Source organism: Mastacembelus armatus, chromosome 15 (assembly GCF_900324485.2).
Source record: "Mastacembelus armatus chromosome 15, fMasArm1.2, whole genome shotgun sequence".
In the NCBI taxonomy this organism is placed as follows: Eukaryota; Metazoa; Chordata; class Actinopteri; order Synbranchiformes; family Mastacembelidae; genus Mastacembelus; species Mastacembelus armatus.
Genome location: NC_046647.1, coordinates 7,386,478 through 7,502,287, shown reverse-complemented (window position 1 = coordinate 7,502,287; position 115,810 = coordinate 7,386,478). Strand labels below are relative to the sequence as shown.

General features: G+C 40.7%; 10 protein-coding genes across 17 annotated transcripts; 6 read left to right on the top strand and 4 right to left on the bottom strand.

Annotated features, from left to right (window-relative positions):
* Positions 1–10,730: 10,730 nt before the first annotated feature.
* Positions 10,731–23,241, bottom strand: vwc2 (von Willebrand factor C domain containing 2). Its single transcript, XM_026309853.1, has 3 exons — positions 22,591–23,241; positions 21,031–21,160; positions 10,731–10,882 (listed from the first exon to the last, which is right to left on the bottom strand). Exons 1-3 carry the CDS (start codon positions 23,239–23,241, stop codon positions 10,731–10,733), a joined length of 933 nt encoding a protein of 310 aa, XP_026165638.1.
* Positions 23,242–33,433: 10,192 nt separating this feature from the next.
* On the bottom strand, positions 33,434–44,023 carry LOC113131713 (poly(rC)-binding protein 3). 2 transcript variants are annotated; one of them, XM_026309285.1, is made up of 13 exons: positions 43,584–44,023; positions 40,581–40,686; positions 40,371–40,394; positions 40,238–40,270; positions 40,020–40,136; positions 39,675–39,806; positions 39,125–39,253; positions 38,095–38,184; positions 37,442–37,483; positions 36,976–37,051; positions 35,989–36,041; positions 35,038–35,207; positions 33,434–33,757 (listed from the first exon to the last, which is right to left on the bottom strand). In XM_026309285.1, exons 2-13 carry the CDS (start codon positions 40,656–40,658, stop codon positions 33,721–33,723), a joined length of 981 nt encoding a protein of 326 aa, XP_026165070.1. In that variant the 5' UTR covers positions 40,659–40,686; positions 43,584–44,023; the 3' UTR covers positions 33,434–33,720. The 2 variants fall into 2 exon arrangements, with proteins under 2 accessions (XP_026165070.1, XP_026165071.1); XM_026309286.1 differs by lacking the exon at positions 33,434–33,757 and adding an exon at positions 34,307–34,702.
* A 1,755-nt stretch (positions 44,024–45,778) lies between these two features.
* Positions 45,779–52,630, top strand: mocos (molybdenum cofactor sulfurase). Of its 5 annotated transcripts, none has more exons than XM_026309950.1 (15): positions 45,779–46,157; positions 46,242–46,331; positions 46,416–46,482; positions 46,590–47,234; positions 47,336–47,412; positions 47,551–47,750; positions 47,860–47,976; positions 48,068–48,451; positions 48,547–48,709; positions 48,824–48,911; positions 49,306–49,430; positions 51,505–51,601; positions 51,748–51,889; positions 51,987–52,091; positions 52,242–52,630. In XM_026309950.1, the coding sequence occupies exons 1-15, from the start codon at positions 46,046–46,048 to the stop codon at positions 52,344–52,346; spliced, it is 2,517 nt and encodes an 838-aa protein (XP_026165735.1). In that variant the 5' UTR covers positions 45,779–46,045; the 3' UTR covers positions 52,347–52,630. The 5 variants fall into 5 exon arrangements, 4 of the variants coding, with proteins under 4 accessions (XP_026165735.1, XP_026165736.1, XP_026165738.1 ...); XM_026309952.1 differs by having other exon boundaries at positions 46,108–46,157; positions 46,670–47,234; XM_026309951.1 differs by lacking the exon at positions 46,242–46,331.
* A 1,070-nt stretch (positions 52,631–53,700) lies between these two features.
* On the top strand, positions 53,701–59,202 carry LOC113132213 (lysophosphatidylserine lipase ABHD12). The gene is made up of 13 exons (XM_026310173.1): positions 53,701–53,914; positions 55,041–55,150; positions 55,242–55,347; positions 55,475–55,594; positions 55,741–55,771; positions 55,864–55,909; positions 56,206–56,335; positions 57,140–57,177; positions 57,273–57,352; positions 57,458–57,540; positions 57,651–57,729; positions 57,851–57,972; positions 58,088–59,202. Exons 1-13 carry the CDS (start codon positions 53,823–53,825, stop codon positions 58,107–58,109), a joined length of 1,059 nt encoding a protein of 352 aa, XP_026165958.1. The 5' UTR covers positions 53,701–53,822; the 3' UTR covers positions 58,110–59,202.
* A 547-nt stretch (positions 59,203–59,749) lies between these two features.
* Positions 59,750–70,462, top strand: tm9sf3 (transmembrane 9 superfamily member 3). The gene is given in 16 exon segments (XM_026308620.1): positions 59,750–59,850; positions 59,852–59,954; positions 60,970–61,165; positions 61,287–61,409; positions 63,068–63,228; positions 63,362–63,439; positions 63,901–64,032; positions 64,184–64,350; positions 64,830–64,924; positions 65,041–65,171; positions 66,341–66,480; positions 67,032–67,100; positions 67,377–67,523; positions 67,643–67,726; positions 67,817–67,893; positions 68,801–70,462. Coding segments are annotated over 16 exon segments (1,872 nt in total). The 3' UTR covers positions 68,869–70,462.
* Positions 70,463–70,629: 167 nt separating this feature from the next.
* prdx3 (peroxiredoxin 3) lies at positions 70,630–74,281 on the bottom strand. The gene is made up of 7 exons (XM_026308624.1): positions 74,171–74,281; positions 72,787–72,898; positions 72,081–72,222; positions 71,793–71,928; positions 71,527–71,630; positions 71,040–71,205; positions 70,630–70,815 (listed from the first exon to the last, which is right to left on the bottom strand). The coding sequence occupies exons 1-7, from the start codon at positions 74,204–74,206 to the stop codon at positions 70,765–70,767; spliced, it is 747 nt and encodes a 248-aa protein (XP_026164409.1). The 5' UTR covers positions 74,207–74,281; the 3' UTR covers positions 70,630–70,764.
* Positions 74,282–74,691: 410 nt separating this feature from the next.
* sfxn4 (sideroflexin 4) lies at positions 74,692–77,921 on the top strand. Its single transcript, XM_026308623.1, has 14 exons — positions 74,692–74,850; positions 74,982–75,047; positions 75,118–75,171; positions 75,257–75,283; positions 75,453–75,507; positions 75,632–75,657; positions 75,741–75,794; positions 75,881–75,943; positions 76,125–76,193; positions 76,290–76,380; positions 76,789–76,904; positions 76,990–77,075; positions 77,153–77,270; positions 77,348–77,921. The coding sequence occupies exons 1-14, from the start codon at positions 74,812–74,814 to the stop codon at positions 77,423–77,425; spliced, it is 942 nt and encodes a 313-aa protein (XP_026164408.1). The 5' UTR covers positions 74,692–74,811; the 3' UTR covers positions 77,426–77,921.
* On the bottom strand, positions 77,574–82,858 carry dennd10 (DENN domain containing 10). 2 transcript variants are annotated; one of them, XM_026308622.1, is made up of 11 exons: positions 82,703–82,858; positions 82,550–82,604; positions 82,100–82,296; positions 81,570–81,649; positions 81,325–81,473; positions 79,833–79,944; positions 79,648–79,748; positions 79,391–79,498; positions 79,191–79,285; positions 78,923–79,098; positions 77,574–78,218 (listed from the first exon to the last, which is right to left on the bottom strand). In XM_026308622.1, exons 2-10 carry the CDS (start codon positions 82,593–82,595, stop codon positions 78,931–78,933), a joined length of 1,056 nt encoding a protein of 351 aa, XP_026164407.1. In that variant the 5' UTR covers positions 82,596–82,604; positions 82,703–82,858; the 3' UTR covers positions 77,574–78,218; positions 78,923–78,930. The 2 variants fall into 2 exon arrangements, with proteins under 2 accessions (XP_026164407.1, XP_026164406.1); XM_026308621.1 differs by having other exon boundaries at positions 77,574–79,098.
* A 1,558-nt stretch (positions 82,859–84,416) lies between these two features.
* eif3s10 (eukaryotic translation initiation factor 3, subunit 10 (theta)) lies at positions 84,417–93,143 on the top strand. The gene is made up of 22 exons (XM_026309738.1): positions 84,417–84,606; positions 84,918–85,108; positions 85,189–85,325; positions 85,901–86,064; positions 86,281–86,480; positions 86,699–86,907; positions 86,995–87,166; positions 87,395–87,499; positions 87,629–87,727; positions 87,814–87,930; positions 88,036–88,221; positions 88,437–88,784; positions 88,863–88,967; positions 89,041–89,154; positions 89,257–89,379; positions 89,468–89,621; positions 89,872–90,053; positions 90,363–90,445; positions 90,533–90,999; positions 91,579–91,699; positions 91,798–91,997; positions 92,342–93,143. Exons 1-22 carry the CDS (start codon positions 84,558–84,560, stop codon positions 92,518–92,520), a joined length of 3,705 nt encoding a protein of 1,234 aa, XP_026165523.1. The 5' UTR covers positions 84,417–84,557; the 3' UTR covers positions 92,521–93,143.
* A 2,314-nt stretch (positions 93,144–95,457) lies between these two features.
* Positions 95,458–99,662, top strand: emx2 (empty spiracles homeobox 2). Of its 2 annotated transcripts, XM_026308504.1 has the most exons (3): positions 95,458–96,165; positions 97,253–97,437; positions 98,847–99,662. In XM_026308504.1, the coding sequence occupies exons 1-3, from the start codon at positions 95,775–95,777 to the stop codon at positions 99,012–99,014; spliced, it is 744 nt and encodes a 247-aa protein (XP_026164289.1). In that variant the 5' UTR covers positions 95,458–95,774; the 3' UTR covers positions 99,015–99,662. The 2 variants fall into 2 exon arrangements, with proteins under 2 accessions (XP_026164289.1, XP_026164290.1); XM_026308505.1 differs by lacking the exon at positions 97,253–97,437.
* Positions 99,663–115,810: the final 16,148 nt, after the last annotated feature.

The window sequence follows — 115,810 nt, the reverse complement described above, 5'->3', positions numbered from 1 at the left end:
AATAATGTTTCCACTGAGCTGCTATATTCTGGCAACCTGCAACTACTAATTCATCACACTGACCAAATAGAGTCGTCAGGGGTGGAGATTCCAGAAAAATGACTCCACACAAATGTGTTTTGGTGGAAAATAATAACAAGGCTTGGCCCACCTCGGGGTTTAGCGCACTGACTCTCTTGAGAGAATACTACATTAGTTTTTTGTTTTAAGAATTCTTTGTTTTCTTTGTTTTCTTCAGTAAATTGTAGCTGTTTGTCTTTCTGCCAAGTGACCACTAGATGGAGTAATGGAGCCTGTATTGTCAAATGCTGATATCCTGTCCTTTATGATTTAAATGACCATCCACAAATATCACAGCAAAAAATAAGGTCCCATTTGTGACATTATGATGATATATTATGAGTTTAAAAATAACATTACTGCAAAACAAGGTGACCATAAACACACTGTCGAATTACTCATTACACTTTAAATCCTTAAGGAAAAATTAAAAGGATTTTTCCTTGTGTATGAAGGTTAGCCAAGATATTTTCTCATGCAGAAGTTGTGTTTGTTGATGCTTGAAATTTCAAGATGTAAGCTGTATTTTTAAAGTTAAACGAAAATGAAATTTATGTAAATCTATGGATGCGAAAAATGTTTTACAAAGGCAGTAATCTGGTGACTGTGCTGTCTTGGAAAAGCTGTTTTGTCTGGAGCAAAAAAATAAACAACCTAAATACAATGTTTTTTAGTGCCTATTAATTAGTTTGTTTGTGTATTCTGAAATGTAAATGTGCCACATAAATACACAGGCACAAATATTGAGTCTACATATGCATGTTTTATATAAATAGTAAAAACGCCCTGACTAGGTGGCATTTTTCTTGGGAGAGAATAATGTGTCAGCCTGATGATGGTGATGCTTGCTGATAGATGGGTTTTTTTTTTTTCAGGCTGTCATTAGCAAATGTAAACACCCAGAAGCTGTTGAAAGGATGCGTTAAAAATAGTCTAATTAGAGTTATTCTGATAACTGAGTGGTGAATATGCCCCATCCCCACACAATGTTTCTTCACAAAAGGAGAACACAAATGACCCTTTGAGACTTGCTGTGGGCTCCTTTTGAAATCACTCTCCAGATAAAACAACATACAATTTCATGCATCAGTCTTATGGCTCATGAGAACTGTGCTGATTGTATATTCATACATTTGTAATGAATGAGGTTATTTAGGTCCAGAGGTCCACATGATTTATCGCATTTGGAGTCTATTAATTATTTCTATATCAGAAATTCCTCCATAATACCATATTATATTCCCTCAGTGTATTACAATTATTGCAGGGGTTGTTCTGTTGTTGCAGGAATTTAAATACTATCCTCAGTCCGAGATGACTGTATTTTTCACAGGGAATCAGATATTTCTGGAGTGAGGAGTCATTACCATCGGAGCAGTGCTTGTTACTGAGTCCTGTGTTATTAGTCAGCTTGTCTGCCATTCTCTAGACTCCTCCACAGTCTCAGAAATTATTTAAATCTCACATCTCACACATGGTTCCAGGCCCAATGCCATAGTGCAGCAGGCACTAATTTGTTCAGGCTGCATTCATCTGTGAGAAACTGTTGCTCTGGAATGAGAAGCATTGTTGTCACTGCTGCTGCTGCTGCTGCTGCTGCTGCTGCTACTGTGGAGGGTCATCAAAGCAAAGTCACAATTGTAGTGTTGTGCTGAAGACAATATGGACTGATGCTGCCCAGGGCCATGCATTAGTTTTATTAACCAGACAACTCTGCTTAGGGTGACCCAAGACCACCTCAGGATCAGTCAGAGCCAAGAGAAGATATGGCTTCTGGGCACAGGGAATGGTTTATCCAAGAGGGGAGAGGAAGCTCCAAAATATACAGACAATACTTCATCACCAACTGCAAATCAGCATAGGAAATGGCAACAAATGACTGATAGAAAATTCATGTTAATTGATGGGAAAGTGTCCATCTTTATTTCTGTACAAAATTCTGCTGCATCAGAGTGCATTAGCCACCTGCCTAATAGAGCTAAGTACTGTATGCACATACAGCCATCTCTTTTCATGCATATCTGCATGATGTACGAAGAGCAAAGATCATACAAAAAGAAGATGTTAGGTTCTTAATGCATCCCCTTCTGGGATTATGTGATTGTGTCTTGCAAACTGGTGAAAATGAATGACCACATTTAGAGCATTCATGCAGGGAATTGATTGCTGCCCAATGACCACTGATACATTATATTAGAGGGGAAACTGGCTAAAGTGAACTCTGTAACATGTTGTATGTGGCACCTTCAACCATTTGAAAAAATCCAAAGTGCAGAGATGGAGCCTCCATGAGCAGGGGGGTAGCCATGTCCTCAGAGAGTGGCCGAAGGCTTCATTGTAGCAGTGCTTCCCTGCCCTCGGTTGCTGCAGCTCTCTGCTTGTCACACTCAGTTAGCTCAATGAAGTAATGAATATGCCGCTGTACATTTTGCATGAGGGAGGTGGGAGTGAAAAATCTGCTCTTTATAATGCTTTTAATATGGAAGTTTTCACACACACCCTTCCCCCGCACAGCACCCTCCAGGCTACCATGATGCTGCATGAGCATGATGTTTAAAGTTAATATTCCCCAGGGGAGAATCGGCATAACACAATGTCACTTTCAGTGATGGATATGTTGACTACAGCAGATATACAAGCAGCTGTAAATTATGAGCAGGTTGGAACAACTGTGCTTATCTTCTGATGGAAAGAAGTCAGTGGCCGCACTGCAAATAACAGGTGTGTGTGGGGGGGGGGGGGGACGACCTCTCACTGTACTCACAGATTCAGGTCTCACGTCATTACCAAAATTAATTGATTTACAAGAAAACACACAGCAACAGAAATGGAGGCCTATTAGGCCTGAAAGAGAAACATAATGACCCAAAGATAAATGCAAACACAAGTTCAGAAATCAACAAAAACAGCTGTTACGAAGTTGACTAAGGTTCGTAGTATTTTTAACTGTTTAAAATCAACAATTTAACAAGCATGAAAACACATAAGCAACACGGTGAGTAGAGAAATATTCAGATGTTACTAAAGAATGTTACGAATGTTAGTAGAACAGCAGCCATTAAAGCAGTACAGTTAAATACTTGAGCCAAAGCTGCATCTACTTTTACAACACTTAGCATAGCCTTTTCATATTTATTTATAACATTTATTTATTTTATATCAAAACTATTAACCAATATCCCTGGCATACATATATCATAATCCCTCATATTTGCATGATATGATCTATGAATGAATTGAGCACATATGACATATTGTTACTTTACATGAAATGTTATAGTCTTTACTTTCATTTCCACTACACCGTCCACATGACACCCTGTCCTCGCACCCATTCCTAAGGGTGTCAGGGGAAGGCCGATCACTGCACCATCCAATCATATTTTAGTGGTTGTTGATCACTGCGAACACCATGGTTTTTGCTTTAATGTTATCTGAAGCCAACCCAAATATGTTAATTTCCTTACTATTCCATTAGTGTTATAAATCTAGCTGTAAGATATTTCTAACTACATTTAAGGAAATAATTATTGTTGTAGAGTTTTTCTTTTATTTTTAGAGTATTTACTTTTAATTATAATTATAAATTTGTGCTTTATCATTTTTGCGACTGATAATTTTAAAGAGACTGATCTGAATGCATCCTGATGGCACCCACATTTTTATTGGTCTCTAACGTGAACCTTATAGTTATAGTACCTATGGTACTTAAACAAAAAACAATTCAGTTGTATGAAAAAATATTGCAATGTCCACTTTTATGTAGTTTTACTTAACAACCATCATAAAATCATGAAGGATGGTTGATGAGGGGGTACCTGAACGCATCTCACAGGGATGTGGTTACGTTAGAGAAAAAAGGTTAGGAACCATAACCTTAGATCATTTCTACTTTTACAGATATTTTTGGCTCTGTTTCAAGGCGTCTATAGGGCAGTGCTCCGCACTTCTGATTTAGATCTGAGCACAATAACACTTCTGATTTTCAATTACGAATAAGATGTTGCATTAGGCAAAGAAACACGAGGGTAATGGACTTTCTCTGTTGCTCAGAAAGATGGACTTGTCCCTGGAGACCTCAGTTTCTATTATTAAACCTTCAACACATTGCCCACCCAGACTGTTTCCATTCCCTCTCACTAGAGTGAAATTACCTGTTTTTGAAACTTAAACATAGTGAAGAAACCACAGAGTAGCCCACAGCCTAAACCTCTATTTCTTCTCTGCCAGATAGGACTGTTTATGTTTCTTGAGAGGGCAAAAAAGCAAAAAAAAAAAAGTTCTGCAAGGTTGTTTGCATTGAGGTCTGCCATCCTAGTTTTCATACACAAAATATCCCAAGGGAATGTACGGTACAGCAGCATGTGGGCCAGTGGCTAATACATGCACTGGGCTCTCTCACAGTATGTATCAAGACGAGGATGATGAATTACCATACAAGTGGAAAGGAAAATTAAAAAAAAAAAACATCACAGACTGAATGTTGTGTTGCAAATAAAAACACTTAGTATTCTACAGGGCTGAGACAAAAGCTGCTTTTTTATGATAACCTAACAATCCACAATACTATCTCCAGTTTGACACCAACTTATGCAGATGTGCGTGCCTCTGTGGTGCTCGCTGAATTTGAGCCCCATCTTGAAAAGTGTTCAGCAAGCAGGTCACACTGGCAGAGAGTGCCTGTTGTGGATGAAATGCTGAAATGCTGTCCTCCAAAATGCTCTAAGCCTTATCACTCACCTACCTGGCCCATAACAGCCTGTGATGGATAAGACCAGACTGAGCCTGCAGTCACCAATCCACGCCGTGCCATTTAGAGAAAATAGGGATTTTACTTTCTCCCAGGCTTAGATTACTCCTGACACTAAAACAAAGTCAGGTTAGGTATTAGTTTAACTATGTTAAGACCTGGTTGTGTTTAATTGAACCATATCTGTCACTGTGTGAGATGTGCTCCACAGATGTATGAATGGGAAGACAACACAACAGGGAGTGTCACCCTCATCTGGAGGCAAGACAAGGCAGTGAGGTGAAATTGAAAATGTGAGTGTCTGGCTAATGGCAGAGGAGGAGTGCTGGAGATATAATACCAAATCTATAAAAGACAATTTCAGGCCCCTGACTCTGGAGACTCAGGCGCTCAATCATGAAGTGATTCACTCAGATTGATCAAGGAGCATCATAATCACATGGGAATGTTACATGTGGCTCCAAGGATGACTCGCAGAACTGTCAAGAGATTCAAAGCTGGATTTAATGGATTTGTGGTGATGTGCTTAGAAATCATTTCAGAAGGTGCAAATAGAATCCTCAAAGCATTTTACCAGCGTTTAGCAGCTGTCCAGTGAAATTAATGTTCAGAATAGTGGAATTTAGATGAAAGACGTTGCCATCAGAGAAACAGAGGGCTGTATTCTCACAGCAGAAATTCAAAGGGTTCGAGTCTCTCAGAGAAGCATTGGAAATTTACTAATGAACTGTGCTGTTGATAACAGTCTCATATTAAGCAGAAAGTCTAAATGCTCTTACAGATAACAAGCCTTTTTTTTTCGTGATTTCAGTTAAAAAGCTCAGTGCTCCCTCAGAAATTGAAATAAATGCTGCAAATGTGGCATTAAATATTCATAACTCTCAGCTGTCATCTAGTTCTTATTTAAAGATACATGTGCAGCAAAAACTAAACCCTACATAATTATTTACTTCTAATAACTGAGCTCATTGCAGCATTACAAGAAAGAGAAATCTTCATATATGTCACATGAGCTATTAAAAGCTACTTTACTATATTCTATTAAGGGTAAACTGCAGTTTGCACCTTTGCTTATTTTCCTGTGTTACGGCTCAGGGAATATTTTCACCTCTGTTAAATCATTGTCTCACACAGCTTTAAAAGACTGAGGAGAGATAGGGCCAGTGACTTAGGCTTACACTTGAATATGGGAAAACATAAAAGTAAACCGGAGCTTTCAAAACTTTAGATTGAAGTTGGAGTTGAAGTGGTTTGATCTAAAGCTTCAATCAAATGGCATCTGTATTTGCAACTTTAAAGGCAGCCACCCCATAAGAACAATCATATTAAGTCTTTAAATGTGTTTTTATATTTGGTGCCACAATTATGGCACAACAATAAAATAAAACAATAAGATGGGACTTATTAGCATTTCAAAAGACTCAATAAGGCTTTACAATTTTCAGTCAGTACATTAAAGGACTCAATCAACAAGCTTTTGGAGAACATGAGAATATTCATCTCAGTATCTCCCTCAAGCGTGTGCAGTAAACTAATTACATGGTTTTTAATAAATGATTGGCTGTGAGACATATCAAAGATGTCAAAAACAGGGGGAGTGTGTCAGAAATCCAAAGTGCTATGTATTGATAAATATACATCAACCATGGAAAAAACAGAGTTAACTCAGTTATTATTCTGTTCGTTTCTGAATACTTCATCATTCAAAGCCAGATGCTTCACAGGAGAACATATGGTCAAGCATCAGAATTTATATTTTTAGCTCATTTGAATTTTCCCATGTAGTTTCACACTTTCATAAGTCCTTTCAGCCCCACATCTTAAGGAATACAAACTGAAAATAATGTGTTGCTAAACCTTTTAGCACATAGTATTTCACAATCATTTAGATGCTTACTATATTCATAACTACTACTATATACTACTACTACCATATGCATAAGGTACTGTGTAACACATGGGCTGGTCATTGGCTGCAGCTTCTTAAAGACGAATTAGTCAAGATAACAATAATAATAATAATCAGTCACAGGGGTCTTTGTTTTGTTGTAAAGTTCATATCCCCTAAGCTGGTACTGTTACAGCATTGCACTGTCATACACATGCTCAGGTTCTGCTGGTCAATTTTCTGATGAATTATTTAATCATTGTTAACAGTTGTTTTGGGCACGTCTTAATTTATTTCAGGTTCACAAACCTTCAAACAAATTTGAAGACAGCGAGAGTACTGGCATTAAGCCAACTGCTAATGTGATCATGCTAATCCGCTCATAGTGACAGTGCTAACATGGTGATGTTTGTCAGGAATAATGGTCACTGTTTTCCATCCTGGGTGTTGGCATGTTAAAGTACAAACGGCTGGGTGGGACGTCTGCTTTGTATTTGGAAACCGTTTACTACAATGTGTGCCAGCTCAGGCAGGAGATGTTTAAAGGTGTATGAACTAAGATTTTACACACTGTCTGATAAATCCAGTAAAAATGGGACAGGATATGGTGTCTCTCAGCTATGCCCCCCCCCCTTAAATGACACTGAGCAACATATAGCCCTTCTGTTGTTATTACAGCTTCTGCCATTTTGTCAAAGTATGGTCCATAATTTAGATCCACTTGCCACCTAGTCAAGGTTACGAGAAGCAAGTAGTCATTTCAAACAGGTAGCTATGGGGGATCTCTTGACAGTCTGAAAGGCTGCCAGGAGAAGAGGCGACATTCTTCTGCAGAGTGGGACGAGGAGCAAAAACCAGAGCTTTTTCAGACAGTGTTAAACAGTGGTTTTCTTGGTGTCTTAGTATCTAGAGTTAATATGTTTAGTAACTTAGCATGATTGTGATTTTTATCTTCGTGGCAAATTCATGTGATTTTAATTTGGGAGTAGTTTGGACTTTGTGTAATGTTAGTGCTTTGTGTTGCATTAGCAGTATCTGGAGAGTTCTTCTGGTCTGACAGAGTCGCTCTTTAGTCCGTTAAGACTGGCTTTGCACTGGAGGAGCCATTCTGAATAGTTTGTTTCAACCAGGCATCTGCAGTTCACACTGTGTCTTTAGGAAACAGGATGGGAGGGCCAGCGAACAATACAGAGGGATTTATGATAATGGAAGGCCTGTTGCTGTGGTTAGGGTTTATGGATTTTATTTGGAATCTTCCTAAACCCTTTAGGGGCTAAAAAGAAATTCGGTAGAATACCTTTTAATGGTGGTAGAGGAAGAATCAGAAGATCACCACCACCATTAAGACTCTTCCTCTGAACATTTGCACAAAACAACATGGATAACTACTACTAGCTTAAGGAATAGTGGGGACATAAAGGTTTAACAGATAAACTAAAGATTTACGTACATTACGAATTTAAGGGATAATGGGATTTTACAGAGATTAACTCTGTGAAATGTGAGTTACTACACTAGAGACGTTTTCCTTAACAGACCTATTGTATTATAAATAAATAAGATGCAGAGTAAGCTCTACCTTAGTTTTCATCTGTGATTTATGTTAGACCATATTTCACTGTCCTTTATCAAAAGGTAATATCCTGGATGGCATTTGATTTGTATGCCTTTATATTTATGAGTTAATAAAAATCCTGTGGTGAAATAGCATGGTGATGAAACTTTCAACTTTGCTTTGTTGATCAGAGTTGGGTTTCTCAAAACTTATGATACTTTCATTTCTAATGACAGAATTGGCCGATTGCTATAAATGAATAATGAATTTCATCACCTACTGTAATATGAACACATTTCATCTCAGTGCAGCACTGGGCATTGTCCAGAACAGGGCAGAAGCCTAATTACATAGTTGGAGCATTAGGGAGACCAGGCTAATCTCTTATGGGTTTCTCCAACAGATGTGTCCAATTAACGGCCCGTCTTTGAAGGAGTGTAGACACACACGACTCTGGGAGCTTCATTTCAAAGTAAAAGACCCATCCTCGTTTCTCATGACTGGACTTTATAGCCGAACTTGATCAAATCTGCTAAGCAATCATGCACAGAACTGATTTTGAATACCTGCTGGAATATGAACTGATCTAAAGCCAGTTGTGAATGTTAATGACCTGGCCAGAGCAGATGGAGGTGACAGATAATATCCCTGGTCAGTCATTACCTCAGCGTAGAAAGAACAGAAAGATGACACAGCAGCAATTCTTCTAAATTCAGGAGAGTAAAGGGGGATAACAAGGAACATGAAAATTAGCTTTTCGTTTAAGTGAGGACTGGGGGAAATAAAAGAAAAAAAATCCCCCAGTCATTTACTACTTGTATGCACAAGCACAAGTCCTGTTTTCCTTGAATGAATGAGTTTGGTTTGAGAGGACTCTTACAGTCATAGAAACAGGAGCGAAGGCTGGCCTGTAAACCTTAATAGATCTGTGGCACCGCTCCCCCGCTGCTCTGAGCGAAGCCTGTCACATAGCATGTACATGCATTTAGGCTTATTTATCCCTATCCTGCTGAACGGCCGACAAGCACGTCTCCCTGCTGGAGATGCAACGTTGTTGTCTGGCAACGCCTTGATCAAAGAGTTTAGTGGCCTGCACCCTGCAAAGGGTGGCACAAAGAGCTTTTGCAAAAAACATGGCAGGAAAAGAAGAAACACAACATCTGCATCCATTTATCACAGCCTGCCCTTTGGTGCCCATAACCTGGATTTAAATTATTAATCATCATTTTGACCTGCTGGTCGATAGCACCCATGCCTGACACACACATTCATTACTCCTCATCCTCAAACTGAGAATGAAGACAAGAAAAATAGGCTGCAAGTCAGATGACCTTTCAATTTCTAAATTTTGGAAGCAAATTGGGATCATTGACATTGCGGTGTTCAGTCTGGCCTTTATTAATGAAGATGAAAATCCGGAGGCAACTATGGAGATTCTGTATTCTCACTTCATACATCCCTTGTTTATATTGTGATGCTTATAGCTATTGGAAATGAAACTGCAACATTACCAAATAACTTAATATTCTCGATTAAATATTAACTTGTATCTTTCAGACAAACACTTCGCATCCCAAAACTTTAAAAGAGAAAAATGCCAGAGTGGATTTGTTCAAGCTTGTCACATTCAAAGTTGACCATTTGACTAAAATGCCAAATCATTTATTCTGAAGGATGAATCTGGCTCGAGTTGATTGAAAGTGTGAACATGTGAGCTGTATTAATTTGGCAGTCTTTAAATGTAAAAACACCATCCATTCAGACTAAACATGAACATGAAAACCTAAAGCTAAAATACTGTTTGAGCATTTACAGAGCACAGATTGGCATTTATTTGAAACATGAACACACAAGTACCAAGAGAAATACAAAAATGCACTTTCAAACCAAAACACATTTGAACATCCAAAAGAGATAAAAGAAATCAGGAAACAATCAGGTCCTCTTTAATTTCCTTCTGTTTGTCACTGTTGTTTTTAGCTCTACACTTGATTATCCTACACAGCGAGTCTTAACCCATCAATCTGAAATGGATCGCACATCGTCTAGTCTGCACTTTGGTGGTAGAGGGACAGGGTGTCAGGATTGACACCACAAGTCCAGACGCTGAGGTTTTCACCTCCAAAGACAGCTGTGTGTGTTCTATACATTCTGTTGTTTTATTGACCTCGGGCCCAATACATTGCTTATTAAAATACAGAGGCTATAAAAAATATTTTTTCACTAGTTCAGCATTAATAACCCCTATATTTGTATATATTCATAAATAATTTAATACATAGATAAATAGATATTCTGTGTGTTGCTTATAAACGTTCATAAAAGCTTTTTTTCAGTAATGCAGGAGTAATTACAGTATAAATGCTTGAGGGCTGCTGTCCGACCCTGATGTCCGGTAGTCTGGGTGAAAGGCCGAGAGTTTACATGCGGATTGGCGCTGGTGTTGCTTGCCAATGTCCCACTCACCGTGCCAGTCTCTAGCTCCGCTGGCACTCGTTCTTACTGCAGGTGGCCTGACGCTCAATCTGCCATGTGCCCTCCTCGTATGTGCAGTAGCAGATTGTGCAGTCATCAATCTTCACCTCTCTGCCGGCTGGTATCACTGCTGTGTCTGCGTAGCAATTTGGCCCTGTATGTGGTATTGAGAAAGAAACATAAAATAATCATTATGTTTTAAAATAAGATTTCAAATGTACCTCAAACAGTTTTGATTCATCTCTTCTTGTGATTTTACCACCATGTACAGGCAGGGTCTGAAACCTGAAAATGCCTGACTTGCTCAGGTCAAAGTAAATCAACAGTAGGTCTGTTAATGTTTCATAGGTCACATTGTGCACATACATAAAGAGGAGACAACTTATTCTGTTTATGATGAAGTATTTTAAAGGAAAATACCTGTGTTACTGAAGTTGTACTGGTCTCTGATATTTTTCTACTCCCAGACCCACCAAGGACACAGTTCAATGTGCAAAAATGCAGTCTAAGGACTGAGCACACAATTCAAAGTCACAATCTCTTTGTGCTGCTCGAACAATCCCAATCAGTTTAAAATTCACAGACACCTTTGTCAATTTCAAAATACAACCACTTGTAAAGTCATTGTGTTGATTAAAAACGGATCTTTTCGGTCTATAAAGCTAGTAAATGACATTGTAAATCAGGATAAGTACTGCGTGTACCAGTGCACTGACCCAACCGAGTATTGCAAACATTTTATTTCACATGCACTAAATGCTGGGGAACACTTTTTCCTTTACGTGCATTTACTGACATGGGCCAGAACCAAGATGATTTATATATATTCATTTATTGCATACTTTATTCTACCTGTAAATCAATCAAATGTGACTCTACATGAGAGTCTACACTCATGACCAACACACAAAAACATAGAAATATGTTTAAGTATATGTTTATTACACAGTATATGTTGAATATGTGTAAATTTGTGTATGAGCAGAATATTTGAGCTTTCCACAAAGACTGATGTAACAAAATCCCAATACATTGTGGAATAAATGCCAATGGGGAAAAAATAGTTTGAAAGTAGGACAAGACTTCAGTTATTGTATTAGTGCTACTTTTAGATGCCATATCTGCTGCAATGAACAGGTTTCCTTGAGGAGTTTAGTGGAGTTAGTCGTATTATCTTGTTTATTTAAGTTTGTTGATATCTCAGTGAACATGCGTTCAGTCATTCAAAGGAGGGAATGAACACATGAGACCAAAAGCGCTGCCTTTCATGTCATTTTTCCCAGGGAAAATGGGCTCTCTCCTATAGGCTTTCATTGATTATTTCCAAATATAGTGTTCTTGTTATGTGGCTCTTAGAGGAAATCATAAATACACAAGTAACAAGACTGACACTCTGATGCCCCTCGTCTGCCGTACCTTATCATTCAGCTTTGTCTGCTAATCAAAATAGTTTTTCCATTGGCCCTCGTTCCCATGCTCTTCAGGCCACTGAGTGACCACTCATGGTTTATATAGAGGGGCATATTCATCCATTCCCTCTTTTTTTACTATTATTTAGATTGTGTGCATTTGATTCAGTTTTATATGAGAGGTGGTTCTTCCATACCCCTTAAATGAGCTAACACCACAAGTAAAGCATAAATATTGCTGAAGGTGATTTCTCTCCATACATAACTTGAAATCCACAGAGTAAGAATTGTGCATTTAAAAAACAAATTAAGGACTGTTTCACAGTGCTTTAATGTAGTTCTGAACTGCACCCCAAGGGACGGTTCTTTTTTATTATTTTGGAGGAAATTGGGTCCCACTAATGGAAATTTTGATGCTAGGTAAGAGCTGTGCCCTGTAGGTGGCTCAGACATGCAGCTGAATGAACTACCACTGGAGTTGTTTTGATGCTTCCTTCCATCTGGCAACATCGTGTGCATAGAAATACCACATTGCCAAACTGGGCATCCTCCTTGGATCATCTAGAGCATTATTTTCATCAGTAGTAGGTGTGATGGGAAGGGTTTTGTCTAGCAAACGTTGGCTGTAAAAAAAAAAGGTGCTCATAAATCATCCATTATCTCTTAAAAGCTGCATGGCAAAATATAAACACTGAGGGAATTGCTTCTACAACATGAGGTGTAGCATAGCAATGGCTATTTCCCTTAGACTAACAAGGTCTTGAGCCACTCTCTTGTATAATTAAGATGCTGATAAATGGGGAGTCTTTCAGCTGCAGCCACGGCATTACGTTGGACAGCAGCACCCAGAAGGAGTGTGCTGGCACATCAATCAATGTGAACAGTTAGCTGAGTCCTGTCAAGATGTCAACCCTAACACATTTATAAGTTTTCAGATGAATACGTACGCACACGTCCTATCTGAATAACAACTCATCCTGTGGCCGAGGCTGCTGTCGCTACTGATTCATCATCATTAGCGGCATTTAGAACACAGTGTCTCAAATAAAAGACGCATATGTCAAGGATATGCTGGGAGTGAAAAATGCACACTTTACAAAATAAATCAAAAGTGCTTCCTCCTCAAGCTGGGATTAAACTGCAGCCTGCCAGCCAGTCACTCACATTTGCATGACACTCATTTGTGTTCATTAATGCATGGATTCAGCGGCACTGTGCTTACTCATTGCTGTCACTCTATTATTCTGCCATTCATATCACACCCACCTTTTTGTCACTGCTTCATTAATATAATATATCCTCTCCTCTCCATTGCTCTCTTTACCTCACGCTCTCTGTGGCACAGGAGATTTTTAGACACACCAGGCTTCACTAGAGCTTTTCAGCAACACCCAAAGAGGCACCGACAAATGGACTGGACGTGTCCATGAACAGTTGGACCCAAACTGTCACTGGAGCGTGTTAGAAGTTGGCATGGACAGTGTGTGAAAAAGATAGCCATTAGCACCTGTGGCTTTTGGCTCTGTAGCAGCGCCAGATAATGGACAGGGAATTGAAGACACATCGTTATTATCACGCCCTAATTCTGAAAGGCTAAAAACATGCAAGGGTCCATTATAAGGTAATGGAAAGCGAAGAATAAGAGAAATCATTCAGTTTAATGCATTTCTTCAGTACATTTGCATTATAAATCCAGAATAAAGTGAGCTTGCATTATAAAGACTAGGATTTATCAACTATATGATTCATTTCTTTCATAGGCGCTGCATGAAACAGGCTCGGACTTTGGAACTACCTCCTGCTGCAGACGCTGAGCTTTTATAGAGGTGCCACTTCATGTGAATGTTTGTTTGTGTACGTTGTCTCCAGCTACTGTGCACACTAATAATCTTTGTGGCTGAACAACCCAGCTGCACACAAGTAGCACGACTGTCATAACCGATGTCCTTCATAGGGACGGAGCCACAAACCCAGGCAGCCGGCACAGCGGTGCCTACAGTAGGTGACAGACTTTACTGGAGGACCTTCACTGACTTAAACCTCATAAATGCTAGATTTGAGCTTTGACGTCAAACCAGAAGATCTTTTTTATTTATTGAGCTACTCTCTATATGTGCATTGTGAAAAACATATTTGGAAATAACCCTAACATTAACTTTTATTCAGAAGAAAATGTAGAAAATAACACCCCACAAGCAGACCAAAGCCAAAAACCATTCAGTGACTCAGCAGTGCTCCAATTGTTAAGACATAATGTGACTAACCATTACCTTCATTATAGTGACCTTTCTATGTTGTTATCATATCTACAACGTCCAGTGGCGGAAAATGGACTTTAAGTAACAAAATTTAGCAGTGACGAAAGAATTAAACCAAAATGTGAAAAAGGAACAAAAAAAAAAAAAAAAGAACCTGTAAATGTATCAGATAATACAAAATGTCCTGCTTTCACTTCCCAGTTCATTTAAAATATGAGTAGGCTACACTTAAGTTAACACCACACACCACATACTGAACTCATTGCCGGTCACCTTGATACCTTGATCTGATTTGATTTGAATTAACACAATATTTTCGAACACAGCAATAACTGTACTACTTGTGTATTCATTAAAGTTTCACTACACACTGACCCTAAATCAGTTGTCCAGTCTTCTGCCAACAGGCCCTTTGAATTTGTCCAGCTGTTGCAGCAGTGTGGAGAGGGCTCCTATAAGAGAGATGTTATGTAGTTTTTTGTTTTTTTTTTGTTAGCCTTTCCAAAACCAAAACCACAAGTGCCCAGTGCAAGAGTGGCTTAAACAGTGCATGGATCCAATACTACAGACATTAGCATGGCAGGCAAACAGCTGAATTACCTAAAGTGATAATGTGGTGTTATTGCCAAATGCAAGGGGCATGCAATTTGTTTTATTATAATGTGGAGTTACAGTTTATCTGTTCACCTCAGTAACCCCAGCTGTGTGAGTGCCAGGGAGATAATATTGTATATCTGAAATTAAAATAACACTAGCACCTCAGTTCTCCTCTTTATTTGGTTTGGTGAAGTTTACAGTCAAGTTTACAGCAGTTTACAACAACTGCAGTCATCTTGGCCTTCAACAGGGTTTTTCCAAACTCATCAAATATTCCTCGTCTTCAAATTCTTTTCTCTTGTAAAATGAAACTATACTGTTAAGGGCTAATCAAGTCTTTTAACATGACATTATTTATGTGGACATCATGTGACCACACAAGACCCACCATTCCTGAATTTCCTTATTTTGTTGATTTGATTTGTTTTATAATAAATCAACTAGAAAGATTACGATTTTTCAGCCAATGCCAGGAGTCAACATCATCTTACCTGAGCATGCTTTGTTAACTTCTGTGTGGATTTGAAAATCGACCGTGACTGTGAATTCAATGGCAGATTTGCCACAGCCATGAGTGTCATCTACATATGTGCTGTGTGAGAAACCTTGACAGGCGTAGCAACAGTAACTAAGGGGTACAGGGTTTAGCAGCAGTTACAGAGGAGCAATAATTTTTTCATTCATTGACTGAGACTAGCTCTGTTTTTATACTTATCTGTGTTGCCAGGATTAGATGGAGGCTGCTTCAAATGGACAAACCACACTACTTCACAATCACATAAACGTTGACTCGTATTTTTTTCTTTAAAAAAAAAAAAAAGAAGAAGAAAAGCCTGCCATGTATTAAAAGGCCCTCCATGAATCATGCCTCTCTTAATTTAAATGAGTCTCTATTCCCCTCGGCAACTAGGCTACATGTCTCATGTTGCTGTATTTGAAGTGATTTTGGCTCTCGTTCAGACTGTTTATCACATCCCCCCCAGATTAGTGTTGACCCTAATGTCTGAGTCTTGAAGAGCACCACTTGTTTCCTCATGCGTTGCCAAGGCGATACCCTGCAAGAGCAAAGGACAAGAGGGAGGGAGCCTTGGCTGAGGTGCTGATCAGAGATGCTTCTCCTGCATTGTTTTCTCTTTTTTTCTAAGCCTTCTTCTTTAAAGCAGATGCTATGAGAGGGAAAAAAACTTGGCTTAGAATTTACAACAAACACTTCCATGAGTCGATTAAAGGAAAGAAACACTTAAAAAATATTGGTAGCAGGAGAAAAAAAAAAAAAAAACCTCAAGTATGAAGAACGTGTTTTCCCGTTTTGACTGGTATTGACTAGGTGTTCTTTGCAAGAATCAATATTGTTTAATTAAACTTTATGGAGTGAGCGACTTTAGAGGATATGAAACAACTTAAATGTGTTTGAGTGTTTTAAGATAATGAGTAAAAAATGATGAGAACCTGCCTCCATTCACAGCTGTTCTTTGATATTCATGAACAACTGTCTGGGGTGGATGTTAGCGATACCTCTCACTTTCATCTTCCTCCCCTGGCTCTTCCCCAAGTGTCTCCTTGCATACAGGCTGAATAACACATCTGAGACAGGGTGCTCTGCCATAAGCATTGATTTTGCATGCCTGAAAAGGCCAAGATAATGCCTGTGCATAATTGATAAACTTATCAAACATTGAAAACTTCATTGTGATTTATATCAATAGCGAGAAAAATGGTAAAGAGGCAAAGGGCTATTAGCTGATAAATGAGGGTATAAGACAGCAAGGAGGATTGCTGAATGAAAAAGCAAAGCTCAGTTTTTTCCCCCTTAAAGAACCGATGTTTCAATCTTTCACCTCAGTTGTTCCATTTTCTCCACCTTTTCTCTTTTTTTTTCTTATTTTTGGCACACTGAGTTTTCTTCATTTTTGGTGGCCTTACACATCTGGATGTTTATTTAATTCTTTCCCATTAATGAGCTGAGCTTTGATGTGACACTTTGGATGCAGCCGAGTTCCTGTGAGGTCTTAACACCTGTCTACATTTTGAGCAACATCTGCAGACAAGACAAACAACAGAATCAGAGGGGGAACTCTCTGAAGACCTCCAATAACCTTATTTTACATCACTGGTAGTTCATCACGGAGCTTCCACTGTGGCGCGCTCTGGTATTGAGTGCTGCTTGATCAATAGCAGTGAGATGGGAGTTGACAGTTGATGATCCTCATCATTCAAATCACAGCCCCTTAATACCTGGTAAACAAGCATCATGAATAAAAGACAAAGTGAAATCTAACACATAATCGTCTTGCTATTGATACAAGCCGAAGGAAGATCAATGGTATCATTTAGAATGATGTCTCATTTACGTATCTTCCAATCATTTAAACAGGTATCTCATATCTAATTCATTTTAACATGTTGTTTATTATAAATATTTGGTGGTGTCAAGCCTCGCATGTAATGAACTGCAAAGGCAATGTGAGTACGTGACAAGAAGCTTCAGAGCAGCATGTTTTTTATGGACTGACTGAGATCCATTTTCTCCAGTAGGTGGAAGGTGACCTGCAGTGTACAAAGTGTGATGTTTGGTGATTGCAGAAAGAGTTTACACCTCGTGTTTACACGGTGTCAACTCTGCCAGTTCTGTTCATCAAATCAGAGCCAGAAATATTCCCTGTTCAATAAGAGGTTGTTTAACACACACTGATACGAAGGTACTCAACTTAATTAAGAGCTAGAGCTCTGATGTTCTCAGCTATCCTCAACATGTGAAAACACCAGCAGGAGGCACTGAAATGAGAAAGGAAGTCCTAATGATTGGCATAAGCATAACATTTTTTTTATTTTTAACAAAAAAATGGCAGCACAGTGGATTAGTGGTTAGCACTGTTGCCTCACAGCAAGAAGGTTCCTGGTTTGAAGCCCATCAGGGGCCTTTCTATGTGGAGTTTCCATGTTCTCCCTGTGCTTGTGTGGGTTTTCTCCAGGTACTCTGGTTTCCTCCCACAGTCCAAAAACATGTATGTCAGGTTGATTGGTGACTCTAAATTGCCCATAGGAGTGAGTGTGAGTGTGTGAGGTTGTTTGTCTCTATGTGGCCCTGTGATGGACTGGGGACCTGTCCAGGGTGTACCCCTGCCTTTCACCCAGAGAGAGCTGGGATAGGCTCCAGCTGATCCCTGTGACCCTGGTTAAGGAATAAGCAGGTATAGATGATGGATGGATGGATGGATGGATGGATGGATGGATGGATGGATGGATGGATGGACATAGAAATCTCTGTTGTAGCTTTAAAAACACTATAGCCTGACTGCTGTACAAATGAGGCGCCAATGCTGCCAAAGGCTATTCCTGTATTTTAATTAATACCACTGTGTTCCTGTTTACTTTAAAACAGTGTGAGACCAAGCTGAGAGGTTGCATGACAATGTGAAATTTTAGTGTAACGCCATACTACACAGGCATGAGTGTGTGTGTTAAAGAAAATATTTTGAACAGTCTACTTATTAAAGCGATTTAATGTTTTACTGCCCTGAACCCCTAAAAACAGAAAGACATCCTTATTATCAGCACCTATTGGTCAAACACAGCAACCTACAATTGCCATAATGCAAATTAATACTATTTTTCATTGAGCTGCAGAGTGGCAGGAGCTATTTGGGGCACATATGGCTCTACAAAAAATAACCAGTTGTTGCTCTTGACATGAAATCAAAGATGCAATCTCTATATAAATTAGATGGTTAAGAAAAACTACACACAATCAGGAGCACCATGTTTTCCTCACAAATTCACAGTTTTATATTGCTAAAACTCCAATTTGCACCTCCGAATTGCATCTGCTACACAGCTATGGCAACAGAGGGTCATTGGTAGAGCAGTATTTAGAGGCAGCCATCATGAAAAAAACAAATATTTCTTAGGAATGAATATGAAATCAAACTAACATGGCTCCAGTATTTCTCTGTTGAGTCACATTCAGATATAATTTTAAAAAAAACATCCAAAATATGAATTTACAGTGGGGAAGTTTATGGAGCTTACTCACCACTTACAGAACCGGCAGCTACTCCTACTTTGCAACTCTATTAAACCCCGTCTGCCTTTTATCTGCCTGATGAAAGCAGACACATTTCAAACTCAATGCCCTCAGTTTAGAGCACAGGTTTCGCAAGCTCCTGCAGAGCCACATAAGGAATTTCAATGTTTTTACAGGCTGAGTAGTTTGTACACTTTATGATGAGTAAACTAATGTTGATTTAAAATCTGTGTAGTGTCCCTGTAACCACAGAATCCCAGAAGTCTACCATAATTGAAGCATTTCTAACTCAGGCTGTGACAGTTTTAGTTATGGTCAGGTAACTTCTTCTTAGACAAAGTGAGCTCTGTTTATTGAATAGTAATGTGTGGTAATCTTATGCTAATAGGGACTGATACCAACTTTAAACTGAAAATCCTTATCGGCTGACTGAGCGCATGGATTTGGTGAGACTTCTGAATACAGATGCAGGCTCTCTTCAAGTCTGCCACATCTCTGAACATACTGTACTGTATCTACATCTGTCTCCTTGACTGATGTGCCTCTCAATGCAACCCAGCAAATCCACTGGGCATTTCACTGAGGAAAATATGGAGCACTGCCCAAAACTCTGCAAAAAGCATTCTCAGCTTGATCAATATGTGCATATATAAAAAGTGGGTGAACAGCAAAAAAAAAAAAAAAAAAAATGGGAACAAAGGACCAACATGTATTCCCCAAGATTACAGAAGGAATATATTAATAGAATGAGTAACACTCCATGACTACCAATGCTTTCAACTCTCTAGAGGTTGTGAGAGAGGCTTTTAATTTGAGTGAGTGAACTGTTGATTGATAACTAGTCTCAAACATTTATTATGTACAAATGTTTATGTCTATAATATTTCATGAGTTTGAATGACACGTGAATAATCCTAATGTTATATTCTGTATGTAACTATAATGAGCTACACGTATGGTACCTCAGTAAAAAAAAAGTTATGGACATTTTGTTAATTTAATTTTATGTTAATGTATTTTTTTGGCACGTCTCTTTAGGTTTTGTAATTTCGCTTTTACAATCTCTTATTTTGTCATTCCTTTGGTGTTCATTGTTGTAGATGCTCAGTTTTAACAAACAGCAAGAAAATATGCTTTTGCAGCCTTTCTGAAAATGATATTAGCAGCAGTGTCTCATAAGGACAAGCATTCTTTTATATGGAGCATACTGGATATTTTGTTTTTCCTAAAGTGATGGTTTCTGTTCATGCAGATTGCGTGCTCTTGTTTATAGCAGCCAGCCTGTGCCACTTTAAGATTCCAAGTCAGAGATACGTATCGCAAGTCATCATTCTTTTTGCTGAAGGAAGCAATGTTGCTGACATTGCCATGTTGCATTAGAGTCACACCAAAAAGAAAAAACAAGGGGACATAATCTAGGACATGCTGTCTGAAATCATCCGAAACAACTTCAGATAATCGACTCTGAGCTGCAGAATTCTTTCTCTGACAGGCCAAAGCTCTCAAACCAACAGGATCATAAACTCAAAACCCCTGGCAGCAAAAAATGCAAGCATACCTCGAATGCCTGTACCAGACAGCAGCGACGGATTTGGACTGTGTGCAGACGCAGCCTCCATCAGAAAAACTGTTATATGAAAATAGGACTGAAAATGACACATGCCCAAATGTTTTACAAAAAAACAGATCACGACTTATAAGTCCTTAAATGCATTTTTAGTGTCGCATCATTGAAATAGATTACTAACATTACGCTAACATTACTTCAAATATGCAATCTGATATTACAAGAGGCTGCAGACACTGCAGTGTATCCTGCTGTGTGCTCAGCAAAATGAGTGTTGTGTTACCTTGCCCTCATAACTTCAGTTCTGGGCTAAAACATTCTGAGCCCTTGAGCAAAAACATTTGCCATGGTCTGCTGTAGTGGGGATTCTTGGCAGTCACTGCAAGCAGACTGGTTGTACTGGAAGTGTTCACCACAGTGTTTCTGAAACAAACTTGCTCCACTCACCACTCTTGCAGATAGGACAGCACTGATCCGGCTCATACTCTGGGTCCACGCACTCTGTCTGAGGGCAGGCTGCCACAGAACACAACACCTCCCCACTTGGCTCACATCGGCACTTCTCACATGGGGACACCTGGATTGCAGAGAAGAAATAGTAATTAACAACCTTATAAACAGATCCCACAGACATACACACTGAGATAAACAACAGAAAACATCTTCTCCTCTTAATTAATTTCCTCTTATCTCTGTCTCTGGCTCTTTGTTTATCTCAGTGCCTGTCTCTTTTTCCACAGTCTCTCAAACACACGCACACAGAAATACTCCTGCCTGTCTGACTTGTTTAAAACAGTGTGCACTCAGTGTCAGAAAGCTACATCTATAGGGATGTCTCATCCATCTCAGCTTCATTGCCAATGAATACTTCATTTTAAGGAGAGCTGAGTCAAGAATTGAACTTCACTATCCAATCAGGGCATAGGGAGAAATCAATAGGAAAGGGAAACAACAGAAAGATGCTTCCAATTTTCTTTGTGCATGAACAGAGTTAGAACTGACTTGGTTATCCAAGCGTTCCTGCATGTCTGGAAATAGAACAAAGGCTATTGCTGATATAATTTATATTACATCCAGCTTGTACATTCCCAGTGAAAGGCATCATTTAGCAGCCACTTGTCTAAAGCTGTACACCTCTAGTCTTAACAAGCGGGTAAAGGTTAATTCTAACAGCGTTGCTGTAGATTGCAGAGGCTTGCGCCTCCGCATGGCACTCCACTGTGAAAAATGGAGCGAGGCGGCTCACTGTCCACTGCCCCAGAACTTAGCAATCAAGCATAAAAACCTGCCTGTTGCCTAGTTTCAGAGCACCCCCCCCCCCCCCCACACACACACACACACACACACACACACACGCAAAAACACACATGCAAACACACACGTACACCACTACAAAGCACAAAGGCTGATGAATGCCGCTTGTGACTTCCCTCAGCAAAGATCTGACACAGACTTGATGGTAACACTCTGAGTTAGAGGAAGAAAATCTCATATTAGCCTTAACCTCCCACTGGGACACTCACCAACATAATAAAGGCACTGGTAAATATAGTCTCATAAGAGATGTAACACCAAGATTGTGGTACATCCTGAGTCAAATCTTTCAAAGAAGTGTCGGAACATGAAACATTAAAGATCTCACTGGTGTATCTATGTTTCTACACAGTCTCCTGGCTCCACATGCAGCAGTGTGCTCTGCAGTCGTAACATTACTATAAGTGTAACTTTGTCATGTATATCAACAAAGTGAATGTAGAAACACTCTACTGAAGTTGCTTGCTAAATTCAGCCTCTGGTAATATTCCAGCATTGTGTATGAAAAAAGACAAGTGCTGACCTTTGCCATTATAAATCTGCCTGCCCGCTCGCCTGCATGCTGCAAGGCAGGGTAACTAGTTCCTGTGTACTGCCTGTAAAAACTCGACTGAATGGTGAGGAGTGTTTTGTCAGCACTTCTTTCAAGTTTGATGCATGTCAAAAATGAGTGAACACAGTTAATGGACTCACCTTAAACTCCTCTAGTGAGGCATAGATCTTGCCCCGAAACTCGCAGTAGTTCTTTTTCTCCTTGCATTGGGGGCAGCACTGGCTAGTGTCCACTTTAATGCAGCGAGGGTGAACCTTGGGACATTCTGGCTTGGTGCACAGAGGGCCTTCATCTGTGCAGAGGCAAGGGCACGTTGAAGGGCCCGGGGTGAACTGCTCGCCAATGGCAAACACAAAGCCGCTCTCATCCATACAGCCTTTACCCCTGTAGTCTGGGTATGCGTACTCGTCGATGGCATCCAGGGAAAGAGTGACATCACTAGTGGGGCCCTCGTCTATTAGGTTTAGGCTGTCCTGTTCACTCCATAGCTCTTGGGATTTCCCACCCTTAGATCCCTGCGCCTGGGAGTTGATGTTTGGCCTGGTGCGGCTCACAGCAGTCCTGTTGGGGCCCAGAGCATTGATTTCCTCTGCCTGCTGCTGAGTGCTATATGCCAGCGGCCCCTGGGAGGCCTGCTTATCCTGATGTTTGTCCTCCCTGGCTTGGGTCAGCACCCTTTCCAGTCGTTCTCTGCTCACCGGTACAGTCGCTATAGGATTACACTGAGCCCCGCTCACCAGGAAGCCAAGAACAAAGAGAACTTCTGCTGTCATGGCAACAGAGTGCAGCATCTCTCCCCACCACCAGCGAGGTGGGAAAACACCTTGGCTCACATAACACACTTCACATCTCAGGTGTGAGCCAGTCCATCTAGAAAGAGAAAATTAAACTGGGGTTATGTGCTCAGTATCTTCACTTTTTTATGCCAGATGTGGAGTTTATACCATTTTCCTCTAGTACAGGGCAAGAAATTCTGGTGATTTTACAGCACTGCACCATCATGTCAAGCAAACATCCCACTGAGTGTGAGACAAGCCAGTGGGATCAGTGGATTGGATCATCAGGATAGGGTGTATTCATAGGGACGTGTTAAGAAATCGATAGTGCTTCATACTGTAACACTTCCTTGCATCAGTTGGCACCAACAGCGACAGAGTAAGAGGAAAATGGCCAGAGAAGAACCAGAATCTAACCCTCTCAAGCTCCTGCTCCTCTTATGGAACAAAGAATCGGGATCAATGTCTGCTTTTTATGAATGAATTACAGTCAACTGTACAAAAGGAGAAATTGATCTGAAAATAGAACATAATTCCAGGCTGGGAAGATGAATACACTATAGCTGAATGAAGCGGTCATATAGATTTCAGAATAAAGCCAGATGTGCTCCACACCCATGCAGAAACATCTCTTTGCTTTGTTTTAATATAAATAAAAACACATCACTTTCTGTACAGATTTTAGCAATGCAAGGAGTCAATATACAAGAGCTCAAGTCAGTAAAATCCCAGAATCACCTGGACACTTTGCAAAGGCTGCACATTTTTGAAAAGCTGTAGTCAATGTTTTTGTTTTTGTGTCTTGCTTAACTTGATTTACTGCAGCATCCTGAAATTCAAATGCTTGCTATTTTGCTTTGCTGCGCTCTGTGGCCTACTTCCATTTATTTCCCTCACACCAAATGTTTGGTGTCATTGTTGAGCTCCATTTAACTTGCTGCAGTCGCGTGGACATTCATATCTTATTTTGAAAGTTGAGATTGCCCCTTATCGACTGACTTGACAATTAACTGTAAAACCCTGTCGGCACTTAAGTTTAAGAATGGCTCCCCAGATTGATTAATTTGTCAGATGTCTCAGCTAATTTCAAACAGAGCAATTAGGGCCACTAAACAGGAGGTGAAGAGCAACTAAGCATTGATTAAATTGAATGCAAACACGATAAGCTATGTAAAACAGAGAAAGAGCAAAGATAAGAGGGGACTACTTTAATTCTATCTGACGCCAACGAAGAAGCCAAAGTCTTTCCATATGTTTTTAGGCATACATTTTGATATTCATGAATACTGAGCCATTGAGAGAGAAGGGCTGAAATTGACTGCTGGCACGGGAGTGCTATTTGAGCAGCGTTTTAGCTGAATTGCTGTGTTTGAGGCAGAATCCTTGGAGCTGCTGTGGAACTGAGAGGAAGCAGGATGAGGTGCATACCGATAATGCTGCTGCAGCTGAGTGAGAGAGAGAGATGAGCCCAAGCCTCATTAGTAAAAGGACCTCATTTGGCTTTTTTCTGCCTCACCTCTCCACCTTAACAGCTGTTACTCGCTGTCACACAGATACCGCTACAGCTGAGCACTGAGCAGACTGAGCTGAGGGTGGCCCTTGGGCTGGTTGTCAACTGGGCACAAACTAACCATGGCAAAACAGTAAGTCTTAAGGCTGGAGACAGATCTATATATTTTATCACCTATTAAAAGATTTCGTGAAAAGATCAAAACCAGAAACACACCGAGATGTATTCTGTTTGACACAGAGAATTCAATTAACACACAAAACACAGCTTATTTTGAGTCTGTGAAACAGTGTGTGTTACTACCTGCCAAACATTCATGTAAGTCTAGGGTCTCACAGATCCCATTTCAATAGGTAAATACTGCTGGTAGCTGTATAATGTCACATCTACAAGAGGATCTAGTCCATTTAATGTTGTGTGTATTGTTTCATGTTGGTCATACAACATAAAACAATGCACACAGCAAGCTAGCTGTTAGCTCTGACTAAAATAACTTGTTGATCTTTTGTTGTGTTTTGGGTTTCGCTGAGCCGACTATGGCGAGCCAACTACAGTTGCCTACTGAGCAGTACACAGATATATTCTGTTCCTCTCCAGACAATAATAAGCACAGAAATAGAACCAAGCCTCATTTCCATTACTCCTCCACCCAACACAACACAATGCAGAGCCAAGGTGCTAATTAGACATTTACAATGGTGTCTGGCTGATCTTACATCAAGTTGTAAGTGTCAGTACGTATTCATCCATGACTGAAAACAGCACCCACAAATGCACTATTTACTTCTGTTTGAGCAACGATTGTTTAAAACTACACTACCAAGCTGTTTTCTTTCTTCGTAAAATTAGAAATTATTTGAAACCTGTTGTGACCCATTTTAAAGATTAATGTCTGCAGCAAGCCCCTATAATAATATAAATATATAAAGCATATATAATATATAACATTTATAAATATAAAGTAAATATAAGAGCTGCTGGACAATCTGAATTTCCCCCATGGGGGATGAATAACGTATCTTTCTATCCATCTATCCATCTATCCATCTATCTATCTATCTATCTATCTATCTATCTATCTATCTATCTATCTATCTGTCTGTCTGTCTGTCTGTCTGTCTGTCTGTCTGTCTATCTATCTATCTGCCCTACCCTTTTTAGAGCCTTTTATCAGATATAATCCCTATAACTTCATGTTGATTCTTGGGCATCTGCAAATTAATTTGTTTGCTACATTCATTACGTCCTAATGCCATCTTGCTGTCTATAATACAGATCACATCTTTTCTAAATGTCTAGCTAATTAATTCTCAGCCACACAGCATAATGTGTGTCAAATGCCATGAAATTTAACAGGCTTGTTTGAAACACAAATACATCTTTCACTCCGGAGAGGGAGACAAGTTAGCCACCCACTTACATGGGAAGGAAACGGTGCTGAATGTTTTCAAAATGCCTTTCTAGATGCTTTGTCTCACAAAACGTCAGGTTCATGTGATGGCCATGATTCTTACATTTATGTTGTTGCATATGCTGTAAGCCATTTGGTGAAAGGTCATGGATTTATCGTTGCCCTACAGTTCTGCAAAAAATTCAGTTTTTTGTTGTTTTGCTTCATTGCTTTATCTTGAATACTGGTAAAACATTCTGGCAAGAAAGAAAAAACACAACTATGAACTGGAATAAAGAAACAATACAGTATCGCTCTATGTCTCCCTGTAGCCTTGTGTGCACATTTCTGTTATGGACTATTACGCAGACAAATTATAAGTATAAGCTTGAGAGTAATGAGGACATAATGTGTCCTAAACTGCAGGTATGGTTCAGTGAAGTTTCTCTTAAGATCAGAACCTGATGTAATAACTTGCACGGTTGGAGTAAAAATTATGCAACGGTCAGACTCTGCAACTCTGCACAGTTATGACCTAAAAAGACCCACTAATCCTTCTACTAACTGCTGCTTGTAGCCATCCATCAGCAGCATATTAGAGTTTATGTAAGCTAACATCACTGAGTTCATTCACATTTCTAACACATCTGAACTCCCACTTGTGATCAAAACATCAGCTCTGTAAGTGGAAAAACAACTCTCCAATTAACACTTGCCAACTCCCAATAATTATCACTGAAAAACAAACACTTATTAATGCTGGAAAATTAGCTGTATATTTTTGTCTTGAAGAAGAGTCCCATTTTATAACTTCACAGAACTAAGTGGCTCCCCTGTTTCCACACTGGTTTATTAACTGACAGAACTCTGCGTGGTTCCACGTTGTCCAAGCAATTACCTGGTAAAATGCCAAATGCCAGGTCCAGCCAAAATGGTCAATTAAAAAAGAAATATATGTGAGAACATTTTACGAAATTTGTCAGATTCTTGTAAAATTAGAAATGCAACATCATGCAGTATGTATTACACCTTCTTGCAGTGCACCAAAACATTTTGGGAATAAAACGAAAACCCCCACAAAGCTTTACTATTGTGCTAAACTGTAGTCTAATGCAGTTTAAATGCATTTTTGATCAATAAATAATGATACATGTATAATACTTACGTAGTGTGAGTACAGTGACAAGAAAATCACACACTTGGAGTACATTATAAGTAATAATCATCTCCTAATATACATATTACTCCAACATCTGCACTCATTCCTCAAAGTTATTGAGAGTTGGGTAAAAGTTTGAATGAACTGAGTTTAATTTTCTGCTCCTTTCAGCACTGAGCTAGCCGACCACAGACAGTCAGCACACAGACCAGGGGTGTGAAAGTTGTCAGCTGAACCCTCACACCTGACAGGAGGAGGACCTTAGCTGGAACCTTGGCAGCACTGAAAGCCCATTTCCATGAAATGCAACATTACATCATTAGAGCAGTATCACTGAGGAATAATAAACGACTTGTGTTAGAATTACACATGCATTTGTTACGTACTTATATAGCCTCTTTTGACTGGGTTCTCTAGGTCTCTTGCAGCTCAATTATCACATCTAAGAGTGTTTTATCACCTTCGTACCCAATCTATGAGAAATGCTTATAAACTTTAATACCAAGATGCAATAACAAAGCCTACAGTCACTTCCATAAATGTATGGAGTCATGATTGCAACCAGGACAAATCGTCACTAAAATGATTTTCTACACATTTAAAAATACAAATAATAAAAACAAAGTCAAAGTGCAGCCAGTGTCAACACAAAAACAAGGTTTTATACTGCAAATATCATATTATTACAAGGCATTACTCTTTTAATGTAGAGGGAACTCTACCTGACCACAGCTGAACTTGGAAATAAATTTTATGTTTTTTTTTAAACATCCGTTTCAAATTTACAGATTATTGGCATAAAATCCAGTTCCAGCGTATAAATTTCCATCACATCATTTTCCACAGATCCATAGTGACCAGAGTCTGTAGGACATGACATTTCCATACATTAAAATGTGCTTCCCTTTTCCTCAACCGTTACCTGTCCTGGCTTCGGAAAGCTCCGCAGCTTGATGCTCTGCACACACTTAACAATAATTATCACATATACAATAGATACTACCTTGGAAGTGCAGCGGCAGGAAAATAAAATGTCCTCCAGTAAATGGCTAATTTCACAGACATAAAGTTGTACTTTGTTATTTCTGCTCCCGCATTAACATTGCAGATGTAAATGCTGCCGGTCCCTGCACTCGCACTTTTGAGGACTGATGATGTTTCCACTTTTCACTGACATTTAAATGTTGCCGTGGCTCCCTGCACTGGAGAGAGTAAACTCAACATTAGCCTCAGTGTCTGGCTGCAGGAGCAGGTTCAGTCATTACCGTCACTGTAGACACAAACCTCTCTGTCAAAGGCCAGAGCTCTGTTTACATCTCAGGCTACTGAACATACTCACTTGGTCCAGTGAGGTGCAGCGACAATGATTAATCAAGCAGAGATTCAACCTGGCTGTTAGGTCACAATTCAATGATGCTCCCCATCACATTGATTTATGACTCATAAATTATTGTCATTTTCATTACCCAGCTGAGCGAATAAGACCCATAAGTCTTGACACGCCAGTCTGAGCTCATAGGTAAATTTTAGCTGTAGTATACCTTGACTAATAAAATACTATTATTCATCTAAATTGAACTGGCAAGGCTTCAATAGCAGAAAGCATGGTGGTTCAGTTGCGTAGGGTTGACCTGCCTCTCGCTGTCTTCTTTCATGTCACTCACAAAGGTTTCTTCCAGTGAGGTTGATAGCTGTTTCACTATAATACTATAAATAGAGTCAAATGTACTGAGGCAGTGCTCATCTCACCTCGAGGAATTTTCCACACTCGAGCTAAGATGTTTTGTCTGTTTGTTTAATTCTAATTTCCATTTGGTCTTAATGAAGGGGAGTAGTATTAAAATAAAAAATGCATATTTGCTAATGTGATCTGACTGAAAAACTTAGAAAGGCTGAAAGCAGCAGAGAAAGTGATGCAGTAACTCCCCTTATTTTGATTTCCAGCACTGTAGGCTGCACAATATAAGTCTTACAATGAGCCTCAAAAGCAAGCATTCACATTCACACTGTCTTGGAGAATACAACCCTATAAAACCAAACTCGATGTCATTGAGAGGAAAACCATCTCCTCAGGGCTAGAATTAACTCAGACAGTCAATGTGCCCTCGCTGCTGTGTGCACTTCATTTATTGCACATTACATATTCTCCTTCTTACACGGTTCCAACATCTCAACATGCCATCGACAACACATGGGGAATGCAACAATTTACTCTGAGGTCGACTTCAATTTATGACAAAGCAGATCCTGGGGGATGAGATGTGAAATGGTGAGACAGTGGTGGCTAGTGGGCTTGGATCTGACAGGGCTTAGAAAGTATTGAATTAATGATGGCACATTTTAAAACTCGCTTTTATACAGATAAACAGTGTGAAATGATGAAATCCAATTAGAGCAATAAGGGACACTGAGGCAGGATCCAAGAATATTTAGCCATCTGCCAGTGAGTACAGATTGCTGCAGGGCTGTCTAATTGAATTTTATCCTCTGACTGTAAATCGTCTGAGTGACCCAAATCAAGAAAGTTTGCCTAAACATGCAATGCAAAACCAACAGCCCTTGCAAAACTGCAATATAATCTTAGGATTATGCACAGTGGAACGAGGTGAGAAAGGCTGCCAGGAAAAGTCTGAAGCAGAAAATACAATGAGTGTAAATTAGCATGATGTTCCAAAGAGAACAAGAAACGATGATGATCGTGTGATGATAATGATGTAGATGAAGGCACACAGCCTTTCTGACTTTGTTGTGTGTCACACCCAGAGAGGTAGTGACATTTGAAGAAAAATCTGAATAAATCACCCTTCAATGATCAGAACTACATGCAAACAAAACCACCCCAACTCAAAAAAAAAGCAGCAATATTTTTAGACAAGCCTAGATTGTAAGCCCCTGCCATCATACAACCACCTACATGGCTGGACACTGTGAATTTATTAAATGATGAGTACAGTGTGTATTTCGGCTGCCTGCTCTGCTGTCTGAGGCTGTGTTGGCTGGCTGCAGCCCGAAGTCTCTAAAGCAGACAGTCTTTGTGCAGACACTGAAATCCCTCTGATACTTCCTAAAACATCCCCATCCTTTTTTTTTTTTTTTTTACATCAAAATACCAGCACAGCTCACTTCCACCGGCTCCTATATGAATATGGATAGCCTCTACAGGTGCAGCAGCCTCTTCTCTGTTAGTTTACCCTCTCAATCTCATACATATAGCTTTTTGTCATAGGTGCAGTTTCATTTCATGCAGGCATACGGTGGCTTTATCGCATCCCTGAGTGAGTAAAACCTTCACGAAATACACACAAGGACCATTTCTAACGTGAAACACATGGCAGCTCGTTTCCAAAGTTGATGTAAAAACCGGGAATGATTCGAGCAATTTAGACAAACATGCACAAACAGAGCAACGCTGACATGTTCACCTGTGGTCCTCGGAGTCTGTCCGTACCCGTCGGTGCGCTGGGTTGAAACACAGCCTCCGGACTGTTGGACAGCGGCGCTAAGACAGAAACAAATGATGTGTAGTGAGCAGAGGGGAACTGGCGCTCGCTGAGCCGGTCACACGCTCACTTTTCCCCCCGGAGGATGCGCGCAGGTCATCAGCCCAACTTTGGTCCCCGCAGTGACTGGGAGCGCTCGGTCTCCGCCAAGTGCCGCGCAGCGACTGATGTCCCTGCTCTACACTTTGTTTCTCACGGAGAAAAAAAATAAATAATTTAATGAACAGGGGCTAAAGCGTCAGGTTCAGCTGAGCGGCCTCTAGGTGGCGCAGTTTGTAGTGACGGAAGGACAACAGGCAGTCAATTAGGGAGCCGGCTGGAGGTTCATAAAGCCCACACAGTCCCCTGATTAACGACCTTACTTCATTATCTTGAATTAGGAAGACGAGTCTCTGACACTGTTTGGTCGCTGTGTAATTTGTTGCTGAATGAGAAACGACTAAAGCGCATTATACAAGGAGGGGGCTGTAGATAACTGACTGTGGCAGGTTATCACTGAGGGCCACAGCAAGGACATGAGAGACGCTGGAGTCAGGAGCCACAGCCCATGAAAGACCATCAGCCTTCATTCTATTGTGTTTAAAGTAAGTCAGTGCTAACACCAGCATGCTAACATGGTGCCAACACTGAGTCAGTTCACTGTGACCAGCCTCTTAGCATTATGACATTTGCTATTTAGCACTAAACAAGGACATTTGCAGCTGATGGAAATGTCATTGGTTTTTAGTCATAAACTAAATTGAGACTAATTTGATGGTAGATGGTTGATGTGAATATCAAAAATATCACATAAGACTTTGGAAGCATGAATGTCTGTATTAACCTTTATGATAATTCTTCCTGTAGTTGTTGAGTCATAGTCTATATATGCGGACAGACAACAATGGAGCCACTGGCTGCTAATGAGTCTTGAAATAAGCAAATAAAATGTGATGGATTCATAGACCATCACTAAACCATCTAATAATACTTCCAACAGGCCTCCAAAGCTAGTCACTATATTGCAAAGCATGATGAGTTTCTTTAATATGGTTATTACGATACCACAGATGTGCAAAACCACGAACCACAAGTTTACCATAAAAATCACCACACAAATAAATCTGAGGAGTATCATAAAAGTATCAAAGCAGATTAAAATGCTCTGTATTTGTTGCAGTATTAAAAGTATCATTACTTTAGTGATGTTAATTATTAAGCTTTATGGTAACAGCACTGGTTTAATGCAAAAGTACTGAAGGAATACCAGAGACAGAGTAAAAAAATACATTTACTAGATGATTCTGTCCCTAGGAGAATATTTTTATATTACTGCAGTGATTTTTCATCAGGGGTTGAATGACAGCCCTACTTTTACCAATTTGCCAAAAAAAAGTCCAAGTGGTTGTACACCTAAAAATGTTTATTTCTTTATTTACTTATTTATCACTAAATTGCTTTTTCCAAACTGCATGAGACCAGAATGGACCCCTCTCTGACTGTGTTGAAAAAGGAAATCATTAATATAGCATTGGAAGCTGGCTGTGAACTCATAACTGCCCTGGGCACACATCAGCATACATGCAGCACTGTTCTCCACTGCTACACCTTCCCTGAAGTTGAAATGTCATCGTTCACTGTCATTACATTTCTGCCCCCATTAACTATTGATTATCTCCACTTCAGCATTTTGAGCCCTGCTGTGGAAATGGCCCACATGGCTCTCTACCCGTGCTTCATGGATCAGGCAGAAAAGATGTGCGCAGCACCTGGTTTTTACATTAAAAGGGGATCTATGTCAGATTCACAGTGCGGCAGGGGGAAAGAAGGACAGGGTGACAGGGACATGGAGAAACCAGGAGGCACTACACTGCACCCTACCTGCCCATTAGCAGTACGCTCGAGCAGACAACTGGAGGTTAACCTGTTCTTTTGCAGGGACCTGTGAGATGCTTGCCACAGCATGTGTTGCATATTTATTACGAGTTTAGTCCAAGTTTGCCTCTGTTTCTTGGAAGAGTGCAGGAAGGTTTGTTTGAGCAAGAGCCCTCTTCTATCAATAAACTGCATCCAAAGTACCAGGGGCTAGTTTGTGCAGAGTTGTCCTTGTATACCTGCCAAAGTTTTGTGTGCTGCAAACTGATAGTGGCTGCTCTTAGTGCTCTCTGTTATTTTCTATATTTCAGTATCTGCTGTTTAATGTTTTACATGTGCAGGCTGTGGAGAACTAGTCCTCAAAAAATCTGGAAAAATATGTTTGCTTTAAGTCTCAAACTAGGGTGTGCATTTATTTAATTTAATAGAGATCATAAATATTATCTCAGTTTGCTCCTGTGAATACTTCAAGGATTTGCATTGGTAAAATATGAAAATTTGTCAAATGCCACATAATGTCTCATCAGGTGCTTAAATTCCTTACCCTATGCATGCATATAAAGCCTAACAAAATATTTTGTTAAAATTTTCAACCAAATAACGTCAGTGCTTTCTGAGTGGTTCTGATTTGTATACATTTAATGCTTAAAGTCACTTGAGACGTAAACAACGCATAAATCCTCAGAGTAGATGTTTAGGGCTCAGCATAATCAGCAAAAAATTTCTATACCAACAAAATTAAAACAAAACATCAATCTGCATTCATAAAAATTCCAGTTTATTTCAAAGTCATTTCATCAACAAATATAACAATCCTGCATTGTTTGGGGGTAGACCCACCAGAAATACATGAATAAAACATGTACTGTATAACCATAATTGCTCAGTGTCCATTTCTGACGCTGAAAGCATTCCACTCACTTAGGCTGCAGAATAAACAAGAAACAAGCTAGTGCACAGAAACAATAAATGAGTTAGTTAGGCCAGTCCCGCTCTACAGGATTACTGTGTAGAGTAAAATCCACTAAAATCCAATGTTGGTTTAGGATAATCCCATCAGAACTGCAACAGTGCAGCACTACTACAGAACACCCAAGCCTGTTAGCACTGATGAGAGCCTATAGTGAAAAAAAAAGGAGAATATGACAGAAGAGTGGAGCAATCCTTGTTAAAAAAAAACATACTTAACACCCTGGCTCCTGTTATACACCACAAACATTTGAACAGCTTACTGCTAACAAAGCACCACGTCCTATCATCCTAGTTTGTATTATCTAACAAAATCTGATTGTAAACTAGTTACACTGATAGAAAACTAAGTCAAAATATGCATTATGGAAAATACATATCCTGGAGTAGGTCCTTATATAAAGCTCTGTCACATAAATGCATGTGAAAAATATCATTTTCTAGAATTCTAATATAAGCCTGAGTTACCCACTTTAATTGTTATGCATGTCCACGAGATAATACTGAGTTAATATGCACCTCTGCTGCATGTTTTAATTAATGAGCACATCTTTTGATACTACCATCCTTTCAGTTCATTACTAATAGTTTCCTGATTTATGAGTGCTACACTGGCAAAACTTACACACTGGCGTAAGCTATTTTTAAATCTAGAATATATGCTTATGATTAAATAATTTGCCATCTTTGAATAATGTCTTGCAAAGTCTTGGCTAGACTTAAAAAGCAGACATCAATAAGGAGCAAACTTCTGCCGCTCAGATTTTTTGACGCCGGAGGTTGGCATTTTTGCGGTGTAAGGGGATAAACCCTGTGTTAGGCTTGAAGCAGCTGCTGGGTGGACAGCCAGGACAGGAAGAGTTTTCATGCCAAGCAGGCTGGAAACAGGGACGGCGTAGTGTGCGTTTTGGATAGTTGGTAAGGTGGAGGGAGAGTGGACGTTAATGGTGGTTGGGGCTGGGGTGGTGGCCGCCAGGACGGCCATAGAGGTAGCAGCAGTGGAGGCAGTGGGAGTGGACTGAGAGAAGCTCATGTTGAGATCAACTGAGGTCGCAGAAGAAGCAGCCTGCATGGTGTATTTAGCCATCTCTAAGCTGCAGGTCGTGATGTTTGGAGGGGGAGTCGAATGTGAGGTGAGGGGTTAAGAGAAGAGAGTGAAAAATAAACGGGGGAGAATGGGTGAGACAAAGGAGCAGGGAGGTGAGAGAGAGGAGAAAACATAAGAATCAAAGAAGGAATGTGTTAAAAAGCAGAGACAATAAGGATTTTAATGCAATCAAGAGAATAGAGCAGTGAGATGGAACAAATCCAACCTCACCCTGAGCACAATAACTCTGCCCTCATACAATAGCTTGCTGTTTTGGCTGTCTCATCATCAGGCTCTGATGTGAAGCCTTGCTGGACGTGGTTTCCCTGCGTAATGTCTTACCTGGCGTTGATGAGGTACTGGGCCACGCTGATGCTGGCCGGTGAGCCTGTGATCGTGACTTGGCGCATGGCTGAGCCATCAGTGGCACTGGCTATTTTGATGTGAGCTCCGGAGACCTGGCGAATCTCATTGATCTTGCTGCCTTGTCTTCCAATTATGCAGCCAATAAACTAAAGGGGGAGTGAGTGGAAACATGTAAATAACAAACCAGCTCATGTTTATATGCTTTTCAGGAATTACAGTTCAAAGCAGCATTTGGAAACAACTGCCATGGCGACAGCACCACAGTGTCATGGCGAATTTTTAATGAGGAAACATCGCTGTGATGCATTGTACCCACGTTACCAAAACACTATACAGTAACTGTAGGATCAAATGAGTGGAAGCAGACAATACTATATGTTGTCATTATACCCCTTTGTTCTGTTGTTTTAAAGAAATAGACACTTGGCTATTTATTCACCTACACACCCAGAGTTAGCTGAGATTGGTACCACTTTTCCCTCACTAACACATTATAACTCATTTATTTAGTCAGTGTTTAGACTTGATTTTTCTATACAGCTTAAGCAGTGCAGTATAGCAATATAAAACAATTTCAGTAAGAAATCTGTTTTCCTATCTCTTCCTATCTGTTATCCTATGCCTCAATAATTATACTGTAGATCTAAACCTAGATCTAAATCAAAGCTAATCGACTGCTGTAATGCCTTAGATATATTTTTCTATTGATGGCCTACTGATATATTTCTTGAGGGCCACAGTGTGCTGTGAATTTGTACAATAATTTATGTTAGCCAACAAAAAGACAAATAATAAATTACTTGACAGAAGTGACAGACTTGTGTTCCTCATTATAGCTGTCATGCAAAAGTGTTAATGAAGTCACTAGTGGGAAGATTATCAGTGCAATCTTTAGTGCTGCAAGAACACAAACAATGTGCCACTTACATCGTTAGGTATTGCCAGCTCCTGTGAACTTGTGGGGGCAGTTGAATCCAATCCTGCAAAGTAGGACAAGGAACGCTAACAACAGCATGGCGCTAATGGCTTCCACTTTCATGGCATGACAAGTTGCCCTACTTTGGCTACATTGCTAAAATAGCTACATGAAAATGCTTTATACTGTATATGCTTATATGTAGTCTATATATATTCTCAGCACCCGTTCTTTGTGTATATATTAATTGTTACAATAAAATAATACATTTTTTCTAAACATGAGTATGTTTCATAAGTTCAATAAGATCAGACCTGCTATATAATAAAAATGCTGTAATGTTTTGTTAGTTTTGGCAAAGTATATGAGTACATGGGGTGGTTGAGGTCAGGGATGGTCTGGCCAAGACAATGTTAGATTTGGAGGAGAAATGTTGCAGAGGTGAAGGATGGGGTCGAGTGATTAGGATTTTTTTTGTTTTTTTTTTGTTTTTTTTTTTGTTTTTTTAGAGAGGGAGATCTGGCATATGTAGCTGAAATTTTGGGAGGATATGAGAATTTGTGAGAAATGGTTAAATATTTACTGAACTGTAAATATTTTTGGTCATTTTCCACATTTCCCTCTCAGAGAACTCTCTTTTTATTTTGTATTTCACGCTGTCTGCTTCAGTTTGTCACACACACTTTTGGATTATAAATATTTCAGTGAACTTTGATTGTTTTATTGCTGATAAACTAGTTTGGTGGCGTAACCTAAAACTTAAGTTTTGTACTTAGTATTCTTAGTAGAATACAAATAGATGAAAATACCAATGCCAAGCATAACATGTTATTTTTGTTAGATGTGTAAAGCCACCTTCTACAAAAAACCTGTGAACTCTTAGAGAATGAAGACATCCTTGATCCTCTCTGAAGTGATGGGTGTTTTGATGGTGTGATATGAAGAGGAGTGAAGACAGAGGGATACATGGACTTCCCCGGGGAGCCGTGGGTACGTACCAGGGAAGGTAGGGTTGCTCTGCCCAAGGGAAGGGAGGGGGATATGCTGCATAGCCAACTGGTGAAGCTTGGTCAACTGCAGGGTAGGAAGGAAGTTAGAGCTAACCAATCAAACTGGATTATTTCAGAGGAGCTGACAGCTACAATACAGAGCCAATCTGAAGTTCACAAACATCACAGATGGTGTCAGTGTGAAGAGATTCATTTCCTTCAGAAAGAAAAATACAGTCACATCTCTGGCTATGAGGGTATAACTGATCATGAACTCTTAAGATCATTAATTTCATTTCAATCAATGCATGCTGCTACTGTGTTAATATTAGTAATGTCAACAGATTATTAACAGGATTATTGATTATTCATCTTTGCAGTAGAGGGTACACAGAGGGAATAGTGGTGGCTTGTAAAGGAATGGGCATTGAGTGGGTCATTAGGGTGGATGTTAGTCAACTGAGCATATACTTACATCTTGATGTGTAAAAGCATACTGCCCTGGAATTGCAAAAGCCTGGGAGGAAAAGGAGATGAGATGTGGTTATGTGGCTAGGAGCTGCACACATGTTCAAACATGTCACTTGAAATATGAAATCATCACAGAGTGTGACAGCTGTAACCTCTGGATATCCATCCTCTTCTCCTTTTCTATAGCTCTAATGTGTATAGATTGGATGGAATTTCATCTAAATGTCATTTGCTGTCTTCACCCTCTTTGACCATGGCCAGAAATGCAGTAACATAAACAGATGTCTGGTAGGTCAGAACAGACAAATACAGGACAGCAGCTAGCCAGCTCATGGAAAACATGAGCTTTAGTCACGACATCTTTGAGGTTTTACATTGCAGAGGGAATATTAACATAAACAGGTCTTATTCATATCTGACACATTACAGTTAGGCTGCATCCTTTCACTATGGTCATTACCTCATCTTTCTGCTTACAGCATTACAAAATGAAGAGCTTATTGCTGCATAATTACACAGATGTGTCCCTCTAGTGGTGAAAATATGTTTAATGACTAGTGTAACTGAGAGCCCACAGACTAAAGAGGGTGTTCAATCGTTATGTCTTTTACAAAGTGGTTCAAACCGCAACTAAATAACCTCTATGTGGTTACTTACTTGTGCAGAGTGCTGCGGTGCTAATACTGCATGAGCTCCTGCAGGTATGACCTTGGGACGGTAGGGAATAGTCGCTCCTTTTGGTGGAGACTAGAGACACAGTCATGCAAACCAAAAAGGCAGAAAAAATGTAAAAGCTGCTCAGCCTGAGAAAAGAACTTTTGCTAGCTCTGAGAAATTTCATGTGCTTTTTAATATCCCCTGCTATACATTTTTACCCCATTCGTTCAGTTGAGAGTTTGCACCAATATAATTTATATAATTGAATAACCTGAAAAGAAAGAATTTGGTATGTATTGTATAAGCTGCAGTAATAGAAAAAAAGAGAAAATTGATTGATAATTAATGTATTATAAAAAAACACAGAAATTATTATTTTAAAACAAATAAACATTTATGTGTTGGTAGAAATAAGCAGCCAGTCAGTATTGCAAACGAGTAACATAATTCTTGAACAGAAAATTTAGAATAACTAGCTAAAAGCAATAGTAATGGTCAACAGTTTTGAAGTACAAATAAATATAAAATAAACATATATAAAATAAATAATAGCTAAAATAACTAAAGACAATTTAAATAAATTTAAACCAGCTGCTAAACAGTTGAAATACTTAAAGTGATAGTGACAGATTAAACTGAAAAATGTCATGTACAGTAATAGAGAGTCTGTTCATGTAAAACAATGGATAATTAGTTGGAAGGTGATGCTTGATGGTTCAGTATGGTAGCAATATATGCATGTTTATAAATGATGCTGCTGAATAACATTTAGTTTTTGATGTATTCAGAAGAAAATATTTGGAGCCTGCCAGATGGTTAACAGGCACGAAAGCACTGATATAAACCATCATAAGAAACAATATTCAGACAGAAAATCCAGCCACTGCGACCTGACTGCAAACCATTGTTATTACAGGAACAATACATCGCTCAGACTGAAAATAAATGTGCCTCTAAACAAATGTGACTTACGTATCATCTAACTAGAGCTGTTGAACGTGAAGATCATCTGCTGTCTGACGGCACTTACCTCCAGCATGACAGAGCAGATGTGTCTTACACACTGAGTGATGGCCTGTGGAGTGCCGGAGATTGTGACAGCCCTCTCTGTGGAGTCCGGCAGCATGTCTCCTGCCACCTGAACCTGAGCTCCTGTGGTCTTAACATCGGCAGACAACAGAAGAAACAAAAGCTATTTATTGCTGAAAAGAGCACACCATCACCCAAATTGAAATGCTGTTTCAAGCACCAGCAAATTACCCAACCACATTTTGACATGCAGGGAGCAGCTGCAAGCCAAATAGCAATGTGTGCTCCAATATTTGAGGAGGCGTACACAAATATTGTCCATTCAGAATGAGTATTCAGCCTCTGCCGATCTTCACAGGCATAATCAGTGTGTTTTTATGAGCGGCAACCAAAGAAATACACACATTTTATGGCAGAGAGTTAACAAGAAAAGTTTGGCTGGAGTATTTGATACTTTAGGTGTCAGAGCACCAGGGTGCAGGACTTCTGTCCCTGTTTGGGTGTAGAAAAACTACTTCCTGATAGAAAATAAAAAGGAAAAGGGTTGCTACCTCTCTGATCTCTTTGATCTTTGAGCCTCCTTTGCCAATCAATGAGCCACACTGGCTCCCTGGGAAAACCAGACGAAGTGTCACAGGGGGCTTGCTTGTCACGTTACTGTTTGTCATTGCTGTGGTAATATCCTGAGGGAGAGAACAGAAATATGCTTTTTTTTTAGCACTAACTGCTTTATTTGATGTCTTTTCTATTTCGCGAGAACAGAAAAGGAGCATTCGGTGTCCTTCAGACTTTTAAGTCATTAAGAACATTTCTTAACATTAGAAATAATAACATTTTATGTACACAGATATGTGGAAAATTGCAGAGGAGTTTGTTGCACATTCTTTTTGCTGTACCTCCTCAAACTTCTGTGAGATCATGGAGAAAGCTCTGAAGATGGCCTCTGTAGGTCCTGTGATGGTTACTATTCTCTCTGGAGACGATCCCTCCGATATGTTGATACGAGCGCCACTCTGGAAGCACAAATCAACAACTGTTTCAGCTTGGGGTGGTCTTAAGTGATGTGGCAGATTACATGTTTTTCCACATTAGGGATGCCAAGATAAATTCTCACCTCTTCTCTCATTTTCTTTACTGTTTCTCCTTTCTGGAAGGGTAAGAAATTGTAATACAGGAGGTTTGATTAGTTTTATAAGGAAAACCAACAATAAATTAATAAATGTTAATTGATTGTAAAACAAATGTACCTTTCCAATTATGCTGCCAACTTCCTGTGAATGAAAAGATAACAATGCTTGAGCAAGTGGACACACATAAGATTCTCTCTTAACAGGTTTTCATATTTTGCAGCAGGATGTAATCCCTTTAAAAGCAATGACATGCCATTACCAGGCCATTAGGCTGTTACTACAAAAATACATTAAATTATTCAAACTATTTCCTCAGCTGCCGATTACCTTTCCATGCATCAGCAGTCTCAGCGTCAGCGTAACATTCAGACTCCCATCTGAAGCCATTTCTTCCCTGTCAGACATTCTTTGTGTTTTCTAAGCTACAAAGACTCTGCGAAAACAAAGAAATTGTCAAAGACAGGTCCTGTGTAAAACAAGTGCTTTGTTTCTTGTGGTTTAGGAAATTATCTCTAAAGTTAAAGAGGCAGTTATTATTTTGAACAGTACTACTCTGAAGACAAACCGGTGAGACACTACCTAATTCTGATTAGCCTCAATTTTCAGTAAACCCCAGTCTTTTCTGTGTCTGTTTAGCCAAATGTGTAATCTATCAATTTCCTGTGTGCAAAAACATTTTCCTGGCAAAAAGCTAATAGATACAGCTAATGTAAAAGCTTTCATGAACTTCATTGTAAATCACCCTACAGCCGAAATAAAATAGATCTCTATTTGAAAATGTTATGCATCATTACTTTAACTACAGAAAATGTAAAGTTACTGGAAAAATGCTCCAAAGTAGCAACAGTGACTTTTATGCTGCTAAAAGTAGCCAATTTCCCTTTAAGAATTAATCGGGGGCCTTGTATTCCCTGAAGACTTTTGGACCACTGTTGCTTATCTTCGCGTAGATGTGGGGGGGTGGGAGATAAGCCTATCATTCGGTGCAATCTTCACATGGGACTATGTCTTTAGTTCCAGCTAAATAAAAGTTGTGTGACTCCCTCAGATAAGACAAGATACAAAGGATGCCACTTGTGCCGCAGAGGCCTGAGGATCAAGTGATGTGCGTGTGACTGTCTCTTAATATCACACTAACAGCAAACAGTGTCAGCCCTGTTGTGGCCCTTTATCCTATTCAGTGCATTTGTAGAACAAATAAAGCAGCGTAGGCAGCTTATTGCACCGTTTGAAGGTTTTGAGTCTATAAAGGTCAGAGTTCACCTTGTTTATTAGATCATCTTGTAAAACTAAACTCGATAAGTCTGTGTTTGTCACACACTGTATATTTAAAAAATAATTCAATTGAAGAAGCTGTAATTTATAAAAAATAAAGTAGATGAAAAAGGGCATTTAACAAAAGACTGCTTGGATCTTGGACTAAGTGAGCAAGCATTCACATGTGGATCTTCAGTTAAAACCTGTTGGCTTCATGCAAATGGAAGATTTACTTTTTAAGACCTTGGTGATGAGGAGCAGGGAGCATGGCATCACGCTATTGGCGAAGGTGCATGGGGTGTTTCCAGTTAATCCAATGTTTATGATATTCTTAAAGCAAAAAAAGTATAGTTTTAAAAGCAGGGTAGGACACATATAGTGGTTTTACAGGGTTTTTTATGGGAGTATGTGCCAGTCTATTTCTTAACTGACAAGCGGCCAAGTAACCAATGAACACTTGAGGATTTACTGCACCCAGCCATGGATTTTGTTAGCAATGGACTCAACCCAGCTAAATGTTCCCGCTCGTGTCCAGTGTGCTACGTTAACTGGGTGCTGGCTGTAGCATCATGTCTAAGACAATTTTAAGAGTGATATAATTTTAGTCATCTAACTCAAAAACAAACAAACACATTTTTAAAAAATCTGGAAAAATCTGGAACTATTCCTTTAATAAACTCAAGATCCCTGCTTAGACACTCACAAAAACTAATAAATGCAGAACTCTCTGCTGCCATTCCACACCTATAAAGAGATCAAAAGTCATAATGATGATAATACACGTGTGAGTAATTATCAAGTGAAATACCAGCATGATAATGGACAACTAAAACACCATTTTCCAGGAACCCAGACAAGCTTAAAATAAGATCTAGCACATCCCCACGTTGACAATACCAGACTGTGCTAAAGAACCTGATCCAAGCAATAACGTGAACACCTGGAGTTTTACCTTTAACATGACTTACACTGTTCTCTCTGTGTATCATTATAAAGTTACAGCAAATACATCAAAATACACAGCAACATCTCTGTCTATAATCCTATAGGCTGGGATTTGTTTTGTTAATGCTAAGACCCTTTTGACCTATTTCTGTCACCTCTAGCACGTCAGCACCCACTCAAGACTTCCGAACAAAACACTGGTGCACAACAGCACCCACAGAGGATACATGGGAAAACAGATAATTTACAGGAACTCAGCTCCCAGAGCCCTGACAGGCAGAAATCTGCTTCAGACAATAAAAAAAAAAAAAAAAACAAGTCATTAATCCTTGAGGGAATTGGAGAATAATGTATAAGTGGATTACATTAAGGGTTTCATCTGAAAATATATTAAAATTTAAGGGCAAAACAAATGTTAAACGTTTAGAAATCTGTAATGAAAAAGATTACTGTATTTATCTTACAAGATTATTATATACAATTGTGCTTTAGGAACAAAGCTTTTAAACTACCAGTAATTTAAACAATTGTCCCTACATTTTTAAAGAATGCATGCAAATATTATTCCATTATCATAATAAAAGAATTCTACTAAAAAAAAATGCTAATCACAACTTGAATATCTACACTAATGTTCTATTTATAATGATTTGTGAGCCACCACATATCAGACTATAAGCATGGGGTTTTATAGCATGGAATTCCTCCCTCAACACAAGGGTTACAGTGCTGGAGACTTATCACATGTCTGGTTTAATGTGATAATAATAATTCGAGCTCAAACTATCTCTGAGGTTGAGAGTACAATAAATGCATTTACAACATAGCAGAGAACAGAAAAACAACCAGCTCAAAATAACTCAACCTACTAGAAGTCAGGAGAAGTGTATTAAAACAAAGCCTCACATTCTTTAATTCCCTTTAAAAGCACAGAAGCTAAGAAGAAGACTGGATTAAAAGTTCAGAAGAAGTGCTTCAACTTCAAATTTCTATATGGCTAAACCCCAACAGTACTGTCATCTAGAACACTGTTACAGTACCAGCAGAACCTGAACAGTCTGACCCATTTCACTCTGGCTCAGTAAAAGGCCTGCAATGCAACAAGAATGATTCATATAAAGTACTGACCTTATATAAACAATGCTCCTCTTCTTTAATTCTGGTATCTCTGAAATGGACAGTCTTTTAGTTGGTGGTCCATGTTCAGTGTTTGTCCTCTTTGTTGTCAGTTTTCCACAGAGTGGACAGATGGCTCCCTGTGCCCTCAGACCGGCTGGAGCAGAGGCTGGCTTTGCTATTAGTCCCTCAGCTTAGCCCTAGATAAGCCCCTACGCAGGGCAAGTGAACCCGTATCCCTTGTCTAATTCTCCCTGTCACAGCCACCAAAGAGACGTTCCTCTGCACAAAGATCCACAATCTGAACAGGCCTGAAGGCAGGGCAAGGACGCTTTTAGGCTGGACACTGTCCGGCACAAAGTGAGCAGGCTACAGTTACTGCCTCCACAACAAAAAATAGAAAAATCTAGCCTTTTGCAGTCATCAAAAATGCACAGACACACTGAAGAGAAGCTTTGTTAACCAATGTTGGTCTGTAACTAACAGCTCTGCATGACTGCTGTGTTCTTCATTAGATTTTCAGAGCGCTTCCTGCCTGCACAGGGCTGGATTTTCTCTAAAAATAAATCTCCCTGTATGAAATCAGTGCTTTGTACAAGGAACCCGACTAATTGAAGGCTGGGAAGGACAATATGGCGTTTGAGGTATTTAGTGATGTTAAGCACAATGTCTTCATGGGGTGCTTCTCCCCCCTTACTGCCTCTGCCCTCCCCCACAACAAGCCCCTCTGCCCTTGTAATGAGGCCATACTGGATACAATACAGCCCTTCTCCACAGAAAAATGTTGAGCTGAGCTTCAGAATTGTGAAGGAAATGAATCAGTGAAGCATAAGTGGCATATTTAATTACTATTCAGTGTGTTGCACTGACAATGATGGCTGCTGTGAGCCTCATGGCCATCTATCAGACATCTAAACAGGCCACACTAAAATCACTTCTCCACTGGGATTTCAGGACAACTTCAGAGTTTTATTTCTCTGGTTAAACAGCCTGAATGCCCCCATGAGAACAGAAAGATAAGGATAACCATTGGAAGTGTGGGTATCTTGTTATTCTTTCAGAGTTAAATCTAGGTTAGGCACAAATTATAGGTTAAGCAACAAATGTCAATAAAAGTCCAGAAAACTATTATAAAGCTGGTACATTAATGTGCCTTCTTGTGTTCAAACTCCAAACAGAAGCCCGAGCTAAAACAAAGCTATCGACGCTGTCGAGGGCATGGCATCTGACAAAGTATGGGACAGTTGCTTCTATCCTTTCAGAGACCAGAAGATGATCAGGCATTTCATGCCAATCACTTGTGACTAATTTCCATCTCCTTCATGTTCCTTGTGTGCCAATGAGATTAAAGAGTCAGGGATTATGTGGGATTACTGGGAGGTGATTACTGAGACTTGCTGTTGTAATCAGTTACAGTTACAGAAAGCACAGTAGATTTTAACTGTCTTGGCAGGCACAGCCAGAAACAAATGAGGGGAAGGAGTTGTAGTTGCAATCTCTCTCCCATAAAGGATGGATATAATATTGACACTGTTCTTTCATCAAACCCTGTGCTTGACTTTGATGTCTATCAGACATCTGAAGACAGCAAGTCACCTACATTTACTTCTCAAGATTTCCAAACAATTTGTATTTTGTTCCATGATTAAAGGAGAACTGAAAGATGAAGGTACGTCTGTGAAGTAAGAGTATCTGTTCTTCATTATTTATGTCTTTGGTTTAGGTTGGGAACAGGGGTGAAGACGGATGAAATAGCATTTGCTTATTCCTGTGCTTATATTTCCTGCCTGTGTGATTTCATCCCTTACCTGATTGGTTAAACCCTGCAAGTTCTGAACAGTATATTTTTTATGTCAGGCTGCTTAAAATAACAGCATATGTCAAATAACGTTTTCATGATGAGTAAATCATGTATATAGTAGTCATGTATATTCAACCAACATGTATTAGAAGTATATAGATATAAATATTATTGTACAAAACAAAATGCTTTTTACACATAATTAGTTCTGTGTGTGAAAAACATTGACATGTCCATAAACACTCCTTTAGCAGTTACTTAGGCACACCATCCTAACCCTAATAGAATAACCCCTCCTCATGGATGTGGTGTCGATTATGGTCATTACTGTTGATTGATAATTTGGGGGCGGGGTTCAAAAAAGCTGGTCACGTGATCGCACTGGAGTTACTGGGCGTAGACCGACATGCTTTGCTGTTTTCTTCCCGCTCAGTGTGCTCTCCGCTAAAAGCTGAAGGTTGTAGTGACAGGTTGTAACTCACACACGGTTATATATGTACAGTGACCTGTCATGGTGTGTCTTTGTTCCGTTAACAGTGGCGACTCCAAAGAGACGTCACACTGACGTAATACGTCACCGGACTTCGACCCAGGAACATGAAAGTTGGTGTTGACATGTCTGCAGTGAGAGCAGCTCTCCGGTGTGGACTGTAGCTCTCCTTGGCTCGCAACGATGGACTTCCAGCAGCTTTGCACTCTCGAAACTTTTCAGCAGGTTTGGAGTCACTACGGTTATGGGGGAAACTTACAGGACGCGGTGGACCAGGAGTTTACGCGGATTAAAGGTAAAGATTGTGCTCAGTCATGTGCAGCAGTGACAGGACAGGTCTGTGTCTGACCGCCTGTGGCTGCTCTCCCTCTGCAAACAGGACTAACATATCTGGATCATGCAGCAGCTACCCTGTACCCTGAGTCTCTGGTCAGGGATTACTGCCAGGACATTTCCAGGAATGTTTACGGTAAATACTAAAATACTAAAAGTGTGTTATCTTATTTTATTTAGCCCCAGTATTCAAAGTATGAACTGTTGTTTTCCCCAATAGGAAATCCTCACAGCCACAGCCCCAGCAGCAGATTGACACATGACACCGTGGAGAGGGTTAGATACAGGTGAAGTGTGTTCATGTTCTCAGAGTGCTTTTTACTGGACCCCTGTGACTCCTTAGGTACTACCCTGCTTTTTAAATGAATAAAAAAACATCACATTTTCTTAACAGGGTACTGCAGCACTTTAATGCTACCCCTCAGGAGTACTCCGTGATTTTCACTTCTGGTTGTACCGCTGCTCTTAAATTAGTGGCTGAGAGCTTTCCCTGGAGGCCACAGACTGAGAGCGAAGCGGGGAGTCTCTTCTGTTACTTCACTGACAGCCACACGTCTGTGGTTGGCATAAGAGGACTGCTTTCTGGGCGTGGGGTAGTTGCCTTGTGTATCTCCCCGTCGGAAGTGGTAAACAGGGCGAAGGAGGAGGCTCAAGGTGAAGATGTTATTTACCAGACACCACACTTGTTTTGCTACCCAGCACAGAGCAACTTCTCTGGGAGGAAGTATCCCCTCAGCCATGTGAAAGGCATTCAGATGAGACACCTTTACCCAGCGTGTGACCACCAGGGCCGCTGGTTTGTGCTGCTCGATGCAGCCTCTCATGTCAGTTGCTCCCCTCTAAACCTACAGGACTGCCCTGCTGATTTCATTCCCATCTCCTTCTACAAGATGTTTGGCTTCCCTACAGGGCTGGGGGCCCTTCTTGTTCGTAACGATGCAGCAGACATGCTAAAAAAGACTTATTTTGGAGGAGGCACAGCAGCAGCTTACCTTTCCGGAGAAGATTATTATGTGCAGGCGGCAAACATTTCTGACAGGTGAAGTATTGTACAAGCCTGCCAAATCCTAGATTTTCACTTTAGTTGCTCTGTGGCTCCTGCATCCTTATTCTAAAAAACAGTGTTTTTCCCTCATACAGATTTGAAGATGGGACTGTCTCTTTCTTGGACATCATTGCTCTGAATCATAGTTTTGAAGCTCTTTACAGGATCACAGGTACCAAAACAGAGCACATTGATTCAGAGAAACATTAAGACCCTCAAAAGCAGAGTCACAGTGCTTATGCCAGTTGTTTGTAATCTGCTTCAGGTCGACATTGACAGCATCTCCGTCATTATCCCTTTTTTCCTTCAGGGGGCATGAACAACATCCAACAGCACACATTTGGCTTGGCACGTTACACTTACATGCTGCTGTCAAGTCTTTGCCATGGCAACAGGCAACCAGTGGCTCAGATATACAATGAAGGCCAGTTTGAGAGTCCAAGCACACAGGGTGCAATCCTAAATTTCAATCTTGTGGATTCTCTTGGACAGATGATTGGGTATTCTCAGGTGCATTCAATAAAAAGTATTTATTTCTGTTTTTTAATGGTGTAATTACTGCATGTTTATCTACAGGCAACACTTGTAAATACTAAAAGAGTTCCTCTGTTGCCCTCAGGTGGACAGAATGGCCAGTCTGTACAATATTCACCTGCGTACAGGGTGCTTCTGCAACACTGGGGCCTGTCAGTCCTTCCTAGGGATCACCAATCAGCAAATGAAGAGAAACCTGCAGGTGGGAGATCAAGGAATAGGAAAAATGTCAAAATCTGTTTAGGGCATGTGTAGGTAGAATAAAACATGTTTTTTTTTTCTCTCTCCTCAAGGCTGGCCACGTCTGCGGAGACAGCATCGACCTGGTGGACGGCCAGCCGACCGGATCTGTTCGCATATCCTTTGGCTACATGTCAACATTTGAAGACTGTCAAAAGTTTCTAAAGTTTGTTGCTGAGTGCTTTGTAGAGAAACCAATCACAGTGGACCAAGAGAGACTAGAGAAACTGAAAATGGCTACAACAGGAACCCAGAGCTTTAATCTAAATCCTCCAATCAAATTTACTAATGAAAAAATATATAATGTTGATGAGAAGGAGAAGCCTACAGAACCATCACTGAAAGGACTTGGACAGAGAGACTTAAACAGCCACAGGGAGGCTTATACTCTTACTAACATCTACATATATCCCATCAAATCATGTGGAGCATATGAGGTGTGAGGACAACTTAACCTTTCTATCATTTTTCTGTCTGCCATGTCTGTTTATTCTATCTCTGTTTCGATCTGACTCTGCTGCTCTTCATTCAGGTCCACGACTGGCCAGTGGGACCTCTGGGTCTGCTGTATGACAGAGGCTGGATGGTGGTGAATGGAAACGGCGTGTGCTTGAGTCAGAAGAGAGAGACACGTTTATGCCTGATTCGCCCACAAGTCCACCTGACTTCAAACAAATTGCTCCTGCAGGCATCAGGTCGGCCAGTCTGTCATTGGCTCTCTGAAAATAAATACACTGCTTAACAAAGCGGTTTCAGTCACTTGGATTTTCTGCTATAAATTTCTATATTTTTTCCCCATTGCCCGGCAGGGATGGATAGCATTTCAGTTCCCTTAGAAAACAACAATCAAATGAACACAAGCTACCGGGTGTGTCAGACTAAAGTTTGCAATGACAGGTGAGCTGGCAATGTTAAAACATCTGAATGCACCAGCTGCAGGAAATACTGACATATCATTTGTTCCATATTTTTCGCTCATATCAGTGCATTCTCTTACTCCATTGTTCTTGACACCAGCTTTCTACACTGGATGGCATTATGAGGCCTCCCTTCTTAGTTTCATATAAATCCCTGTTATTTACCATTTTTTATGGGGAAAAACAAACAATGAGCAAGATATGATATTAATCTCCTCTGACAGATACCCGCATGATGAGTCATAAGTTTAAAAAAAAAAAAAGGTATTCATCCAGTGCTTCTTGGATTAGATGTCGCACCAAATAGTAAGCAACATCAAACTATGGAGATTTCCCTCGGGGTCTCCTGAATATAATACTCCTCCTTCCCTCAGGGTGGAGACTGTCGACTGTGGGGATGAAGCTGCATCATGGCTTTCAAACTTCCTTGGACAGCCATGCCGCTTGATAAGACAAAATCCTGATTTCACCCGAGATATGAAGAAGGGGCCTAGAGGAGGTATTTTTATGAACATTTTACCTGCTCTGCTTGGCTCTTCTTTCTTTACCTTGAATTTATAGACATTTCCACATAATAGCTCACAAAGTGACATTTTTACTACTTAGAAATACAGCAGCTTTCTGGAAACCTATGAAAGTACTGTTGAGAAGTGAATTTCTATGTGACACACACATCCTTGCTCTGCATACCTTTTTTTAACAACATGTCACTTTTGATAGATCACTCTGGCAGGTAACAGAGTGCATATTCAAGTGAGAAGCAGCAACTAGTAGCTGCGATAATGCTAAATGAGGCACATATTTAGCTCCACAGGTAGAATGAAATGAAACGTCATGCTGTTTGCCTGCTGCACAGGTTAAGAGTGCTGGAATGCTTATTCTGGTTCTTTTATTTGTAACATTTTCTCTTTCCATAAAAGACTCCAGCCATTGGACATAGGCCAGATGTGCTAAATTAATGCAAAACACATATTTGAGATGGCTACAGTGTAAACAGGCAGTCCTTCACCCCTGTAAAACTGTGTCAGTGCAAGATTTAATCATTGTTATTGATCAGCCACACATGATCATGAAGAGACTTTGTACATCTATTAAAGTTTTTTGTTGTTGTTGTTTTGGCTGTGGAACATTATATCGTGACACATTTTCCATCCAAATTCATTACTACTCCTCTGTCAGCTTTTATCCATTCCCACATGGAAACTGTGAACAGATGTCAAACAGAGCCTGTTTATTAAACTGTTTTAAATGCCCAGTAACAGGTTGCTTGTCCCTGCAATTTCAGTGTAAAACCATCCACAGCCCTCATAAAATCCAGAGCTGTGACTATATCACTGGAGCTAACAAGTAATCCTGCACTCTGAAACAAGCAGGTTTCATTCTTGAGATACTGAACATGCTCCACTCATTACTTTTGTAATTTGTGTTGTTTTAGCCACAAAACAATTTTTGATGTTGATCTTTTCAAAAGCTCTTGTCAGCTTGGGCCATTTTCTAACCCATGCCTTTGCACACATTCCACATTTCTTGCAAATACACTGTTATGGCTATGACCTCACTGTCCCTTTTTTTATTTTTGGGTAAATTTCAATACAGAAATTTCATCTTTCATTTCTGCTTTTGCAAGCTACTCCTTTTAAGAGCATCAGTTTATTGTGCATAAGAAAATGATGAAATTCAGTTTGATGTTGGGTAATGTAATGGTACATACCAGTGATTCCCAACCTCGGCTAGATGTTCCACCTGTTTGGAAAAAAAGATTGTGAATAACTTAACTAATTAAAAAATATCTAAATAATGACAGAACATTCCCCACATGTTGTTACACACTTGAATACCACGTGTTGTGATTAAGAAGGCATGAAAACTATTAGTAAAATAGAAAATAGCAAATAGAAAAGTTGTTAACCCAGTAGCAGTAGTTAGCTCAACATAGCTGAAGCAGCTGATACCATTGATGAATACTACAAGAGAAGTTTTCTGCCATACAACACAGCAGTAGTAAAAACTGTGACAGTGGAATGAAAAAATATTGTAACAATATTCAGTTTTATATTATTCATAGCTAAGTAATATCAATTTTATTAGATCGTCCACAAGGGCTGTTCGGATATGCCAGGCATACAGTAAAGGCACAGCTTTAATGGGATTATATATTATATATTCAAACATAAATTATCTTGGTTTTTAGGTTGTTCATTCATTAGATGACACAATTACCATTTGGATATTTTATCTATAAACAATTTCTCAATTGAATTTCCAGAATAATTGCTATAACACATTATAAAATTATATTTGAATTGTAGATGTTCAAATGTATTTCTGAGCATTTCAAGGCAACATAAAAGTTGACATTGATTTGGCTGTACAAAACCATTGATACAGATTGGATCTATATCATAATTCGCGTATATTGAGTTGTAAGTGCACCTTTTGATCAATATTGACAAATTCACTGAGGCCACACATTTTTCACCATGCATGTGGATGCATGTTGCTCAAACCAGAGATCCGAGTGTTTTCTTCAAATGGAATAAATCACGAGGGTAATACAAAGTCTTTCCTTCTAGTTGCCACCTCCACATCCCTCTCCCTGGTGAATGAAGCTCAGTATCTCATGATCAACCATGCCAGTGTGGAGCTCATTCAGAAATTAATGAGGAGCAGGTTTGAACACATTATGTGTTATTCAAAATATGAGATGCTCCAGTGAAAAACATCAGGATACGTCAACCCTCATACATTTACAATACAATAGATAATTTACGTAGGATGGCAAAATAACATGCCATTTCCACATTCCCTTTTCTCAGACAGGATAACTCTGAGGGTGATCAGCTCCTTGACACACAGAATGTCATTAGCCGCTTCCGAGCCAATTTAGTCATCGCTGGAGTAGAACCATTTGAGGAGGATAATTGGTCACACTTGATTATTGGCAACACTCAATTCGTGGTGAGCTGACACTTTGAGATAAATGATGAAATCTTCAAATGCATTAAAAATGGATTTCTCAGAAATGGATGTGCTCCCTGGTATCATTAACCCAAAGGTTGCGGGTCAGTGTGGAAGGTGCCAGATGGTTGGAGTGGACCAAGACACTGGGACCAAAACAAAAGAGCCACTAATGTCTCTGTCTGCCTACTGCACTGGGAAGGTCAGAAACAGTTATTGCTCCTTCATATAGACATAATATGTGTGTGTCTGTGTGTGTGTGTGTCAGGAGGCAGGGGGGTAAAGGCAGAGGGGGGAGAGTGGAGTGCATGAAGAAAACAGTCACCTTGCCTGTTGTTTTGTGGATTTTTAGGTGACCTTTGGTTTGTACCTGGCACATCAGCTACCAGAGGGCTCCTCTCCAGGCAGTGTTCTCTCTGTTGGTTCCCTTGTTCAGCCAGAGTCACAGAAATCTTAAAGTGGTCATCTGCAGCGTTCACTCTCCTAAGAGGTCATTTTGGCAAGTCCTAAGGAGGATTACCTGTCAGACACTGTAGGGGTTTCTGTAGATGCTGTTCTTCTCTTTGCCTGTGTATTGCTGGTGGCTTTTTTTCTCTCAAGTGTCTTCTTCTTTAGAGAGGCCTTCAGGTTTTATTCTGTCTGAAGAAATTTTGATGGGAAATACATGGTTTTGTTTTGTTTTTCCCTTTTTTCCAAAGGTTCTAAAATTGTCTTAAATAAAGTACAGTAGATATGAAGTAATAATTACATGTGAAAATTGTAACTTGAATTTACTAGTACTACTCTCCCAAACAATTCTTCTTCTGGGAGATTAGAATTTATGCCAAAAAGATGAATAATTTCAGTTATAGAACGAGCAGGCTACTGTGAATAGCATGTTTGCTAGTTTGTGTGTATCAATGTGTCAAATGGTGTGTAGAAATGATATGTAATAAAGTATGCACAGATTGAATCAGTACCAGGGCTTGCACACAAAAGCTGGTTGTAATGTGTAGATAAATAGAAATTAAGAGAAGGTACTTCCTATTAAGCCTCTTTGTTTTGTTCTTTGCATTTGGTATTTTGTTGATGTTGATGGATAGAACAGTCTTACCATTTGAGAATCTCTTATTCAAGAACTGTTGGGATCTGATGATTTGTGATCTGTGATTCACATCATTTTCATCAAATCATTCAGTGACTGATTTACTCAGATTTTTCTGAGATATGCTACCTCTCTCCACCTCTGACTGGTGCAAAGTCTTACACTGGTACGGCCGCCTGTGAAGTTAATCATTTGTACTATGGACATTTCATTTTTTGAAATAAACAGAATTTTGTGAATTGCAGAAGTTTTAGGCACTTTAGATGTTTTAGGTTATTACACAACACCATCAGGTGGGTGACTCATTCCAGGATGACAATCCCATAAAGAACCCACTAGAGTTTATGAAGAACAATTTTCAAAGGCAAGAAGAACCAGGAGTCCTGTAGCAGATGCAGCAGGTCAAACCAGAGAAAACTGCTGCTGGTTTAAGGGCAAAGGGAAGAGCTGCAAATATTGATTAGATTTAGGTTTGGTTCTCTTTACTGCACTTTGTATGACGTTAACTGATAAATGAAAAACCATTAATATAATTCATGTTAACAGCACATATATTTTATAGAAATGTAGCTACTTAAGGTAATTAAACCTGTGTTTATATTGCGTTATAAGAGTGTGCTCTTGTGCAACGGTATGTGCGCTGAGTTTATTTTTTAAGGTGGCGTTATGTGCATGTCATGTGTTTGTCATAAACTGGAGTGAAGCTGCCCTACCTTAAAGAGGCCCAGTGCCTCCCCTTTCCTGTGATCATATTGCACTTTGAACTGACTTTTTATTAGCAAGTGTTAGGAAACATATTGACTGCACGTTTATTAGAGTGTATGTTTTTTAAACACTGAAGGGGACACAATGAAGAGGCGCTTGGTTAAACAGAGTGATCCGTCCTCTGCAGCTAGAGATGTCCAGAGATCTGCCAGAGCCCAGAGGAAGGAGGGGACACGGTGAGCTGTTAGCCAACGTTAGCTTAACCTTAACTGCCCCACTAACTATTAACATAACTCAGTAACTATTAGCTTTACTCAACAACTATTAACTTAGTAACTATTAGCTTTACTCAACAACTATTAACTTAGTAACTATTAGCTTTACTCAGTAACTCTTAACATAACTCAGTAACTATTAGCATAACTCAGGAACTCTTAACCGTTAGCATAACTCAGTAGCTATTAGCATAACTGTGTAACTATTAATATAACTCAGCAAGTATTAGCATGACTCAGTAACTATCATTGACAGTGTACAGGGGGGTGGACCCATACAGTGTGATGTCACTATTCCTATTTGTTCCAAACATGAAAGGTAGCCTGTTACAGATGTTCAGCTGAGAGGTTGACCAGTAAACCACAGGTTACATTACGTCACACTGCAGCTGTGTATTCATTAAAAATCTGCTGTGAGCTTTTCAACATCTGCAAGATTGGGAAGTGAATATTAAAGTCAAAGTGCTCCTCCAGGACAAATGAGGTGACAGTCTGTTGGCTGCTGGAATAAATTACCTCTTGTATGTTTCCCCCAAGCAGCATATAGAAATCAGTCTTCAGTTAAAAAGGCTCTTCTGACTGATTAGAGTGTTAATGGTGGGGAGAGGGGTGTATTGTCCTTTAATTGGCAATAGTCTAAATAGCATCCTCTTTTCTGCTGTTACCTCCAGGGAGTCAAGACTGAGTCCAATGACAGCCTGTCTCCCTGATGAGATTATGCTGTTCTTTTCTCCTATATTACGGTTTCCATACTAATGTTTCAGCCACAGACTACTAGGATGTGCTGGGCTGATTGGGCAGACGTCGGCCAGGGAATTTGAGCAAATCTGCTCTGAATGGGATTTAAAATGACCAATAATCAATAATAATTATTGTTAACAGATGATGGTGCATAGTGTTCTTAACACTGCTAATGAATCTGTTGTCGTTTGTTCTTCTTTAGCCTAGTTGTAAAACCTAAAACTAATATTTGTGTTACCTGGAGAGCACCTATAGATTTGTTAAGGCCCCCTAAATGATCTTCAGCTTTTATGTGACATAATGGTCAGTAGCCATATTGGTTTTATTGTTCTCTCTCTGTTCTCAGACCCCGATGGTGGCTGAAAGGGGGCTTATTAGCCCTTTTTGTTGTCTTCATGCTTTTCTCACTGAAAGTGCTCCCAGAATTAATCCAACATTTTGTTTCCACTCACAGAGGTAAGTGACTTTCCTGTCTGTCTCTTAGAAAACTTGAAATCCTCAAGTTGCTCCCAAAAAAGAGTCACCTTTTTTCCTTTCCTGTTTGTAGTCAGACTGCCATTCTTTGTTGACCTCAGTCAGCCTGCTGATCTTGCCCTTAATCACACAATCAACATGTACTTAACATCAGAGGAAGGAATCTCCCTTGGCATATGGTGAATATAAACCGAGTTTAATGTCTTTTTCTAGCATAGATATAAAAGGCTAAGAGAAATGGACAATCCTGTTTTTTAATGTCCACTTATTAGTTGTGTCTGACTGCATTGTTTTGAACTCTTCAAGGCACACTGTCCCTGAAAGTCAGTGGAAAGAGGCACAAGGGAAGGACTTAGCATGGTACGAGAATGCTTTAAATGATAGAAATCCAGTCTTCATATATCTTCATGGAAACACAGGCACAAGGTATGATTAATATTACATTTGTACTATAGTTGACCCCTGAAGAGGCAAAGAGTAAAAGTTCCACACCATTGAAAATGTTTGTTCTAGTTTCTTTGGAAAAACACCTGTTTTGTGGCTCTTGTATTATTTGTGAATAATTCCAAAAGGGCAGCCCCTCATCGGGTGGGAGTGGCAAAAGTGAGTGATCACCCTCGCCTTTTCACAGTCTAATAAAGATATGAAGGTCTCAGTAACCATTCGGATGACAAATAAGCATTATGTGTTAACAGGTATTGAGCGCACTAGGTTATCACGTGCTGGTGCCTGACTACAGAGGTGGGTGAAAATGAAGATTTATGACCTCTAGTATTTTCTGCCTCTGTGCTTCTTTGACTCTCTATTGATTGTTACACATAACCTTCTCATCTTGATTTAATATCAATCGTAGTAATATAATCACTATAGAGTCATGCAGTTGTGTGTGGTGGGTTTGCTGTACAACAGTCAAAAGACCTCAGTTCAGTTCAGGCCAGTGTCTAGTGCAGGATGATTTCCTATAAGTGATTGCCACCTTGTGGCCATGAAGAGCAGCTGTTTGAACTGTCAGTAGTTGAAGTGAGAAACTTTGGCAGGGTTTGGAGATTCCACTGGGGAGCCAACTGAGGCCGGCCTGACCACTGATGCCCTGTACTTGTACAACTGGGTAAAAGTACGCTGTGGAAACAGCCTGGTCGTCATCTGGGGACACTCTCTTGGCACTGGGTCAGTAAGGGAAGATTCCAAATCTGCTGCATGTTACTCTTATGAAAATGAGTCAGATCACTGTTGTAGTTACTGTTTTAAAGTTTTTAAAGTTTTTCAAATATTAAACTTAAACCTTTGAAAAACATTTTTCCCAGATTACTTTAATGGCACTTTTTTATCCACATCAAATAGTTTTGGCTCGTGACATATTATGACAGTGGTTGAATTCATTAAACCTGTTGCAGTTAGCATGAAGAGTGATGGCCATAGTGGCTGAACTGAAACGAGTGCCACAAACACAAAATGTAGCAAAAAGAAATCAGTGCAAAAATTATGCAAATACTATTATTAATTCATCACAACAGCAAGAGCCCTAACAACCAACAATTTTAACCAGTACTTATTAGTTACACAACAGAGTGTATCGCATATTATCACTGTCATGTTTCATGATTGGATCATGTTAAGGCTAAGTTAGGTCCACATGTTTGGAAAAATGAGAGGTGCAGATAGACACAGAAACAAATACAGTATGTTAGACAGATTTCCTGCATGTCTGGCAATGAGACACGAAAGATAATTTTAGGGGAAAAATAGTAGAAAGTACTGGAAAAAAAAGTTTAACAAAAATTTGTAATTTTCTGCTTTTTACTTGAATGTGTTTGCATAGTAGATGATGTCATTTCAACAGAAAGTTATTTTCATAGGAGAAAGGAAAGTACCCTCAGCTAAACTTGTCACTGTCAAGAACAGTGGAAGAGGAAACAGGTTGTTCAAAGTATACACAAAATAGTGAAGATGTTGCTGTTTGTGTCTCTACAGAGTGGCCACTAATACTGCGGTCAAACTTATTGAGCAAGGTATAGTAGGTTTTGCTACTTGTAGCATTTAGTAAGCATAAGTAAGTGAAAATAATCCAATGTTTCAATATAACAACAGTTTCCTCTTTTTTTAGGTGTAGTGTTTGATGGTATAATCCTGGAGAATGCATTCAATAGTATTCGACAGAATATTTCAGCTAACCCCTTTTCTTGGGTAAACTCAATAACTTACCACTTTTGACATTTGATTTGTTCATTTCATGTGGCTGCAGCTACATTACACATAACTTTACAATGTTTTATTTCTTTCTGTTTAAAGTATTACTGGAAATTTCCAGGCATGGAGTACTTTTTCCCAGAGCCATGGGCAAAAAATAAGGTTGCCTTTCCTACTGAAGAAAAGTAAGTTTTAATTAAATGCTAACATCAGAGAGTAGTGGATGTCACACTTTGTTCACCTGATAATATTAGTATTACCAGGAAATGCAATGACTTCATATGTGTTCCTGCAGTTTGAAGAAAATAAGAAGCCCAATACTTTTTCTTCATACAGAGGATGATCACTTGGTTCCCATTCAATTTGCTCACAAGGTATTACTCTCACATGAAGCTACTTTTCATCAAATTCTATGTAAACTGAGCCCTTGTGTTTTCTAGATAGCTATAAGTTCTCTTAAGATAATGTTTGGCTTTAAGGTTTTTTCCCTTCCAGTTGTATGAGGCAGCAGTGATCGCCCAGAATGCAGAGAGAGTCAAGATGGTGCCATTTGATGGGTCTCTGGGTTATCTGCACAATGGCATATATCGAGACCCCCATCTGCCTGACATCATAAAGTGAGAAAACATTTCACTGATAATGCTTAAAGTGTGCTTATATACCGTCTTGGCAACGTTGTGTCTGTTAAATGCTATTTTTTATTAAATGTGTCTTATTGTTTCTCCTCTGCAGGAAGTTTGTGATGTCATTGTAGTGTAGGTGAAAGATGACTGAAGAATTGAAGAATTAATGCCAAAGATGTTCAGGCTAATAGACTGTAAACACTGTTTTTAATTCAGTTAAAATTGTTTGAGATATGTTATGTTCTGATTTTCATATCTGCGGGTGATTTAATCTGACCTAACAGAACAAAAAACAACATTTCAAACTGGAAGTGATAAGATGATGAGACATTACTACTGTAAGTGCCCTCTGTTGGCATTGCTCAGTGCTGATAATGCTCATCTCTAACACTGGATAATCAGTATGGTAATCCAAGGCTTCATATGTCTGTGTGTCATTGACATTTCAAAATAATATAAGCTAGAGGATATCAGTTCTCTGACCTTGTTGTCACAAGTGTGGTTTTAGAAAAACACAAACACTGAACAGTATGAGGTCAGTTGAACCACAGAAGACACTGTTCGTTCAGATAAGTTTAAAAGATTGTCTGTTCACATCAGTGTAACTGGAGTAAATTTTAGCAGTTATTTACATGTATTATAATTTTTGTTACAAGAAAACATACATTGACATATTTGTCTAAGTTGGATATCGCCCAAACAACAACCTTAATAAATTCAGAATATATGATTGATAATTCATTCAGAGACATTTATTAAAATTCGGCTTTTAAATACCATTTAACCAGTTGGGTGAGATGATCACAAAGCTGTGAATTCTTGTGTAGAGAAAATTGTTCATTTTAGCCGATTTTCTTGAGTGTCAGCAACACTTTGATGCACACTTAATCAGTTGTGTTAATGTATAGTATTGTTCTACTATGTCTTAATTTACGTTTCTTTCTTAACCAGTGTCTCTGTGTAAATTATGATAGAGGAGGAACAGGTCTTCAAACTTCATTTGACACAAATAGCCATGTACATTTCTATACTGTGTACTGATGTCAGAGTGAGTACTTTTAAACCTCCGAATTTCTAATTCACACTGTTGTAGATGAATGAATTTTTTAAAGAACAGGAACATGTGTCTCCCTGTAAAGCCAGGCTTTAACCACTATTGTTCTTACCTTTGTGTACTTGTATGTTGCAATAGTAATAAAGGTAGAGTACATTTGAACTGCTTAATTATAAAGGCCCATGGACCATTTGTATTATAAGTTGTATTACTGATAATGGAATTGTTACCTAGTTTTCTAATGACTTACAAACTGAAGGTTTTTTAGATTTATGGCAATATGAGAGGTCAAAGCTATGTAGCTATAATATCCATCTATTAATTAACTTTTATACCAAAGTTCTTCACCTGTGGTAGAAGTTATAATATGACAAATCCATCATATAAAAGGTTGATTTTGCTGTGCAAGCTTCAAAGTGCATATGAAAAGTGAGAAACAGTTCAGACAACTGTGAGCCATAAGAGGCCTCGTCAGTGGGCCTATTTGTTGCGCGTACCGATCATGTTTTATGCACCAGCTCTGTCGGAGGTGAGCTGAAGCTCCGGTCTTGGCAGTCGGCTGACGTGGCTGAAGGTTGCGGACGGTGCGCCGATAGGGTGTTTTTATTCACCGCTTGATTCATCGATATCCACGCTGATTGGAGGCCTCGGGCCACGTGACTCCGCACAGCCAATCCAATGTGGGTGCGATTAGCGCCAATGAAACGCTTACGCCATATGCGCACGAGAGCATCTGTAAAAACTGCCTCTGTCATACAACCAGGAAGAAGGTGGGATAGCCCTCCAAAGCTAACATCCCCAATCTTTCTGCATAGTTTCTCTGAAAATAATGGGATCTTCCAGGTGGAAGGTGGCAGCGGCGGCGTTTCTGGTTGTAGTGGGCTCTTTACTACCGGTCGACGGAGATGAACACGAACACACGGTAAGGCAGCGTTTTGAGAGGCCGATTGAAAAGGGTGAGCCTTGAAAATAATGGACGTTTGTGTAACTTGCTAACTGCAGCTATGGCTGCTAGCTCCGTAGCAGAATTACAGCCGTGGCAGAGAGCATGGCCTGGCCTGTTGGGTTATCTATCGATGACTGCGACCTATCAAACATATAGGCATTCAACCAGCGAGCTAACTTGTCAGCACTTATCGGCCTAAGTGCCTACGGCTAACGCTGCCCGCTAGCTCGTTAGCACGTCTTGGTCTTCACAAGGTTTCCTTGAGCACCGGCGGAAACTGCACTCAAGTTAGGCTAAGCTAGGTCACTTAGTTGTTTCAAATCAAAGTCACTGCTGCACTGGGCGTGAAGAGCAGCTAGTCACAAATCAGTCCTCACAGAGCCCCTGAAGTGATGTCTGCGACGTCTTATCATACAATGTTAGGTGATGCTGAAAGACCAGTCTGACGTCTTGGCCTCTTTGTACTGTCGTTTGGTTTTTGTCAGACACAGACAGCCCAGCTCTAAGTAGCTAACAGGTGTCAGAGAGATGTATCACACTGTGGTCTTTACACAGTGTAGCTGTTTTATGAGTGGACGCTGTTTATTTAATTTACACGTAGCACTGAAGTTCACTTCCTTCAGTGAAGCCTATAAGCAAACATGTAGTAGAGTTTTTAAGGCGTTACTTTGACCAGGTCATAACTACCGTGTTACATTTTCATACATTTGGATTCATTCATTGATTCATTTAAATGTAATCACAGTTTTAGTAGAGAAGTGATGATAACGTTTATGGTCACTTCATCTGTAAAAGCCAGTGTATGAGGCAGATGTTGCTGTAGCTGTGAGGTCAAGTGTGTGAAAGTTGTTTTTTTTTTTTTTTTTTTCATATGTCAGTGACATTTGATCTCGTAGAATATCAAACACCTAGAATATGAAACCAGTCTGAGTAGAGGGACTGGTGCAACATCCTGGATTTCACAATAAGAGTCCTTGTGTCTCACTTGCAGTACACAGATAAGGAGGAGGTAGTTTTATGGATGAACACAGTGGGGCCTTACCACAACCGACAGGAGACATACAAGTACTTCTCTCTGCCCTTCTGCGCGGGCTCCAAGAAGACCATCAGTCATTACCATGAAACACTCGGAGAGGCTCTGCAAGGAGTGGAGCTGGAATTCAGTGGCCTAGACATAAAGTTCAAAGGTATCCTACTGATTTTCACCTGTTGAGCCTCTAGAGTGATAGAAATGTCTCAGTGTATTGTTTTCCAACGTATATACCTTTTCCATATCTAACGATGATGATGTGTTTTTGATCCCTATAGAGGAAGTCATGCAGACAACATACTGTGAAATTGAACTGGACAAAGCCAAGCGGGATGCTTTTGTTTATGCCATAAAGAATCACTACTGGTACCAAATGTACATAGACGACCTGCCCATCTGGGGTAAGTGATACTTCATTTACTGTTTTTAAAAAAAAAAAACAATCTTTTCCATATACTGAATAGGCTACACGTCTGTGTTAGTTGTCCTGCAGTCTGGAGCACTGCTGGTGTATTTCAGAGTCTGTCTATGTCTCTTAGCTTGAGTTATAAGTTTCTTGTTTTCTTATTAGTTCATTTGCTCAGTTTGCACCAACACTGTCATCTTGTGTTATCTTTTTATCTTGATGTTGATGAAGTTAAAGAAGGGTGGGCCAGTTCATTCATCCTCTCCAGCCTATTAAGACTGTGACAATACACTATATCAGGTTTCAGAGTGCTTACTAAGGGGAGCTCAGATCAGTACATAAAGGTGAATCAAACGGTTCAGCGTGTTGTTCAGAATCAGGTCAGCAGTGAAGTGCTGTTGTTGAGTGGTCGTCATGCTGTTATTGGTACAATCTTGAGTGCTGTGTATGCCTCGTTATAAGCTGTTGAGAACAGATCAACTCAACTTCATGACATCATTATTATATTTTTATAAAACGAAGCATCAGCATTGTTTAACAGTGTGATTCTGACACATACTAATGGGCACATATTATTTCTTCTCTGGTAAAATTGTATTGACATGGAATTTTGTCAGTAATTAACACACCTACATGTGGGAAATACCTTTAGTCGTTCGCCTTGACAATGAAGTGCTCCATTGTTGTTAAGGAGCTTGTCAATGAGTCATTGTCATTACAGACCCTTCCAATGATTTACCTACCAGTATGACCATTTGCCTATGTGGCTATAGTTTGTACATTGACACCACTCCTACAGTTACTCAAACATAACTGTCAGCTGATGGTGCAGGTAGTGGGTGGACTACTAGCATTGACTTAGACATGTTACATCTTACATAGTTTATAATACATACATATATATATATATATATATATATATATATATATATACATCTAGACTTTGATCTCGTGTCCGGTTTTCCAGCGTGCCAAGTTGGAGTTTGAGCTGTCTGACTACAATACATCCGCAGCACCGTTTATTGCAGTGTCTTAGTCTCAGCTCCCCTGCCCAGGTAGACTAGAATGAAACATTTTCTACCAAGGCTAATGTATGTCTCCCCAAACACTTTGTACGTTTCATACAACTATGTTATCCTGTCTATTACCAGTGCTGTAATAAGAACTAGTGTGTTATTCAGTAACAGGCAAAAACATAATTAGAGCTTTGTGGAAAATTGCTTGTTAGTTATTCTCATTTAGCGATAGTATGCGTTGCACAAGGGAATAACTTTAAGTTTCTACATTACACACATTAAATGTATCAAGTAATCTTGCAGTAGAAGAACAAGATGGAAACATTATTTTGTCCAAGTCCTGGGATAATGGGAGTTAATTCGTAGTGATTGTTTTGCATCCAACTGATTTTCTCCACAGCAGATTGTTTGTGGTGGCCAGCTGGGCTAAACTTTGATAACAGATGAAGACTGAATATAGCAGATGAATACAGATGGTGCGTTTAGAAAGTTAACAAGCATTGTAGCAAGTGACCTTTATTTGGCATTTACACGTGGTTATCATTAATTTACATAGGTGAAGGCTCAGTGTTAACACCTGTCCATTTGACTTCTGTAAATGCCAGATGTCTCATTCACTACACTTAATTTTCTTAAGGTATTGTTGGTGAGGCGGATGAAAACGGAGAAGATCATTACCTGTGGACGTACAAGAAGCTGGAGATCGGATTCAATGGCAACAGAATTGTTGATGTCAATCTGACCAGCGAAGGGAAAGTCAAACTCGTGCCAAACACAAGAATTGCAATGTCCTATTCAGTGAGTACTAAATGATCCTGCTAGATGTCCTTTAACATGCTGATGCTCATTTGATGTCTGTAGTATGGGGGTGTGTCAATATTAAAGAAACAGAGTCTAATATGTTAGTGTAAATTCATCTTTTCTATCACAGGTGAAGTGGAAGAAGTCAGATGTGAAGTTTGAAGACAGATTTGACAAGTACCTGGATCCATCCTTCTTTCAGCACAGGGTGAGTCGAATATTATGTGTCAGCTTCAGACTTCTGTGAGTCGGGCCAACCAACACCACCACTGGCTTGTTGGGACAGCATGCTTGTTTATGGAAGTTCAGAAGGTACGAGTCGAGCCTTGTTGCTGGTGGGTATTGTGTAATTAGCCAGCCTGGTAACTTTTGGCTGGTTCTTTAACGATTGCTGCTGCTGCTGTGGGAGAAGTGCATCTGTCTGAAGGGGATGTGAGTCTGACTGAAGAGTCTGAACCACCAGCTACTACAGCCAGGGAAAGTAAAAGTTTGGTTCCTGGCCTGACTTGTAGAGTGATGCTGAGCCCAAGGAGAGTACGAATTTTGTCATAATGTTCAACTTTAGCACCTTGAAAAATCCTGAGCAGTCCATTCAGTTTTAATGTAATGTGAGTTGTAAGACTGTTATTTCTGAAACTTGATCGTTGATTTTACTTTTTATGTTTTTAGATTCACTGGTTCTCCATCTTCAACTCCTTCATGATGGTCATTTTCTTGGTGGGTCTGGTGTCCATGATTCTGATGAGAACACTAAGAAAGGATTATGCCAGATACAGCAAAGAGGAGGAAATGGATGACATGGTAAGTTTTTATTGACTTAAGTTTTGAACTGAGCCCAAGGGTGTTTGCTGAACGCAATAACAATCTGCTTTGATTCTTGATAATGAGCTTTGTCTTTCAGTTGGCCTTTTTGCCTTTCTGATGTGTACATTTTGTCCCTGTCTACCAACAGGACAGAGACCTGGGAGATGAATACGGATGGAAGCAGGTCCATGGAGATGTGTTTCGGCCTTCAAGCCATCCACTGATCTTCTCTTCACTAATTGGCTCCGGCTGCCAGATCTTCTCTGTCTCCCTCATCGTCATCATCGTGGCTATTGTTGAGGATCTGTACACAGAGTGAGTAACAGGCAGGTGATTGCCTGGTTGTCAACTACTGCTGTGATTGGGTTCAGATAAAATGTTTGGTTACGGATCCTGTTCCAAGTTAGTAAAATAGCCAGACTCGTTGAGCTTGGAGTCTGTTGAATCTCATTTCACTTGATAAGAGCAATGTCCACACCATTTAGCTTAAGAAACAAATAATGGTAATCCATCGGATAAAGCTTTATTCTTTCATTGCACACATTAGAGCGTTCTGTTGTGGCTGCTTGTGGGAAAGGAAGGAAGGTGACAGTTTTATTGGAGGTGATTGTGTTTTGTAAATTGAATGACTGTGATAAGTTGTGCATGCTTTTTCTTTAGGTTATGTCAGGTTAAGTTCACATTCTCTCTTGAACAACACAAATGGGGATTGTTAGAGAAATTAAGAAAAAAAGCCCAAACCATGAAGCAGTAATGGATTTCACAGGCCTTACCTCTTCTTTTTTTTCCTGCAGGAGAGGATCCATGCTGAGTACAGCTATTTTTGTGTATGCTGCAACCTCCCCTGTCAACGGTTACTTTGGGGGAAGCTTGTATGCAAAACAAGGAGGTAATAACATTGTTATGCATCGCATTCGTCCGTCTACTTCCTTCGTCATTAACTGTTGTGTTGATATAGACAGAGTTTGTGACATAACCCTGTTTTGGTTTATCTGAATAACACAGGCAGAAGATGGATTAAACAAATGTTTATTGGGGCCTTCATGATCCCAGCCATGGTGTGCGGGACTGCCTTCTTCATCAACTTCATTGCTATCTACTACCACGCCTCCAGAGCTATCCCATTTGGCACAATGGTTGGTTTGACATAGCAGCACCTCCCTAAAAACCACATAGTTAAGAAGGCTCTCAGTCAACCGCTCACAGTTTATCAGTGTGGCAGTGCTGCACTGTGCACCAAAGTGATATAACGCAGATAAATATTCTCAAGAACACATCACGTTATATCAGAGTTTCTGCATTTCTTTCAAAATCTTAAAATGCATTTAACTGCATTTACTGAAAAAAAAAAAAAAAACATTCTTCAATACTTTGTGTGTGGTTGCAGGCTGCACCACAGGCTCATTTATACACATTTAAACAAGAGGTCAGACCAGTGCAGCAGTGGATAGTGTGTGCATTTAATCATTTTCGTGTGTGCACCATCAGACCTTTAGGCTGCACCATCTATACTGCCAGCGACAGCAGCTAGAACCACACATAACATCAGCAAAATCTAAGTACCTTTGGGTTCATTTAATTACTCATTTTGTAACTGGTTAATCCAGTTATCAAATTTCTGCCACATATCTGGGTCCTATTCAAATTAATTGCACAGTTCATATGAATTATTGTTATATACAGCTGGGACGTACTGACAGAAGTCTGATTAAAAAGGGCTGTTAATTTATGTAAATAACTGTAGGCCTTATCATACCTGCTGGTTTTCTGTCATTGGTTGACCAGCATGACAATGAAAAGGTAATAAATTTCCTTGTACATGGTTATAAAACTGTTGAATTTAATTAGGTGAACACTGTTTTAAACACTTTACATGACTGGATTTCTGAATCAGTGCAGTTTATTCAGTTCTGAGTTTATTCCTGTGTTTTGTGCCAAGGTTCTCTATACTAATTAAAATGGATGTTTGTGCATAGCGTACAGACTTTCTCAATGCTTTGATATATTTCCTTATTCTAAACAGCTGTTTGCTGGATCAGCACAGTTATGTGTCAGTTTGTCCAATGTAAATACAATCATGAATGTCAAGAAAGCACCTTAAAAACATACTATGAAGTTGCAACTTATCAGCAATACCTTGTTATGTAAGTTTTAGTTTGTTCGGGCCCAGCCTGAAGGCTATGTGATCACAACCAGGAGCTTGTACGCATTTGTTATTTGATAAATATAAATGCTGGATGGATGTTGGCTGTAAACACAGACTACACCACAGAAGAATAATAATTTCTGTTTGTCTTTTCGGCAGGTCGCTGTCTGCTGTATCTGCTTCTTTGTCATTCTGCCACTAAACCTTGTGGGAACAATTCTGGGGAGGAATCTGTCAGGCCAGCCAAACTTCCCCTGCAGAGTGAATGCTGTGCCGCGGCCGATCCCTGAGAAGAAATGGTAGGTGTGGTCCATCCCATGCAGAGTACAGCACATGTGCAGAACTTTACCTTGGGAACAGCGGAAGGAAGAGTAGGAAATAGCCTTGTAGTACCTGCACACTGTACAAACATAATAAAAACATACTTTAGATCATAGGCAATGCATGTTGTGCAAAAAAACTACTACTACTACTATCATTTTTTCATTGTAATGATTTTCATGTGCATTCAAACATGGCATATGGTGTTTTATGGTTGCAGAGGTAAGAGGAGTGACCGACGACTAGGCTGTGGGGAAATAATGCATGAACTCAATTCTAATTGTTTAGCATCTGTGTTCCAGTGTTAGATGTCAGGTCTGAAGTATAATAGGGTTTAGCTGTCCGGACAAACTCTCTGGGTAATGAAAAATGGCAAAGCAATAAGCTGTGGGTGTATTAACATTTCCTTCTGCCAAGCACTGTGGCCAGCTGCCAACAGGAAATGCTAGCTGTGACTTAAGGCCACAGTTAGACTGTACTTACATTTCCAGTCTGAATTCACCTTCTCCTGTTTTTTCAATTGCATCAGGTTCATGGAGCCAGCGGTCATCGTCTGCCTTGGAGGAATCCTTCCATTCGGCTCCATTTTCATTGAAATGTAAGTGCGTGCTGTAGTAACCCATGGGTCGGCCTTTTCCCCGTGACATCAGCTAACGTTCTTTTTCTGAAGCTGCGGGATATCTGTATTTCTAGTCCAGCTCTCCACTGGGGCACAGGCACTCACCAGTATATTTCACATTTATAACTCACCAACAGAAGTGAGGATACACAGATGGGAGGGGCAAGGAGTGTTGAGTGACGTCTCGTGTGATTTGTCCAGGAGTATGTTGAGAGATGATTGTTGAGGCCGTGTTGACATGTCGCCTCTCTTTAGGTACTTCATCTTCACATCTTTCTGGGCCTACAAAATCTACTATGTGTATGGCTTCATGATGCTGGTCCTGGTCATCCTGTGCATCGTGACTGTGTGTGTCACCATCGTGTGTACATACTTCCTGCTCAATGCTGAGGACTACAGATGGTGAGTGTGATGACATTTATGATTTCATTCACCTATTTTGAATAAAATAACAATAGTGGATGAAATTCTTCTACCATTATTGATTTTTTTTTTTTTTTTTTGTCCCTCTTTTTATCCAGGCAATGGACAAGCTTCCTCTCTGCTGCATCCACTGCTGTTTATGTTTACATGTACTCCTTTTACTACTATTTCTTCAAAACTAAGTGAGTAGTCTTTATCATCCACATAAAATAGTGTCACTAATTGGAAAAATAAAATTGTGAATACGATCTAATCCTTTTCTTACATTTCAGGATGTACGGGCTGTTCCAGACATCCTTTTACTTTGGCTATATGGCTGTGTTCAGCACTGCACTAGGAATTATGTGTGGTGAGTCCAAGTCTGGTTGATTAAACACTGCAGTTCTGTTTTGGGCTCTTATAAACTCTAGAATTAGTCAGAAACTTGCAACAGCAGCAGGAGACAGAGTGAGTATGCTGCCTAAAGTTCATCAGTTGGATTTTTTTAGTGACAACTATATTATGTCAAGACAACCTGACAGAAATGAACAAGAAAATATTAGAGAAGATGATGTCAGACATCAGGTGTTGAGGATGCTCGGCTCTATGTGGTTGTCAGAAATATTGGTCTGAAGTCACCAGAAAACTCTGATCCTCTCACTAATGACCGTGAGGATCACCACAGGAAGAACAGACTATGTGGCAGGAGGTTTTATTTAACATATATTATTTCAGAATGGTGCAGTAAATGGTAAAGGCTGCAGTTAAGGCTGCAGTTTATACTGCAGCTACCCTGCCAGGCCTCACCATCAAGAACAATTAAGGCTTCACTGGGGATCCACTCAGGCCTAGACACTAAACATTTTTTTTTTAAATGGTAGATGCAACAAATTGTCTTGAATCACTTGAATGTGCCCTTAAAGAACGAATAAAAACATGGTTCACTGTACAAAGCCCATTATCTTTTTTCCATGGGTTCTTAAGCTTTAAGTGCACTTATGTAGACTTTCCCCACCAGCTGCAAGCCTAACACATTCTTCAGCTTGAAGAAAGATAAGCCAGTGATGTACCATCTACTACATGGTGCCTTCTGGGTTTGTTGAGAGTCTGACTCTTCATTTTGTACAACTAGGATGTGCGTTTCTCTGCTCATTCCACCACAGGATTCACTCACCAGTAATCATTCTGTTGTGTGATGGATTAACCTGCAAAAGAGAACAGAGTGCGAGTTGCCAGTTCCTCTAATGAGAAACTCACTGAACACATTTGTCTTCCAGGGGCCGTTGGATACATGGGAACAAGTGCCTTTGTGAGGAAGATCTACACAAATGTGAAAATTGACTAAGAAATGAAGCAGCAACACAGGGATATTAATGGATTTGCCTACATGTATCCTGAAAGACGGCGGGCACAAGTCATCCTTTACTTTTCTTTCTTGCAAAGAGATGGTGAGAATCTCACTTTGTACTATGTAGTTTGTTTTTTCTGTTTTCCAAATGATTTTCAATGCTGCAACTCAAAGTGAACAAGAGCCAGTCGGCAGAAGAGGTATCAAACATAAGGTTCTGTTTATAGGTTGCTTTCAAACCAACATTTGGGGCAAATGTTAAAGTCTGACATGGCTTCTCTTTTCCAACCCACTCCCACCTGAGACCTGACAAGAGAAATGTTTATTGATGGGATAGTGTAGCTCTCTTCAGTGAAGAGGCCTCGGTGTATTGAAAGCCTTTATTCTATTGTGTCAGAAGATTGGAGAGTTGGGTATGTGCCCGTGTTCTGGTTTGATTTCTCTTTTTGTATTCTTCAAGTCACTCAGAATATCTTCACTACACAGCACAGTAGGTTCAGATTGATTTCCACCTCAAAAAGGTGATAGAAAAAGCTGTCATCACTCGAGAGTTATTCCCCCCATTTTGACGATTCCTAATTCCCTGTTAAAAGTAGCAATCCATCCAGCTGGTGAGATTTTAGTTCTGCTGCGGTTTACTGACGAGAACAGAGGGACTGGTTGAGGTACAGTTTAAAAAGAAAAAAAAAAAAGTTTTAAATGGATGTTTGATGTGATCCCATTTCCCCGTTTAGTCTTTTCTTAATGTTTGGGTTTGAATGAAGTCTACTTGTAAAGATAATATATGGATGGGGGGAGTGTATATAACCTTAATAATGTACCTTTAGATGTAGATCCCAAATGTATTTTCGTTGTACAGATTTACTACAGGGTGTTTTTTTTAATGAATCATTCAGTTAGAAAGAAAAGGTTTTTTTTTTTTGTTTCGCTTTGTTTTCATTTTTTGGTGCTTGGGGTGGGGCTGGTGGCTCTGTTACATCTTGCCTGAAATTGCATGAAGTTTTCACCAAACCATCTGCTCATCAGATTACACTTCAGCCAGCGCTGTCAGTTCTTTCTTTGTTTTTTTTTTTTCTATTTGGTGAGCATCTTCTCAGTCTCAAAATGTGAATGATGACGTTTTGATGACTGGTGGGTGTGCTTATGAAACCGCTTCTCATTTTGATTTCTTGTATTATTTAAAGCTTTAAAAGGCTCTGTGTCCTCTGGCAAACCATTTCCCTTATCTTTTTTCTGTTGTCTAATCTGAAACATCACTTGTGAATGTCTGTGAATGAGGCGATTGCGATTGTTTCTGCCAACATACTGTACAAAGTGAAGTTTAAGTACACTTAAAACTATGGAATCATCTAACCACAGTGCTGCAGAATGTTTCCAACACTGTTTTCCATTTTGTGTAAATACAGTATGTCCCCTACTTGTATGAGAAGTGGCAATGCTTTTTTTTTTTTTTTTTTTTTCTAATTTCCTGTTCTCCCCCACTGAAGTTGATTTTGGCACCTCATGTTGTGTACCAATGTCTGATTAGACATTTTCAACCTGCATATTAACTTGCTGTAAAAAGAGAAAATAAACATGTTTATGTACAGGGGTTATCACGTGTGGCTTGAACATATTTTTAACTGATTCATTAGAAGTATCTCATTTGTGGTGTACTTGGATGTGTATTACAATCACAGGACCATACAGCAGGTCATGTATCGCTTAAATATAAAGACTACTACATCACAGTCTGGGACATGGATCAAAACAAAGAGCTGGCATTTAGAAAGAATAGATTTATTACTGTATTCAGCTGTGTGGGAGTAAATACAGCTGTGTAAACTAAATTATCTGCGCATATTGTACATTTGTACCATTTACTGTGTCAGCTGAAACTGAACTTTGGCTTCTCTAGTTGACTTTTTCAAAATACTCCTTGGATCCCTCTGGAGTTGGTTTGATCTGGGGGAAAAAAAAAAAAGTTACCAAAGATGAAAAATGACTTCTCACAGTATCCATCATACACAGGACTGATGTACCTACTGCACTGTTTAAAACACGTTTCTATAAGCTGCGTATCCTGAACATACACTCTTAAGTTAATGGGTAAAGTGAACAGTATTGTTTGTACTTTAGCACTGAACAGGCTAAAATGTGTGTGGTGTCCTGTAGTTGAGTAAACTCACTGTCGGGGAATCGGGGGTCCAGCTGGCTGGACACACCTCACCGTGGGTCTCCACAAACTGGAAGGCCTTCACCAGACGAAGTGTCTCCTCTACACTGCGGCCCACTGGCAGGTCGTTCACACTCATGTGCTTCACCACACCGTTTGGATCAATGATGAAGAGGCCCCTGTAGGACAAAACCAACAAAAATATAAAATGGTACATCAAGCATCAGTTCTCTACAAAATATTTAAAAAGCTGAACTAAGCTGTGAGACAGGCAATAAAAAATAAAGCAACACAAAAACTGAAATATTAAATTCAGGGGGATTTAAACACCAAACTGCCCTGCAGCAAAGTAAAGCAAAGCAAAAATTTTCTATTAAAAACTGGATTGCAAAACATTTTCAGTCTCATTTGTTTTTTTCCAAAAAACCACTAATTTTGTTGCTATATAAATAAAGTGTGAGTTAAGGTGCTGCTTTTTATAGTGCATATAACGAGCCAACCTCAGTGCAATCCCTGGACCCTCCAGTAGCACACCATAGTCTCTAGAGATCTGCTTGTTGAGGTCTGACAGCAGGGGAATGTGGATGTGGCCCAAGCCTCCAGCCTGAAACAACAAACAAAACTCACTGATTTCAGCACGTACTGTGAACACAACAGACACAGCACACACAGACCAGCTCTGTCATGACCCACTAAAAAAAAAAAAACTAGTTGAACCTTACACCATGTGCCTGTTACTGAATAAATATTAAATGAGGGAGTGTACCTTGCGTGAAGTGTTGACCCATGCCAGGTGGGTGAAGTGAGAGTCCACAGACACACCCACCACTTCACAGTTAATGTCGTGGAACTCGTTGGCCTTGTCGCTGAATGAGATGATCTCTGTTGGACAGACGAAGGTGCTGGGACGGGAAAAAAGGCACTGTGAATAGAACGTTTACTCATCTGTCCACAGAGTCACCACAGCAGGTCTGCAGACGACTGATGAGGAGGAGCTGGAATTATTTTCATTCAGCAGTCAGAAGAGTTCCATCAAATCACTGCCAATACTCACAAATCCAGCGGGTAGAAGAAGAGGACCAGGTATTTGCCCTTAAAATCTGCCAGACTCATCTCCTTGAACTCTCCGTTGTGGACAGCTGTGGCTTTAAACGCAGGCGCAGGCTGAGTGACAGCAGGAGCCCATCTGGAGGAGTCTGAAATAGAAAAGTCATAGCAGTTCATTCATTCCCACTTTTTGTTTAGTAAAACCCAGGTGACTCGCAGGTTAGACGACAGAGATTAGACAACAGAAATTTGGAAACAGGACTCCTGAGTAACGGAGAAAGACGGGCACTGGTCAGGGAGGTGACCAAGAACACAACAGTCACTACCAGAGCTTCAGAAGTCTTCTGCAGAGATGGAGAAGACCTCCCATAAATCAGGCTGTTATAGCTGAAGAGACAGACAGAAGCCCCTTTGACTAAAAATACATAACAGCCTATAGGGAGCTTCTGAAAGATCATTTGACAAAGAGCATGAAGAAAAAGGATCCAGAGTCCTCACAAAAACTCAGAGCTGCCACCAAAGAGGCTTCTACAAGATACTGCATTAAGGGTCTGCATATTCTAAAAACACATTCATTTTCACTTTGTCATTATTAGTGAGTGTAGATTGAGGGGCAAAAATGCATTTAACTCAATTTAAAAAGTATATCAATAAGAGAAATCATCATCAGTGTCAGGCACTGCAGTGATCTGAGAGCTGGACTCAGTACTTACTGGTAGAGAAACAGGCTCTCTGAAGTGCAGGAGCACTGAGGACTCTGGCAGCTCCACAGATGCCATGTGGACGCGCTGCTGCGGCTTTGAGTCCCCCTATTGCTACCTTCACCTAAAAGAAAACATCATCATCATCATCACTAATAATTCACAAACACACTGGTAAAATACTGCACTGCTTTGATTGGGAACTCGACATCACTTATTTTTAAAGTTAAGCAATTGTGTAATTTTTCAAAAAAAAAAAAAAACATAAATGTAACAATGTAGAGCAGAAATTCATGGGTATTCAACCCATCATGCTTGAACCAGCTGAATACACTCTGCATGTAAGGAAAAGATGAAAAATGTTTTATTTTTTAATTTAACTTAACTTTTGCTGCTACCATTTGAGGGATACCCAATTTATTGAAGTTTTAGTGTTGCAATATATCCTACAATATAAATTGTTGATAAAATATAACGCATGATTTCTTCTTCCTCTTCTTTAAGTTACATTGACAGGTGGCCAACCAGCTTAAAGCTGCATTAGTGCCACCTGCTGGACTGGAGTGTGACTCTGTTCTAGTTTTTTTTAATTAAAGGGTAACTAAACCTCTAGGTCTGAGCTTCACTCCACCCACTGCATCGATTTGAAAAAATGCCAGCAAAGGTGGCATGGTGAGGAAGGAGTTGGACAATGTGACATTTCTGATCACAGTCACAGGAACATACAGAGAGGTCTTTTGACCTTTCCGTTCCTGGAAGCAGACAGCGTGATGCCTGAAACTGGAGCAGTGCTAACTAATGCTAAGCTCCGTTATCTAACACACACAAACCTCAACTAAGAGCTGAACTACAACACCTGATATTAACTGTATTACATCACTGACAAACCTGCTAAATACTAAAGCTGCCACCATATAACATTGCGTCACCTGCCACCAGCTAAGCCAATAAGAAAATTCAATTAAAGTAGCTGGGTTTTGACCAGCAGAGGGCAGGGCAGCATATTTGTGACACAATATGTAGAATTAAAATGCTGTCACTAAAATGGACCTGGACCCACAACTATACTGAATGTTCATTGGCTTTCAGCTGAAATGAGTCGCTTTAGTTGCTTCATTAGGACCATGACCTTTCTACAATGTCTTCTATAACACACAGCAACGCTTTGCATATTATTTGAAGTTTCAGTATCAAACAGTGGCCGCGGACCAGAGGTTGACACCACAGTGTCAGTTGCGCCTCTGGTGCAAATGTGCGCCACACGCGACGCGATGGCGCCTCAGGTCAGGCAGCACCTGATTTATTTACCGACGCCTACATGTCTTCGTCCGGTGGGTGGCTGTTTTACACGCGTCAAACACAAAGTGGAGGCTGCGGTGTGTGGAGCTGCACTTACAGAGGTCCTGAGCAGAGAGCCGACGGTGCCTGCCATCTTCACTGAGGTCAAAGAGGAGGGCACAGCACGGCGTTACGTCATTTACGCATGTGCTCGACGCAAACCTGTCCTCTGAGAAACAAAGAAGTAAAAGGAAGATATAAAAGGCTCACTTGTATGTTATTCTGTTAACTTGACTAGTTACACATGGACAAAACTGTTACTGGTCAAAATAAAATATAAAAATACTGTTAACAAGCTCTCATGCTGCCTTCAGGTGCCTAAGAAAAAGTATTTCTAAAAATGTGTAAAAATGTAAATATTGCTTTTCCGTGCTTTTAGCTGTCTGGTTGTTCGTTTTAAAAGAGTCAGTGTGGGAAGCGTTGTATAGTTGATACATACAAAGCACTTGATCAACTTTAGCATCAGTCATGAACGCAGCATTTATACATTCTACTCAATAAAGTGAACTACACTACAATTTCCGACATCCCTTATGTCCTTGAACGTAGTTTAACCCGCCCACCCCCGAACACGTGGTTGAAGGCGGAAGTAGTTTCTAACTAGAGCTTGACCTTAAAGCATGGGGAATAGTGCTCGTAGAGTGTGAAGTGTAGTGGCGGGTGGTTCATTCATGGGATGTAAACATCGTTGTTGTTGTAATGGATCCTAATCTGTTGTACTGGAAAAGCCAGGGGCAGGTAACTGGGCACAGCAGTAGTATGTTAGTGGTGAGGCTGTCTCACAGTCAGTTGCAGTGAATCAGAGTTTACATCTTAATCCCTGTGATGTTTTTGATATGTATTGTACTGTACCTTCCTTCTTTCTTCAGTCTTTCCTCAGTCGACTAAAGATCTGGGTCAGTCTCCTCAGTCCAGCTTCCCTGCTCTCCTCTGATGTAAGTAGCATCCACTACACCGATGTGATCCTGAGATGAGCAGAAAATCACTGGTGTGTGCTCTCTGTAGGCAGAAATACTGAAGGCCCACGCTGCTCTTGGAAGTGCAGAGAAACCTGAAAAGGTCAGGCTGTGTTTTTAGTCAGTCTGTCAGATTTTTAAGCTGCTACAGATTCGTCTAAATCTGTTTGTTGTGTTTGCTTCTCTAGGATGCACCTGCGCTGACACTCTCTCTTGTAAGTGTGGAAAGAAACCCCAAACCGAAAGTAGCACTGGGAAGGAACCACATGCATCAAATATTTGTACAAACAGAACTGAAGTCTGTTTGAATGTGTCCAGATGTTGTATCCTCTGGCAGCTGTGGCATCCAGATGTGACTTTAAATAGTCTGTTCTGTGTTTACAGTCGTCTGTCCACGCCGACTCTGGGGCTGTTCTTCCACTAGTTTTCCGTCCACCAGGTAGATTAACATTAAAGATTTCACTCGTCTATTACCAGCCAGTATGACCCATTTCAACCCATGTCGTATCAACAAATCAAAGACAAAATGATTACATTTTTTATTTCTGATTTTTTTTTTCCAGCCTTTTTTCCTGTATCAGCACCTCTGGTACGTCTGTCATCCAATAAACTTTGTTTTTTAAAATTGTGGTTGTAAAACCCATGTTGAAAAGCATGAAATATTTTTTGTAGGTGATTGCCAGCTTTTTGCCACATACAAAGGTGAAAGTGGCTCTGTTCTGGCAGGTAATCATACAAACTCATCATATTGATAAAATATATATTACATGTGGTGTTAATACAGTGTACGTTAACGGTAAATGTGCCCTCAGTTTTTGCTGCAGAGTTACACTGCTGGGTTCAACTATGCAAACAGAAGTTCTTCATCAGAGCAGGTAACGCAGTATATGTTTAAAATATATCGACCACATAAAAACACATCTGGGATCTAAACATATTCAGATACTGGGTTGAGAGATACCGTCGAGTCTCATTTGCTTGAATCCTTCATGAATTTCCGGTGTTTTATCTGAAAACCTCCCTCTGTTGCTCCCTCACTTTATCTCTCACCACCAGGGTCAGAAGACACGTTTAAAGGATCTTCTGTTGATCGCAGGAACTGTGTCCTATACAACATGTGCAGGGGTGTGTTCAGCATCATGGTGGCAACAGTTTCAAGCAAATTTTAAGGTTTAAAAGTTGCTTATTATTAAATATTTGTATCTTCTTTTTTTTTTTCAGGCCCTTCCTCAAATTCTCACTAACCGACTCAGTATAAGAAGTGCAACAATCCAGACTTTCTTTAGGTCAATATTACCAATCCCACTCTCAGGTAAGGTATTTATTCTGAAATGAAAACACTGCAGCAGAAATAGTGTTGAATTAGAACTCAAAATACTCAGAATAGCATGATTGTACACTGATGCAGAGGTGAGAAAAAGTCATGTATCTGGAATGACCTGCTTCTCTGTACTAAATAGCTATGACTAGGTCACTGGTCACTAGGTGAAGATCAGATCGCTAACTTGGTGATCTGATGTTCAGCTGGAGGAGTGGTGTGTTTTCAGTAAAACATGGTAACTGCTGACTGCATGTCAAGACAGATGAATGCAGGTAGTTCCACGGGGATCGCTTATATGTGGCAGATACACGTGGTACACATGGCATTTGCTTATTTTTCTGGTTCCTGCAATGCCAGGTAGGACTTTTAGTTTTAACATGGTGTGTCATTTTTCTGCAGCTGCTCTGGCCTTCTTCAATGTGTTTACTGTCAGAAGCGAGGAGTCAGAGAGTGGGATCCAAGTGTTCGATTCCAACGGAAATCCTGTCGGCATCTCTAAAGCAGCAGGAGAAAAGGTTTAAAAAAAAAAACACACACATGGATAAAAATTTGTCTCCTGTTTAAAAATGCTAAGTATTAAACAACTGTCTTTCTATCAAGGCTGTGAGGGAAACTGCGTTGTCAAGAGCAGCACTATTTGGTACAACTGCTGCTGTTCCCAATCTGCTGATTTTGCTTTTACAGAGGTGAGTCAGTTTAGTTGAGTTTTCCTGGACAAAGGGTTGCACCTGTTGGACTTAACCAAATAGATTTTACTTTACAGGACAAGACCTTTCCAGAGGAACTCTCTTCTGGCTGCTCCTGTCCGTCACATTACTGTTGCATTTGTTCTGGGCTTGATGATCCCTGTCTCATTCAGTCTTTTTCCACAACTGGGAACGGTAAGATTCAGGATCCTCTGCTCTGCTGGGAAGTTTTCATTCTGACAAACTCAGCTGACACTGACCTTGTCTTACAGATAAAGAAGGAAAATCTGGAGGAGGAGCTGCAGGCTGCAGCAGTTGATGGACATTTACTCTATCACAGAGGACTGTGAGAAGCAGATAAAATGCTGAGAAATAAATGTCTTCTTAAACAACATCCATCAAATAGGCCCGACATCAAAATGCAGCTTTTTCTCAGTTTCTTTTGGAAACGTTAGCTTTTAAAAAAAAAAAAGAAAAGAAGACTGAGAAACCACAGCATAGTTTTTGATAGTAAATTTATTTAGCTGGAATATTAGTATATTTAGGAAATATTACATCAATTCATGAAATTCATACAATTAGCTTTCAAAGTTACATTAGCATGTATTGTCTTGTCTTATCAGAAATACTGGAGCACAGCTGAAAATGTAAAGCAGTGCTAACTATACATTAAAAACAAAAAACTGAATCTGAATATTCAGGCACACATAACACGTTAGAAACAATATAAATCAATCAGCGTTGAATGGAAGCATCAATCAGTATTTTATCAGTCGCAGATTAATAAGAAACAGCTTTTTTCTTTCTATAACTTTGTTTTTAATAAAACACTTTTAAAAAGCCTCATACCACAGCACTATTTGTTTCTATTCCAGCTGTGGAGCATTAGGCGTTATTAAAAATATAAAACATGTTATTAAAAAAAAAAAGTAAATAATGTCTGATGTAGTTGTGATCTGATAACCATGTTCAGTGTGGTTTCTGTCAACTACCTCAGTGATAATAAACGCTTTGTCACACCTGAGTCACTTCAGCTGCTGTTGCTGCACAAACATCTGGGTCTGGCTCTTTGAAGGGAGTTGTTTCAGATCAGGAACAACATCTGTTTGCACTGTGGAGTGGGAGCTAACATCTGGAATGCAGCTGAAAAAGAACCAGCTCATTTGTCTCCATTTCATAACGTCACATATAAGTACTACGGCCACTTATTATTCATTTATATTGTTCCTACTGTGAAAGAAACACATGAAAGACCAAAACCAGCAATGTGTTAGTTTGTCTTTAAATACTAAACTCCCCTGTCTGTGCCTCTCGGCCCACTGAAGACATAAATCTTTAAGAGCAGGTCACAGACAGATGGTTTCATTTTTTAAAATGGCTAAATAAATTTCCTGAAACACCAGATCACTGCAGCTCCTGGCAAATGTTACTCAAATGAGAGTAAGTAGAGCTTCTATTGGGGACTATTTTCAGCTGCAGATTAAAAGACACTGGTGAATATTTGCAGCAACAGGGCTGTTGTGGGATTGAATCACAGTAACCTGCAGTGTCTATGTTGATCTTAATAAGGGGACATGTTGCCCAATGCAACACTGTGGCTCACACAGCGATACCAGAGCTCAGAGGAGTAAGATATACCAGGCTTAAGTGAGGCAGCCAATACTTGTTACCTGATACTAAGAAACATTGAATCTTATTAGCCTCCTTTCACTCCATGATGGTAAACATCCTGGTGTTGGTACCAGATGTGAGTCATGTGACACTTTGCTAAGATCACTCAAGATAAATGTGAGTGTGCACAAGCCTGTCAACATGTAATAAATGTCCTCCTGCAGGGGAATGCTTACAAACTGGCTCAGATCCGTAAGAGCTGCTCGGCAGCTGCCAAATGAAAGAGGAAGTTTTCTGTTGCCGGGGGGAAATGATGCTGCTTTAAACCATCCAGTGTGATTTTGGAGTCCTCACACTTTTCAGCCAGGGTTGCCAAGTTGGCAAGGATCTCTTTGGTCTTGACCGAAATGTCCTGTGAATGAATGTGTGGTTGTCAGGCAGAAGACAGGATTTCAAACAACTGCAGACTGAACACAGACACGATGCTGTTCTTGGTGCTCTCACCTTAATCACCTGACTGTCCGACCTCTCAGCATCCTCCGCAGACTGGACGATGAGGTGACCAATGTCTTTATGTAACTTCCCCATGACCAGGGCCTCTGTGTGGGGATACTGCACATCAGTCTGAGGGAAACACTATCCAGGGAACCCTCAGGGACCGAACTGCTTAGAAACATTTTCTTTTCTGTTTGAACATACTGTACCTTTGGCACTCTGGGATACTGTGATGACACTGTCTGGGAGGCTCACGTACACATCGAACAAGTCCGATCTGTTACTTACTTCCGGATCCACAAATCCTGCTACATACCCTGTGGAGAAAACCAGCATATTGGTGCACAGATAACTATTGGTTCACCATGACAGCACAGTGATCACAGTGCAGATGGTGACACGAGGAGAACATGCTCCACAGTGGTTGGCTGATAATTTGAATAAATACACCAGGAGGCAGACTCACCAGGGCATTTCTTCAAATCCTCCAGTTCAGTAGCAGTAAGGTGCACATACGGGTGCAGGATGGACCAGTCTTTCCTGTGCCATGTCAATGCAGGCAGAACCCTGAAGTGAAATATGTAAATTATCACCACCAAATTAGAATTGAGGTTTGAAAGCAAATAACTTGAATTTTACTGTCAAATGTACCTTGTAAACTCCAACAGTGCTTCAATCCGAGGATGATGGACGACAATCCTCTTCTTCAGCATGAGAGCGGTATACAGGATGATAGTCTCCATACCAAACTGAGACACAATGTCTGAGATACAACAGAAACATGGTTGTCTTTCATCATTACATGGTAAAATGTGAAACAGCTCAGTTGCCCTTTCTACATCATTATTACGAAACAAAAGACATGATGTCAAATCAGCTACAAGTTGCTTGCTGAAGGCCAATAGTCAGTGACAGGACTGTTTGAAACCCACATTTAGAGCTGCTAAATTTCCACTAGTTGAACACCAGAAAATGAATCACAGCAATTTGAATAAACAATCATAAAACATACTGGCTCCAGTTTCTTAAATGTGAGCAAGGTCTAGTTTTCTTGCTCTTCTATGAAAGGCGATCAAACTTAATGAGTTAACTTAATGAGAAACTTATGACATCATTTTTTACTATTTGTTGACATTATATAGACCACACAATTGACTTATGTAGAAACTAACCAGTTAACCAACAAATTAGCAAAATAATTAGCTATGTTTTCATATAGGCCTTATGAATTTAAGCAAGAAAAGTGAAAATGCACAGAAAAACTAGAAAAACGCTTAGAATGTAAAACAACTTTTAATCAAAACACTATCCAACCAGCAGATGCATTTAAATTATTAAAGGAATTCCAATGTCAGCATAAGTCAGTCTATATTGATCGATAAATTAATACAAATGATTCTTTCAGTATGTTAGCCACAGCTGCTTTATACTGCACGCCAAGCTTCTACTTCGGTCCTCTAAAGCCCTGCTGTATTAGGCTTTGATATATCTGCACCTTCCGGAAATCTCCACCCACTTTCGTTAAACCATGCATAAATGACTCTGAGCTGCTACACAAGAACCACTCACACCTCTACACGGTTCAGACTGACCACCGAGAACTCGCCGTGCTGCGCCGATAAGAGCGAGACGTCAAGATTACAGAGCTCATCAATACTTTGTGTCATGACCTCCTTTCTGTCTTTTTGGAGTTTCCTTAAAGTGCAACCACTGATGCAATCATTTACAAAATGAGAATCAAGACAAAGAAGCACTGGTTCAATGTGAGCATATGAACAGCATCACCATTTCTCCATTCAGCCATTTATTTCACTGTAACTGTTTGAGTGTTGACTGTTGTCATTTCAAGTTTGGTTAAGAAATGGATGTAGTTTACTGTAATGTCTCAATGTACTCTGGAATTAAAACATAAACATCTAGAGATTTAAAAGAAAAAACAGAAGGATGGTATCTTTTGGTTTAGGTACATTTGATCTAAAGTTTCATTTTATTCCACAGCCTCACACACTCAATTTCTACCTATAGATAAATCAACTAAAACTGATAAATGGCCTTTCAGCTCTGATATAATAATTTAACTACTGTGCCAAAGTAAAATCAGACATAAGATGCCTGAAGACTGTTGACAACTGTGATGTTTTACCTTTGATCGAACCTGCCAGGTATGCCTTCCGGACATCATAGTCCTTGATTAGAAACGAGCCATTTTCATCACTCTGGCAAACTCCTTTGGTGAGGACGGTGATGTAAGCCTCCATCATCTTCACTGGGCTGCCATGTTTGACATACATCCTGAATAACAATTATAAAAAAAACAGCTTTCTGTTGGATGAGCACACCCCAAACTACAGTGAAATAACCCAGCACCTCATTTTCACAGACACTTACCGGCAGAGGACTCTACTGAGAGCAGCATACTTCTCAGGGTTGAAGTCTTTTGCTGTAACAACTATTGAAAAATGAGTCACCTTGAAGTGAAAAAAAAAATAGACAAAACCCAAACTCAATGCAAATATTGTGAAGCAACACTGTGGCAAATTCATTTAGTGCTATAATAATTATCTGAATGAGGGAAAAAAAAAAAAAAAAAAAAACACTGACAAATTTGATCAAATCAGTAACTTGTTCAAGGATTTTAAACATGAGGATCTGCAGCTTCTCTCTGCTGTGAATCATTGTAAAGTAGGTATTGTTAGGTAGAGGACTGCTGGGTGGACAAAAACAACCTGAGAACATCACTTTGGTCTCTCTGAACATTATTCTCAGTTATCCTGCATTTCATAGCCCATAATAATTGATTAGCTAATAAAAATAACCAGCATCTTCATCCTTAATGAAAATAATCATTAGTTTCATTTCTTAAATCCATTATTCCCAGTTACTAATGGGCTGGCAGTCTCTGGAGAAAGTCGCTGTACCTTATTCAGGGCTGTAGGTTCCTGCACCTCCACTGTGGTGATGTAGTACCAGGTACGACAGAACTGACCAAACACAAAGGTGTGGAAATCCCGGCCACCCTGCGTTAGACAGCACTTGCTGAGGAGCACCTGCCTCAGGTCTGAGCTCACAGAGGGATAGCACCACACCCACAGTGTGTCTCCATTCACATCCTTCTCTGGGGTCAAGAGGAAAAAGACAATATTAATGCTGAAAATCACATGAAACCTCGCACCAGGTTTTATCACATGGAGGTGTGCATTCAGGAAGCAGCTCATTGATCAACACAGGCCAGACCAGTGCAGCCCTGCTGACTGGACACTTCTGGGACACACTGTCATCATGTGATCCTCATGCACTGACAGTGAGTCTAAGGCTCCAACCTTCACACCAAAAGTGGACCAAGAAACCACCTGCACGCTGAAACTTACCGATCAAACCGACGCTCAACATAAGCTGCGTTTCAGTTACTGCCATGTCCCATACCTGGAAGAGTTCATGGCCACAGGTCAGCTGCAGGCACAGCACCAAGCACCAAGCACCAAGCACGCTGCTCTCTCCTCACTAACAAACCTTTACAATACCTTGAGAGCCGCTGCGAGGTCCGGATGTCAGGAGGCGACTTTAAAACCTGCGACCGTGTCCAAACTTTCAGAGGACTGGGATGATTTCTGCTGTCAACACTTTCCTCTCTTCTCGCTATCTCTTCCTTTTTCCGGGACAGGAGAACCGTGGGGGGAGGAGACACGTAGCTCTCAACCAATCACAACCGGCGATACTTCACGGCTGCTCAAATTATACAATTATTTCAATCACGAGACTTGTAAAATGCAGTTATATGTCTCTATTATAAGTATTAACCAATAATGTCATAAAGCTCAAAAGTAGGGATGTCCTTGCACTATGTATTAATACATTTTCCTTAATACATCTGCACATATCTAATCTAATCTTATCTAATCATATCTAATCTACTGCAGTAATCCTTCAGAGATCAGCAAAGCATGTTAATGTCTGACAGCAGAACAGGCCTCCATCACAGGTTTCCTTTGAGCATTTTGTGTATTTTTTATTTTAAACCAGAGTACTTCGAATGATATCGGTGACATGCCCTGTCTATGTGCATTTGTTGTCTTTTATCTTTTCTTTTATCTGCAGTACAGTGCCTTGCTGAATGCATACAGACATATGCATACAGTGCCTATAAAAAGTATTCACACCCCTTTGCCTTTTTCCTATTTTGTTACTTTACCACGTGCAACTGAAATGGATCGATTTACAAGTGATTTATATTTGATTTACAAAACATCCTTACAACTTTTGAGAAATAAAATATTTTTTTATTGTGAAGCAAACAAAAAAAAAAAAACAAAGAACTTGGGTGTGCATAACTATTCACTCCCTCAAAGTTATTACATTGTAAAACCACCTTTTGCAGTAGCTACAGCTACAAGTCTCTTCCTGTATGTCTCATTCTTCCAGGCAAAACTGCTCCAGCTCCTTCAGGTTGGATGGGTTCTGCTGGTGTACAGCAGTCTTTAAGATAGACCACAGATTGTCTATTGGATTGAGGTCTGGGCTTTGACTGGGCCATCCCAACACATTTTTGTGCCAGACATAGGGTTTTCTTTGATGGACAAAAAGTTCAATTTTAGTCTCATCTGACCACAATACGTTCTTCCAGATGCTTGGGGAGTCTCCCATGTGCCTTTTGGCAAACTCAAGATGTCCTTTCCTGTTTTTTTCCTTTCTTCTTGTCGCTCTTCCATAAAGCCCAGCTCTGAGGAGTAGTCCTATGGATAGACACTCCAATCTTTGCTGTGAAGCTCTCCAACTCCTTCAGGTTTATTGTTGGTCTTTTGGATATTTCTCCAATCAATGCCTGGTCTGTGAGTTTTGGTGGGTGGCCCTCGCTTGCCAAGTTTACTGTGGTGCCATAGTAGTTGGACTGCAGTCAGGTGGACTTAATTTAACTATCACAGATAATATCAGCAACAGACTCGATTACATTCAATTCAGTTTTATTGGTATTTTATTGGTAACGTCATTTAAATTTTAAGGAAGGCAGTTAAATTAAATGTTTGCAAAAACATGCGGAATCATTCACAAAGTGATGTGCAACTTGACTAACTTGAACACTGCGCTTTTCACAGATATATAACCTACATTTGAAGCCATACATATATACAGTAAACTTTAATATTCATCGCAACATCTGCTTGAAATTTCCTCAAACCTACTGACGGCGACGACGCTGCGATTGGGGGACAGGACGTGACGTACCTGGCAACTCTAGCTAGGCCGCTCACGAGGCTCTTCCTTTCTCCGCCAACGTTAGCACCGTAGCTGCGGGAGAGTGTGCGGCTTGGATGGACCGCTGAACCTTCTCACAATTCATTCAAGTCAGCCCGTTTTGAGTTTCAGCACAGCGCCACCAAAATGCCGGCGTATTTCCAGCGGCCAGAAAACGCCCTGAAACGGGCGAACGGTGAGTAGAAACGCGGTTTTCTGCTTCACAGATGTCACGCTAGTAGCTAACGTCAGCTAACGTCAGCTAACGTTAGCTGACGGTAAAACGACGAGGCCTCTGGGCTGACTCCTCCACAGAATAGGGACATTTCAGTAACTAACGTTAACAGCATGGTCAGGGTTAATGCTTAAGGCCACTTGACGACTTTACCGACTGATGTCCACAGCTGTAGGTCGATGCTAATGTCCCGGTCACCCAGCGCGGGCCTGTCCCGCACGATGCCGGGGTTACACTAACGTTATCATTGTTGCTCCAACGTGTCCTTACAGAGTTTCTTGAGGTCGGCAAGAAGCAGCCAGCCTTGGATGTTTTGTACGATGTCATCAAGAGCAAGAAACATCGGACATGGCAGAAGATCCACGAGCCCATTATGCTCAAATACCTGGAGCTCTGCGTGGACCTGCGCAAGAGCCACCTGGCCAAGGAGGGGCTGTACCAGTACAAGAACATCTGCCAGCAGGTGTGTGAGCAGCAGTCTGGTTTGTCTGCACTGATGGGGCCACAGTGTTTGTAGTGTGTAACCTCTTTTCCTGCTTTCAGGTGAACATCAAATCTTTGGAAGATGTGGTTAGAGCTTACCTCAAGCTGGCCGAGGAGAAAACTGAGGCAGCTAAGGAGGAGTCCCAGCAGATGGTGCTGGACATCGAGGACCTGGACAACATCCAGACCCCAGAAAGGTGAGGATGCTTCAGGTTTTCAGAAATTAGGATGTTACTGTTTCCACAGGTGTCTCTATCCACACTGTTGATGCCTGTAATTTAATACACAATCCAAACTTCATATGATTATTTGTTTATATTCAGAGTGCGTTTAAGAACAGAAATAGTTAACAGGTGCTTGGTAACACTATAGCGCCTGTCATCACGTTTGCTTACTTTGTGTTCTGATGTGGTATTGGAGAAGAGGTACCATCGTTTCTGGACTATGTCATGATTTTTAACTAATTGCACTTTTTTTTTTTTTTTTTTTTTAAACTTCTTATAGTGTGACTTTTACAGTGGAGCGACTTATATGAATATTTACAGTTATTTTGTCGAGTAGTCGCTAGTGTTTGATGGCACTCTTGGCCTTATCGTCCTTGGATGAGCAGTGAATAGGTTTCATGTCAACATCTGCCTTTGCTAACTGAAAATGGACACTGCAGAATCACTTGCTTATGTTGAGGTCATGTTGCAGCAGTGGCATCATAAAAAAACAAGTATATCAGCCTCTTTACTCTGAGTGACTGATGTTGAGCTTGTTCTGACTTTAGTGTGCTCCTGAGTGCTGTGAGTGGAGAGGACACGCAAGATCGTACCGATCGCCTGCTGCTCACTCCCTGGGTGAAGTTCCTGTGGGAGTCCTACCGCCAGTGCCTGGACCTGCTGCGAAACAACTCCAAGGTGGAACGTCTGTACCATGACATTGCCCAGCAAGGTAGTGGCACACACTGAATACCAACAACAGTTGAATTTCAAAAATTCAATTGTTGTCGTCATCTTCGTGTTTTAAAAGGTCTATTCCATGTATTGCAATTCTGTTGCATCCATAAAATGATGGCACAAAATAATAAGGTGGATTTCTTTTAAGAAGAAAAAAAGTCAGCAGTAAATTACAGATTGAATGTAAAGAATGTGGTCATCTTTTCTGCAGCATTCAAGTTCTGCCTTCAGTACACTCGTAAAGCTGAGTTTCGCAAGCTGTGTGACAACCTGCGTATGCATCTGGGTCAGATCCAGCGTCACCACAACCAGAGCACTGCCATCAACCTAAACAACCCTGAAAGCCAGTCCATGCACCTGGAGACACGCCTGGTGCAGCTGGACAGTGCCATTAGTATGGAGCTCTGGCAGGTCTGTCCACCTCAAGCTGTAACACTCAAAATACCAGTGCACACCCAAAAGGAAGTAGACAGCTGTAATGCACGCTATACAGTTTAAGACTTGAGGGAAAGCTAAAATCCGTATCGTCCTTTAGTGTCCATCCATGTGATTAAACATGTTATTATTAATAAATATATCAGTTTTTTTTTTTCTTTTTTAATTTTTAAGTATTTTTTTCCCCCCACCAGGAAGCATTCAAGGCTGTTGAGGATATCCATGGCCTGTTTGCTCTTTCCAAGAAGCCTCCCAAACCTCAGCTCATGGCCAACTACTACAACAAGGTGTCCACTGTGTTCTGGAAATCTGGAAATGCTCTCTTTCACGCCTGCACCCTGCATCGGCTCTATCACCTGTCTAGGGAGATGCGTAAGAATCTAACCCAGGATGAGATGCAGAGGTATCACAGTCATTATCTCTGGACAAGTGTGCAAGTTTTACTCTGGTAGAGTCCATGTCTTTAATAAAGCTTACTTTTGATTTTCAGGATGTCAACAAGAGTCCTCTTGGCCACCCTGTCCATCCCCATCACCCCTGAGCGCACTGACATTGCTCGGCTGCTGGACATGGATGGCATTATCGTAGAAAAACACCGCAGGCTGGCCACTCTTCTGGGCCTTCAGTCACCACCAACCCGCCAAAGTCTCATCAACGACATGGTACCTTTTTTGCACAAGAGAGGAACTAATTTCAGATTTTAAGATACTATATTTTATGTGTCAACGGTGACCCTCACTACTTTTTCTTTTTTTTTTTAATAAATACAAAAAAAACTTGATTAATTTTCCAAATTGAAAGTGAGTCATTTTAAGGAAAATGTATTAGGCCTGATCTTGTAACACAGCTATTAAATATTTGTTTAAAGATTTGTTGACGTTTTCCCCTAGGTGAGATTTAATTTGCTGCAATATGTTGTGCCTGAAGTGAAAGACCTTTACAACTGGCTTGAGGTGGACTTTCATCCTTTGAAGCTGAGTGGAAGAGTGACCAAGGTAAACAATGTGGCAACAAGAATAAAAAAGGAAAATATACTGTCCATCTTTTTTGTTGCAATGTAATTGAAAACATTTTTGTTGATAGTCATTCCTCATCCCAGTTTACACTAACAAACTCACTTCTAGGTGTTGAACTGGGTGAGAGACCAGGCTGAGAAGGAGTCTGACCTACAGCAATATGTTCCTCATCTGCAGAGTAATACTATCCTGAGGCTCCTGCAGCAGGTATTTGTCTCCGCTGGGATGCTTTCCAAAAATTATGCCCATAAGAATGGTAGCAAGTTCTCTCATTCTGCATATCGTTATATTAGGTTGCACAGATCTATCAGAGCATCGAGTTCAGCCGTCTGGCCTCCCTTGTTCCATTCGTGGACGCCTTTCAGCTGGAGCGCTCCATTGTGGACGCTGCACGACACTGTGATCTGCAGGTATGCAGACGTTATGCATGATGGATGCATTAATACTGTTGATAATCCAGCAAGAACAGTCTTACGTTCTTAAGTGTTTTAGACAATTTCTCTTTTGTTTCACAGGTCAGAATAGATCACACCTCTCGAACTCTGAGCTTTGGATCGGACCTGAACTATTCAACCAAAGAGGATGCTCCTGTTGGCCCTTTTCTACAGAACATGCCCTCTGAGCAGATAAGGAATCAGCTGACTGCCATGTCTGCTTCTTTGGCCAAGGCCATCCAGGTCATCAAGCCTGCCTCTATCCTGGTGAGTTTAGCATTGTACTGAGCTCTCATATACGGAGGCCGTAGTCATCTGATCAGTGACCAACATTAGCTTTTTACAGTTGTGCATAGTACTGATGTGCATATGTCTTCATGTGGTATTAAAATCTGATTGATGGTTAGTCTGTTTTGGTGCACTTCATGCTAACATTTTATCCTTACACTCCAAACAGCATTTTGATGTTTGTCCTTTCTCAGCAAGAGCGTGAGGAGCACAACCAGCAGGCCATTGCTGCCTATCTGAAAAACGCCCGCAAGGACCACCAGCGCATCTTGGCTCGCAGACAAACCATTGAAGAGCGTAAGGAGCGCCTGGAGAGCCTAAATATTCAGCGTGAGAAGGAGGAGCTGGAGCAGCGGGAAGCTGAGATGCAGAAAGTCCGCAAGGCTGAGGAGGAGCGTCTGCGGCAGGAGGCCAAAGAGAGAGAGAAGGAGCGCATCATGCAGGAGCATGAGCAGATCAAGAAGAAGACAGTCCGGGAACGTCTGGAGCAGATCAAAAAGACTGAACTCGGAGCCAAGGCCTTCAAAGATATCGATATTGAGGTAAAATATGGCCAAAATGACTAGCTTGATTCAGAACGTAAATTTCAAAAAGAAGACTAACAAGTCATTTCTGTACAGGACCTGGAGGAGCTGGATCCTGACTTCATCATGGCCAAACAAGTGGAGCAGCTGGAAAAGGAGAAGAAGGAACTTCAGGAGCGTCTGAAGAATCAGGAGAAGAAGGTAAGTCTGATGGAGTAGTGTAAATATCTGTTTCCTACAGGTCAGTTGGATGCTAATTTTCATTTCTCTCCAGATCGACTATTTTGAGAGGGCAAAGCGCCTTGAGGAGATTCCTCTGATTAAAAAAGCTTATGAGGAGCAACGTATTAAGGACATGGATCTCTGGGAACTCCAGGAGGAGGAGAGGGTATGTTTTAAAAAAAAAAAAAATCCAAACATAAATCAAAGAAACTGAACAAATTTCAAATGAGTAGTCAGAATGTAATGATTTACTTTTTCCTTGTTGTAGATCAGCAACATGAAAGTTGAGCGGGAGAAGGCTCTGGAGCACAAGAAGCGCATGTCTAGGATGATAGAAGATAAAGAAAACTTTTTATCAAAAATAACTGCTGCCCGTAGCTTCATTTACGAGGTAAGACCATGTAGTTCCTCTATCAGCGTTAGTGGAGCACTGATACGTCTGAAGCAGTGTTTCCAGATCATCTTTTCTGTCTCTATAGGAAAAACTGAAAGCTTTCCAAGAGCGTTTGGTGGAGGAGAGGAAGAAGCGCCTGGAAGAAAGGAAAAGGCAGCGCAAAGAGGACAGGCGCAATGCTTACTACCGCCAGAAGGAGGAAGAGGCACAGCGGATCCATGAGGAGCAGCTCAAAAAAGGTAATACTTTTCTCTTCGCACATCTGCACTGGGACACAAAGGAATTAAGAGAAAGCACTGGTGGGTTTTCATAAGCGACAAAAAGAGCAAATGGGGGAAACTGGAAGTGATGGCAGTCAGTGATAGGATAAGATAGTTTGAGTCAAGATTTTATGTATTTATTTATTTACCCACCCCCACACTTTAATTCTTTGGTGTACGTTTGTGTAATTAAAACATCTGTCATGTTATTTTCCTTCTCTTCCTTCAGAGCGTGAGGAGCGCGAACGCCTGGAACAAGAACAGCGAGAGGAAGAGGAGAGGGAGTACCAGGAGCGCCTGCGCAAGCTTGAGGAGCAGGAGCGGAAGCAGCGTGCTCGCCAGCAGGAGATCGAGGAGAGAGAACGCCGCCGTGAGGAGGAGCGAAAGGGTCTGCCGGAGGAGAAGCCCAAGGTACTAACTAACTAAAGGGCTTTTTTTTTTTTCACGCAAATATATAGTAGTAGTATATGGTCTAATACCCAGGGTAACTGTGATATTTTCTCTAAAATAAAAATACATCACAAGGTCCATCTGATTTGATGGTTGATCATAGAGAGCCTTGACCCCTAATTTGAGGCACTGAGTAAGAGTAACGGACTACAGGCTAAAACTCTGAGCACATTTATGTTCCTAAAAGAGATAGGGTTACCACGCCTTCTAGCCTTGGCTCTATAGACGCGATGAAATGTCACAGGGTCTTGATATGTTTTTCTCACACAGGAGTTTGCTGAGAAGGAGGAGGGTGGATGGAGGAGGCGCACTGAGGGAACTGATTCAGACTGGCGTCGTCCTGTTGGTGAAAAGTGAGCGTTGGTGCCTCAGTCCCCATTTTTAACCTTGTCTCACCACGGGTGGCTACTCTTAACATCACCTCTCCTTGCTTTCTTTAGGGACTGGAGACAGGAGGGCCGTGATGATGACAGAGAGGATAGAGAGGTGCCCTTCAGGCGAGGAGAAGGTCCCCGCAGAGGTGGAGACGACAGAGGATCCCGTCGGGGCTTTGACGATGAACGGGGTCCTCGTCGTGGCGGTGACGACGACCGTCCTCCACGCAGAGGGATGGACGACGATCGTGGTCCGCGCAGAGTCTTTGATGATGACCGTGGGCCAAGGAGGAGTGGAGATGAAGACCGTGGTCCGAGGCGTGTCTTTGATGATGACCGTGGTCCCAGGCGTGGCTTTGATGATGACAGAGGTCCTCGTAGAGGCATGGATGAGTCCAGGGCTCCAAGGCGTGGTGCTGATGATGACTGGGGCCCCAGAAAAGGAGATGATGACAGAGGTGGAAGGAGAGGCATGGAAGATGGGCCTCGTCGTGGTGATGACCCCAAACCCTGGAAGCCACTGGGCAGGCCTGGTAAGCCTATAGCCATTCAGCTGCTCAGTGATAGATGTTTCCTGATGTGGCTAAAGGATTGTTTAGCCAACAATCAGTCAGCTCAGCAGAGCTGTGTTTGTTCAAGTAACCTTTATTTCAACAGGAAGCCTCGCTGTGATCAAGAGCCCTGTTACAGTTGAATAACATCTTAAACATTATATGAAGCTTATTCAACCAAAACAACGAACACAGTGACAATCAAATATTGTTAGCAGCATTAGCTAAAACTTTAATCCCTCAGAGCAATGAGTCTCTGTGTTGCAGTTCATTCTAGTAGTGTCATACATAGTACTAGAAACCTCCTCCTTCAGCTGCCTGGTGTCATAATTGTAAGTTAACTACCAGGGAGTTGATGTTTGAAACATTTATAATAAAAATTAAATTCCACAGAAAGCAGCCATTTTGCCATGATGTTATGATTATCAGTATCAAAAGCCTTATATCTACAGAAAGTGCAGTGTTTTGCACACAGTTGAGTTCACTAGTGCTTGTAGGATTTTAGGCAGACAGGACAGCTTGGATAGAAGTTGATCAAGTTAACAAATGCTTGTTTTACAGGTGGTTGGCGTGAGCGGGAGAAGGCTCGAGAGGAGAGCTGGGGACCTCCCCGTGGTGGTTCCTGTGACAATACAGATGATGGCGAAGGAGAGGAAAGATTCAGAGACCATCGCCCACACAGGTGGGCCAATAGAAGACCTATGTTAGGACTTTGTTGTCTGGATATAAGAAATGCAGAGAACATCATATCACTGTTAATCTGCATCACTGTGTTCACAGGGAGGAAAATGCCTGGAGGAGATCAGCTGTAGAAGAAGGAAGCAGTTGGAGAGAATCTCGCAAAGAGGACGGTGAACGTGACAACCGCCGTGAACGTGATGAACGCCGAGACCGTGATGATCGCCGTGATAGAGACCGCCGTGACAGAGACCGTCGGGATGACCGTGATCACAGGGCCCCCCCAAGAGATCAGGACGAAGGTAAGAGCGTGATTTTAAAAATGACAGAATCATTACATAAACCAGGGATTCATTAGTGTCACAGATGTGATTTAATTAAAGCTGGATGGTATTTTGTAGCCAAAATACTTAACTGCAACATTCAGGTTTCAGATTTGACTGATATTTCCTTCAAATCGCTTCAAGCTGTATAAGTTATCCTGGCAGGCTCAAGTCCTCAAGTTAGAAAGCAGAACAAGTCATTTGTACACATTTGGGTACACTAAGTAGAGGAATTGTATTAAGCCAGCAGAGGTCACTATTCCCTGCTTGTCAAAGCATCATGTTCTTTGACGATCACCTAATGAGAATATTTGTTTCCTCAGGAGGCTCTTGGCGTCGTGGAGGTGATGACAAGCGGGAGGAGCGCGACAGAGACAGACCCAGAGAGAGGGAGCGTGACCGTGATGCTGATGGAGAGAAGGGTTGGCGCTTGGACAAAGAAAACCCTCGTCGCACCAAGAATGAGACAGATGATGATGGCTGGACCACTGTCCGCCGCTGAGCAAAAATCTCTTATCTATTAAGCTCACTTAATGATAAATTGGTTTGGGAAAAAAATATATTATCCCATCAGCCATTTGGCCTCTTGTGCTATTCCTTTTGAATGAAATATTTGTAGAAAGTAGTTTTTCCTGATGATTTGGTCCCTTTCATCTTTATTTTGACTTAAAAGGCTCTGCACCTGAAACATCATTAGCAGACAAAGTTGTGTACTTAAGCGTCATGCAAATAATTTAAACATGAGTGCCCCCAGTGGTCAGGAGCATTATTGCCTACAATGACAGACTACTGTAAATCAGTGTACCTGCTCAAACATTCAGTGCACTCAGTGTATCACCACCTTTATTTTAACCAGTTTATTCTCTGCATAGATGGTCGACTATGGCACAGATCCACAGCTATTTTAACAGCAATGACTAGGAACTGTTTCAGCCATCTCTTCATCTAATGTTTCAGATGCTTCTTAACTTGTTAGAGAACTAGCAGAATTTACTTTTTCAATGTGCATGCTTCAAGTACTCAATTGGTCTGGCTCCATATCCCGTGTGCTTCTATCTTGCTGCAATCAAACCAGATTGTATGTGTACAGGTAAAACCTTTATTAATAAAGATGTTTGCTCACCACCTGTCTGTTCGTTATGCCTACGTCATCAAAGACCGCAGCACATGTCACGTTGACGTTTAATACAATAATTGACAGTATGGGAGTCACAGGGTAAGTGTTACAAGTAGTGTGTGTGTGTGTGTGTGTTATATGGACAAATTTTTGTTTGATGCTGTTGCTGAGAACCAGTCCTCACAACATCGGGATGTTTTTCAGGGCTGAGTGTGAGCTGCTGTCAGTCAGTGTCTTCAACTATATTCAACTATAGTTTTACTTTTAGAGGAAAAAAACTTGGACACGGCCTGTATCGGTGGGTTGCAAGTAATTCTTTGTTTTTGAAGTGTTTGTAGTGACAGAGTAGTTATTTTAAGCACCTTTGACAAACTAAGTGGAGAAAATACGACTTACCCTCTGTTGCTTCTGCTTAGCTGTCCTAACTTCTACATAGGGCACTATGAAAGTGCGCTGGTCCTCCTGTTGAGGACTTGCTGGATCTTTATCGGCTCTCGAGGTACGCTAAAGCTCCTCTGACCAGTTTGGTGTAATTCATCACTACTCGTTTGTAACCACTAGAGGTCGTGAAAGCATCGTGGAGAGGACCGAGACTCTTCACCGTGTGAAAGCAGCCACAGCCTGCTAGTCCGTGTCCATGATCAGCAGTGAACTCTGTTCCACTCAATAAAATACAAACATGCAGCCAGTGATCAGAAGGCAGTTAATCACCAACCTGCTCCCATGCTGTTTTTGTCATACATTAAATACACACTCAGACATGCCTAACTTCTATTGTGAAAAGTATACTGGTCCCAACTACAAATGGTTTGCAATGTAACTACCCTGACCGGACTGATAGCCACGATAGATAAATAAATACATTAAAAAAAATAGACATTTATGAAGTTCTATTACAAACTAAAAGGCTTTGCCTAATAAAAATGTACTGAAGCATATTCAAATAAAATTCCCAATGATTCCAGTGTGGAAATAACAGATGATCTGAATTTTACAAATAGACACAAACAGACTGACCAAACCATTTTATTAGTTTGTATTTTATTCCACACAAACCCTCAACCTATTAAATAAAGCCAGACTCTATAAGCATTCAATTGACAGGTCCTATACAACTAGAGAGCAACGATAATAATAGGCTAATAGCCTAATAATAGCCTAATAATAATAATAATAACAACAGCAATAATAATAATAATAAATACAAACATCACCATCAATATTTTGACTCTTACGGTTTATATAACAATCTCGTGTTCTCTTGTCTTGTTAAAACTCAGATCTAAAACTAAAAACAAAATAAAACAAACACAAGCAAATGTACCAATAAATAAATAAATACATAAATAAATATTAAAAGAAACTTTTATGACGGGAAACCCAGTGTGTTGCCATGCAGCCTTATGACGGTAACTCCGTGCGCTATTTGTGCGCATTATTTCTGCAGGGCCTCGGTGCGCGGCTTTGTGCTGCTGCTCTGTCACTGATCCACACGCTGCGCTAAGAACCTGCTGTCACACAGGTGCACTGCTCCAAACAACACCTGAGCATTTCGCCCTGGATGAGGGTGGCACACAGCGCACCGTCAGTCGAGAGGTGTTACTGAATTGTTCACGCTGTATCCTGTCTAGCTGACAAAAAGCTACATCTTGGCTTAAGCTCGTTTGTGTCTCCGTTTGTCTTCCACACATCCCATCCAGTATAGAAATTAAGCGTGTGTTCAACTGGAAAGTTATCCTAATGGAATCTGGGGACAAATGAAACCGAGCTGGGGCGCATCAAGAACAATTTCTCGACATAAATCCGGTTAGAAACCAAAAACAGGAGCAAAACTGAGAAATAAATGGAGGCCGACTGCAATTAACTGCTGCTAAATATTATCCGAGCTCCTAGCGTCGAAAGCACAGTTTAATAGAGCCGCTGTTTGCGCAATATTGTTGTACATAATTAAAAATAATCACTTGCTGGTACTAACACTGCACACACACACACACACACACACACACACACACACACACACACACACACACACACACACACACACATACGCACACACACACGTACACACACAGCCTAAAAAATCCGTTTGAAACTGTTACAGGCCTTAAATGCCAATAAGCAGCTACCTTGAGATTTTCTCCTGGTTCAGACGAGTGTGTTAAATGTCCCGCAGATATGTGCACGGCAGTGTGTGCGTGCGCGCGCGTGCGTGCGGGGCTCCTCTCGAACGAATCCGTTCCTTGTTGCGTGTTCGAGTCCGCCTCTCCGCGCCCCTGCTTCCCATTGACGCACTTTTTAAGCGTCTACCCCTTCTCCACCTTAAGGCGAGCAGCAGCGGCAGCGACCAATCACCATGCCATTACAGCCTTCAGAGGAAGCTGTTTATGGGACTGCAGCGCTAATTAGGCTCATGAACTAACAAATCTGCCTGCACGAACCCGGCGAGGAAAACGATCACATCCATGGATTAGTCTGGGAGTAGCCGAGCACTTTTTATTTTGGCTTTCTCGACACTGTCGCCTTTTCCCAACTTATTCACTGCGCAGAAACTTTCCCCCTTTCTTGGGTGTGGAGTATTTCTGAAGCAAGAGCGCCTACGACAACTTTGACTTAAACTGGGGAATCTGGACTATCAGACCATGTTTCAACCTACACCCAAGAGGTGTTTTACTATAGAGTCTTTAGTGGCGAAGGATAATCCTGTACCGGCGTCCCGCTCCGAGGAGCCCATCAGGCCAGCGGCTCTCAGCTATGCAAACTCCGGTCAGATGAACCCCTTTCTGAACGGCTTTCACTCCAGCGGCAGGGGCGTCTACTCTAACCCGGACTTGGTGTTTGCCGAGGCGGTCTCTCATCCGCCAAACTCCGCCGTCCCGGTGCATCCGGTGGCCCCGCCGCACGCTCTGGCCGCTCACCCGCTTTCATCCTCACACAGTCCACACCCTCTTTTTGCCAGCCAGCAAAGGGACCCCTCCACTTTCTATCCCTGGTTATTACACAGATATAGGTACTTGGGTCACAGATTTCAAGGTAAGTGATCTAAGTGCTTTACTCACTTCTTTCACTTTTACGCACGAAACGCGCCGAGCGGCTGGAGAGTGGAGACAGATTTTATTTTTTTCAGAAGGCAGGATGTCGATGAAAATAAAAATCTGTGAAGCTGTAGCAGACCTATACTATCACCGCCAAACCTCAGGCAGAAAACAGACGATTATTTAAAGACGTATTAGGCTCCAAAACCTTCCCTGTGGTGACTTTCTGCTTTTAGAAGAAAAAAAAGATAATCCTGAGCAAAGAAATAATTGGAGTCTTGGCTCCTCCAGCCGTCTGCTGCTCACAGTGTCTGTTCAGGGCTAAAAAAAGACCACTACAATTTCTGACATGTTTATAAACTATTTGTCTGCAGCTTATATTTAGAACATGGTCTATAAATAACGAAATAAATGTGTCTCGCTGCTCTGCACTCGATGCTAAAAGTTTAGACACATTTTAACCTCCATGCATTTTTATGTGTGTGGATAAAATAAAAACACAACAGTGTGGATGGTAATTCAACGAGCCTTTTGCTGGATAAACATGTGGCTAATTTGGCCTAATTTGAATTGTATTTGTATTACATTTGTACTTGGCCTGCGAGATGTTTATACCGTAGGAAAATTCGTTGATTTCTTTTTGGTACTTCAATTTTATTATTTGTTTTTTTTCCTGGAAAGTAGAAGCAAATTTTTGATATTTTACAGTAACTGGTTGGAAATGTATTTAATAAGTGGGTTTTGGCTGCTGTTTATTTCAGCGTCTTCCTGCTGTTTGTGTTTTACATGACGCTGTTGTTTACAGACGCTGTTTTTGAGCTAATTGAATTAGGTCCAGGATTATACCTGAGCTTTGTTTTCTTTCTCCTCACAGTCCGACATGACGAGAGTCTACAGTAACCAATCATTGAAATATTTATAGTCATTTCTTCTCCTCGCACATTATGATCCTGTCATGTTTACAGTCCTGCCCTCAGAACGCTATTGTTTCACAGCTGTGCGCAGGCCTGCTGGTTGTTACACATATGTTCATATCTCATTTCGAAAAGGGTCATGACGGCTCCTCGTTTTCTGCCCGTTTCCAGGTAATGAAACGAGTCCAGAGAGCTTCCTTTTGCATAACGCGCTGGCCAGAAAGCCCAAAAGAATCCGAACAGCTTTTTCACCGTCGCAACTCCTGCGGCTCGAACACGCATTTGAGAAAAACCATTACGTGGTGGGAGCAGAAAGAAAACAGCTCGCCCACAGCCTTAGTCTCACAGAAACTCAGGTAAGAAACACAAAACCTTTCCCCAACATTTGACTTGTTTTTTTAAAAATTTATTTCACCTGGACGCATATTTAATTCCTCTGCTGCTCTTGACTGTGTGACGTCTTGGCTATTACAACAGGCCCACACGCACATCGTAGTCCTTTTACTTGTCATTATAAAAAGTGATTTCTGCCTTTATGGCTGATTTTGCAGAGTTATGTGATATTTTAGTTTCTTTCCTGAACGTGGCACCGTGCGTCATGGAGTCTTTGAAAACCAAACCGCTACTGACGCTTGAAAATAACGAAGAGTCGTATCATTTGCACAACAATAATTTCAAATAATCAGCTACCACATTGTTTCTACACACCAGGGTCCATAAATGCATGTTGTCAATCGGAGACGGAGGCTTTCTGTTGGATCAAATCCACAGTCATTGTATGGGTCTAACCTCATTTTAGGAGGGGTTGAATTACTTTGTTTTGGGGGGAGAATGTTGCCTTTCAAAATGGAGGGCAAATTAACCAGTTAACCATTTTATGGGATAAATACAAAGAGCGAGGCGGGTTCAGTGAATTCCCTCTGCCATATTAAAGATGCTGTTTGAGCCCATCAGCCGCTGTCTTTTGTCCGCTGTCCCCCCTTTGGACGGCGGGGCCTTTGGAGGAGCTGAAGGGAGAAATGAACCATCACCTACTTCAATTAGCCCACTGAAGGCTTGTTAAATGCACCTCAGTTGCCATTTAAGAGCTAAAAGGAGCTGCGGAGTGACAAAGCAGGAACAGACCATTTATCGATTTAGATGTTGTTAATTCCCCACGGTACCGTTTATTAACAAAGCTGAGTCGATTTGGAGTGTGTGAAAATCTATCTTAAATACGTGACACGGACGTGATTCTATTATTTCCTTTACATTTAAACTGTGAAAACATCCCTCTGACCTACTTTAGTCAAAACGGTTTTTTTTTCCAGACATTTTATGTTTGTGAGTATAAACATATTTTTTTGTTTAGTCCCGCTCGTTGTTTTAAAGTTATATGTCTTTTAAAATTTTTAATGGCAAATTGTGGGATGTAATGAAGGAAGATTTGTGTGGTTTTATTATTTTAAATAAACATGATAGACATTTATAGGCCAGGGTCGCCCTTTTGCGTCATAAATTATATTAAAGTAACGATTACACTTTCTGCTTTCTTCAGAATATAAATTGCTTTTTCTGGAGATTATTTGCTTTATGATCACCAACTGCAGGTCACAGTTTACCTTTTTCATTCCCACTGCACCGCTGCCTACTTGCATTTAGCCCTGCTCTCCAAACAATGTGTCCCTTTTACGCGTGGTTTTACTCACAGGCCAATGGCGGTTTATCTAGTGATACTGATCCAGTTTTTTTCCCTCTTTGTCCTCTATTTTTTTTTCTTCTTCAGGTAAAGGTGTGGTTTCAGAACCGGCGGACGAAGTTCAAGCGACAGAAGTTGGAGGAGGAGGGCTCGGAATCTCAACAGAAGAAGAAAGGGTCGCATCACATAAATCGATGGAGACTGGCGACGAAACAAGCGAGCCCAGAGGAAATTGATGTCACTTCGGACGATTAAAAGAAAAAGACTATATTCGTCTGGGTGAAGGAGGACATGGATAACGGATGCCGTGTAGAGACAGTGAGAGGGTAAAAAGCCAATGTTACATTTCAAATCTCCGGAGATCGGCAGCTGAGGGTGAGAGAAACCCGACTGGTGGCACTGCTTGTCACCATGTGGGTCAGTCAATCCAAATGACCCACGAAAACGTGACTGACAGTGTCTCAGTCCATCTACCTGAACCCTTCCACCAACCACCACCACTACAATCCCCCCATCTACCACCACCTAATTATTATTTTTTTCCAATTCATATTGGACCTTTGCACTTCAGAAGATTTTTTTAAAAAAAAAACACTCAAGATACCAAAACACCAACCTGCTTTTGTAAAACTTGAATTGCATGGTATAGTTTTTTTTTTTCCTGGTAGTTGTTTTAATTTGACAAGCTTTCTCAAACCAAGAAAAAAAAAACAACAATTTTTGCTTTTAACTCTATTTTCAAACTGAGAGATGTCGTGCTTCTTCCTTTTTACAAAGTGTGCAGTCTTTAATTAATGATTCTCGTGTAAAAGTGATTGTGAAAACATATGAAGTAGCGGTGCTGCGTTATAGTGTTTTTTAAGAGAGTAAAAAAAGTGAATTTCGATTAAAAAAAAAAAAAAATAAATCTTTCTAAAAAGCGAATCAGACCAGAGATAAAGTACTTACAGGGAAGGTATCAGGACATTCCTTTAACCTAAAGCTTTACCAATGTGTCGCTGTGGCCCCATGCAGCCTACTGTCAGGACTTGACTCACCAGTGAAAGTTGCCACAAGGACTAAATGCAAGAATTGAGAAAAAAAAAAAAAAAAAAAAAAACTTCAAGCACTGAGCGTATTCCATGTACAGAAATGCTAAAAGTTAATGTTTCTGTTAAACCCTCTTTTACAGAATGTAAATAATTTTTGTGTTTGTGTTAAGTTTGCTACAATTTTAACACAAAGTATACTTCCAAGAAGTATGTAATTGTCAATATTTTGTCAATAAAGTTTTATCAATATGTTGCGCGCAGTAGAAGTATAGGCTTTTGATTTAAACCAAGTGACGATGATCTTAGTTCGCATTTTGTGTCATCAGACAGAATAATTTGGGCTTAGTGATCAGTGAGGTGTGCTGATACGGGGCTACAAACGTTATAGAGTTGGATTTAAACATAGGGAGGAAAATGCTGCAGCCCGTGATTTGTTGCCCTCAGCTCTGCGTTTGTTTCTCAGGCTGATCTGTGCGGCGTTAGTTTTATTTTAGACTGGGACTGCAGCTTCTGCTCCGCTCCAGCTACAAAGGGTCCCTGCAAGCTTTTGTGAAAGTGCAAATCAGTTTGGGCAATTATCATGCGAGTAATATGAGGGGGAAAGGGGATGCAATGCCCAGTGGTCCACTTTAATCTCTTAATCCACGGATCCAAGGGGGGTTGGTTGGACATAATTTAGTACAATCTGACTACCCCTCACGACGCGATAAGGGAAGGTTGCAATGTGGCGCAAAATAGGATCTTTGTTCAAAATCTTGTCTTGTAGGCTCCACCGTGGTGAAAGCTGCTGCTGTGGACTGAGCGGAAACATTACAGGACTTCATTAGAGCCTGTGGGCTCAACTAAAAAGATACTATTTACAGCAGCAACTCATTCCCCACTTCCACAGCAGCAAAACAACGATCACATGAGCCCACTTTTAAATCAGACAACTTGAAATTGGATTATGTTTTGAGTGTGTGTCCTTGCGTGTGTGTGTGTGTGTGTTGTGTGTGTATACAACTAACTCAACTTTAGTGTTTTCTGGTGCAAGGTGCATCTGTTTTGTTTAATTGTTTGACAAAGGGGAAAAGAGCTGGTTTGGGTTGTGAGGGCTCGGTATATAGGGAATTCTTAATCGGCACATAGATTATAACAGCAATAAAAATCTTTAGAGAATACCATTAGCTTTGAAAAAAAAACCTAAAAGCTTTATTACAAACCCAGCTTTGAAATAGGGGGGATTAGAGGACTGAAAGGGTCCCACAATAGTTAGAAGAAAAGGTTTCATGCTAATGAGGTTAATGCCCTTTGTATCTCCGGACTCCACAACTTCATTACTCCTATCTCGGGCAACACCGAACGGCTCAGAGCTTCACAATCCACTCGAGCTTTTCCCTACCCTGCCTGTAAAGAAGGATTTGATAGCAGTCCTGTTCAAACTAGATAATTATATCTTTTCAAGTTGGAATTAAGATAAAGAAAGTGCAGCGGAGGCGGTGAGCCTTGATCCGCCGCAAACAAATTTGGCGCACTCTCCCCCCCTCTGTGCGCCTGCATGGACACACAGGAGACAGGACAGGCTTCTCATTAGAGCCTGGCACAATTTGATTCTTTCAAACGCGTTTCATCTCAAACTGGAAATATCTCGTTTAAAAAAAAAATTAGCTGCGTTCACAGAAAAAGGGGAATGAAGAGTTTGTTGCCTGCATGAGAGTTTAGCAGGTTATTATACACGATTTCAAATCAGAATTTACCAAAGTAAAAGCTCCAGGTTGAATGTGTTTTTAAAGCGCTGAATGAAATGGCTTCTTATTCTTAAGGCAACCGTGGACATCTCAGAAATTATAGGCATTTTAAAAACAAATGTGCACTTTCTTGTAGAGCAGTCTACTGTTTCATTCAAAACCAGATCTGTCCTAAATTATCGAACAAAATTGGCATCGTCCACGGAAGTTGTCCGTCAGATTCAGATTCATTTTTTCGTCTGAAATTTTTTTCTGCGCTCTCTTCTTCTCTGGTCTTATTAAAGGACGATCAGGCCTGATTGGAGATTTAAGGTCACACGGATATAATTGGTGTGGACGGTATTCAAACGGTGCTTGTGTGTGATATGGTGTGTGAGGGCCCTCACAGATCCAGACGCTCTCGCTGCGCGTTGAGGGCCAGCTGTGGGCACCTCTGGTGACCCGCTGATCTAACCCTGAGCTGCTGCGGCCAAACTCATCGCAGCTCCTGAACACTTTGATTATCCCTTAAATATTGGACACTTCGGACCCAACGTCCCGCTACATTAAACATTTATCCTGCAATGTGAAATGATTATCCGTCATTGAAAAGAGGAGTCGGTCCTATCAAGTGACCCCACTGACCCAAAACCTCTAATCTGCAATTAGTAGGTATAATTACGTCCGCTGACACCACTAATGTGAACAGCGGCTGAGGGAGGGAAGAGGCGGAAGACAGGCCTCGGATTAGTGCTGAAAGTCAATAATTGATCGAGCTGAAATCTCTTGAGATGGGAGAAGTGGCTTTTTTTGAAAGGATGGCTTTGGATAGTTTGTCAACATGTTATCTGCTGAGGAAGGGGGGGGGGGGGGGGCGGTGAGGTGTTTGGTTTGATTCTGTCAGGGTAAAACAAATGTCTCGGAGGTGGCACCTGCAGGCCGGGCCTGCCACAAAGCCACCTCAGCAATAACTTGATCTGTCCTGTTTCACAAATTGCCTCTGAAATTGATCCTTGAAACGAGAGAATCAACCCTACACAGCTCCCTTGGCCTCGACATAAGGTGCAGCGATAAATATACAAGACTAACGAGCAATTACCATACAATCACCCTTCAAGCAGCTTACACAATAATAAATTAAACATCGAAGCATCGCATTCAGTTTCATTCTTTATAGTTAATAACGGAGCGGGGCGCTTGTGCTGTGATGACTATAGGGCTTTACAGTTTTGTCAACGGCTGCGCAGAACACAACTGCGCAGACGCGAACAATATTTAAATCACGCTCTTTTTATTGTTATAAATTTCAGTGTATTTTTAATTTAGATTTGCAAGGAGATATGAGGCGTTTAAGTGTATGACTGCACACACACACACAGAGACACCCACACAGCGGCCTTACATCGCCCTGCTGCGTTCAATTACGCAAATCGTTCGTGTTGAAGCCTAAACTCTTAATTTGACCGAGTTAGAGAATAGACTATAGTCAATAAATTGTCTCTAATGAACTAAAACGCGAAAGTGGCGAATAATAGCAGTAATATGTAAAGTTACATTTGAATACAATTATTTATTTTCCTGTCCCTGTAGCAATTAGCTGGATAAGTGGGCCTTTTTTTAAAAATCTTTTGTGTTTTTGTTCAGTGGGACAATTAATGAATTCAGAGCAGGGATACAGCCTGTAGACACACACAGTAAGAGCCTGGCACCAAAACCTGATTGTTAATAGATGAACGAAGCCAAGAGCCCCATTACAAGCTGCTCTGAGAGACCCATGCAGAGTTTCACTCAGTAGGTTTTGGTGCTCCATTGCCCATGTTCACTGAGGTCCCCACACACACCAAGACATGTCACAGACTTACAGGTGACAAATAACCATTTCATGATGAAATATTCATCGAGAGCTGCGATTCAGAAACACTAAACTTTTTCCACCTGCACAGATCCCTCTTTCTCCGTCTGTCAGACTTCTTTTTGGCCTTGGGCCCATAATGCACCTCCAGCATCTGTCTGAACTCAGCTTGTTCTCTCCTGTAACCGCACAGCACAGGCACAGCTCAGTTTGGAAAAGCCTCACGAAGTTTACTGCTTTATTAACTGTTTTTCCTTGTATTATTTTCATTGGCTGCAACAGTCAACACATATTTTCACTGCATTAATATTCTTCTAGCCTCCTGAATTCCCATAGATTCCTAACATTTATTTTCTTTAATGATAGAGGGAATTAGGGCTGTAATGTGATGCAGTTTCATTTGCATATAAGTGTTTCCCCACATATCCACCAGCTCTGAAGAGAGCAATTGTCGACCCCCTGTCCTCTAGCTCCAAACTCCAAACATTTTATAGGTTGTATCTGCAACCAGCATTCCCCTCAGCGCACTAATGTGTAACATATGGCAGACTGTACACCTGATAAAATACCTCAGGGGCCCTGCAGTTTGGAAAATCCTCAATTCGCTCCCTAAATAAAACAAACAATGGCCTCACTAAACATATCACATGTGCCTGCTGAACTTTATGTCTCTTGACCTGCGAGTCCCCTTCCACATCATCAGCACCGATATGAGTCTGTCTGTTTGCTGGCCACCGCCATGGCACAACCATCAAACACTTATGACAATAACACCATGGATTTTTATATGCTCCAGTTTTATTGCCAGAGACTAAATATGCTGTAGGACTATAGCTTGTTTAACCTACATTGCTCTTGTGTCTGGCTCTGCTAAACCCACATCAAGGCTACTAATTCTTCTGTCCGTGTTTTGTGTCGTTCCATGTCAGGACATGATCACATCCAATGAAATGAGCTCACATCTAAAACTGGAGTCTTATTCCGCTCCTCTTCTGCTGCTTCATCTGTCCGGAAGTGCTGCAAATGTGGCTACAATTAGAGCTGAAATGTAATATAGCTGCTAGTGTGTGTGGGTTATTAGGCAGGCAGGTGAAATTCTGGGCACCTGTTCTTCTGTCCCTGCTTTGCACCAGTTCAAGCTTTGCTGTGTCTCCCCCTCTTGGTAGCTGAGAAGGAGAAGACCCAGCCTCCAAAAGACATGAAATATCATGTTTCTGTTGGCTGGGTTTGATGGCAGTTGAGTGCTTAGTGTCTGGAAAGTGAGGCAGGATAAAATAGTGGTGGGCTTTTTGCACTGGGACTTGTGTGCACTTAGACTGTGGATGCTGCATTGCTCCTCATTCATTTTCACAACGGGAGTCAAGTGAGCCCGTGACACATATTTACAATGTAATATTATGTTTTTGGATTTTTCATTATGTGCTTTAAAATAGATCAGTGTTGAACAAGTGAAGCTTTAAACTAAAGTAAACCTCAAAGCAGTAAATACTATTTTTTTCACATCTGCACATATATTTTTCTCATTTTGCCTTTGAAGTGGTGAATTATTCACATGATTTTTCCAGAATATTAATTTCTTAGAAGTGCTTGTAAAAGATCTTTAACTGGATAATGAAAACATGAGTTAGTTCATAGATGTTGGTTGTCACTTGACATATACATGTATATGTATATGTATATATATATATATATATATATATATATATAAATATATGTATAAAAGCAAGCCATGTCCCATACTGCAGCATTAATGGCCTAAGTAATTCTGCGCCCTAGTCAAGTACAAGCAATGCAAAAATACAAACAATGAATATCAGAAAAACAGAACACAGAACATATACCAATAAGTGGTGCTATTTCGCTGTTTTAACTTAAACTAAAAATTTGATTAGTTTGAGCAGCAAGAACAATTGATAAAGGACCCACTAGAATGGGCATATGATCACTAATATTAATAGTCATACTTTTGTGTTGATTATGTATTGAAAATATACATTTAAGAGCCTAGACTAGACTAGTAGACACAAATGTTAAAACTGAGTTGTAGCCATTGTAACTAGTTATAGTGGACACATATTTAAAATACCAACTAGTCCTTTAAAGATATCTTTCCTGAAATTGTAAATTAGTATGTTCCTTCCAAATTTAAACTTGAGAATGACAAGTAAAGCTAAGTTTCAACACACAACATACATAACGCACGAGCAGGGATTTTATGACACTTATGTCTTTTCAAATGCTGAGCCAACTCTTTATGCCAGCTCTCATTAGCTTTTCATATAACACAGAAGTTATTTGTGGCAAAGATGCAAAGCAGTGCCAATTCTCTGGTCAGTGCTGTCATAATATCCTCTACCCCTGCACAACAGACACTTGAAGTTGGTTTTAACATGACTAATATTCACAAACAATATTTTCCATGTGTGTCTCTTGTATGTGTGTAATTGTGGGTAGGTAGTGGATATTCTCTGCTCTTCCTAATGGAAAAAATGCTACTCAACAAAATGGTCTGTGGGTTTGTTTCAAGGAATGGGCTGTCCGGGGTTGCAGCTAAAAACATTCTGAATGTATGCTCAGCACAATGACTTAAACTAAAGCAATGAAGTTGTTTTATTTGATTTCTCTGAGGACTGAATGCTGCAGAAGCACAAGGTGGGCACAGAATATAAGTTCAGAAAAAGTTAGGTTTTATATTTGTTGCTCCTTTCCCCTGGTCGGCAGATGTTCTTCAGTTCCCTTTCGTAGAAAAGCACAGCCATATGTTGAGAATGTGTTACAGTGGGACACACAGTGTGCTGCTGCGCCTGAAATCTAAACACCCAGATGATTAAATCATGTAGAAAGAGAAAAGGTGTTTGGGTATTTGTTTTGAGCGTAAACACAGGGTTTCAGTATGACTGCTCAGAGTGCTGGAGCACAGCTTGACAGGTTGTGTAAATGATTGGTAGTAGTAATTCAGGTTGTGACATCTATTATGGGCCAATGAACACCTTAGCACCTCCACTGAGAAACTGACCCAAATTACACTTGCTAATCATTCACTCTTCGCCCTGCACGCTGCACAGCTTAGCCATTGAAGGACAGGGATGCTAACACTGTCTACCAATCTCAAGTGGAATATGTAGTAATTAATAACACGCATAACTTCCTGTGGAGAGTTTATGTAAGCTTAAGGTGAAATAATTACTTATCCAGCAACAACAGCTGGATTCCTCATACACCAAGACACTTTGAAGTTCAACCAGCAGTGGTTGGGAACTCTCCAACACCAGCGGTTGCGCGGCACTCCATTATGCATTAGCAGCAACTGAGAAGTGCTCTGTGCTTCACCTGACTCTAACTGGTGGTAACGCTCAGTGGCTGAAACGCCTTCCACCATATAATTGCATGCAGTGTGAACATATGAACTCTAAATGCATGTAACCCCCAGAAAAGAGTGGCAGGTGACTTTGAAGCCCTGTGATGTGTGATGAGCCACACTAGTGGACATCACTCTCAAATTAATGATTCCAAACGATAAAATAGCAGTCAGCAGAAACAGGTGCGGCGCTGAGTGTAGAATACATAAACGAGGTAATATGTCCAATTACTGAGAAAACCAGAGCCATGGCACACTGTTGTGTTGCTGCTTTTGTGCTCCCCTCCCCCACAGACTGTCCTATGTGTTTATAAGTAAGGTATAATGGTGACAGGGTGTGTAAGTGCTGCAGATTATTTTGTATTTGAAGGTGAGGACGTGGCAAATCAGATCACTTCACACATGAAAGGCAGTTGTAGGTCCATTTAATTCTCTGTGCCGCTCTTACCCTGGATCTTGCTGTCCTTTTAGGGGGACTCCAGAGGCTAGTTAAAAGGTGTCTGATTCTCACCATGAATCTAATTAGATCTCTGACTGAGGTCTTAACATCTCCACTGAAAAAAAAAAGAGAAAAAAGAAATGCATGGAGGAATAAGGTGCTAAAGCACCTACTGCTCGCCTCCACTGCACCTTGGCCCGAGCTGTCCCCTGCTCCCTCCTCTTCTGGAGAAAAACAAAGTCCTGCAGGCTAATGAAGTTTGTAATTAAGCAGATTCTGTCAGGCTGAATGAGTAATTAGGACATGGTTTCTCAGGGGTGTTAATGGTGGTCAGGCTCAGTGGAGCACAGGCTGCATGTATGGCCAAAGAGAGCACCCTTTCACACCTCACTAGGAAACGAAAAGGAATTAGGAGGACTTGCTTTTCACTTCGTCTCTTTTCTTTCAGAGAAAAGGCACATCTTGTTCGCTGCACTTGCTATATTATAGATTTTATGTTTTGCAGTGTCATCTAATATCAGAAGCAAATGCTAGCTGAGAGAGCTGAAATGTTTTTCTTGCATACTGCTTCTGGATTATCATGCTTACATATGTCTGTGTGAAGCATTGCTGCATCTGTTAGTTCACTAATTTGCTATATATTTCGCCTCTGTCTAGTGAAATCAGATATAATTTGAGGAAAATGGCTGCGGGACAGGACCACGCTCCGTTCTCGGTGAAGACATCTCCATTCTAATTATCACATTTACTTCAGATTGGTTGACTGTGTTGCTGATAAAGAAAGTTCACCTGGCCTCAATTAACTATATTTATCTCAGATTATCCCGCCATGAGATTTCTGCTCTGGCAAAAAGATTAGTGTTAAGAGTCGCATATGCAGGATGAATACATTTTCAGACAAAGTGACATCTCTTAAGGATGAGAAATTAAATCAATGAAATGGGAATCAAAAGGAAGTAGCTACTGTATGTGTGCTTGGGGTTCTCCGGCAGTGTATGTTTTTCTTCGTTCTGCTGTAATATCACAGTTTACATCCACTGATATGCTCTTTTCATGTGAGCAACAAATTGAAAATTAAATTTGATAATTCCTTAATTCTTATCATAAATGATCAAGAATCGAAATTGTTCTCCAGAACATGGCAGAACCATGGTGAGATTTGCTTAAATTTACTGTCTGGATTTGAAGTGATCTGGTTCAAAATGTACAGGTCACTAGTTATTTGGTGAGGGCACCAAATAACCACATACACTCATAATGTAGGAGGGTATTAGTGTGTTTGCTGATACCTTAGACAGATACAGTAGAAGCATCTCTTCAGCGGTGGATCTCTCTGATCTCAGGCTAAACTCTGGATTCTAAAATCATTTAACTGTTTAGACTGGGAAGTGTCCTGCTGCGAGGCACAACACCTGGGCTTTGAACCCATGACCTCACATCTGAAGCCCCCACTGCCTCCCGGTCAGCTTGAGGATCAGTGTGGACAGACAAGACCAAAACTCTTCATTTCCTGTTTCGCCTGCAACCAACCCTTCCCACACTAAAAGCAAAAAAAAAAAAAAAAGCTACCTGTTTTTCAGGTAGTATAATCAACATAAACAGAGTATGCACTTTATGAGGACAAGCCATGTTTTCACTGCAAATTCACATGTCAGTTTTGTGAGTAAAAGGCCAGGAGGAAAACAGACAATGCGTTTTCTTTAGTAATGGTCAATTTAAATGCCTTTTTGTGGACATTCCAAGTATTTTTATAGACATGACTCTCAAGATATTGGTCTTTAGTGTTTTCTAAGATGGCTCTCTCAGATAAAAATGGACGGGACAGATCTGAGTTGCAGACTCATTACAGGTTAAGTGGAACAGGTGTTTGTCAGCTCCTGGCAGACCTACGTGGACGAGACCTTTTCATCTATGCAGGCCACTTCCTCACACATTAGTCTTCAGCCAAATTGCTGTGAGTGGAGGCTTCGCCCAGCCCATCCCTCATTGTCCAACGTGACCTCTCTCCCCTCCACGCTGGAGGCAGGGCTAGAGATAAAAAAGCTGAAAAACAGCTCTAGGAATCCTAAATATTAGTGGTTGTAAATCAGCCCCCAGTGGCCTATGAATAGCAATTATCTTTTCTGCACTAATAAATCCCCCCAGTCACAGATAAGATGGTTTCCCTTCCTAACCTGCAGTAAAAACAGCATTGCAAGTATCGAGCAAGCAAAAATGGGAGGGGTGCGGCAAATAAATGAGGGCTCTTTAGCTGTGGATTACATTCACTCATAAGAGAAAATATGTAGTCTTTTGTGCTGGTGGTGTGCAGTATATCATGTATGAACTGATAGGGAAACGGTGCACGATCACAGGACTTCAGGAATTCAGATGATATCAAGAAGCAAGCTCGAGCTCTTATCAGCCTTATCAATACCTGCTAAACATGATTCACTCCAGTGCACAGTGATGTTCAGCTGCTGAGATTTCCAGAAAATATCACTGCTAGCGAAAGCAGAGGCAACATAGTTAATGATCGCAAGGTCGTATTCATCTGATAGGAACATTCTTTGATTTTTATCTCTAAAAGGTCAGTATGGGCAAGGTTTATTGTAGCGCGCTGCTCCCAATCGATTGAACTGACCATCCCTCAACCAGAACCAACTAACTCCCCATCTCCTCTCCGTGGTGTCACGGAATAAGTTCAATGTACTTCTCCCCTGGGATTTATAAGACTTCATGGTCATCATCTATATAAGAGAAAAACATTGCAATCCACAGTGGTGAGGTTTTTTCTTTTCCTATAGAAGGTGACTGAACCCTTACTCCATGTAAAGGCTTAAGTTAACCTCATTAAGCTTGCTCACACACTAGATACATAATTATCCCTGAGAGGATAGCAAGCACTAATACAAATTAGAAAGATAATTAAGCTACTGAGACTGGCCATTGCATCTCCCAGTGCATTGGACCCACAGAACAATTATGGTGAATTAGAGCCTTTGTTTACAGCCAAAACAAGGGCCTTTTACCAGTGGCCTTGTTTGTCAGAAGCCCCATAAAACATGGGTTCAAGTTCACCGCGTGTCATTTAGCCACCTGTGATGGGAACATACCTCACACAGGTGTTTGAGCTAGAAAAAAACAACAAAAAAAACAAAAGTTAATATGAATTCCTTTCTTTCCAGCATCAGGCTTGAAATCTCCAGGACGCCCTACCTCGCTGACAGCAAACAACCTTCAGTTGAGAAATCGCCTTTGGGCGCTCATAAAAATTCAATCTCAATGACAATTCACTTCTGTAGTGTGCAATGCATCTGGGCTTCACTGTAACAAGGCAGCTCAGTGCCCTGAAAACTCTTACAGCTACTTCAAAGACAACTTAAATACCTCCTCAAGCTAGAGGAAACATTTCTCTTTTTGCCTTCACAAATGCTCATTTAAACAGGAACAATAAATCTGGCTGATTCCTACATTCCTCTTTAGATCATATGATTCCTGAACAGCAGAGAAAAATACCTAAAGTGCTCCAGCCTGTGGACAACAAACATACATGTGCACTGCTCACTCTGGTCTGCGGTGTCATGATTATATCAGGGCTGGATTTTTTTTTTTGGTGAAAATATGTCAGGAGAAAAACTGCACACAGCTGGCTGCATTTTAGAGAGCAATTCCGTTTTGTCAAAGGAGGAGCACATACTGTGTAAGGCCTAAATGAAAATGCTGTTGCATTTGAGTGCACCATAGAAATTGCAGGGAAATTGTTGACTTCAGCTGTGCAGCAGTACAGCTTGTGATGTTTAAAAAGTTTTTGACTGCATACAGAGGCAGTTTTCTCTTTTCTTTTTCTTCATGGTGAGGGGAGTACGAAGGAGAGGAGCACGCTTCTGGTTGTGTGCCAGCTCTGCCTCCTGTGGTTTCACGCATAACAACCTTGCATGTGCACAGCTCTAAGTAAAGCATTGATTTAAGAGGGTACTTCTTCTTTCCACAGCTTTAGCAAAACAAGCCCCTATGTTTGGATAGACCCAGTAAGCAGCTCACTGACCTGAGCAATGGGTCAGATTAAGTTAGACCCCCCCCCCCCCCCCCCCTCCAACTTCTAACTGTCCCTCCCTCCCTTATTCCCTGCCGGCTCAATGCAGAATGAGAAAAGGGAAAGTGCTCTTCTGGGCAGGCGGGCCTGCCAGCCAGGTCAGGGGAGTTGCTCAGGAAAACAGGAAACTGACAAGAGAGACAAATGATAGGTCTCACCCAACCACGGGCATTTAAGCATTTTGCCAAAGGCTGATCATCCATAATTGCTGCAAGAGTAATAGTTAAGTCTTCAAATGATACACGTCTTGAGAGATTTAATTTTAAAATGGAACGTTTTTTCGTCAACCAATTACTATAGCTCTTTCTATTCCCCCCGATACTACTAATTTTCTACTGTCTACTGCTGAATTAGGTAACCACTGTGTTCAGAGCCATCACAGTCCAGGTAAATCTGTTACAACCTGGGATGAACCTGATAACAACCTATAAAGGAATTCTTGCAGTGTGAGATAAACAAACCATCAGTTTCAATCTACAATTAAAAGAAACATTAACTCTGAGTGCATTTTTTTTTTTTTTTTGGAAAACCACAAAACAAACATTGTGACATGGCAACAGTCTGAACTGATATTATCTATTGACCACGGTGAGAGACTGTTCACGTTGGGTTAGTTATATATTTTCTCTGCACAAACCGGAGGGAGGATTGAGTGTGTGTTTGTGTGTAAGGAAGGGGGGGTGAGGGGTGGGGGGTGGGGGTTCATAGTAGAGAAGCTGCTTTTGGCCAAAGGCAAAGATAAGCGAAGGGGAGTGGAGATGGTGGTGGTGGGGATACAATGGATTGAGCCAAGCAATCAGTGAGCGATCTGGGGCGGTGTTTAGTGGTGCTGTAAGATCTGCTAAACTAGCCCTAATTTCCCCTGTTGTAGGAGATGTGTGAGTTGAGGTGGAAAGGGGCAGGAGGAGGGGAGGCCTTTGGTCTGTCAGAGTGAAGTTAATCTGAACCTGGGACAGCACGTTCACTTTTGATGGAGGCCAGAGATAGGACACCGAGGCGGAGGAGAAGGAGGGCCAGGAGGATGAAAGATCACCCACACCTGCGAGGGGCTGCCGAAAGTTACAACTCACTCAAAGAGGCCTTTCTATAGCTGCTCCATTTGTCAAAGCTGATGGGGGCTATAACAGTGAGAGCTTCACTTCATTTCTGTTTTCACTGGTGGCTCATCGTATGCACTCACCGCCACGAGATAAATACCGATTTGTCTTTTCAACAGTAAATCTTTTCCAAATGCAAATAAATTGCATACTTTCAGAGGGAGAAAAAAAAAATCATTGTAAAGACATATGTCTGTCTGTAAAGCAGCTGTGTATTAAGTCATATTGTGCTTTGTACACCCTAGCACTTATTTTTTCTGTGAGGCAAATACACTATGACAACAAATGAAATGTAACACACCAGAAAAAAAATAGATAAACCTCCATTTTACTCCACTACTCCATAGTTGATTCACCATGGCCTCTTTTTTTGGTTTTGAGAGGTGTCTGTGTACGAAATCCCCCATAATCCTCTTGGAGAGAAATATGAAGTGCCACCCCTTGAGGTTTGCCCTCTTTGGCCCCGCGTCTTCTTTTCATGCCCTGAAAGATCCATCTGTGCCATCAAGAGCTTTCAGTTTGGCGTATAAAGCCAGAATGACTGAAGGTCATTGCGTTCTTGCACCTAGAAAACACTGAGATCCAGTATCACAAACAATAATCAGAAACAACAATTTATTGCTGAGTGGATTAAATATAGAATTTAATCAGCTGTACAATGAAGAGATTAGAATGAAGAGACATTTTCTTGATCCATAATGGTATTAGAATGACATCCAGACTGTGTTCTTCATTAAAGTCAGTAACAAGCCAGTCTGTAAATGTACTGTAGGTCAGTCTTGCTGTGTAAACCAAATGATTGCAAGTGCAGGTCCCTAGTAAAGATGGGAGGAGAGCAATAATCTCCCTCCTCTGTCTGTTTCATCTGGCCTTTCTGCTCTTTGCCAGGATAATGCTCTTGCCTCAGCTGGCAGCTCAGACTATGCCGGGAGCACAGCACATCTGGATCCGAGGCCGAGGGAGGGATAGCGTGATTGTGTGTGTGTGTGTGTGTGTGTGTGTGTGTGTGTGTATGTGTGTTACTTATGTAGACGGAGAGCTTGTTGGGAAGGTGGGCAGTACTTCATGTATGGGCTTATCTTCTGAACTATGAAGAAAATGCCCTCTGTGTCCCAACATGACTAGGTGAATTCCCAGGAGGAGGTAGTGAGGTAGCTGCACATAAACAAAAACATATGGAGGAGTAGAGAACCATAAACATTTTGTTTCCGCTGCCCCAGAGTCCCTCTGAGACCAAAGTATCAACTGCAGTCAAAGAATGAGTGTATTCTGTGAGACAGCAAATCTGTAAATTATTAGACAAGGGGAATAAGTATCTCTTCTCCAGAAAACAAGGCAAGCTCTCAGTTGGGAATGAAACTGGTTGTGTTCTACATGCGTATATTTTAAATGAGTCATGTAAACTGTGCACTCATGTTAACATATTGAAATGTTTTACAAGTGAATCATGCTTGCTTTGACATTCCTGTTAGACACATTACTTTTCAAGATCTGTGATGCTGCAAGTGCTCTCTCTCCTTGAGACCACCGAACTCATATGTGGAATGTTTTTGTGCAGTGTGGTTTGGATTTTCATGCTTTTGAATTTCACATGCAAGTCAATTTCCATAAGTTTGTCTGCGCTTTGTAACTGCGAGGACTGAGAGTTCGAGGGTGATGTGAATGTGTAGTGAGCATTACCAGAGACTCAACTTCTTTTTCTCAGCTATTCTTATGAGATGCTGTTCAAATATAGACAGCAGAATTGCTCGTGCCATATATAAACAAAGCAAAATCATTGTGTTTGGTGACTGAACTAAAGGAGGCCTGTACGTTCACATTGCTGGTGTTAGTGGAGGCTTAAGGCTCTTGTGGAAATGATGCAAGAGAACATGTTGGACAGACTTCTTGGTGACGCTAACAGATCAGGAACTATCCATTTTATAATGGCACAGTGTTATAAAAAACAAGTGGACCAGCAGTTCATAGATCACATTTCATGCTCAGGGCCAATGAAGATTGCTTTAAAGAATGTCAAGAGCATGTGAACGTAACCAAAGCTTAGTGATGGAGCCATCTTAACCCTTAACACTACAGCTGTGGAAGTATGAGCTCTCATTGCCCTGCAGTGTAGCAGCATGTGGTCAGCAGTCATACACAAGGAAGTCTTGTGCTGAAAAATAATGGGTACATCTTTACACCCTCTAGCCCTTTACACCTGCAAGCCATGTCTTCAGTTATAAACTAGATGAAGTGGTGGTGTTGGCAGGAAACAACATTCAAAAGACTGTGTTCCAGTCCGAATCACCTGTAAGAGCCAGATCATCCTTTCTTCTGTCAATGTTTCGGATAGATGCACCTTTTCATAGCGACTATGAACAGCTAACTGGTGATGCTGGGTGTGAGAAAGTGTTGCTGGGATATTTCGCCACATAGAGGGCAGACCAATTGTATGTACAGCACTGTCTCTGCAGGGATTAGTGGTGCCATTAAGTGGCGATGAGTTGCAGTGGGGGGGCCACATCCCCTGCTCCCTCATTAAATCGCCAGCAGCTGCCCTTTATTACAGCTCTGCTTCGCCACCATACTGTACCATCAGCACCCTCACAGCACCCATGGTGCCAGTCTAGGAACCCTGACCTTCATGAAATCTCTTTTGTCAGCTTGAAGAAAGAAAGAAAGTTTAATTGCAGGCTATTGTGAAGATCACACTGATTGTCTTTATGTTTTCCAAGCATATACACCTTTTGTTTTTGTTCCTGGTTGTTTTTTTTAATGTTAAAAAAAATTAGCTCTACTACATGTTTAGGACAACAGAAGAGAAGCAGAGTTATATTATTAAAGCTGAAAAAACAGTGATGGTGCAAAAGCACTTTAATGTGCATAAAATGTTTTAACTATTTTCTACACTCAGTATATTTATAATGTATGCAATTGATTAATTCTCTATTTTTCTGTTACACATAATTTATTTAGCCTGGAATGTTACCTAGTGGTGGATGGTGACTAACCACTCAGCAGGTGATGAACGTGGGGAGTGGGATTGATTTGTTCTGTTCACGCAAAGACATGACAATCATCACAGCAAAAACACTAAGCTTTTCCAGGAAAAAGCACTGTCAAAGCTCTTTAATCCATTACGAAAATGAATCCATCGCCTTGTGTTTTAAATGTGGATGAGGGAGAAAAAAATAAAACAATATGTGCTTCTGCATGTGTGTGCAGGCTCTGCACACTACAATATATGCAAAGATATCAAAAGAGATCCATAAATATTCCTGGGATCTAAATAGTTTTTGAACAGAGGAGACAAAGGTATGTTCAAACACTACCCAGAATTCCGTGCCTCAGGCTGTGGCCGCAGGGCAGAGATGGGTTGCTCTGTAGACATAGGGGGGAAATAGTAGGTGGGACAGTCAGTAATGACTAGCTCCACTTCTGTTAGAAGACACCCACTTTTGTGAAGTTTGTCATTTCCTCAAGGTATAATTCATTTCCGGAAGATTCGGGCCTC

Bases quoted from the DNA above. Each gene is read 5' to 3' on its own strand.
- LOC113132213 (XM_026310173.1), top strand. From the start codon at position 53,823: ATGAAGAGGCGCTTGGTTAAACAGAGTGATCCGTCCTCTGCAGCTAGA. The intron at 55,348-55,474 runs GTGAATATAAAC...GAACTCTTCAAG, and splicing joins GGAATCTCCCTTGGCATATG to GCACACTGTCCCTGAAAGTC. The intron at 57,973-58,087 runs GTGAGAAAACAT...TCTCCTCTGCAG, and splicing joins CATCTGCCTGACATCATAAA to GAAGTTTGTGATGTCATTGT.
- vwc2 (XM_026309853.1), bottom strand. From the start codon at position 23,241: ATGCTGCACTCTGTTGCCATGACAGCAGAAGTTCTCTTTGTTCTTGGC. The intron at 21,161-22,590 runs GTGAGTCCATTA...TCTGCAATCCAG, and splicing joins CCTCACTAGAGGAGTTTAAG to GTGTCCCCATGTGAGAAGTG. The intron at 10,883-21,030 runs GTGAGTGGAGCA...TACCACATACAG, and splicing joins CTGTCCTATCTGCAAGAGTG to GGCCAAATTGCTACGCAGAC.
- LOC113131713 (XM_026309286.1), bottom strand. From the start codon at position 40,658: ATGTCTGACAGGGAAGAAATGGCTTCAGATGGGAGTCTGAATGTTACG. The intron at 38,185-39,124 runs GTAAGTGCCGTC...CTGTGTCTCTAG, and splicing joins TCTGCTCTGTCATGCTGGAG to TCTCCACCAAAAGGAGCGAC. The intron at 37,484-38,094 runs GTAAGTAACCAC...TTTTCCTCCCAG, and splicing joins CACCGCAGCACTCTGCACAA to GCTTTTGCAATTCCAGGGCA.
- sfxn4 (XM_026308623.1), top strand. From the start codon at position 74,812: ATGGATCCTAATCTGTTGTACTGGAAAAGCCAGGGGCAG. The intron at 75,048-75,117 runs GTAAGTAGCATC...TGCTCTCTGTAG, and splicing joins CTTCCCTGCTCTCCTCTGAT to GCAGAAATACTGAAGGCCCA. The intron at 76,194-76,289 runs GTGTGTTCAGCA...TTTTTTTTTCAG, and splicing joins CCTATACAACATGTGCAGGG to GCCCTTCCTCAAATTCTCAC.
- eif3s10 (XM_026309738.1), top strand. From the start codon at position 84,558: ATGCCGGCGTATTTCCAGCGGCCAGAAAACGCCCTGAAACGGGCGAAC. The intron at 86,065-86,280 runs GTAGTGGCACAC...TCTTTTCTGCAG, and splicing joins CCATGACATTGCCCAGCAAG to CATTCAAGTTCTGCCTTCAG. The intron at 87,500-87,628 runs GTAAACAATGTG...ACTCACTTCTAG, and splicing joins TGAGTGGAAGAGTGACCAAG to GTGTTGAACTGGGTGAGAGA.
- emx2 (XM_026308504.1), top strand. From the start codon at position 95,775: ATGTTTCAACCTACACCCAAGAGGTGTTTTACTATAGAGTCTTTAGTG. The intron at 96,166-97,252 runs GTAAGTGATCTA...GCCCGTTTCCAG, and splicing joins CTTGGGTCACAGATTTCAAG to GTAATGAAACGAGTCCAGAG. The intron at 97,438-98,846 runs GTAAGAAACACA...TTTCTTCTTCAG, and splicing joins TTAGTCTCACAGAAACTCAG to GTAAAGGTGTGGTTTCAGAA.
- mocos (XM_026309950.1), top strand. From the start codon at position 46,046: ATGGACTTCCAGCAGCTTTGCACTCTCGAAACTTTTCAGCAGGTTTGG. The intron at 46,332-46,415 runs GTAAATACTAAA...TTTCCCCAATAG, and splicing joins CATTTCCAGGAATGTTTACG to GAAATCCTCACAGCCACAGC. The intron at 46,483-46,589 runs GTGAAGTGTGTT...TTTTCTTAACAG, and splicing joins GTGGAGAGGGTTAGATACAG to GGTACTGCAGCACTTTAATG.
- dennd10 (XM_026308621.1), bottom strand. From the start codon at position 82,595: ATGGCAGTAACTGAAACGCAGCTTATGTTGAGCGTCGGTTTGATCG. The intron at 79,286-79,390 runs GTACAGTATGTT...ATCCCCACACAG, and splicing joins AGTATCCCAGAGTGCCAAAG to AGGCCCTGGTCATGGGGAAG. The intron at 79,099-79,190 runs GTGAGAGCACCA...ATTCATTCACAG, and splicing joins CGGACAGTCAGGTGATTAAG to GACATTTCGGTCAAGACCAA.
- prdx3 (XM_026308624.1), bottom strand. From the start codon at position 74,206: ATGGCAGGCACCGTCGGCTCTCTGCTCAGGACCTCT. The intron at 71,929-72,080 runs GTGAGTATTGGC...TTCCCGTCCCAG, and splicing joins TTCTTCTACCCGCTGGATTT to CACCTTCGTCTGTCCAACAG. The intron at 71,206-71,526 runs GTTGGCTCGTTA...TTTGTCCTACAG, and splicing joins GGTCCAGGGATTGCACTGAG to GGGCCTCTTCATCATTGATC.